The 144,179-nt window shown below is 43.3% G+C and overlaps 4 protein-coding genes across 14 annotated transcripts; 1 reads left to right on the top strand and 3 right to left on the bottom strand.

The window, feature by feature from the left end:
* Nucleotides 1–55,811: 55,811 nt before the first annotated feature.
* LOC306926747 (uncharacterized protein) lies at nucleotides 55,812–71,520 on the bottom strand. 7 transcript variants are annotated; one of them, XM_079506165.1, is made up of 23 exons: nucleotides 71,413–71,520; nucleotides 69,768–69,909; nucleotides 69,147–69,257; nucleotides 68,481–68,683; nucleotides 67,294–67,406; nucleotides 66,960–67,230; nucleotides 66,624–66,669; nucleotides 65,671–65,719; nucleotides 65,304–65,385; nucleotides 65,037–65,061; nucleotides 64,867–64,927; nucleotides 63,891–64,022; nucleotides 62,982–62,999; nucleotides 62,175–62,284; nucleotides 61,616–61,739; nucleotides 60,635–60,757; nucleotides 59,890–59,975; nucleotides 59,207–59,330; nucleotides 58,601–58,675; nucleotides 58,259–58,309; nucleotides 57,925–57,993; nucleotides 56,808–56,961; nucleotides 55,812–56,333 (listed from the first exon to the last, which is right to left on the bottom strand). In XM_079506165.1, the coding sequence occupies exons 2-23, from the start codon at nucleotides 69,899–69,901 to the stop codon at nucleotides 56,161–56,163; spliced, it is 2,334 nt and encodes a 777-aa protein (XP_079362291.1). In that variant the 5' UTR covers nucleotides 69,902–69,909; nucleotides 71,413–71,520; the 3' UTR covers nucleotides 55,812–56,160. The 7 variants fall into 7 exon arrangements, with proteins under 7 accessions (XP_079362291.1, XP_079362285.1, XP_079362289.1 ...); XM_079506159.1 differs by having other exon boundaries at nucleotides 66,960–67,406; XM_079506163.1 differs by having other exon boundaries at nucleotides 56,808–56,958; nucleotides 66,960–67,406.
* Nucleotides 71,521–73,643: 2,123 nt separating this feature from the next.
* Nucleotides 73,644–92,572, bottom strand: cherp (calcium homeostasis endoplasmic reticulum protein). Of its 4 annotated transcripts, none has more exons than XM_079506671.1 (20): nucleotides 92,362–92,572; nucleotides 90,679–90,852; nucleotides 88,060–88,098; nucleotides 86,823–86,989; nucleotides 85,978–86,115; nucleotides 85,266–85,417; nucleotides 84,658–84,769; nucleotides 84,296–84,385; nucleotides 82,637–82,901; nucleotides 81,064–81,227; nucleotides 80,703–80,951; nucleotides 79,926–80,157; nucleotides 79,275–79,516; nucleotides 78,495–78,628; nucleotides 77,852–77,941; nucleotides 77,601–77,741; nucleotides 77,072–77,287; nucleotides 76,487–76,581; nucleotides 76,126–76,332; nucleotides 73,644–74,437 (listed from the first exon to the last, which is right to left on the bottom strand). In XM_079506671.1, the coding sequence occupies exons 1-20, from the start codon at nucleotides 92,384–92,386 to the stop codon at nucleotides 74,397–74,399; spliced, it is 2,973 nt and encodes a 990-aa protein (XP_079362797.1). In that variant the 5' UTR covers nucleotides 92,387–92,572; the 3' UTR covers nucleotides 73,644–74,396. The 4 variants fall into 4 exon arrangements, with proteins under 4 accessions (XP_079362797.1, XP_079362798.1, XP_079362799.1 ...); XM_079506672.1 differs by having other exon boundaries at nucleotides 76,135–76,332; XM_079506673.1 differs by having other exon boundaries at nucleotides 76,147–76,332.
* A 2,016-nt stretch (nucleotides 92,573–94,588) lies between these two features.
* LOC306926794 (eukaryotic initiation factor 4A-II-like) lies at nucleotides 94,589–111,938 on the top strand. Its single transcript, XM_079506229.1, has 11 exons — nucleotides 94,589–94,632; nucleotides 95,230–95,290; nucleotides 99,886–100,018; nucleotides 102,307–102,458; nucleotides 106,359–106,527; nucleotides 107,888–107,997; nucleotides 109,271–109,414; nucleotides 109,775–109,912; nucleotides 110,639–110,728; nucleotides 110,874–110,953; nucleotides 111,108–111,938. Exons 1-11 carry the CDS (start codon nucleotides 94,601–94,603, stop codon nucleotides 111,250–111,252), a joined length of 1,254 nt encoding a protein of 417 aa, XP_079362355.1. The 5' UTR covers nucleotides 94,589–94,600; the 3' UTR covers nucleotides 111,253–111,938.
* A 1,174-nt stretch (nucleotides 111,939–113,112) lies between these two features.
* LOC306926745 (replication factor C subunit 4-like) lies at nucleotides 113,113–127,869 on the bottom strand. 2 transcript variants are annotated; one of them, XR_013790426.1, is made up of 12 exons: nucleotides 127,640–127,869; nucleotides 126,656–126,794; nucleotides 125,133–125,211; nucleotides 123,196–123,275; nucleotides 122,151–122,270; nucleotides 121,857–122,000; nucleotides 119,674–119,794; nucleotides 119,083–119,208; nucleotides 116,195–116,275; nucleotides 115,843–115,956; nucleotides 113,820–114,247; nucleotides 113,113–113,749 (listed from the first exon to the last, which is right to left on the bottom strand). XR_013790426.1 is itself a non-coding variant. In XM_079506156.1 (11 exons), exons 2-11 carry the CDS (start codon nucleotides 126,769–126,771, stop codon nucleotides 114,152–114,154), a joined length of 1,077 nt encoding a protein of 358 aa, XP_079362282.1. In that variant the 5' UTR covers nucleotides 126,772–126,794; nucleotides 127,640–127,869; the 3' UTR covers nucleotides 113,113–114,151. The 2 variants fall into 2 exon arrangements, 1 of the variants encoding a protein (XP_079362282.1); XM_079506156.1 differs by having other exon boundaries at nucleotides 113,113–114,247.
* Between the last annotated feature and the right edge of the window lie 16,310 nt (nucleotides 127,870–144,179).

Genomic DNA, 144,179 nt, shown 5'->3' with positions numbered 1-144,179 from the left:
ACTGGCAGCCAGTGCAGAGAAGCTAAAATGGGTGTGATGTGATCATACTTTCTTGAACCGGTTAAGAGACGGGCAGCGGCATTTTGTACTAGTTGGAGACTGTGGGTAGATTTTTTTGAGAGGCAGGTGTAGAGAGGCATGCATTGCTCTGATCAGCGGCCATGCCAACGGCCGTGCCTTCCACACCTTGCCTGCGTCTGACTTGACGCCCACGCCACGTTAATCTGACAGGAAACAATGCAACGCTGAACAATAAATTGTTACACAAGTTGCTTAAGAGTCTGACATAAAGCCATGTTCACTTAGTTTCCTCCATTCTTAAAAACCTCTCGGCCAAGGATGGTGCTCTGAAGCCATGTTCACTTAGTTTTCTCCATTCTTAAAACATCTCGGCCAAGGATGGTGCTCTGATGAAGGTCTACTAATCTCACTGAAAGCACAATAAAGTCTACTGTAGGTATGTGTGTGCCGAAATATTTGTATTCCTTTATTGTATGCACAGCACCTTAGCGGGCAAGGGAAGCTATTGGCTGCCAAGGAATATAATACATATATATATATATATATATATATATAATCTATTGTATTCTCTGTGTTTAAATAGCTCAAACCAGCCTATGGAAACTTGTTGTCTCCCAGGCTCACTGCCAATTCTTCTGCCTTATCCCTGACCAATAAGGGCCCTCTCTGCCTTATCCCTGACCAATAAGGGCCCTCTCTGCCTTATCGCTGACCAATAAGGGCCCTCTCTGCCTTATCCCTGACCAATAAGGGCCCTCTCTGCCTTATCACTGACCAATAAGGGCCCTCTCTGCCTTATCACTGACCAATAAGGGCCCTCTCTGCCTTATCCCTGACCAATAAGGGCCCTCTCTGCCTTATATCCCTGACCAATAAGGGCCCTCTCTGCCTTATATCCCTGACCAATAAGGGCCCTCTCTGCCTTATATCCCTGACCAATAAGGGCCCTCTCTGCCTTATCCCTGACCAATAAGGGCCCTCTCTGCCTTATCACTGACCAATAAGGGCCCTCTCTGCCTTATCACTGATCAATAAGGGCCCTCTCTGCCTTATCCCTGACCAATAAGGGCCCTCTCTGCCTTATATCCCTGACCAATAAGGGCCCTCTCTGCCTTATATCCCTGACCAATAAGGGCCCTCTGCCTTATCCCTGACCAATAAGGGCCCTCTCTGCCTTATATCCCTGACCAATAAGGGCCCTCTCTGCCTTATATCCCTGACCAATAAGGGCCCTCTCTGCCTTATCACTGACCAATAAGGGCCCTCTCTGCCTTATCACTGACCAATAAGGGCCCTCTGCCTTATCCCTGACCAATAAGGGCCCTCTCTGCCTTATATCCCTGACCAATAAGGGCCCTCTCTGCCTTATATCCCTGACCAATAAGGGCCCTCTCTGCCTTATATCCCTGACCAATAAGGGCCCTCTCTGCCTTATCCCTGACCAATAAGGGCCCTCTCTGCCTTATATCCCTGACCAATAAGGGCCCTCTCTCAGGGGTTATAAGGTTAGGTTAAAAGATCAGGTACACAGTAAATTCATCAGTGTTAATTTATCCGTTTTTAACTTTGAGAGAGTACAAATGTAACTGTAAGTGGCCCATTTGGTTTCAGTTTGAAAAAAATATATATATATATTTCAACTTTAATGTAAATGTGTCTTATTTGTAGGCCTATGTTGTCTTTGTTAATGGTACAGCAAGTTGCAGCACTTTCGGAGCGGGAACTTTGGGGGTGGGAGGGGTAACTCTTTGTGAATGCTTTAGTCTCAGTGACCTGTATGTGATTTGGAAAATACCAAAAAGACACTTTGTACAACAATTAACAATGAGGATTTTACTGTGCAAAGAAGAGAGGGAAATATTGTGTAGGAGAAGAAGAGGTATTGGAAACAAGAGGTCAGTGTAACAATATAAAAAGAGAAGTCTAGCACATTAATCTCAAACCAAGAGAAAATTGGCCCTCAATGTCAGAACGAAGGCCTTATTTAATCAACGTGAAGAGCCAAAAACAAGAAACCACTTAAGCATAATTTATACTTTATCGGACAATGGTGACGCATGGCATCGCGTTTTTCGCTTGTAAATCAGCCGGCCGTCGTCTTGTGAAAAAAAAAAAAACCATGTGTCATTTATTTTCCACTGCCTTTTCCAAAAAGTCAACAGGTACAAAAAACAGGTAAAAGTGGGTAGTTTCAGTTTAGATTCTACGTATATGTGCTGCTCTATGTATCGGAAATACACCGAAATCCGTTACTATACACAGGAACAGTCAGATTTGACAGGTTTGACCTTTGTTAGAGCCAAACCACAGATCTATAGTTACAAATGTGGTATTTATATGTGTGCAAAACGTAAGAGGTCCACTCATATATTAATTTAAATTTATTCCAACCTTGTCCATCAGGCGGTAAGTGTGATCCATCCATCCTCTGCTGTCCAACCATCACTACTGGGATTGCAACTGATAGTCTGAAAATCAACACAAAAGAACAGAGAATTACACCTCATTATTCACCAAACTATATGGAATTATGCTGCAGTGGCACCTAGTATTATTAAACAACCTATTTAACCCATTTAGACCTGACGTCGAAATAAAAAAAAAAGTCTTCTGAAAGAATATATTCACGATTTTTCAAAATAGCAGACTTACAAGCTCGTAGCGCGCCACTCGGTGGCGCGCTATGAGCTTGTAAATCTGCTATTTTTCAATAGCTAAAGCATAACATAATGCTAACACCAAAAGGGGTTCCCGCCCAAAATGGGTTAAATGGGGAAGTGGCTTTTTTTACCCTAGACAATGTCTTATATTTACTTTTAATTATATAAGTAGAAATATTGCATTCCATGAATGAGGGGAACCCAATGACGCAGCTTACTAAAATAATACAATCACTTATATCTCTGCATTGATAATAATAATAAATAATAATAAAGCTTTATTTCTATAGCACCTTTTAAAACGACGTTACAAAGTGCTTTACAAAAGGAAACATCACACAGCAGGAAAAACACAGAAACAATGCAAAGCAAATAATAATACAAGGCAGAGTAAACAATCAAAAGAACACAATCAGGAGAGAACAGAATTAAAAGCTAGTCTATAAAAATGAGTTTTAAGCAGAGATTTAAAATGTGGAACTGACTCAGCGAGCCTGATTTCCAGGGGCAGAGCGTTCCATAGGGTGGGGGCCCTAAAGGAAAAGGCCATGCGACCGGACGAGTTCAGGGGCCCCTTTGGTAGGGCTAGGAGTACTTTATTTGAGGATCTCAGACTGCGGGCTGGTATGTATGGGGGCAGTAGGTCTGAGATATAAGGTGGTGCAAGACCTAGGCTGGCTTTGAATGTGATGAGTAAAACTTTGAAATTGATGCGAAATTCAACTGGCAGCCAGTGCAGAGAAGCTAAAATGGGTGTGATGTGATCATACTTTCTTGAACCGGTTAAGAGACGGGCAGCGGCATTTTGTACTAGTTGGAGACTGTGGGTAGATTTTTTTGAGAGGCAGGTGTAGAGAGGCATGCATTGCTCTGATCAGCGGCCATGCCAACGGCCGTGCCTTCCACACCTTGCCTGCGTCTGACTTGACGCCCACGCCACGTTAATCTGACAGGAAACAATGCAACGCTGAACAATAAATTGTTACACAAGTTGCTTAAGAGTCTGACGTAAAGCCATGTTCACTTAGTTTCCTCCATTCTTAAAAACCTCTCGGCCAAGGATGGTGCTCTGAAGCCATGTTCACTTAGTTTTCTCCATTCTTAAAACATCTCGGCCAAGGATGGTGCTCTGATGAAGGTCTACTAATCTCACTGAAAGCACAATAAAGTCTACTGTAGGTATGTGTGTGCCGAAATATTTGTATTCCTTTATTGTATGCACAGCACCTTAGCGGGCAAGGGAAGCTATTGGCTGCCAAGGAATATAATACATATATATATATATATATATATATATATATATAATCTATTGTATTCTCTGTGTTTAAATAGCTCAAACCAGCCTATGGAAACTTGTTGTCTCCCAGGCTCACTGCCAATTCTTCTGCCTTATCCCTGACCAATAAGGGCCCTCTCTGCCTTATCCCTGACCAATAAGGGCCCTCTCTGCCTTATCGCTGACCAATAAGGGCCCTCTCTGCCTTATCCCTGACCAATAAGGGCCCTCTCTGCCTTATCACTGACCAATAAGGGCCCTCTCTGCCTTATCACTGACCAATAAGGGCCCTCTCTGCCTTATCCCTGACCAATAAGGGCCCTCTCTGCCTTATATCCCTGACCAATAAGGGCCCTCTCTGCCTTATATCCCTGACCAATAAGGGCCCTCTCTGCCTTATCACTGACCAATAAGGGCCCTCTCTGCCTTATCACTGACCAATAAGGGCCCTCTGCCTTATCCCTGACCAATAAGGGCCCTCTCTGCCTTATATCCCTGACCAATAAGGGCCCTCTCTGCCTTATATCCCTGACCAATAAGGGCCCTCTCTGCCTTATATCCCTGACCAATAAGGGCCCTCTCTGCCTTATCCCTGACCAATAAGGGCCCTCTCTGCCTTATATCCCTGACCAATAAGGGCCCTCTCTCAGGGGTTATAAGGTTAGGTTAAAAGATCAGGTACACAGTAAATTCATCAGTGTTAATTTATCCGTTTTTAACTTTGAGAGAGTACAAATGTAACTGTAAGTGGCCCATTTGGTTTCAGTTTGAAAAAAATATATATATATATTTCAACTTTAATGTAAATGTGTCTTATTTGTAGGCCTATGTTGTCTTTGTTAATGGTACAGCAAGTTGCAGCACTTTCGGAGCGGGAACTTTGGGGGTGGGAGGGGTAACTCTTTGTGAATGCTTTAGTCTCAGTGACCTGTATGTGATTTGGAAAATACCAAAAAGACACTTTGTACAACAATTAACAATGAGGATTTTACTGTGCAAAGAAGAGAGGGAAATATTGTGTAGGAGAAGAAGAGGTATTGGAAACAAGAGGTCAGTGTAACAATATAAAAAGAGAAGTCTAGCACATTAATCTCAAACCAAGAGAAAATTGGCCCTCAATGTCAGAACGAAGGCCTTATTTAATCAACGTGAAGAGCCAAAAACAAGAAACCACTTAAGCATAATTTATACTTTATCGGACAATGGTGACGCATGGCATCGCGTTTTTCGCTTGTAAATCAGCCGGCCGTCGTCTTGTGAAAAAAAAAAAAACCATGTGTCATTTATTTTCCACTGCCTTTTCCAAAAAGTCAACAGGTACAAAAAACAGGTAAAAGTGGGTAGTTTCAGTTTAGATTCTACGTATATGTGCTGCTCTATGTATCGGAAATACACCGAAATCCGTTACTATACACAGGAACAGTCAGATTTGACAGGTTTGACCTTTGTTAGAGCCAAACCACAGATCTATAGTTACAAATGTGGTATTTATATGTGTGCAAAACGTAAGAGGTCCACTCATATATTAATTTAAATTTATTCCAACCTTGTCCATCAGGCGGTAAGTGTGATCCATCCATCCTCTGCTGTCCAACCATCACTACTGGGATTGCAACTGATAGTCTGAAAATCAACACAAAAGAACAGAGAATTACACCTCATTATTCACCAAACTATATGGAATTATGCTGCAGTGGCACCTAGTATTATTAAACAACCTATTTAACCCATTTAGACCTGACGTCGAAATAAAAAAAAAAGTCTTCTGAAAGAATATATTCACGATTTTTCAAAATAGCAGACTTACAAGCTCGTAGCGCGCCACTCGGTGGCGCGCTATGAGCTTGTAAATCTGCTATTTTTCAATAGCTAAAGCATAACATAATGCTAACACCAAAAGGGGTTCCCGCCCAAAATGGGTTAAATGGGGAAGTGGCTTTTTTACCCTAGACAATGTCTTATATTTACTTTTAATTATATAAGTAGAAATATTGCATTCCATGAATGAGGGGAACCCAATGACGCAGCTTACTAAAATAATACAATCACTTATATCTCTGCATTGATAATAATAATAAATAATAATAAAGCTTTATTTCTATAGCACCTTTTAAAACGACGTTACAAAGTGCTTTACAAAAGGAAACATCACACAGCAGGAAAAACACAGAAACAATGCAAAGCAAATAATAATACAAGGCAGAGTAAACAATCAAAAGAACACAATCAGGAGAGAACAGAATTAAAAGCTAGTCTATAAAAATGAGTTTTAAGCAGAGATTTAAAATGTGGAACTGACTCAGCGAGCCTGATTTCCAGGGGCAGAGCGTTCCATAGGGTGGGGGCCCTAAAGGAAAAGGCCATGCGACCGGACGAGTTCAGGGGCCCCTTTGGTAGGGCTAGGAGTACTTTATTTGAGGATCTCAGACTGCGGGCTGGTATGTATGGGGGCAGTAGGTCTGAGATATAAGGTGGTGCAAGACCTAGGCTGGCTTTGAATGTGATGAGTAAAACTTTGAAATTGATGCGAAATTCAACTGGCAGCCAGTGCAGAGAAGCTAAAATGGGTGTGATGTGATCATACTTTCTTGAACCGGTTAAGAGACGGGCAGCGGCATTTTGTACTAGTTGGAGACTGTGGGTAGATTTTTTTGAGAGGCAGGTGTAGAGAGGCATGCATTGCTCTGATCAGCGGCCATGCCAACGGCCGTGCCTTCCACACCTTGCCTGCGTCTGACTTGACGCCCACGCCACGTTAATCTGACAGGAAACAATGCAACGCTGAACAATAAATTGTTACACAAGTTGCTTAAGAGTCTGACGTAAAGCCATGTTCACTTAGTTTCCTCCATTCTTAAAAACCTCTCGGCCAAGGATGGTGCTCTGAAGCCATGTTCACTTAGTTTTCTCCATTCTTAAAACATCTCGGCCAAGGATGGTGCTCTGATGAAGGTCTACTAATCTCACTGAAAGCACAATAAAGTCTACTGTAGGTATGTGTGTGCCGAAATATTTGTATTCCTTTATTGTATGCACAGCACCTTAGCGGGCAAGGGAAGCTATTGGCTGCCAAGGAATATAATACATATATATATATATATATATATATATATATATATAATCTATTGTATTCTCTGTGTTTAAATAGCTCAAACCAGCCTATGGAAACTTGTTGTCTCCCAGGCTCACTGCCAATTCTTCTGCCTTATCCCTGACCAATAAGGGCCCTCTCTGCCTTATCCCTGACCAATAAGGGCCCTCTCTGCCTTATCGCTGACCAATAAGGGCCCTCTCTGCCTTATCCCTGACCAATAAGGGCCCTCTCTGCCTTATCACTGACCAATAAGGGCCCTCTCTGCCTTATCACTGACCAATAAGGGCCCTCTCTGCCTTATCCCTGACCAATAAGGGCCCTCTCTGCCTTATATCCCTGACCAATAAGGGCCCTCTCTGCCTTATATCCCTGACCAATAAGGGCCCTCTCTGCCTTATCACTGACCAATAAGGGCCCTCTCTGCCTTATCACTGACCAATAAGGGCCCTCTGCCTTATCCCTGACCAATAAGGGCCCTCTCTGCCTTATATCCCTGACCAATAAGGGCCCTCTCTGCCTTATATCCCTGACCAATAAGGGCCCTCTCTGCCTTATATCCCTGACCAATAAGGGCCCTCTCTGCCTTATCCCTGACCAATAAGGGCCCTCTCTGCCTTATATCCCTGACCAATAAGGGCCCTCTCTCAGGGGTTATAAGGTTAGGTTAAAAGATCAGGTACACAGTAAATTCATCAGTGTTAATTTATCCGTTTTTAACTTTGAGAGAGTACAAATGTAACTGTAAGTGGCCCATTTGGTTTCAGTTTGAAAAAAATATATATATATATTTCAACTTTAATGTAAATGTGTCTTATTTGTAGGCCTATGTTGTCTTTGTTAATGGTACAGCAAGTTGCAGCACTTTCGGAGCGGGAACTTTGGGGGTGGGAGGGGTAACTCTTTGTGAATGCTTTAGTCTCAGTGACCTGTATGTGATTTGGAAAATACCAAAAAGACACTTTGTACAACAATTAACAATGAGGATTTTACTGTGCAAAGAAGAGAGGGAAATATTGTGTAGGAGAAGAAGAGGTATTGGAAACAAGAGGTCAGTGTAACAATATAAAAAGAGAAGTCTAGCACATTAATCTCAAACCAAGAGAAAATTGGCCCTCAATGTCAGAACGAAGGCCTTATTTAATCAACGTGAAGAGCCAAAAACAAGAAACCACTTAAGCATAATTTATACTTTATCGGACAATGGTGACGCATGGCATCGCGTTTTTCGCTTGTAAATCAGCCGGCCGTCGTCTTGTGAAAAAAAAAAAAACCATGTGTCATTTATTTTCCACTGCCTTTTCCAAAAAGTCAACAGGTACAAAAAACAGGTAAAAGTGGGTAGTTTCAGTTTAGATTCTACGTATATGTGCTGCTCTATGTATCGGAAATACACCGAAATCCGTTACTATACACAGGAACAGTCAGATTTGACAGGTTTGACCTTTGTTAGAGCCAAACCACAGATCTATAGTTACAAATGTGGTATTTCTATGTGTGCAAAACGTAAGAGGTCCACTCATATATTAATTTAAATTTATTCCAACCTTGTCCATCAGGCGGTAAGTGTGATCCATCCATCCTCTGCTGTCCAACCATCACTACTGGGATTGCAACTGATAGTCTGAAAATCAACACAAAAGAACAGAGAATTACACCTCATTATTCACCAAACTATATGGAATTATGCTGCAGTGGCACCTAGTATTATTAAACAACCTATTTAACCCATTTAGACCTGACGTCGAAATAAAAAAAAAAGTCTTCTGAAAGAATATATTCACGATTTTTCAAAATAGCAGACTTACAAGCTCGTAGCGCGCCACTCGGTGGCGCGCTATGAGCTTGTAAATCTGCTATTTTTCAATAGCTAAAGCATAACATAATGCTAACACCAAAAGGGGTTCCCGCCCAAAATGGGTTAAATGGGGAAGTGGCTTTTTTTTACCCTAGACAATGTCTTATATTTACTTTTAATTATATAAGTAGAAATATTGCATTCCATGAATGAGGGGAACCCAATGACGCTTACTAAAATAATACAATCACTTATAACTTTGCATTGATGGCCTGCAGTGCTCTGATCAGCCGGCCATGCCTTCCACACCTTGCCTGAGTCTGACTTGACGCCCACGCCACGTTAATCTGACAGGAAACAATGCAACGCTGAACAATAAATTGTTACACAAGTTGCTTAAGAGTCTGACGTAAACCCATGTTCACTTAGTTTCCTCCATTCTTAAAAACCTCTGGGCCAAGGATGGTGCTCTGATGAAGGTCTACTAATTTCACTGAAAGCACAATAAAGTCTACTGTAGGTATGTGTGTGCCGAAATATTTGTATTCCTTTATTGTATGCACAGCACCTTAGCGGGCAAGGGAAGTTATTGGCTATAATACAATATATAATCTATTGTATTCTCTGTGTTTAAATAGCTCAAACCAGCCTATGGAAACTTGTTGTCTCCCAGGCTCACTGCCAATTCTTCTGCCTTATCCCTGACCAATAAGGGCCCTCTGCCTTATCCCTGACCAATAAGGGCCCTCTCTGCCTTATCCCTGACCAATAAGGGCCCTCTCTGCCTTATCGCTGACCAATAAGGGCCCTCTCTGCCTTACCCCTGACCAATAAGGGCCCTCTCTGCCTTATCCCTGACCAATAAGGGCCCTCTCTGCCTTATCCCTGACCAATAAGGGCCCTCTCTGCCTTACCTTTGACCAATAAGGGCCCTCTCTGCCTTACCCCTGACCAATAAGGGCCCTCTCTGCCTTATCCCTGACCAATAAGGGCCCTCTCTGCCTTATCCCTGACCAATAAGGGCCCTCTCTGCCTTATCCCTGACCAATAAGGGCCCTCTCTGCCTTACCCTTGACCAATAAGGGCCCTCTCTGCCTTACCCCTGACCAATAAGGGCCATCTCTGCCTTATCCCTGACCAATAAGGGCCCTCTCTGCCTTATCACTGACCAATAAGGGCCCTCTCTGCCTTACCCTTGACCAATAAGGGCCCTCTCTGCCTTACCCCTGACCAATAAGGGCCCTCTCTGCCTTATCCCTGACCAATAAGGGCCCTCTCTGCCTTATCCCTGACCAATAAGGGCCCTCTCTGCCTTATCCCTGACCAATAAGGGCCCTCTCTGCCTTATCCCTGACCAATAAGGGCCCTCTCTGCCTTATCACTGACCAATAAGGGCCCTCTCTGCCTTATCACTGATCAATAAGGGCCCTCTCTGCCTTATCACTGACCAATAAGGGCCCTCTCTGCCTTATCACTGACCAATACGGGCCCTCTCTGCCTTATCACTGACCAATACGGACCCTCTCTGCCTTATCACTGACCAATAAGGGCCCTCTCTGCCTTATCACTGACCAATAAGGGCCCTCTCTGCCTTATCCCTGACCAATAAGGGCCCTCTCTGCCTTACCCCTGACCAATAAGGGCCCTCTCTGCCTTATCCCTGACCAATAAGGGTCCTCTCTGCCTTATATCCCTGACCAATAAGGGCCCTCTCTGCCTTATCCCTGACCAATAAGGGCCCTCTCTGCCTTATCACTGACCAATAAGGACCCTCTCTGCCTTATCCCTGACCAATAAGGGCCCTCTCTGCCTTATCACTGACCAATAAGGGCCCTCTCTGCCTTATATCCCTGACCAATAAGGGCCCTCTCTGCCTTACCACTGACCAATAAGGGCCCTCTCTGCCTTATCACTGACCAATAAGGACCCTCTCTGCCTTATATCCCTGACCAATAAGGGCCCTCTCTGCCTTACCCCTGACCAATAAGGGCCCTCTCTGCCTTATCCCTGACCAATAAGGGCCCTCTCTGCCTTATCCCTGACCAATAAGGGCCCTCTCTGCCTTATCCCTGACCAATAAGGGCCCTCTCTGCCTTATATCCCTGACCAATAAGGGCCCTCTCTCAGGGGTTATAAGGTTAGGTTAAAAGATCAGGTACACAGTAAATTCATCAGTGTTAATTTATCCGTTTTTAACTTTGAGAGAGTACAAATGTAACTGTAAGTGGCCCATTTGGTTTCAGTTTGAAAAAAAATAATATATATATTTCAACTTTAATGTAAATGTGTCTTATTTGTAGGCCTATGTTGTCTTTGTTAATGGTACAGCAAGTTGCAGCACTTTCGGAGCGGGAACTTTGGGGGTGGGAGGGGTAACTCTTTGTGAATGCTTTAGTCTCAGTGACCTGTATGTGATTTGGAAAATACCAAAAAGACACTTTGTACAACAATTAACAATGAGGATTTTACTGTGCAAAGAAGAGAGGGAAATATTGTGTAGGAGAAGAAGAGGTATTGGAAACAAGAGGTCAGTGTAACAATATGAACAGAGAAGTCTAGCACATTAATCTCAAACCAAGAGAAAATTGGCCCTCAATGTCAGAACGAAGGCCTTATTTAATCAACGTGAAGAGCCAAAAACAAGAAACCACTTAAGCATAATTTATACTTTATCGGACAATGGTGACGCATGGCATCGCGTTTTTCGCTTGTAAATCAGCCGGCCGTCGTCTTGTGACCACGGATAAATTAGGCTTTACAACTCCCGGGGGATCCACACCCACCCACAGATGAAAAGATAACAAGAACTAACAGCTCAGACACACCGGAGCACGGACGTAATCAGGGGAAGACCAAAAACTCCACAGAGGTAAGAAAATCAATAGGACAGGATTCTCCACTTGAAACACATGGAAGCTCATGTGTGCAAAACTAAATATATCCAAAAACACATGAAATCCAGAATAAATGGAATTCCAATGTGCAGTGGTGTAAAGTAACTAAGTACATTTACTTAAGTACTGTACTTAAGTACAATTTTGAGGTATTTGTACTTGACCTATTTCCAAATTTCGAATACCGGTACTTTTAATTCTACTCCACTACAACTCGGACCTAATTATTGTACTTTTACTCCACTCCAATTATTTGAAAACTTGATTTACTAGTTACTTTGTACATTTTGATTATTACCACAAAACAATACATTAACCACGTCAGCCCTATATACATTTCGGCCATTTGAAAATAGCCAATCTACAAGCTCACAATAGAGAGTATGCGCATGCTTAAAGTGAATGGCACATCGAGTGGCAAATCGAGTGGCAAAGCAACAGGCAAAGTGAGTTTAACATTGTTTAATGTTGTTTAATGCAATCAGATAGGACTGTTCTGTTTGGATGTATGGGCTGTCAAGGCCAGAAAGTATTTTTTTGCCACTCAGTAGGCCTTCCTGCATAACTTCCTGGTTTGATGATGATGTCACGCGCATACCCTCTATGCGTCGCATCGAAATAGTTTTATACATTTTATGATTATTTCTATGTACAGTAGGCTATTTGATGTATTTATTATCATGTGTTGTTCTTGCTTACTGCAAGTCGCTCTGGCGTCTGGATTAAGAGCGTCCGCTAAATGCCTAAATTGTATGAGGAATGAGCAGGTAGTGCACGGACGGAATACGTTATTCCAAACAGAGCCTTTCCCCTCCATTAGGCGCCCTGGCTGACCAGGGGGAGGCAGTATAGAGACCAGGATTACTGCAAGATGTTTTGTGAGGGTACCTACCCTAGGGGACACAGGGAGAACATGTGAGGGTACCTACTCTAGGGGACACGGGGAGAACATGTGAGGGTACCTACCCTAGGGGACACAGGGAGAACATGTGAGGGTACCTACTCTAGGGGACACGGGGAGAACATGTGAGGGTACCTACCCTAGGGGACACAGGGAGAACATGTGAGGGTACCTACCCTAGGGGACACAGGGAGAACATGTGAGGGTACCTACCCTAGGGGACACAGGGAGAACATGTGAGGGTACCTACCCTAGGGGACACAGGGAGAACATGTGAGGGTACCTACCCTAGGGGACACAGGGAGAACATGTGAGGGTACCTACCCTAGGGGACACAGGGAGAACATGTGAGGGTACCTACCCTAGGGGACACAGGAAGAACATGTGAGGGTACCTACCCTAGGAGACACAGGGAGAACATGTGAGGGTACCTACCCTAGGGGACACGGGGAGAACATGTGAGGGTACCTACCCTAGGGGACACAGGGAGAACATGTGAGGGTACCTAATCTAGGGGACACGGGGAGAACATGTGAGGGTACCTACCCTAGGGGACACAGGGAGAACATGTGAGGGTACCTACCCTAGGGGACACAGAGAGAACATGCAAACTCCACACAGGATTAAGGCCCTTTTGCCAACCCCACCTGGGTATATGGGCGCTGATGACACGGAGGAGAGAACACGCCCCCCCAGCGTTTCCGGCGGGAATCGAACTTGGGACCTTGTAGCTGCGAGGCGACAGCGCTACAGACTGTCACATTGCCCCAAAACTGATGATATGCTATACCCACATGGCGTCCCAGCAGGTCGGCCATGCCCAAATATGGGGTCCCTGATGTCTTACTTAAATGTACTGTATGTGACCTCACCGGTATGACACGAACAATCCAGCTAGTATGACAAAAAGCACTGCAGCCTCAGAGAGTCCAGATTGAATTAACCTCTTCAAAGCGGATCTCTTAAATTCACCATTAGCTGTCGTGTTAAAATGTTTTCCTGGACGTTGCACCAGAAAGGATCACCAAAGAAAGATGACCGTGCTGCTGTAGCGGTGGGAAACAAGCTGTACTGCTTTGGAAGGAACACTGGCCAGGACAAGGAGGATCCCATCGATGTGCAGGTCTTCAGCACAGTGACTTTACTCTGGAGGAAGTTGACCCCTGCAGAGACACCTCACCTCCAGGCGCCCTCCAGACGTTACGGCTACACAGCTGTGCTGATAGGAGATGTCGTATACCTCTGGGGAGGTTATACTTACAGCAGCTACGGACGGGTGTTCCACAGCAGTCTTTATTCATTTGATGTTGACACCCACATATGGTTCAAACCACAGGTTTCTGGGGTTGTTCCAGAGGGGAGGAGGAACCACTCAGCCTGTATCTTGGGTAAGGTCATGTATATTCATGGGGGACGGATCGTTCTGACTCGACGCACTAATGACATCTACAAGTTGGACACCACCAGAATGGTCTGGACTTTAATTAACACCAGAGATAACTCAACCTCCTACTTCATCATGTCACTCTGCCACCATCATCGGGACAAAGATGTTTGTATTTGGGGGCTGGCAGGGCTTTGCGGGTCAGAGCTACAATACCATCAGAGTGTTTGATACAGAGACCAACCTCTGGGTGAACACATCTTCTGCACAGATTCTTCCAAAAGCACGCAAGGAACATTCAGCCTTTACCTACAATGGAGAGCTGTACATATTTGGTGGCCGCAACGGGACACAGAAGTTCAATGAGCTGTGGAAATTCAGTCCAGAGACCTTCTCCTGGAAGATGTTGGAGCCCAAGGGGAAAAGCCCATCTCCGATGTATAGGATGTGCTGTTGCATGGTGGGAGATCGTAACATCCTCTTTGGAGGAAGACGAATACCTGCTGACCTGTATGTCTTAGACTTCAGTCCTAGCCTCAAGACATTATGCAAACTAGCAGTTATCAAGTACGGTCTGGATCAGTCAGAACTCCCACACAACATCAGGTGGGAACTGGCAGCTATGACTACCAACAGCATCTGACAGCAAAAAAATAATAATATATATATATATATATATATATATATATATATATATATATATATATAAATAAAGCTACCCCCCCCCCCCAATAAATAAATAAAAATAAATAAATAATAATAATAAATAAATTAAAAAAACTGACGTAAACCCTATATGCTTAGATCTACAAGCTCACAATGTGTCGCATCGCGACACATTGTGAGCTTGTAGATCGACTATTTTCAAAAAATTATTTAAATTTTAAATTTTAAATGAGACGTTCTGCACAACGAGTACTTTTACTTTTGATACTGTGAGGGCTGCCTCAGCAGCCTCACATTGAGACAGCCTATATTGTATGGTGACTTTTCCTTTTTGTCTATTTATTTAGGTTATATACATTCTCATGATGTTTTACATACACTTAACACACAAACACATTGAAATAACTATACACAAGACACACAGCTGGAATGACTATTATTTAGTTTTGTCTGTTTATTTACATTTTGAGCTGACTGAGTTTTCTTTGAGTTTTCAGTTCACTGATTGGCTGGCCAGAGCAAGGGGAGCCAGCTGCTCCATATTGGCAGCTGCTGGGGACAATCGGACTGCACCACAGTCTCTCTGCACCATGGGGAGGGGCAGGGGTTGTTGATAGTGGGTTTGAGTTACAGTCTTTGTATTTACCCCCTTGTGTTTCGGATGGGTTGACCCATCCCTATATATGTTCCCCTCATGTGCCATTCTGGTTAGATCAGTTGTGTTGTTCAGTTCAGGTTTTGTTTAGTTATGTTTAAGTTGATCTCATTTTGTTTGGGCCCACATTTGTTATTTGTTTATTATTATTTGGAATCAAGAAATAAATACCACAAATGAACTTTTAAGTTAAACCCACAACAAGTTTCCCTGTGTCTCTCCTTCCAACCAACTCGGTCCCTGACAGATGGTGGCAGTGGTGGGATCGGCCGGTGGAGAGCACAGGAGGGTTTCAGTATTATTTTTTTTGTTTGTTTAAAAAAAAAAAAAAAAAAAAAAAAAAAAAGATGAATCATGTTACGTGGAAGAGGAACAAGAGCACCAACAAAACCAACACAGGAGGATGAGGAGGATAATCCAGAACTTGGAGCCACTGGAGAGGACACTGAGGAGACCAGCCGAGAGCCAACAATGGCAGACCTGGCTGGTATGTTTCAGGCCCACATGGCCATGCAGGAGACCCGGGATGCTCGTCAGGAGCAACGTTACAATGCACTGAAAAATCAGTTCCAACAGTTGCAGCTGGAGGTGGAGGCGCATGCTCCCCCAGAGCAGGCTCCAGGCCCTGAACCTGGTCCACCAGCCCCAGCAACAGTGTCTCCAGATGGTTCTCCAGATGTCACCACCTCAGGTCTGTTTCGTTTCTCTCCAGAGCCTAGATTAGAAAAACTATCTGAGAATGATGATATTGAGCATTTTCTGATAACTTTTGAAAAAATCTCAGCAGCATGTAGGTGGCCTAAATCAGATTGGGTTTTTCGCCTAATTCCATTGCTTACTGGCAAGGCGAGAAGTGCCTATGTACATATGGATTTTGATGAGACTCATGATTACGAGAATGTTAAAAATGCCATTCTAAGAAAGTATGACATTAATCCAGAGACTTATAGGCAGAGATTTCGCAACACTGATGTTGAATCGGGTGAAACGCCCAAAGAACTGTATGTAAGGTTAAAGGAGCTCTATCAGAAGTGGATCCGACCTAAAGATAAAACTGTTAAGGAGGTGGGTGAAACTATCATTTTGGAGCAATACTTACGCATGTTGTCCCCTGAGCTTCAGATATGGATCAAGGAGCGTGATCCCCAATCGGCAGCAGAGGCTGCGTCGCTAGCTGATACGTTTGTGGCCGCCAGGAGGACAGGACAACCATGGAGCTACAGCACCTGGAGGGCTGCAAAAGACAATCGCTGGCCTGCCTCTCCTCAATACCACCAGAAGTCAACACCAGGTGTGGGTAAGGCTCCCATCAGGGAAAACCAGCCAACGAATACACAAACTAAACAGGCTAATAGACTACCCACTTGCTACTTGTGTGGAGAGGAAGGCCATATCAAACCCAATTGCCCGAAGAACCCAATGAAGCTCACTCAAATGTGTGTGGTGCCACGAAAACATGATTTAAAAACGAATAATGATCAAAGCATGAATATGGAAACTGTTAAAATTAATGGGAAGACACTGAAGGCCCTAATTGACACCGGCAGTGATCAGACCCTTGTGCACCAGAAATTTGTGCCACCCAATGTTATTCACCCTTTTGAGACAATCCCCATTTGCTGTGTGCATGGAGATAAGAAGCCGTACCCCACAGCAGACATGTACATTGAAGTGCAAGGGCAAACGTATCTGTTGAACATTGGAGTGGCCGATAATCTGCCTTTTCCAGCCGTGTTAGGTAGGGACCTGCCTGTCTTATTTGATTTGTTGCACAAACCTCACAGTTGTAATGTTGCCGTAACCAGAGCCCAAGCCAAGTTGGTAGATGAGCCCTCTGTAACCCTCAGTACCCTGCCCTTTTATGATGCAGACCTAGACCAACAGCCAGGGAAAGCCCGAAAGCCAAAGAGACAAAGGAAGCAGGAGAAGTTCCAGCATACTGTGGTAAAAACAACAGAGGAGATAGCTCCAGATCTGCCACTGGGCTTTAAGGTGCCTTTAAACATGGTGCAGATGCAACAGGATGACCCCAGTTTAGCTACACTATTGGGTAATGCCAAAGAGGGGGGTGATGGGTTGGAGAACAGCTCTAGAGAAGAGTATTTCCTACAGAAGGGTATGCTCTACCATCAGCAGGGGCCAGTTAAGCAGATAGTCGTTCCCGAGGCAGCCCGAGAGACGGTACTTACCTTGGGCCATTCAGTCCCCTGGGCGGGCCACCTAGGGAAACACAAGACCCTGGCACGCATTAAACGACATTTTGACTGGCCTGGTCTACGAGCAGATGTTACCCAGTTTTGTAGGACTTGCCCTCAATGTCAGAAGTCATCAGCTAAAAAACCCTCGAGAGCTCCCCTACAGCCTCTCCCCATTATTAGCACCCCCTTCGAACGATTGGGTATGGACGTGGTTGGTCCGGTTGAAAAAAGTAAAGCTGGAAACCGTTACATGCTGGTGATTACAGACTATGCTACTAGATATCCAGAAGTGTTCCCTCTAAAAAATACCAAAGCAAAGACGGTGGCATTCTCCTTGGTGCAGTTTTTCTCCAGGGTGGGCCTGGCCCGGGAAATTTTAACTGATCAGGGCTCAAACTTTATGTCCAACCTCCTCAAACAGGTTTACCAACTGCTAGGCATCAAGAGGATACGAACGACACCTTACCATCCACAGACGGATGGACTAACAGAGAGGTTCAACCAGACTCTTGAACAAATGCTCCGTAAGTTTGTTGATGACACTGGCTCTGACTGGGACCAATGGCTACCTTACCTCCTCTTTGCATATAGGGAAGTACCCCAAGCCTCAACTGGGTTCTCTCCATTTGAACTGCTGTATGGTCATGAGGTGAGGGGACCTCTGACCTTGCTGAAGGAGACCTGGGAAGGGGACCAGAGGGAGGAGGGAGATGTCGATGTAATAACCTATGTGTTTCAGATGCGAGAAAAGCTACAGAGGATGACAAAACTGGCTCAGCAGCACATGGCAGAGGCCCAACAGTATCAAAAAACGTGGTATGATAAGTCAGCACGACAGAGGTCCTTTAGCCCAGGACAGAAAGTTCTGGTCATGCTACCCACCAGCGACAACAAGCTACTGGCAAAGTGGCAAGGGCCATTTGAGGTGGAGAAACAACTTGGACCTACCACCTACCAGGTTGCAACACCAGGACGGCCACGGTCAAGTAAGGTGTTGCATGTGAACCTCCTCAAAGAATGGGCTGAAAGACCAGAGAAGACTGCAGGGGTTATGATGATCAAAGTGGTGGACGAGGAGGAGGCTGTAGACGACCAATATTTGCCCTCACCTGCCCCAGCAGTGTTTGATCTAGGCCATCTGTCAACTGATCAACAAAACCAGGTGAAAGCTTTATGTAATCCGCAAATATTTCAAGAATATCCAGGCCGCACAAATATTGTTGAACATGACATTGTCTTAACAGAAAAAGCTGACATAAAACGTATGAGTTACAGGATCCCAGAACGCCTCCAGGACTCCCTGAAAAAGGAGGTGGATCTGATGCTGTCCCTGGGCACCATTGAGGAGTCTAAAAGTGAGTGGTGTAACCCAGTTGTTCTAGTCCCAAAGAAAGATGGCACAATACGATTTTGTATTGATTTTAGATACCTGAACTCTGTGTCAAAATTTGATTCTTACCCAACACCACGTATTGATGACCTGATTGAACGGCTGGGCAAAGCAAAGTACCTGACCACCATTGACTTATGCAAGGGCTACTGGCAAGTCAATCTTTCCAGGCGGTCTAGGGAGCTGACAGCCTTTCGGACTCCATGGGGGCTTTTCCAGTTCTGTGTTATGCCATTTGGGTTGCATGGGGCCCCAGCAACCTTTCAAAGACTTATGGATCAGGTATTGAGAGGATGTTATGACTATGCATGTTCATATCTTGATGATGTAGTTATTTTCAGTGCCTCTTGGGACGAACATCTTCGACATTTGGGGGAGGTCCTGGGGCGGATCCAATCGGCAGGCCTGACCATTAACCCTGCAAAATGTGTGTTCGCCAAGGAGGAGACGGAGTACTTGGGGTTTGTAATTGGGAGGGGGGTTATCAAACCACAGGTCCACAAGGTCCATGCCATCAACTCCTGTCCCCTACCTCATACCAAGAAGCAGCTGAGGTCCTTCCTGGGCATGGCAGGCTTCTATCATCGGTTTATACCCAATATGTCAGACAGAGCGGCTATCCTCACAGACATGACCGGAAAAACACGCCCCAATGGTCTCCGGTGGACGAAGGAGGCAATGGCAGCCTTTAGAGACATTCAGCAGGCTCTGGGTACGAATCCTGTCCTACACAGTCCTGACTTTGAGAAGCCGTTCGTTTTACAGACTGATGCTTCAGACAGGGGGATCGGAGCTGTTCTTCTGCAGGGCCCGATGGAGGACCAACACCCCCTGGCATTCATCAGCCGCAAGCTGGTGCCAAGAGAGGTTCGTTATTCCACGGTAGAAAAAGAAGCCCTGGCCATCAAGTGGGCCCTCGACTCATTCAAGTATTACCTCCTGGGGAGGGAATTCACTATCCAGACTGACCATAGAGCCCTCCAGTGGATGCAGCGGATGAAAGACACCAATGGCCGCATCACAAGGTGGTACCTGGCCATGCAACCCTTCCGCTTTACAGTGCAGCACATCCCCGGCAAACTCAACGTGACTTCAGATTACCTCTCTCGCTGTTTCAGCGAGAGTTCCGAAGGGGGGGAGTGTGTGAGGGCTGCCTCAGCAGCCTCACATTGAGACAGCCTATATTGTATGGTGACTTTTCCTTTTTGTCTATTTATTTAGGTTATATACATTCTCATGATGTTTTACATACACTTAACACACAAACACATTGAAATAACTATACACAAGACACACAGCTGGAATGACTATTATTTAGTTTTGTCTGTTTATTTACATTTTGAGCTGACTGAGTTTTCTTTGAGTTTTCAGTTCACTGATTGGCTGGCCAGAGCAAGGGGAGCCAGCTGCTCCATATTGGCAGCTGCTGGGGACAATCGGACTGCACCACAGTCTCTCTGCACCATGGGGAGGGGCAGGGGTTGTTGATAGTGGGTTTGAGTTACAGTCTTTGTATTTACCCCCTTGTGTTTCGGATGGGTTGACCCATCCCTATATATGTTCCCCTCATGTGCCATTCTGGTTAGATCAGTTGTGTTGTTCAGTTCAGGTTTTGTTTAGTTATGTTTAAGTTGATCTCATTTTGTTTGGGCCCACATTTGTTATTTGTTTATTATTATTTGGAATCAAGAAATAAATACCACAAATGAACTTTTAAGTTAAACCCACAACAAGTTTCCCTGTGTCTCTCCTTCCAACCAACTCGGTCCCTGACAGATACGTTAAGTACAGTTTGATACCAATACTTTTGCACTTCTACTCAAGTACATTTTGGATTCCCGGACTTCTATACTAGTAACAAAGTATTTCTATATTGCAGTATCATTTTACTTAAAGGGGAAAACCACCCATTTTCAACATTTTACTATGTCATTAATATACCTTAGAGCTGTTGTGTGGAAATAATAAAAAAGTCCCCCCATTCTGTGTTTCCTAGAACTGTAATTATGAAAAAAATCATTAACATGGTGAAACACATCTTGATGACATCATCAAGATGTGTTTCACCATGTTAATGATTTTTTTCAGACCTCTAGTTCTAGGAAACACAGAATGGGGGAACTTTTTTATTATTTCCACACAACAGCTCTAAGGTACATTAATGACATAGTAAAATGTTGAAAATGAGTACTTTTTCCACGACTGCGTGCAGTGTTTGTACTGGAGAGGAGTTGAGTTCCCCATGCAGTGCTTAGTGCTCTGCTTGGCACTGGCGCTGGTAAATAAACATCTTAACCGTCTGCTTGCCACAAACGAGGAACACGAGGGTGTAAATTAGTACCCTAGCCCGCCAAACACGAGGCTCTCGTGAACCAGGGTTTACATTTTTTTTTTAAGATATTTTTGTGCAGCTTACGCCTTTTATTGGTTTTTGAAGGGACAGACAGTAGGCTGACAGGAAACGGGAGAGAGATGGGGAAGACATGCAGTAAAGGCCGTGTCGGGCTCGGGAGTCGAACCCGCGGCACACTGCGACTGGATTACCAGTCGGGTGCCCAGACGGTTACGCCACCGCCTGGGCCAGGGTTTACATTCTTTAATCCAAGTTTTAATTCGGATCGTATCGTAGCTAATGAAGCTATCGCGTAAACATTGAGTGAGCCACTGGCCGCGGCCATTTTGAAGATGCGCGCGCATCCACTTGCATTGTAAGCCCTGTCTTCAAAGCCCTGTATCTCAGAAAGGACATTGAGGGGGCAGTTTCTGGCCCAGACAGGCGTTTTCAACGGCCTGTAGCAGGCGCTGTGATACTCACGGTCAGCTTTTTCCACCGCCGAGCAAGACAACAACAACCGGTCATGATACCACACACAGCAGTTTTTCACAGAAACGTGCGATTGCGGATATTTGGATCTTCAAAGTAAGTGTTACGCGCGATAAAACCTTGGCACTGCGCTATCGAGGGATTAATTAATGCTGGCGGTAAATGTATTTTAAAGGAGCATTCAGTGATTTGGAAAAATACCCGGTCCACCCGGTAACAAGATGTGCACATGCACACGCTCTACAGTGGGGGAAGTACAACAGACCAACAGCATGTGCACCAAGGCCCGCCCCACTCGATCATGATTGGATGAAGGCTTTGCCACCCAAAGCCCAAACCGAAATTAGGGTTTTTTGACCCCAGGGGTTAACTGGGGACAGGGAGGAACTCCTTATATGGTCAGCACACTTTATAGTAGGGAGGATTATCCAAAAAATAAGAAAAAATAAGTGATATTTGAATTAAGTGAAATCACTGAATATACCTTTAAATGGATGGACAATAAATGTACAATACAATAGGAAAATACAATAGGAAAACAAGCTAAGATAGCGTGTACACACACTCACCCATACAGTACATACACAGTTAGGTACACACACACACACACACACACACACACACACACACACACACACACACACACACACACACACACACACACACACACACACACACACACACACACACACACACACACACACACCTCGGTTGAGTTTAGTGGATGCTTTTCCCTGGCCTGAGAGAGAGAGAGCGATAGAGAGAGAGAGAGAGACAGGTTCATGTAGACAGAATCGTCCAGATTTAAACCTAGATCAGCGTGGCCTGTTAACGCCACAGATTCTGGCTGAAGGAACACAAGCTGTATGATTCCCTACGATGATAACAATAACACACACATATATACGCACAGACAGACAGACAGAGGGTTTGTTATGGAAACAGAGTTACTGTAGGCTATGTGTGCTTAAGGTTAGGCCGGGGAGTGGTGGTGAAACAGCTCGCCCCTAAAGCTCGACGTATCTGGATTTCATTTGCCTTAAATCAGATCTGCTTTAAGAGCAATTAGAGACAGAGCCCTATGTCAGGCTGGTGTTTCTGAGGTTGCCAGGGGCGACCAGGGGCACTGTGGAAACAATAGCACAGCTGTATAGTAAAAATGTGCTGGCAGATCTCTGTAATTCAGCTAACATGCGAATGTGGGTTCAGAAGAAATTACCTGCCAAATTCTGTTAAGCGTGGGCTGTTGCATGCCAGATACCACATAGAGTTGTTGCACACACACATGCATGCACACACACACACACACACGCACGCACACACACACGCACACACACGCGCGCACACACACACACACACACACACACACACACACACACACACACACACACACACACACACACACACACACACACACACACACACACACACACACACACACACACACACACACACACACACACACACACACACACACACGCACACACACACTCCTTATGTCAACTGAAACATGTCAACTGAAAAGCCCTTTCTTTTATTTTATTTTTTCATAAAAGTTGGATCACAAATGCATTTCTTTGTAATTAAACCAAATCCCTTAACTTTCAATCACTGAGCTGAAACATTGCTCGTGTGTTTGTTGAACGTCTATCAGGGCAAACATGGAATAAATGATTTGCACGAATCAGTCAATCGTGAAGTGTGAAATGCAAAACATAACATTACTGTTGCCAAGAATGTGCTTTAATTCAGAGTTTATAAACTCAAATTCTTGGTAAGTAAGTAGCCTTGCCGAGCCATGAGGCCCATAGGGCAGGAGCCTATCTCCTGTTTCTGTAGCGTGAGGCAGCTTGATGTACAAGTACACCCCCTGGACATGACGCTAGTATGTCGCAGGGATTTACCCCCAATCCAAACCCTTGATGCTGAGTGTCAAGCAGGGAGGCACTGGGTCCCATTTTTTAGACTCTTTGGTATGACCCGGCCGGGGATTGAACCCCGACCTCCCAGTCTCAGGGCGGACACTCTCATAGATATATATAAACACTAGATGGCTCAAGGCAGAGTTTCTGACGTCGTTCACCCGGCAGCCATCTTACTTCGGGGCTACAGTACAGTATGTTCAATGGCAGCTCAAACAGAAACAGTCATAACTCGCTCAAATCTTGACGGATTTACAAACGGGTTGGTTTATTACAAACGTTGTCAACGTGGCTATGATTCAGGACGCTTATCTGCTTAATTTATGTTTTTTATATGAACGTCGTATAAAATCATATACGTATGCGGACGTCTCTGACGTTTATAACAAACCAAACCGTTTGAAAATCGGTTGAAAATTTAGCAAGTTATGGTTATTTAAGAGTACATGCCCCATAGACACAATGTTATGTGTCCCGAGGTAAGATGGCCGCCACGTAACGACGTCGCTCTCCATTGGCCAACAGCGCGGGTGAGCTATCTAGAGTTTATATATATCTATGGACACTCTAACCACAAGGCCACTGAGCTGGTCAAATTTCTGGTAGATTCTGGAAAACAGAAATAAATAGAAACTAGGCCAAATACGAAAATGTGCTATAGGACAATATGGCTATGTAGGGAAAGTAATTCACATTAATATATATATAAGTTGAGGACACTCCATTTTCTACAGTCGCCAGCGGCCTGCATGCCATAAATCTTCAGGACATTTCAGCAACATTAGGACTAAAAGTAATCTCATTAAAACCCTTAAAATCCGTCACAAAACACTTGTTTAAAATTTTGAACTTCAAAGTCCACCACACACCACCCTGAGTGTAACAGGAAATATAGGGGGGTCTTGAACTGGATTCGAACCCATGACGTATACATACGTGCACGTGGTGGTGTGGTATATATCTGCCCTGGCCTGTCGGTCGGCCAGGACACCCCCCGTCAGACTGCTCGTCTATTTCTAATTGCAGTGTAGCGTGCCGTACACACTTCACTGGGCCAGACAATGAATGGACTCAAACCCCCCCTCCCCCCTCCTCCAACCCCTCCTCCAACCACACGCAGCATTAAGCCATTTGGGGCCGACGTCGACATTTTAAAAATGTCTTCAAAATCCTGACAGTTTTCTGAAAAACCTTATGTTTCTGTATCAGTGGTGCTCAATATTTCATGTCAAGGACCCCAAAAATTATATGTAATATGCCTCCGCCCCCCATATGAAAATATGTAGTTCCACGGACCTCCCCAGAAGCAAAGATTCGAGTTAAAAATGTTCACTCTGAAAGAATATATTGAAAGATTTGAGGCACATTTTCACGATTTTCCAAAAAATAGCAGACCTACAAGTTCATAGCGCGGCACTCGGTGCCGCGCTATGAGCTTGTTAGATCTGCTATTTTTCAATAGCTAAAGTATAACACAATGCTTTAAAAAACATCAAAGGGTGTTCCCGCCTAGAATGGGTTAACGGCGTGTCCTCTAACCATCAAACACAGCGGCGGGTTTCCTACACAGGGCTTTGGAGTGCGAGGAGAGAACATGAAAGGAGAGGAGAGGAAGACGACAGGCGAGCTGAGGTCCCCCCCTAACCCCCCCCCCTTCTCTTCTGGATGTGGTAATGGATGGGTAGGGCTGAGGGGTGCTGGTAATTGGTAGGTTGGTGTTTTTTAAAAGGGGGGGGTCCTTCTTCAACTGCAAAAACCTCACGGGAGGTCTTTAATTTAACACAACTTACCATTACGCGCCCCTCTCCTCTCTCTCTCTCTCTCCCCCTCTCGCTCTATAAGCACACAGTCGTGTGTGTGTGTGCAGTGCAGTACGTGTGTGTGTGTGTGTGTGTGTGTGTGTGTGTGTGTGTGTGTGTGTGTGTGTGTGTGTGTGTGTGTGTTCGTGTGCGAGCGAGCGAAGACTACGTTTTCTTCCCCAATTCAAGTCAATATTAATACATACTGTATGTGCACATGGCACGTACAGCCACATGATAATACACTGGTATGTACACGCAGTGCTGAGTCAAGCTTCTGCTCTGGGAAGTGTCACTCACAACTACACACACACACGCACGCACGCACACACACACACACAGTATGATGACATGCCACACGCTTCCGTGGTCCACAACTGAGTCTCAATAGTTCAGGGGTGAAGCCACACCACAGGTTCATAGGGGTGGCGTCACCATGTCACACCACACGCACACACACGCGCGCACACGCACACGCACACGCACACACACACACACACACACATGCACGCACGCACGCACGCACGCACGCAAGTGTCTGCCACGTGCCATCACTAGCAGTACCCCGGCCCATTAGGGGGCTGAGCCACATCAAAGCTTGGAGGCCCTCGCAGTAAATTTGACAAAGCTGTTCAGTTGGTCCCTCTAGACCGCTGCATTGTCTGGCCATTCAAGTGATAAGTGCGTTCAGGTTTTAGCTTAACGTTTCACTAGCATAAAGAGAGAATGGAGTAAGCTTAACGTTTCACTAGCATAAAGAGGGAATGGAGTAAGCCGTACACAGTACACAAACCTTAACAGTGATGTTAAATCTTTCTTGCCAGGTGCTTGAAAAGTGCCTGGACTACATGGTTCACCTACCTCTACAGAGCGTCACAGTCCCGTCCCCCTCGAGAGACCCGGAAAAGAATTCCTCGTTAATTTTCCTCATAGACTTTTCAAAAAGTATTTATTTAACTCATTCAGTGTCACCTGGTGAACACCAGTTTTGGTCCTCGTTGCCACCGAAGCCCATTATAAATAAAATAAAGAATATGTATATGTACTGGCCATATAAGGAGCATGTCTTGAGTGTACAGGGTTTGATGAGGTCAGATCAACATATGGAATGTCAGAACAGGTCAGCTCCATACAGTATATGGAGATCTAAGGGTGGTAGCGGGGACATTCTCTTGAGGGGTTGATGAAGGCCCAGGTAGGGCCGGGCCTTCATTTTCGGGCCTGTTGAGAACTCTAGTTTTCGCCAACCCGTCTAGAGTTTGACATTTGAAAAGGGAGACATCGAAGAGGAAGGATTGATGGTGAAGGATCAACATATGGAATGCCAGAACAGGAGATCTAAGGGTTTGAGGTCAGATGTAGAGTTGCTGGCCAATATTGATGACATCATGGATCTCCAGATATGGGCTTAACTGCGACAGCAGGTCGCATTTACTATGACATCAGGTGTCTCCACATCTCCATCCCTGATGATGTCACATGATGTCACGAGACCATGGGCACCATATATGGTGCCCCGACAAACAGGAAATGCACGACACACTGACGGGAAATGCCCGATTCCATAGTTAACTGAGATTAACCCATTTTGGGCGGGAACCCCTTTTGGTGTTTTAACTAAGCATTATGTTATACTTTAGCTATTGAAAAATAGCAGATCTACAAGCTCATAGCGAGCCACCGAGTGGCGCGCTACAAGCTTGTAGGTCTGCTATTTTTGAAAAATCGTGAAAATGAGGCACACATCTTTGAATATATATTCTTTCAGAGTGAACGTTTTTAACTCAAATCTTTGCTTGACAAAGAAACATAGGGTTTTTCACAGATCTGTCAGGATTTAGAAGACATTTGTAGAATCGATGGTAGGTCTAAATGGGTTAACTGAGATTAAAGTAAAAACAAATGTTACTATTTTTGTCTTGTTAGCGTAAATTCGACACCCAATGCAAACATCTGCTCACTTCGTTGGTTTGCTTCTTTCTGGCATTGGAGAGAGTGCTAACGTGTGAAGGCAGTGCAACAGAAGAGTATTCTCCCTCTAGGAGAAATGCAAGGTTATCCCAGTGTTGCGTTCAGGCCTTCGGCATTCCACTACACGCCATCCAAAACAAACTTGGCAACCGAGAAGAGAGAGAAGGCATATGAGGAGGTATCGTCTTTTAACACCTTGTCAATCCCGGTTGATAATTACCAGTGATGTGATCTTAAATGTGCTGCAGGGTTTCCACCGACAGATTATATCCTGTTCTGTTCTTTGATCCTAAGAATAACATGATGGAAATAATTAGCTTGTGTATATTCTAAACTCTGAGGGTCGCCTTGTTGTTGTTTGAACTGCTTGGAATGAAACACAAGCTGCGCATTCATGGATAAAACAACTGGAATTAGCCGTGCAGGTGAAAGTGTGAGCCTGATTGTTGATTGTTCCCTGGCTGGAACCATTTTTATTTTCCACAGATGCCTCAGTTGAACCTTCCTCACACTGTGTTGTTTTTGGGCAGCAATTTTTATTTTAGTTTTTTAGTCATAGTCTTTTGAATAGTTTTCCTTTAGTTTTAGTCACGTTTCAGTCACCCGGAATGTTTTACTGCTTAGTCTAGTTTTAGTCGACTAAATATCATACGATTTTAGTCGACTAAATCTACAGTTGAGTTAGTCTACTGAAATGTATTTTGGCGGGCCTTGATGCCGTCGTAATGACTGATTTTACACTTGCTGAAAATAGCAGATCTACAAGCTTGTAGATCTGCTATTTTCAGCATGCAACCAAGTGTAAAATGACATATACTGGATTCAATGGCCAATAGTCCCTTCCTAACATTTTAGTGTAGTTTTTATTTGTTGATGAAATTGTCAATATATATAGTTTTAGTTTTAGTCATCATATCTTAGTTTTCATTTAGTTTCCATTTAGTTTTAGTCTTCGTATTAGTCGACGGAATCAACACTACTTCCTCATCATGTACAATTTAGATTTGCAGTGGAGGAAAGTACCGGCACTCGAGTACAATTTTGAGGTATTTGTACTTTACTTGAGTATTTCCAATGTCCAATACTACTCCAATACTCCAATACTGTGCACGCCACTGACGTCACATACAAAACAATTAAAGTGGATTTCATTCAGACAACACCTTTCTCCGATAACGACTGGAATCCCCAACAACGATCTAACAACAAGGTATATAGAAATAACACATCAGCTCCATATGCAGCTATCAGAGATTAAAATAGGGTGCATTTTGCCTCCCAAAACGCAGTTTATAGTTAAGGGACGCAATAAAACAACAACCTCTGCATCCACGGGATGCACTACTGTACTGTTTTTTTATTCTAGTTTATTTTGCTAGCTTTAGTTATAATAAGCATTTCTTCTTCTGTTTTCTACATGAATATAACCACATTATAGGCATTTAAAATGGCATAATGACTGTATGGACGAGTGTAGCTGGAGAGGACCTGTTTTCCCCAGCAGACCGTGGAGTGCTGGAGCCATGGTAGATTTGCACGGGATTTAAAATCGCTATATATAGCAAATCCAGCCTCTATTACTGATGACTAGACATGTCCAGGTAACGCTAGTTCTAGTGGAAAAAGTACTCAATCGTTTGGCTTAAGTAAGAGTATCAATACTGCAGTATAGAAATACTTTGTTTTGCAATAAAAGTCTGAAATTCAAAATGTAGGCTACTTGCGTAAAAGTACAAAAGTATTGGCATCAAAATGGACCACAAGGAAAAGTGCTAATTATGCAGAATGTCTCATTTCAAGTTTTAAAAAAACACGTTTTTTTGAAAATAGCAGATCTACAAGCTCACAATCTGCTATTTTCAAATGGCCAAAATGTATATAGGGCTGGAGTGGTTAATGAATGTTTTGTAATAATAGGCCATAATCTAAATCTACAAAGTAACTAGTAAAGTTTCCAACAAAAAAAATTGAGTGGAGTAAAAGTACAATAGCGTATTTGCCTCTGAGATGTAGTGGAGACCATTTAGGCCTGACGTCGAAATTAAAAAAATGTCTTCTAAATCCTGACAGTTTTCTGAAATACCTATGTTTCTGTTTCAGTGGTGCTCAATATTTCATGTCAAGGACCCAAACAATTATATGTAACTGGCCACCTACATCTGAAAATATGTTGTTTCAGGGACCTCCCCAAGCAAAGATTTGAGCAAAAAATGTTCGCTCTGAAAGAATATATATAAAGATTTGCGCCACATTTTCACGATTTTTCAAAAATAGCAGACCTACAAGCTCATATGAGCTTGTAGATCTGCTATTTTTCAATAGCTAGAGCATAACACAATGCTTAAAACACCAAAAAGGGTTCCCGTTCAGAATGGGTTAAAAGTACTGGAAATTGGAAATAGTCAAGTAAAGTAAAAAAGACCTCAAAATTATACTTAAGTACAGTAATTAAGTAAATGTACTTGGTTACTACTGACAAACTAAAACAAATTAAATAAATTCCTAAAGGTTTCTTGTTTGTATTCGTAAAGCACAGAGATCCTTACAGCCATGAGCATATTGTATTCGTAAAGCACAGAGATCCTTACAGCCCTGAGCGTGACGAATAGATTATCCGAAAATGGGTCGGCAAATATTGAGGATCAAATTATTAATTTGGCGATGAGTCATTTATACAAGTTGTGGTTGATGCTTTTATTTGCAGTGAAAAGACCAAGACTCAACATTACCAAACATAATTACATCACTTCATCCTCACTGCGTAATATTGTGTGGATGTACAGTACACACCATGACACAAACAGCAGTTTAAATTAATGCAGATTAATTGCACAAAATAAGCGATCCATGCGTAAGGTCTTTAACCCATTTTGACCTGAGATCAGATTCTAAAAATGTCGTTCTTCGATTTTTCAAAAATAGCAGACCTACAAGCTCATAGCGCGCCACTCGGTGGCGCACTATGAGCTTGTAGGTCTGCTATTTTTGAAATAGCAGACCTAAAGCATAACATAATGCTAACACCAAAATGCTAACACAAAGGGGTTCCCGCCCAAAATGGGTTAAGGCTTCTAAAACAGCGATGCCTAAAACTCACCAAAGCACTGATGTTACCATCTAAGCTCTCGGGCGACAGGATTATAGCACAGGGATCATTACACTCCTGTGATTATGCGGATATTTCTGTTGAGTAACAAAATGTTGTATAATTCTAAACACGTATCTTGACAGCGGAGTGTGTGCATTGTATTCAGAAGATGATTTTCACAATGAGACTACATTTTAAGCTTTCAGGGAATTGTCATTTTTAGACATTGTATACAGATCACATTTTACAGATGGTTTGGGGAAATAGGCTACATACAATTAAAAAAATCACACCCGTGTGAACTGAGTGGTGCAAGGTCTTATATAGCCTGATCAGCTGTGGTCTGACGTAATGTCAGTGACCATAGTAACCATGCTCATTTTTTTGGGTCCCACGTACAGGTACACACACGTACAGGTACACACATACATAGACACAAACATAGATACAGACAAAGCTGGTTGTTGGAGTGGTTTGCACCACTCAAAAAATAAAAAAGTCTAGGCACAATAAGCTTCGGCTTCAGCCTAGACCTTTTCGGTGCTACCTCTTTGTAAAAAAACTTAAATGCAAATGATGAAACTTAAATGTAAATGTAAAGCACCGAAATAAACTATTCATTCATTCAATATATCAGAGAGAGGTATACTGTCTGACAAAGGAAGCATATTTAAAATGACAAACAAAAGCTTTTGTCTGTGTTTGCAATGAGTTTGCACGATCGAGTCACAACCTGTGTGTGTTCAAACTGTTCACAGACCGGCAAGGTTTGTGAGCACAGCAAAAGTAATTACTGTATAAGTACAGGAAAGTACCATAAAATAAAACAACATGTTGGCACCTTTTCTCCAGTAATAATAACCCTAGGTCTCTAAACATCTCTTTCATATTAACAATTCTTATAGCCATCTGCAGAGCTGTAACGCGTCCAGTGAATCCACCCACTCCGAAAGCCCTGACCTCCCCAGTATGAAATCTATGGTCCGCATAATATTCAAGACATAAGTCATCGAGCAGACTCGCTCCGTGCCTATTTTACTAGATCTTATCGAGTACTTTAAGCCAGAGAAAGAGGGAGGGAGAGAGAGAGAGAAAGAGTGTGTTGAATACACACACACACACACACACACACACACACACACACACACACACACGCACACACACGCAGTCACACACACACACACACACACACACACACACACACACACACACACACACACACACACACACACACACACACACACACACACACACACACACACACACACACACACACACACAGCTATGTATCCTATTCATCCCGTGAGCCTCTATCAGCCCACAGAATTCCCCTTCTCACATGTGTGAGCATTCCTAAATCATTCCTTGGCCGTGCGCTCTGGCAGCGAGCCCCAAGACGAAAAGGAAACATAAACATTTAGGAGCGGGGCCGTGCGCGGCCGTGCAGGGGCTACGCACGTGGGTTCATTTAGGAGCGGGGCCGTGCGCGGCCCAGGGGCTACGCACGTGGGTTCCCTGTGGGCTCGCCTACAGTCGTCATTCACTGACCTATGAGCTACGGATAGGTCATAATTGCTGGCAGGAAAGACTGGAGAGGCCTTACTGTGCTTTACAGACTCTCCTCCATCCCTCCCTCATCTCTCCTCCTCCCTCCCTCCCTCCTCCATCCCTCCCTCTCCCCTCTCTCCCTCTCTCCTCTCTCTCTCTCTCTCTCTCTCCCTCCCTCTCCTTCCCTCTCTCTCTCTCTCTCTCTCCCTCTCCTTCCCTCTCCCTCCCTCTCTCTCTCCCTCTCTTCCTCCTCTCTCTCTCTCTCTCTTCTCTCCCTCCTCTCTCCCTCTCTCTCTCTCTCTCTCTCTCTCTCTCTCTCCCTCTCCCTCCCTCTCCTTACCTCTCCCTCTCTCTCTCTCTCTCTCTCTCTCTCTCCCTCTCCCTCTCTCTCTCTCTCTTCCCTCCCCTCTCCCTCTCTCTCTCTTTCCCTCTCTCCCTCTCTCTCTCTCTCTCTGCTCGTTAAATTTGGATGTGTTGTCCTGGCCCGTATAAGTGTAATAAGTGTGAAAGGCGCTCTATTATACTTCGTGCTTGAATCATGTGTGGTGTTGTGATTGTATGAATGCCAAGCCTCATCCTGGATTATGGCTTCTGATTAGGTTCCAATAGCTTAGCACGTCTAAATGTTTTCCTATACTTGATCACCGTGCACGCTGTCAAAGTGGCCCCCCTCTGACATAAAAGCCTTGCTGTGGATGCACACATTCTACCCACTATACCTTAAAGCTGCTATAAGCAATAATATGTCAAAATCTTAATGACCTTTCATTTTTTTTCTTTTTTGGTATTCAGACAGCCAACAATGGGTAGAACGCTCCCAAAAAAACGTGTCTCTGTGACACATGTAGGGGCCGCAATCTGCATTCAAAGATTTTCCTATAGAAGCTTTGTCATTGGTCGATTTGCCTGTCTGCTTCCTGATTGGTTAGTCATTGCGACCGGGTTTTTTTCGACCAATGACAAAGCTTCTAGGAACATCTTTGAATGCAGATCGCGGCCCCTAGATGTGTCACAGACTACATTTTTTTAGAGCGTTCTACCCATTGCTGGCTGTCGGACTACCAAAACAAAAAAGAAGAAAAAAAAGTTCATTCATATTTTGACATTATTATAGCTTATAGCAGCTTTAATAGCCAACATAGCATATTCAGTCTATTCTTAAAACGACTAAATAACTACTAGCAGTTATTGAGATAACTGAGATTATTGAATTGTCAAGTGAAATAATGGGTGCACTTGCTACAATGGCACCACCAGGAAAAAAGGCTTCAGTTTCATGCTCTTCCTCTCTAGGGACAACCCTGGCTCTCCTTCAGGTTTCTCCTTCATTCCATCCATGGATCTATCCTATACTCTCCTTGTCAGGTTTCTCCTTCATTCCATGGATCTATCCTATACTCTCCTTGTCAGGTTTCTCCTTCATTCCATGGATCTATCCTATGCTCTCCTTCATTCCATGGATCTATCCTATGCTCTCCTTGTCAGGTTTCTCCTTCATTCCATGGATCTATCCTATACTCTGGTTCTCCTTCATTCCATGGATCTATCCTATACTCTGGTTCTCCTTCATTCCATGGATCTATCCTATACTCTGGTTCTCCTTCATTCCATGGATCTATCCTATACTCTGGTTCTCCTTCATTCCATGGATCTATCCTATACTCTGGTTCTCCTTCATTCCATGGATCTATCCTATACTCTGGTTCTCCTTCATTCCATGGATCTATCCTATACTCTGGTTCTCCTTCATTCCATCCATGGATCTATCCTATGCTCTCCTTGTCAGGTTTCTCCTTCATTCCATGGATCTATCCTATGCTCTCCTTGTCAGGTTTCTCCTTCATTCCATGGATCTATCCTATACTCTGGTTCTCCTTCATTCCATGGATCTATCCTATACTCTCCTTGTCAGGTTTGCCTCGTCTCGTTCACTCTGGAGTTTCCCTTCTCGACGTCTTTCTCTCTCTTCACTCCCGGTGGAGTCTCAGACCTTTTCCCCCTCCTGTGTCTTACTTTTCTCTAACGTTATTATCCTTTCCTGAAGTCTTGCAAAAGATTGTATCAATGTCAAGAGTTGCAGCATCATTCTTTTAACTACTTCAGCATGTGGCGAAGAAAAAAAAGATTGGCCAACGGCCCGACTATATATAGTTAAATAACCACACACACACAACAAATGGAGCTGGCCGCTTCTTCGGGGATTTGAAACCTTGGATTTAGGCAGCCATGCTTAATGATATGGCTCTCGACTCAACAAGATATTATTAGGAAAATAATTTCAGTCCGTTTTTTATCATGTTAAGAGTGAATTACATGGAGTCAGACATGAAGTATAGATGGATTTTTACTGTCGAGTCGGTTCCAAGTTCACTTACATTGTGACTTTGTGAGATAAACTATAGAGAGCTGGAGCGTTGTTTCTTCAAGCCGCACGTAGCGGTGTCTCTGAAATACTACTTGAAATATTGAAGCGTTTGTTTTGGCTGGCTTAAGAGGGGACAGGTTTGGCTGATTCTAAAACCACTCCATTCAGTCTATATCGCGGGAGGAATTCTCCATAAAATACCCAGTCGTGACCCGAGGCATATAATATACAGGCTATTATATGGACTATTATATGAAATCATTCAAAGTTGACGTGATCCCTCATCCCGTTCACTCGCTGACCCGACTCGTCAGGCCCCGACCATCAACAACGCTGACCCTTGACCTTTGCCCTGCAGTCTGACAACATGTCCAACGGAGGAGACACAATAGGCCGACTCGGTGCAGCACCACCCTCTCCGCTTTCCCTCGCAAATCCAAACAAAGTCGCCCGCAGTAAAAAAAGAAAAAGAAAAAACATGTCCTTGCACTCAGAGTAATGTCTTCCTCTGCCTGATACAAGGAGCAATTAATAGACCCCGAGACAAAACCCACAGACTGATCCACATGCAGTGCACAGGAAAACCACCGGTGCTGGTTTCACCCGGAGAATGGACTAGGGGACCCTTACGGACCCCTCTGTAAACCCTCAGAGACACATCTGGATAAATTAACAACGGGGGAGCTGCTCTTTACTGTGCGTCCAATGACGAGTGTGTGTGTGTGTGTGTGTGTGTGTGTGTGTGTGTGTGTGTGTGCGCACACATGTGGGTGTACTTTATAATACACGTGCATATGTTTATGTATGCACATGTGCAAACGTACTGTACAGTACAGCGTGTACACAAAGTGTGTGTGTGTGTGTGTGTGTGTGTGTGTGTGTGTGTGTGTGTGTGTGTGTGTGTGTGCGTGCGTGTGTCTTTGACAGCAGCAAATCGAGTACCTAAGCCAAGAACAACGCTTATTGCCTGTCTGCTTCCTTCCTGCCAATCAGGGTTTAGAAGGGGCGGGCCCTCCAGTGATAAGGAAGTCCTCGAGAGCTGCCAGTAACCACCATTATCACTGGCACAGATGTTTAGAGTCAAAACAATGGCAAACAATGATACTCCATCCAGTGGTTGGCAATATACTGACCCAGAGTGGCTGTGGCCATGATAAACCTCAATATGAACGCAATATGAAGAGGAGGGGAAACAAGTGTTTGACAGAGAGAGGGAGAATGAGTGCTCGCGTGCGTGCGTGCGTGCGTGCGTGCTTTTACCATGTTTTGTTCTTGCTTACTGTAAATCGCTCTGGATTAAGAGCATCTGCTAAATGCCTAAATTGTGTGTGTGTGTGTGTGTGTGTGTGTGTGTGTGTGTGTGTGTGTGTGTGTGTGCACGTGTGCGTGCGTGCGCTGTGCACGTGCGTGTATCTCCTCACCTCCGTTCCGCGTGATGTCCCTGACCCAGGGACCCAGGGCAGAGCGTGGTGGTAGCCGGTCCTCTCGGTGATCTCGAGGTCTTGTAACGCACCTGTCGAAACAGGAAGACCAAATGATAGGGTCACGTTCAACACAGCAAAGCTCCCATAACTTCTAACTCCCTCGTGTTTCCTATACATTTAACGAGAGTCTGCTGCAAAGTCCTGGCAATCATTGCATTAACCTTTGTGGATTGTAACCATTTTTACGGTTTAGAGAGAATCACATCTGAATACTAACACGGGGGAACACGGTACCATTACACTACAAATGTGTTTCCCATTGTGTGTGTGCGTGTGTGTGTGTGTGTGTGTGTGTGTGTGTGTGTGTGTGTGTGCAAACTGCATGAGCAGTGCACATTTCTGCAATTTTTGTATTTCAACTTAGAGTGGTTTTATTGCGTTGTGCAACGAGCAGCACATTCATGCCAACAGGAACTGCAGAGAGAGTATTTTCCCACAGAGAGTGAAAGGGCAGAAACTCATGTGTATGAAGAAGTGGTGAAGAGTCTCCGGATATGAATAAACCAACAGAAGGAACTGGTACTTCTCAATATGCTGGGAAATTTTATCTGGGGTGTCCTCTTGCTAAATCCACAACTGAACAGCCAATGCATTCAACCCTCAGATTAGATATACAGCCACCAATTGCACAATAATCGATAACAGATTTTTATTTTTTAATACCAAAGATGCACCAAAACCACAATCTGCATATTTCAGTGTTTCAGAGTAAAACAGCCCCTGGGTGTGTAGAACCTGTCTTTAGACCCGTCTGCTTCCCCAAACAGTGGGTCGGGACCTTAGCTTAGAGTATATATGAATAGAGACGGCACCGGATGTCTCCTCCCATCCACTTGCATTAAGTTGCTCAAAAGCGCATGAGGCGATTTCACTCCTCCTTCCGGGTAGGAACAGAGTGCATTCTGGGAAGAATTGGGCCAAATCGTGAACGCGCTGTTCACGTATGAAACAGCGTTCACGTGTCATCATGAACGTGCGCAATGATCGTCAACGGACCAGAATTGGCACAGCGCTGCAATACCAAATTCGGCCACTATGTCCATTTCGCCTCAGGGTTTCCTCCGGGTGCCGTCTCTATTCATATATACTCTAAGGTCGGGACCCATCTTTGGATTGTGGATCATTTGTTATGGTTTTGTGAGTAAAGATATGTTCCCTTTTCTCATTTCAAAAGATATTTTTTTGAGCTAAAAGGTTTAGGAACCACTGCTTTAGATCCTGAACCCTGTTTCCCAAACACAGGGTTCCATTTTGGGTAGCGGAACGTTTTTTTTGTCAGGGGAGAAGAAGATAATAAAAAACATTTAGAAATTTAGAAGTCAAAATAGCAAATCGGTAACACTCGCAACATGTTAAGATGCAACTATTGTTTTAGGTCTTAAGAGATTCATTCATGGTGTATTTTTTGGTTTCGAAATGTTCTCTTCAGGTCCCATACCCACTTAGACACACACAACATCCCTATCTCACGGTTCCCAACAGAATATTTTCGGTATCTGGACGCAGGTCATTCCACTACAAAGCTCCATCTGACTGGAACAACCTTCCACTTTCACTCAGATCAACTACCTCTCTAGGCCGCTTCAGAACTTCCCTATATTCACATCTCCAAACAACCTGTTCATGCTTCTAATACTACTTACTCACATGTTTACTTCTTCGACACAGGTTATAGTACTGTTTTTCTCTATTTCCATATATAAACGAGTTGGGGGTCAGGGGTGGGGTGGGAGAAGGGGAGCAAGCTAACTGTACCTGTATGTGTATGTCCTGTGTATTTGTACTGTATTGTACATGTTGTGTCTTTAGTACTGTGTACTTGCACTGCTGTAATGTTGTATTTTGTATGTTTAGGCCCCCCTCTAAAAAGAGATGCGACATCTCAAGGGGCCATCCTCTCAATAAAGTTCAATAAAGCTGAAAAGGGTTGGGAGGCCCTGCTCTAGACCTCCATCATCTCCATGCAAAAGCTCTGTCCCTTGAAAACGTCACCAATTACACCAAAGCCAACAAAACTAATGAAAATAATCAAGGTCGCTTAAACATAAGGGAAAGGCACAGTCTCAGAGGAAAAGAAGCTAGAGAAACATCTTTAACACTTAAAAAAAGAGACAGACAGAGAGAGATAGAATAAACACAAACACCAAAGGAAACGGAACAACAGTCAGAAACAAAAGATAAATATACGGAAACCAGAGATGGGGGATGTTGGGTGAAAAAGGAAATTGTTTTGCATTCTCAAACTCCACCAAGAAAAAAAAAGAAGCCTGTAAAAGAAGATTCTCTTGCCAAAGAAATGTCAGCAGTTACACGAAGGACAATGAAGCCAACTTGCTTAGAAGAATGGGGGGGGGGACATCCAAATCTTCACCAAAGATAAAACAGTGAAACTGGTTGGGTCAGGAAGTTATGGCAGTGGGGAGTGATGTGACAATGTGTATAAATGGCCCCAGTACTCCGCCGGTCCTAACATATCACATAAATATAGTTGATATTTCTTTTATCCGTTCCATATGGAGGCAGATGATTTTCAGCCCTGAGGAACGGAGCTCTTTAACACAAGGGGAAACATCCATCTCGGCACTGAACGTTTAGAAACGCACATGCAAAACGAAGGGACAAAGAAAGAAAGAGGAAGTCCAATTAAGTTGGTGACATTATAGGTTTCAAAGTCTGCCTTTAGGTCGACTTTGAGACCTAGTGTAGTTGAAGAATGTGGCATCGATGTCATTGTGAGATTGAAACTATTGTACCAAGAGCTGGATGAGCTGATAATAAATGTTGTCTGTTCTGCATGTTGCTGTAGCCTTGGATGAAATTCCTAGGGGGACAGTATAGAGTATCATATCGTATAACATTCAGACGAGTGATCTGTGTGTGTGTGTGTGTGTGTGTGTGTGTGTGTGTGTGTGTGTGTGTGTGTGTGTGTGTGTGTGTGTGCCTGCGTGCACGTGTCAGTACAACCGCATCACTGGACCTCTCTTCGAATATGTTTCGAGTTTGACTGTGTCAAGTGTCACATCCATAAATAAGTCATGTGTTGACTTGAATTTCACAAGGACCAGTAGACACAGAAGGCACTTCATAGATACAGGGTGTCTGGGCCTGCATGGGTTGGTTTGAAGGGACTGACTGAGCCTGATCTGGCCTGCGTTCAACTGTGCCTCAAAGCGACAGCCGGGGCCTTGCAGCCAGATGTGCAGAAAAGAAACGCACATCTGTCACTCTTACTATCTGAATTAGAGCTGCCGTGCGCAGGTTATATGGATTTGTGATACAAAAAGACAGCGTAGCTACACAGAGAGGGGTGCACAGTAAAACCCTCGGTGCTCATATGTCCACCCTCCTATGGGTCCATTTTGTTATACACTTTGTACACGCTGAGATTTAACGCTCGGAATCTCAATGCTCCTGGAGAGTGTCTTTATATCTGGTATATCAGTATTCAGGGGCCATAGAGAGGATGGGATGTAGCGTCACATCTTTAACTCAGAGTATGTAAATCTGTCAGCGGTTCTGACAAATATTACAGACCCAATCAGGGAACACCTGGATACACCGTCCATCATACGCCAGACCCAATCAGGGAACACCTTGATACACCGTCCAGACGCCAGACCCAATCAGGGAACACCTTGATACACCGTCCAGATGCCAGAATACATAAGTCAGCATGTACTTGGTTGGAGTCGACAAGGTGCACCGAGAGTAGCGTCAATCGGCTGACTACCACTGGAAAGAGTGTGTGTGTGTGTGTGTGGGGGGGGGGGGGGGAGACAATGTGCACATAAAAATGTAAAATGAGGTATAACAGACAGAGGTGCACGCACGCACACACACACACACACACACACACACACACACACACACGTTGCAAAGTGTGTGTGATGATTTGTAGTTGTTTTTATGCCACAACGGATCATAATGGGCATTGAAAAAGACAGGGAACCCGCACACTCATATGCTCCAAAAGATACATTTATTGACGACGTTTCGAGCCAAGGCTCTTCATCTGGTCAAACGAGCCTTGGCTCGAAACTTCGTCAACAAATGTATCTTTTGGAGCATAGGAGTGTGCGGGTTCCCTTCTCTTTTCATATGTCACTCTTTGAACCCAGCACCTCCACAAAGTGATGTGCGTATTTTACTATAGTTTCATAATAAAAATATGTATTTCATTCATGTATGTATGCATGGACACGCACACGCATGCACACACATTACACACAGATATGCACACAAATAGGTAGAGCGCTAGAGCAGGCTCACGCACACACACACACACACACACACACACACACACACACACACACACACACACACACACACACACACACACACACACACACACACACACACACACACACACACACACACACACACACACACACACACAAAAACAACAAACAATTCACAATGAGTTTTATACAACCGAGTTAAAAATACTTGAATAAAAAGAGAAAGAGCAGTGAGTGATGAGATGATTACATGATCCCTATGAAAGCAAAAGACTTGTGAAGACAGAAGTTGAGTTTATAGGAAGCGGAGTGGAGTCAGTGCCTGTCAACATGCCTTTGATTCTCTCTACAGAGATCTGGCCAAGACGCTGAAACAGAAACACTACTAATCCATGAGCTCTATCAGCCAAAGGAACAATGACACACTTGTTTCAGTGTCTAATGGCTGAACACGTAACCGTCTGCGGAGGCTGTGCCTTTTCATTATGTTTCACCTATAAAGCATCTGCTTAAGGTTTACATCGGGAGAGGATTATGGCTAACTCATTCAGGCCCAATGCAGATGCATTGAGATGCCGGGAGTGTGTAATTTTTTGTGATTCATTCATACTCATTTTAAACCGCTGCTATGAGTACGTCCACAGTCCACACTGAAATTGACTGAATGTAATTACAAAAAATAAAGCAACAATAATGTATTTCTCGAAACTGGGTCAATTTCTCACCACAAATAATGAGGCATCACCAAATTAAACGTGAAACTAGAAATGCACTCTCTTGAGATGCCAACTTGCGCCTTGCACACAAAAGTAGGCCATGTATGGCCTACTTTTAAAGCTCTCTGCTGCTGTCTGGGTACGACTGCTGCTCTGAGTCCCTATAGAGCTCTGTCTGGGTACGACTGCTGCTCTGAGTCCCTATAGAGCTTTCTGCTGTCTGTCTGGGTACGACTGCTGCTCTGAGTCTCTATAGAGCTCTCTGTCTGGGTACGACTGCTGCTCTGAGTCCCTATAGAGCTCTGTCTGGGTACGACTGCTGCTCTGAGTCCCTATAGAGCTTTCTGCTGTCTGTCTGGGTACGACTGCTGCTCTGAGTCTCTATAGAGCTCTCTGTCTGGGTACGACTGCTGCTCTGAGTCCTAGAGCTCTCTGTTATTCTAAATCCTTTAGACCCGTTAACTATTCAGATTTCTGGAAGGTCAAAAAAAGATAAAACTCTTGCAAATGAATTAAGCATTTATCTCAGGGACTCCTACTTAACCTAGATTTAATGTATTCAACCTAGGAAATAGGAAAAAATAAAGACCACCAAGCACATCTGGTTTGTGTGCAATGCATCGATATGATGTTCATTTGTGATTCCATTTTTTGACCCTTGCTCATGTCAAATTAATGTCAGATCCAGATATGATGCCACCTTGACTTTGAGAACCCAAAATGGCACACTGAGATAGAGCAGGGGTTCTCAACGTTTTTGGCCGGGGACCCCCGGAAATGCTTTGGCAACGTCTCGGGACCCCCGCCCCGCCCCCTCCCGACCACCAATATAAATTGACTGCTACAATAACCTTAAACCATTTTGGGCGGGAACCCCTTTTGGTGTTTTAAGCATTGTTATAATTTAGCTATTGAAAAATAGCAGATCTACAAGCTCATAGCGCGCCACCGAGTGGCGCGCTACGAGCTTGTAGGTCTGCTATTTTTGAAAAATCGTGAAAATAAAATTTAAAAAAATCTTTTTTTTTTTTTTCTTTTTGAAAATAATTTGGGGACCCCCTAAAATAATTTGGCGACCCCCCGAGGGGTCGCGACCCACGGGTTGAGAACCCCTGAGATAGAGTACACACCAATTAGCGGTGATACCGACTCATGCACACATCATATTAATTTGTCCATTTTCACACATATCTTATGAGCAAAATGTCTGTTGTGTGAACATGGTTGACTTCCAGTAAAAAACTGCCCGTTTTTCTTCTAGGGGTAATATATTCTGTTTGTTAATCATATAATATTTGCAAGGACAGTATTTTATTTTTATTTTTTTATCCCACGATTTTGCAACCCAGTTTTTTCACCCAGTGCCAATTATCTAATGTAATCCTGGGCGCTACACTTCCTCTGCCAACCTGGGGGGGGGCAGCGGACTGACCTCATGCCTCCTTCTATGCATGAGGAGTCCAAGCTGCTTCTTTTCACCTGACAGGGGGGAATTTCCCTGGCCGGACGTAGCGCGTGGAAGGAACACGTTATTCCGACCAGTTCCTTTCCCTTCCATCAGGCGCCCCGGCTGGCCAGGGGGAGGTAGTTTTAGAGACCAGGATTACTGCATGTTTTTGTGAGGGTATCTACCCTAGGGGACACGGGGAGAACATGCAAACTCCACACAGAAAGGCCCTTTCGCCAACCCCGCCTCGGGTATGGGCACTGATGACGCGGAGGAGAGGACCCGCCGCCAGCGCCCACAGTGTCCCGAGCGGGAATCGAACCCAGGACCTTCTAGCTGTGAGGCGACAGCACTACCGACTGTGCCACCGTGCCCCTCAAGGACCGTATTGAAAAGACTGAAACACGCATCTCAAATAAAAATGTATTAGAAACTGCATTTAACCCATTTTGAGGGGGAAACCCTTTTGGTGTTTTAAGCATGATGGGTCGGTAGGCAATTGCATATCATTTTTGGGGTTCCTTGACATGAAATATTGAGCACCACTGATATAGAAACATAGGTATTTCAGATGATTTACAAGACATTCTTTTAAATTTCGGCCAAAATGGATTAAATGAGCATGCGAACCCAGTCACTGTGCATGGTGGTGTACTATCCCATTTTGGGGCGGGAACCCCCTTTTGGTGTTAGCATTATGTTATGCTTTAGCTATTGAAAAATAGCAGATCTACAAGCTCATAGCGCGCCACCGAGTGGCGCGCTACGAGCTTGTAGGTCTGCTATTTTTTGAAAAATCGAAGAACGACTGACATAGAAACATAGCTTTTTCAGAAAACTGTCAGGATGTAGAAGACATTTTTATAATCTGATCTCAGGTCAGAATGGGCTGTACTGTAAGTGCACAGAGGAGTCGGTGGGGAAATGGGAACAGTTTCCTAAATGAACAGATGAACGGATAAACGGATGGGTCCTGATGTGGCTTCAGACATACTTTCAGCAAGCAATAAAAAAACACTCATACGTGCGCACACATAATCACACACTGTACGCGAAACTTAAAACCGCTCCTGTGGTGAACTTGCCTTTTCTATCGTTGAGGGCTGTGGCTGAGGGTGGGTTGGGGGGGTGCGTGGGGAGGCTTATCCCATTTTGGCCTGAAGTCGACATTTTAAAAATGTATTTTTAAAATGCCTTTTTTTTCTGGAAAAAACTCATGTTTCTATATCAGTGCTTCTCAATATTTCATGTCAAGGACCCCAAAAAATTATATGTAATATGCCGCCGACCCCCATCTGAAAATATGTTGTTCCAGCCAGGGGACCTCTCCAGAAGCAAAAGATTTGAGTTAAAAACTGAAACTCTGAAAGAATATTCAAAGGTTTGAGGCACATTTTCACGATTTTTCAAAAATAGCAGACCTACAAGTTCATAGCGCGGCACTCGGTGCCGCGCTATGAGCTTGTAGATCTGCTATTTTTCAATAGCTAAAGTATAACATAGGCCTAATGCTTAAAACACCAAAAAGGGTTCCCGCCCAAAATGGCTTATTGCACATCTGCCCCCAGTTGTGGATGGATGGTGGCTGCTTGTATGTGTACCGTAATGTGTACGCATGGGTAATAGCCCCTTGATACACTCTCTGATATACTCCCCTGTATAATTAACAAACTTACTATGTGGGTTCTTCTGTTTTAGAGGACAGAAATATAACTGCCTGCCTGCATCGTATTGAGCTTGTGTCCAAGTGAGTGTGTGTGTGTGTGTGTGTGTGTGTGTGTGTGTGTGTGTGTGTGTGTGTGTGTGTGTGTGTGTGTGTGTGTGTGTGTGTGTGTGTGTGTGTGTGTGTGTGTGTGCGTGTGTGCGTGTGTGTGTGCGTGTGTGTGTGCGTGTGTGTGTGTGTGGTGGTTGGGGGCACATTGAGGGTAAAATACAAAATAGCCTAAATTCATCATAATGGCAGCAAAACAGTTTTGGGCCCGGCTAGTCTTTGCTCGTTAGCACACTCGCTGGTTGTATGTTGTTTACTTTCAACTATGCCATTGGCTCTAAAAAGAAGCTACAGGTCTCTCAAAACAATCTGGTCAGACTGGTTTCGGGGCTCTGCAAGGGCAGCCTGGCTTGGCCAGCCTCATAGCGGGGATTCACTGAAGATTCTTCCCCGCATAGGAGGGGAGGAAACATCAGTGAACCCTCGCTATGAGTCTGGCCGCGCCAGGCTACTGCAAGGGACCATGTTGGTAAAATGCTCTTTCAGCAGTCGGGTCGGATCCCTTTAGCGGCCAGGTCAGTTCAACTCCAACTGAACAAAGTGCATAGCGTATATCAACAGCGCCCCTGAGTCAGTGTTGTTTTTGGCATCAAATTTCTATTTTAGTTTTAGTCATAGTCTCTTGAATAGTTTTCACTTAGTTTTAGTCACATTTTAGTCACCTGGAATGTGTTAGTGTTAGTTTAGTTTTAGTCGACTAAATGTCATGAGATTTTAGTCGACTAAATCTACAGTTGATTTAGTCGACTAAAATGTGTTTTGGCAGTCCTTGATGCCGTCATAATGGCTGATTTTACATTTGCTGAAAATAGCCGATCTACAAGCTCACAACGCGTCGCGCTGCGACGCGTTGTGAGCTTGTAGATCGGCTATTTTCAGCATGCAAACCAAGTGTAAAATGACTTATACTGGATCTCTTGTCCACTAGTCCCTTCCTAACATTTTAGTCTAGTTTTTATTTGTTGACTAAATTGTCAGTATATTTAGTCTTAGTTTTAGTCATCACAGCTTAGTTTTCATTTAGTTTCCATTTAGTTTTTGTCAGTGGAAAAAGGTAGTCGACGAATAATTTTCGTCTTAGTTTTAGTCGACGAAAACACTGCCCTGAGTACAGGTCTGCTGTAAAGCACAGCAGACCTGACCATGCCCACGTTCACCACGTTTAGATGTGGAGGAGCAGTAAGCTGGAACTCGCTTTTCCTGAATATAAAGAGCATCAGCAGCAATCTCCTTTTTTAAGATAAGGGTCAAAGCATGGATTTTAGAAAATGTTGCAGAATAGCATCATGTTTATTGTTTAACTATATTAGCAATGAGATCACATGTATGTATGATGTAGGCAGTGAAGCTCTTGACTGTGTAATTTATTGATTTAATGTTTGCCTGCATGTATTTTGTTGTTGTTTGTCCCAGATCAAGGACTACGATGAAAATAAGTCGGAAGACTGTATTGTGTTTTTTGCCGCTTCTTAGATGAACATGATGCAACTTGTTTTTCTTGCTTGATGGCTAATCAAATCAAATCAAATCAACATCAAATAAAACTAAAGAGAGACTGATCTTTATACCTCTAGAAACATTCACTTACTCACTGCGTGCACATGACAGTCCACACACACACACACACACACACACACACACACACACACACACACACACACACACACACACACACACACACACACACACACACACACACACACACACACACACACACACACACACACACACACACACACACACACACACACACACACACACACACACACACACACACCCCTCTCCCCACATAGTTAAATGGCATGCTCCCTTTAATAAGTACAGCCTGCCTAAATGCTTCCCTCACTCAGGAGTTGCTACCAGATCTCTGTGGCATGAGTGAGTGCAGCAGTGTGTGTGTGTGTGTGTGTGTGTGTGTGTGTGTGTGTGTGTGTGTGTGTGTGTGTGTGTGTGTATCTGCTGGTTCAACCACGGGGGTCCTGGCGGAGTTCAAACGGTCCACGAACACACCACAGGCAACGAGGTGTGTGTGTTTGTGTGTGCGTGCGTGCGTGCGTGCGTGCGTGCGTGCGCCAGTGTGTGTGTGTGGTACCAGTAACTAAGGACCTTGGGGGTCTTGCCTCAGGCCACATAATGGCTCCTCATCACTAGCTAGCTGCCAGTAATAGCAGCCCTCGCAGCAGCTAATGGTAGCATCTCTCTAATGATGTCTCCATTGATCCAAGTCTTACGGAGCTATTCTGAGCGGGCTGCGGCTTCTTGCCACCCGCTTCTGCTCTTGTCTCTCTGTCTTTACAAAGTGCCATTACTTGAGGCTGAGCCACTGAAGTGAGTGTGGCCGGGTTGGGTTAGAAGAAGTGGAACTGCATGGGGTTTGAAGAATGGCTCATGATAATAATGATGGAAATGCTGGGGCCTAATTGAAGGGCTTCTCTACTATCTTTGGTTTGACAATGTGTGTCCTGTTGGTTGCCATTCTGGCGGACCCGTAATCATTGAGGGAGTCCGTAGGATTTCTTTGCAATCTAGTTCAAAAGCCACAGAGACAATGGCAGTCCTGTTATCTGTGCCCAGGTCGCCAAACTCAGAGACTAGAAATCATACTTGGCCCGTAAGAGCATAGACCATAGAATTGAACACGCTTAAGCCATGAAAATAGACGCTCTACAAGCTCAAAACATTTCACAATGTGATGCGTTGTGAGCTTGTAGTTCAGCTAAAATTAGCTATTTTCTTGTATTGTCAAAATTCTGAATTCCTTTTAAACTTTTTGAAAAGTTTTGACAATTTTCATCTATAATGACTATTAATTAATGAGTCATGCCCAAAATGGGGGCACCAGGTGTAAAGTGGTCACATGAAGTTCTTCTCAAGTTACTCTCAACACAGATCCCACTTCATAACCAAAAGCCTACACTTGTACAGCTGTTTCACAGTAGTGATGTCATACCCTGCAGTCCATCGCTCGTACCATTGTTTTCCTCTGAGGAAACAATAAATAGAACTGCGAATAGAAATGCTCAACCATACAGTATGAAACCCTTTGCGTTCGTCTGTCCGTTTTCAAATGTATAGTAGATGGACTGGATGACTACTAGAAGATATCTGGGACTGGATGACTACTAGAAGATATCTGGGACTGGATGACTACTAGAAGATATCTGGGACTGGACGACTATTAGAAGATATCTGGGACTGGACGACTACTAGAAGATATCTGGGACTGGACGACTACTAGAAGATATCTGGGACTGGACGACTACTAGAAGATATCTGGGACTGGACGACTACTAGAAGATATCTGGGACTGGACGACTACTAGAAGATATCTGGGACTGGATGACTACTAGAAGATATCTGGGACTGGATGACTACTAGAAGATATCTGGGACTGGATGACTACTAGAAGATATCTGGGACTGGATGACTACTAGAAGATATCTGGGACTGGATGACTACTAGAAGATATCTGGGACTGGATGATACTAGAAGATATCTGGGACTGGATGACTACTAGAAGATATCTATAGACTATAGACTGGATGACTACTAGAAGATATCTATAGACTATAGACTGGATGACCATTAGAAGATATCTGGGACTGGATGACTACTAGAAGATATCTGGGACTGGATGACTACTAGAAGATATCTGGGACTGGATGATACTAGAAGATATCTGGGACTGGATGACTACTAGAAGATATCTGGGACTGGATGACTACTAGAAGATATCTGGGACTGGATGACTACTAGAAGATATCTGGGACTGGATGATACTAGAAGATATCTGGGACTGGATGACTACTAGAAGATATCTGGGACTGGATGACTACTAGAAGATATCTGGGACTGGATGACTACTAGAAGATATCTGGGACTGGATGACTACTAGAAGATATCTGGGACTGGACGACTACTAGAAGATATCTGGGACTGGATGACTACTAGAAGATATCTGGGACTGGATGACTACTAGAAGATATCTGGGACTGGACGACTACTAGAAGATATCTGGGACTGGATGACTACTAGAAGATATCTGGGACTGGATGACTACTAGAAGATATCTGGGACTGGATGACTACTAGAAGATATCTGGGACTGGACGACTACTAGAAGATATCTGGGACTGGATGACTACTAGAAGATATCTGGGACTGGACGACTACTAGAAGATATCTGGGACTGGATGACTACTAGAAGATATCTGGGACTGGATGACTACTAGAAGATATCTGGGACTGGACGACTACTAGAAGATATCTGGGACTGGATGACTACTAGAAGATATCTGGGACTGGACGACTACTAGAAGATATCTGGGACTGGATGACTACTAGAAGATATCTGGGACTGGATGACTACTAGAAGATATCTTGGCTAAATCAGGGCCCTTTATCCTGGGTCACTAAAGGTGTTTTTTTGGCCGAATATCAGAGCGAATTTCGGAGGACGTAAAGAAAACCATCTAGCTCACTTAAGGTCAATCACGTTTGTACACTGCCGCAGAATATTCCTGACATTTTATCAGTTTTCCTATCAGTCTATTGGGCTGTCATGTTGGCAACAGGCTGACAGCTAGTGATAGCGTAACTACTTTCAGATCCGCAAAACACAGAGAAAAAAAAACGCACCAGTGTGTAACCACCTTTACCGTTTTTTCCTTTTCGTTCAAATTAATAACAAGGGCAACTACAAACATAGTCAAAGGAGACGCCCTGGATCCCCACAAAAGCATTGCATTTGTATAGAGGGTATGCGCATGCTTAAAGTGAATGGCACATCTAGTGGCAAATCGAGTGGCAAAGCAACATGCAAAGTTAGTTTAACATTGTTTAACATTGTTTAATGCAATTAAATAGGACTTTTCTGATTGGACTATGGGCTGTCAAGGCCAGAAAGTAGTTTTTTGCCACTCAGTAGGCATTCCTGCATAACTTCCTGGTTTGATGATGACGCATACCCTCTATTCCATTACAAGATTCTACATTTGTATTGTAGGCCGTATGAATTGTGCACCCTTTCTCCACTCTTAATAATAATAATAATGAATTGCATTTTTATAGCGCTTTTCCAAGTGCTCAAAGCGCTTTACAAGGGTTCGTTCATTCATTCATAGGGAGGTGAAGCGGCAAACAGTCGATGCCAGCGTCCTCACTTCCCACATCCACACACCAACGGTGGCGAGCTCACACCGACCAACTCATTGCAGGCAATGTAGGGTTCAGTGTCTTGCCCAAGGACACTTCGACATGTGGACAGGAGGAGCCGGGATTCGAACCGCCGACCCAGGGATCATTGGACGACCTGTTCTACCTCCTGAGCCACAGCCGCCCTACTCTTAGCAAGGAGTGGCCCTGTGTGGACATATCGCTACCTGCCGGGGTTAACTTGTAAAGCGATATTACCGGTGTTAGGGAACTGTACTAAACTTCCAACACAACCACTTTCCCAACATGTATCGGCTCCCTCAACTCAAGACGTCACAACCACTTTTCTTACACCCCTGAGGAGCTTTCGGAGATTTCCCTGCCAATTATTATTCTCATGGGCATCTTTCCAAAAAAAAAACTAATCTAAATGTAAAATATTAACACTCAAACATCCTGTATTCCCCCCTTGAAGGGGTTATATGAATCATTTACAGCACTATCTGTTTTGTGTCTGACTGTATACGGGACACTTTCATGGGTTCCAATGAAATGCTTGCGTGTGTGTGTGTGTGTGTGTGTGTGTGTGTGTGTGTGTGTGTGTGTGTGTGTGTGTGTGTGTGTGTGGTTGTAACCGTTCTCACTCCCTCTTGCTCTGGGAGTTGTGAAATCCCTTCTCCCTGAGCTTAAGTGAACCTTCCACTTCTGGAAGGTTCCTTCCTCTGTTCACACCTGGCTGGCTATCACCCTGGCTGGCACACTTCCACACATGCACTACCAATGATCTCGTTTAGACTTTGAGTCGACTGATCATATACTTCTTTACATCAGTGGTTCTCAAAGTGGGGTCCGTGGACCCCCCCAGGGGGTCCTTGAGGGAGTTCCAGGGGGTCCCCAGCTAAATGGATAGTTAGTAACCACATGGACCCGCATGGGTCTGTAACTCTGAGAGTGTACAAATGGAACCATTTCCGTTTGTTCTCAGAGTTAAATTAACATTGGTTTTACAAATATAAATCGGGGACCCAGAGATAGAAATGCCATTAAATGGGGTTCCGAGGCCTAATGCATGTAAATCTGGGGGTCCTTGAAATTAAAATCACTGCTAGAGCCGTAGAAATCTTCTCTTATGGGGGTCCCTGCATATTTTCAAATTGAGGTCGGCGGGCTAATAAGTGTCAATTTGGGGGTCCTTGACATGAAAAAGTTTGAGAACCACTGCTGCTTTACATCAGTTCTGTATGACTTTTCTTTAAGGACCATACTGTGTTTTCACACAGTATATGGTCAAATATCCTCACTTTTTTACCCTTTCATGTTAATCAAATAAAAATAGAAAAGGTTTGGATTAAGTTAGGGAACACTAATCTGTGTGTGATATTAAACTTTTTTCTTTCTTTTTTTTTTGTGTTATAACAGGGCCATATATATAGAGAGAGCTTTGTGTGGTGCAGTTGCCAATGGTGGATTTAACATAAAGATTGTAGGTTTGACGACTCTCAAAGACCCCACAATAATCTTTATTGGTGAACATGTGCTGGTCATAAAAAACACTTAGGTGGGCCATCTGAGAGGTTACAATATAACTGCAGCATGTGCTGCTGCTGCTTTCCATCTACTTAATTTAGAACAGCACCACCCTACGGCACTAATGATCGCCACAGAGGCAATTACACTAGGCAACACCACCCCCTACTGGATAACAATGGAACTGGACCTGGATTGGAACATTTACAGTGGCCTATAGGAATGTATCAGAAGTGTAGACTGGATTGTGAGGTCTCTTTTACATTTATTTCAAATTTGATTAATTGTATTAACCCATTTAGGCCTGACGTCAAAATTAAAAAAAAATCTTGAAATTCCTGACCTAACCTTATGTTTCTGTATCAGTGGTTCTCAATATTTCATGTCAAGAACCCCAAAAATGATATGTAATATGCATCCGCCCCCCATCTGAAAATATGTTCTTCCAGGGAGGGACCCCCCCAGAAGCAAAGATTTGAGTTAAAATGTTCACTCTGTAAGTCTGTAATAATATATATTCAAAGATTTGAGGCACATTTTCACGATTTTTCAAAAATAGCAGACCTACAAGTTCATAGCGCGGCACCGAGTGCCGCGCTATGAACTTGAAAGGGGTTCCCGCCCAAAATGGGTTAAATGGAACGCTGAATTTGGACTGAATCATCTTTTAGTATAAGCAGCGCCCATACCTGGATACCAGAAGTGGTGAAGTAGGGGATCTCAGATTGACACGGCTAGGAGTCTTGCCATCCTTGTCCTCTGGCTCGACACTGGGCAGGCCAAAGTGGGCTCTGATCAGACAGGTACTCCTTACCACCATGGGAGAGGAAACAGAAAAATAGAAATGTAATTAGTAAATTACATACATACACTACAAAGGGTTTACAGCTGTGTCTTTCATATTGTATATAGCAAAAAACTAAGACGAATAGACTTGACCATGATTTGAACCCCCCCCCCACACACACACACACACACACACACACACACACACACACACACACACACACACACACACACACACACACACACACACACACAGGAAAGTGTTCAGAACTTCAGATACATTCAGTCAAGAAGTCAGAAAATAGCAATAACAACAAGCTGCTACAGTATAACATGACTATGAAAAGCGTATATTACAAATATTTCATGACATGCAAAGTACTAAATACAGTGACTTGTTAATCCAAAAGAATTATGGATTCCCCAGTACTGTATATCTTTCACGACTCGAGGCTGGCCAAACTAGAAATAAACCAGAACATTGCGGTTGCATGCCATGTCTGTCAAGACAATAAAGTATGGTGACGATTAAGGAATTTAATGAAAGTAAAAATAATAATATATAAGTTAATCTTTTGGCATGAATTAAGTTGTCACTATATTGAATGACAAATGAAACCTGTGTTGTGGGGTCACAGTGACTTTGACCTTTTGACCACCACATTCTAATGGGATCATGCTTAAATCCAAGTGGATGTTTGTGCCAGATGTAATGTAATTCCACCCAGGTGTTCCTGAGACAGCTCGATCATGAGAATGAGATGGCCGTGAGGTCACAGTAGACTGTCACCTTTGATCAGCATAATCAAATCAGTTAATGCCTCGAGTCCAAGTGGATATGTTTGCGCAGAATCTTGAAGGAATTCCCTCAAGATGTTCCCGAGATATCACGTTCGCAACGTTGGGACGGACGGATTGGACGTAAGTGCGTCTCACGGAACGTGCAAAGTGAAAACACTAGGCCTCTCCAGCCCACAGCTGTCGCTGGCAGAGGAATGAAAATAAAACAGGGATTTCTTGGAAAATGTGCGAGGAGGAATGCTGCGACCGATGTGATCATACGATAATAACGACAACAGATACTGATTCAAAAGGTCTGTATTAATTTAGTCAATAGTCTGTATTAAAAGGACCACTTCACTCATTTATAACTTCTCTTCAAATAATTGGTCCGTACAATAATTGGCCGCCGACCCCCATCTGAAAATATGTTGTTCCAGGGACCCTCAGAAGCAAAGATTTGAGTTTTCTCTGAAAGAATATACATTCAAAGATTTGAGCCACATTTTCAAGATTTTTCAAAAATAGCAGACCTACAAGCTTGTAGTGCCGCGCTATGAGCTTGTAGATCTGCTATTTTTCAATAGCAACATAATGCTTAAAACACCAAAAGGGGTTCCCTTCCCGCCCAGTATGGGTTTAGAATGAGCAGCACCCTGGCCCAGCAGAGCATACCAGAAGTGGTGGTGCTGGTGGTGAAGTAGGCGATCTCAAACTTGACACTGATAAAAGGCTGGTCTTCCTTGTGCTCTGCCTCGACAGCGGGCTGGCCAAAGTGGGCTCTCAGTCTCATCATCACTCATCAGGTAGCCCTCCATTCCACCCTGGGCGAGGGAGGGAACAGATACATTGAAATGAAAGAGGTTTTATAGGCTACTTGTGTAAAAAATAAATAAATTAAATTGAACATATAACTGGCAGGTTGACTGACTCTATAGCGTTAAACAGATTCAAATAATTGTAGCTGAGCCGGTACTAAGGTCAGTCAGTAGATAGGCCGAAAGACAAAACAACTAATAAAGTAGTCCATCATTATTATAAAAAGTGACATGCAAGATTCTGGAGTTCAGAGTTAATGTGTCTGTTTTGATGGTGTTGTAGTCAAATCAACACTGAAATGCACATTCCCGTTCTTTCATTAGTAGAACTCGCATTTGTAAATCATATCAACTGAGAACATATTGAACATTAAAGAAACAAAATGTAGCCATTTTGAATTGGCCCTACTGTAGAAAACAATGTTACGACCTTATGGAGTACAGAGCTAAAATTTGGAGTAACATTTTTACATTGGATTGTTTTCCCCCCATTATATGAATATTATCCTATTAGAATGTATCCAGTAATATTGGTCCCCAAATCATATTGGATTGTGAACCAATGAATACGTGAGGCCTCCACGTGAGCGCGCGCTTGCACACACACACACACACACACACAGTCACACACACACACACACACACACACACACAGTGTTCAAAAAGTGTGGACAGTGGACACCAACAAAACAAAATATTTCTTGCACGCTAGCTCCGTTTGGAACCTCAATCTATGCTTCTCGGAGCTAAAGCGTAGATATTGAGGTTCCAAACGGAGCTAACTTGCTGCCTATACTATATGTTACTGTACAATGTTACTTTTATTATATAAAAGTTACTGTAAATATAGGAAGACAAGTACAGAAACACCCACCTCCTGACGACGCTGAGGGGTGTTTGCGTTGCGTTCAGATGACAGGTGTTCCTCATGACTCAATCAGGAGACAATGAAAAGTGCGCCACCTGGCTGACAGTAAGGGGAGTAGTCTGGTCACACCATTGACTCAGACAGCACTGTGTGATGTGTATCAGTCCGCATCATTAGACCTCCGACAGATAAAGTAGTCCTTTTACCACACATTATCTAATTTATTTGAAATTTGATTGTGTGCATACTTGTTGTAGGTAGGCCTATTGTATGAGCTTTAGATTATGTCCATGTTTCAACCATGCCATGGTTGAAACTGAAGAGCAGTGGTTCTCAAAGTGGGGTCCGGGGACCCCCAGCGATCCTTGAAGGTTTTTCAAGGGGTCCCCAGCTAAAGCTTTAGGCTATATCACTTCTAAATGTACATATAGCACTACAACACTGCATCACGTGAACCTTTAACAGGAGCCGATAGAATGGATTATTAAATGCAGTTCATCACACACTGATGTTGTTAGATCTTTAGACTGTTTCAATTTCATGTCAAACGTTTAGAGCAAAACTTCCCAACTATTATGTTTTGTGATCCTAAGTTGTATCCAATGTCATCTTTCTCTTCTATTTTCCAGCACTGTCCTTGGTGTCCTTCATGAATCAGAAATGTCATAAAAAAACCCAAAGTTCAAATAGTTATCAACACTAAACCATAAGGAAGTAAAATATATTTTACTCCACTTATACTGTTTCATAGCTGATTGTCTGGAAACCATAAAAGCTCTATGACTGGATCATTGATCAGGGTGTTGTGCATACTTGCAATTCAATGCCAGTCCCCAATAAAGCCTGAATAAAGAGATTACCAATTCTGACAATTCACAAAACTTACTGTGTGGGACTACACCTTCCTCAGCAGGAATTTTCATTCATACTCACACCAACATTCCAGAGTTTTACTTTTCAACAGTCATATTTTCTGTTTAGATTATTGTAGTAGGAAAATCAGGTAAAAAGATAAAATCAAACAGTCAGAATAAAGCTAAATTGTCTCTTTACTTTCATTGCTATAACCCTTCATATTTAATATAAAAAGTGTAATTAATGTAATACGATTAATTGGTTTGTCTTCATATGTAGTTAGAGGGGACTGCAAGAAAAAAATAATGCAGTGACTGCTTTTCTCTTTCTTGTATCAGAAAAGTATCCATCCCTATTATCATCTTCATGAAGTCTCAACCCCTCATCCTGTGTTCCTCTGTACAATTTATATACTCAACTGGTGTGTTCAGTTGAAAAAAAACAAATGGGAACAGTGAAAGATCGAAATGAGTTCTGTGTTCTCAGGTTAACATGATCACATATTAAATTTGAAGTGGAAAGCGTACACATGTAGCCTATATTTGTGGAAATGAAGCAAAGCTAATTTGACAACATTGGTTGGAATCTACATGTTGACTGATTAGGACTTCCATCAATTCACTGAAAGAAAAACGATTTGGGATCATGAAGTTAAAAGTTGTGTTTCAGAATGCTAAATTAGTTTGAAGCATGAACTGCATGTGAATGTTGGGTACAATACTGGCTGATAAAAGATAAGTTATTTATAAAGTAACTTCCAAATGTTGCTTGCTGTCGGGTGTAAACCTTCTATGACGAAAATACGATCTACAAGCTCACGCCTCTCCTGGAGCGAGTAGAGCGTCCATCTTCAACTATTCAACCAGTACAGCACCTCAAAATAGACAAAACTGAACGTGAATAACTACAACGAAAAGTCATTAACAAAAAGTGTCTTTATTAAAGATCTGAATAGAGAATCACTTTAAAACGATGCAAAAGACTCTTTAAAAATAGTTTCCCATACAGTTGGGATCTGGTCTCCATCACATTTGGAACCGTATGTGGACTTAGTCTTCTCAAAACATACATTTCAAGAAAACCACAATAAATTTAAAGGACCACCATTATGAACAATATGAACCAAATGGACCCGCAAAGGAACATTTGAACACTCGAGTTACAGAACTGTTGGGGTCCATTTTTGAACACCCCCCAATCTCCATTATGAATTGTCGAGGATAATGCAAATATAACAATAAATAAAAAGCATCCCAACTCCCAAGTCTATTTTGCCATGGGTGGAGAGTGCCAGACAGCCGAGCTGGTCCTCTTGTTGTAGCGTGGTTTCTTGGTATAGAATATCTCCTCCAGGTTGGGCGGCACGATGGTTCCAAAGAGGGCATGGAGGTCTGGAGGGTTGAAGTATTCTCTCAGGAGGACCTGCTGCAGCGCTTGACCTTTTGGAGAAAACAAACAAAACATTAATTTTACATTAAACTAACTGTACTGGACTGTAGCTGCCAGTGTGAACACAGCATAAAAGCCAAGATACAGGCCATCCTTAATTTACAATGGAAGCCAGAGACACAATATAGTACAAAGCTACCCTTCTTTTCCAATGGAAGAGCCACATGAAATTAAAGTACAAAGCTAACGTTAATTTTCAATGGAAGAGCCACATAAAGATACAGACATTTGTAGCACAGCATAAAAGCAAAACTACTTGCCATCATTCATTTCAAATGGAAGACAGCGACATGAAGGTGCAGTACAAAGCTACCATTAATTTCCAATGGAAGGCGGCCACATTCAGACGTTGGTTAACTACAAAGCCACAAATAAGTTGAGCTGGTTTCAACTTAAGATACAAAGCTGTTATATGGGGTGTGTAGCTGCGCATCTTTAAAAGATCATCTTGTAGTGCGGCTCACCTTCCGCCCAGGATGGAATGGGTTTCCGCGGTGCTGACTCGTCATCAGTCGAGTCATCGCTGTTCTGGTCCATCCCGTAATCGTCAGCGTTGCCCGTCAACTTGACTGTCTTGTTTCCACCTTTAGGTGTAATGACGTAGGTCTGTGGAGACTGCTGTGGAAACACAACAGAATTATGATCAGCATGCACATCAGCACCCGAGGAACGCTTGTGTCAGCATCACTAGATCTTGTTACAATGTCAGTCTACCATTCAGGGTTTAGTTTCAAACGACAAGGTAAGGGGACAATGTAGGCATTTAGCAGATGGCCTTATCCAGAGTGACTTAAAGACACTGGAATGCAGAGGGACAGCCCGAGTAAACCAAGAATCTGAATATACTATATGTACAATGTGTATAATCTGTACATTGAAACTATTGATAAAAAGGTAAAGGATGAACCCAGCATCGGTCAAGATAACGTGCCATATGGTCAAGAAAAACAAGCCCAAGTAACAACGAGAAAGAACAACCACGGAATGTCGGCAGGGCATGTTAAGATTCCCTAAATTAGTTGATCGATCCCTTTAGAACAAGACAGATAATGTGATGCACAGCACATACTCCGCTTGGAAGTTGTTGTGCAAATAATGACAGGGAATACCTTCCATTATTTGTACAACAACTTCCTGGTTTGGCGGATTGAGTTGACCACAGCAGGGATTGTAGAAATTCTAGTGAATTTTGCCATATTTGGTAGAAGTTTTAGAAAAGCAATAAGCCACAAGAGTGGTGGTGGTTTGAGTTTACAACGGTTAACACCCCAATCGCCCAGGACGACGTTCACCCTGTGTTAGACGGCCCCCCACTGTCCAGTCGCGTTAGATTTAATCATGCCTCCCGTTGTTGTCGATCGCCTTTAGAGTGTTTTGGCTACATTAACTGCTCCAGCCACATCCAGTATAACTTCCAGTCCGCCGGTAAAAGTGCTCTGTTGCTATAAATCGATTGGGCGCTATGATTTAATGGATTAAATAACCCCAGGCAAGCAGAGTGTTAAGAGAGTACAGGAAGCATTCTGTTCCCATCGCTTTCCCTACTTAGACATGGTCTGCGAGCGTGCGTGTGTGTTTTACCGGAACATCCATGGTTTCGTTCATTCCAGCAGGTCCGCCCTTCGCCGCTGGACTCTTCATCAATGAACTCTGAACACACACAAAGAGAATGTTAAGTAAATGTTTAACGCTTTACATCAGCGAAGCTTGTTACAGTCAAACCAATTAGCTTAACCCAAAAACCTGTCCACCTGGGTAAAACACTTGGAAAAGAGACCAATGTAGCTCTCAACTGTCTCCAATCAAATAAAGGCTTGGAAATACCCGTCAAATTCAATACATCTAAAAGTAGGTTGCATGTGGTCATTCATCTCCACATAAACTGTAAAAAAATAACTTAAATGTTTCGTTTTACCTCCACATCCATAGTGACATTGATGCCTGCTGCAGACGGTCCTAAAGGCTGCTGGAGGAACCACACAAATATGAAGTCATTGCTCAGGTCACAACATTTAATGACCTAGCAGTTACATTTTATGCAGGAAAAGACAGTCATCCACAGAAAAAGGCCAAGTCCTGACAGCCCATTAAGTCTTTCATCAACCCTAGTCAAACAAGTCAGAACAATGGCATACAAGTTTAACAGCTAGAAAGTGGCTTCTGTCATTTCAACTTGGTCCACATGTAAATCTAAACAAGTCTACATTACATTATGATATAATACATGGTTGATAAATGTGATTCTTTGCAAACTAACCTGCATCTTAGCTGCTGCTTCAGCCAAGCGGTGATTAGCAGCCCTCTCTTCTTCAGCCAATCTCTGCTGCTCTTCCTACAGCAGTAGATAGTGTTAATATCGTCATTGTCAGAAACCTTGCATCTCCATATTTCATCTTTTCCATAAATATCCCATTTTATACTTGACAGTGTCACTCAAATGTTGCAAAATTAGCAGATCTACAAGCTCTTCACATCAGTGCGTTGCAAGACATGCCCAAAATGGGGATGGCAGGTTGAAAGTGGTTCAAGTCACACGTCGTGTGAGCTTTTAGATCAGCTAGTCTCACAGAACGTTGGCCTGTTACGACATGCCCAGAATAGGGATGCTAGGGTACATACATGTGGTCAACGGTTTCTGGTGTTCAGTTTTACATTGAGCTCCAGAAGCGGTTTGGTTTTTCGGGTGCATGCGTTTGGTCCAACATACTAACAGTCCTACAGTCATGAGACCAAAACCCAACCCTAACCGGAAGCCACGGGTTAGTTTTAACCTGAAGCGCATGTTGGGAGCCACAGGTTAGTTTTGACCCGTCACGAGTTCGCTTTAACCTGCAGCACGGGTTAGTTGTAACCGGTAGTTTACCTTCTTCATCTGGTCTTCCAGCACCCTTTTCTCAGCCTCTTTCCGCTCCTTCTCCTCAGCCTCTTTCCTCTCCTTCTCTCTGGCAGCTTTCTCTACTTCCCTCTGAAGAGCCTCTGCTCGCTCCCTGAAGACAAACAATACAACCTAGTAACACAACTGCTATAATTGCAAACGAAGTGAGCACTAACTATAGAAGCTGGCCAAAACTGTCTGTCTGCGTCTGTCACACTGTAACACCACCCGCCCGCCACCAGAGGGCAACTGGAACATACAGAGGTGTGTGTATGTGTGACAGACTGCCACAACAGCTTAGTTTGCTTCCCGCGTTTACTTGTGTGTAGTAGTGTTACTAGTACTACTAGACCAGTGTTCAGTAAAGTAACTGTCACAGTACATTGTTGGTGTTGGGCAGCTACCTCTATTCTATACTGTTTGTTGTAAATTAATGATCTAGTTGATCATACTACAGCTTCACACAAAAGCATCAAAAGGTAGTAGCAGATCCACAATGGAAGTTCCCAGGACTCGTTATCCTTTTAGCCTTAATGTCTGAATACACAGGTGCAAATTTTTTTATTAATAATGTCTGACTGTACCACGTGTTTAAATGTTTGACATTATTCCATAAAGATTAGCCAGGATCATCAAGTATGTTCAGGGTTCAGTGAAGGTTCAGTTTGTACCGTTCAGCTCTCTCCTGAGCTCTGCGTGCCTCCTCCTCCTCTGCTCTCCGCTTGGCCTGCAGGGCCTGCTGACGCTTCTCCTCCTCCTGAGGAGAGAATGTACAACACCTTAAGTTAAATGGTATGTTTATATGGGATCTTCATCCAAAGAGCTTCGCAATGTGCGTTACACTGAAAGCAGAGGAAAGCTGGCTTGTCAAGAGCAGTCAGGGTTAAATTGGGCCACCAGGTTTAAAATGTCAAGTGGTTAAAATATGAAAATTAGTTAAATAAATATTTTTTATCGATTGTCATTTATCTCTTTAAGGTCTGAGTTGAGTGGTGGCAGAAATTAAAAAATAAAGTGAATACTGTTAATAGAAATTAAAATGTACTGTCAATTGAAATATAATATATATATATATAAATTAGGTATGCTCCGATCAGGCTTTTTGAGACCAATCCCGATTGTTTCTCATGATTGGCCGATAACGACACCATTATTGTGCGTAAGGGGAAAATTTGAATATTTCCAAAATTATGTGTGAGGAGGAAGGAGAGAAGGTTTAGGCCTGTCAAAGATGAAAAATTATATACTATATGATTGACTTTTACACCACTTAAAATGGTATAAGATGGGGTAAATTGCCGATCACCGATTGACTCATTTGGAGTGACCATCGGGAGCAGATTGTTCGGAGCATCTCTATTAGAAATGAAAGAATGTCAGTCAACATAAATGTCAGGTGACCTGCAGTCTACTTACAGCCTGTTGAATCCTCTTCAGTCGCGTCTCCTCCTCCAGCTTCCTCCTGCTGTCAATCTCCTCCTGATGTTTTAACGACAGCTGCTTCTTCAGCTTCTCCTCTGCCAAGCGCTCAATACGAAGCTGGAAACAAACGTCGAGTCAATGAATTAGCCCGTCGCAAAGTCCCTCCCCAACCCGTCCTTGTGCAACAGGCATGTTAGCAACGGTTACTAAGAGGGGAGAAATGGCACGCTTTCCTTCTTCTCACCCATTGAGATACATGTTAAGTGACGGGATTTCTCCATATAAATAAGCGATCATTTTCAGTAGCAAGAGCTTCAAAGCGTCTTCTAAATCTAGTCAAACAAGCCTGCAGTACAGTAGGCTATGCACTGGACAAATGTGCACAACATTATTTCAATAAACTAGAAATACAAGGACATGTTAGGGAGAAACAGAATCCAACTCCATCAACTTACGACCACAGAGTTCTATAATCATAATATAAATGCACGGTAAGACTACGGTGATTAGTATTATTGCCATCACCTGGGTGGCAGTCGTGTAACTTTCCCAACATTAACCACCAAGAACCATGCAAATCATTGAACGCTATGAGGTGATGAAAGCTTGCCATCCTTAGCAACGGTTGCTAAACTATTTGGATTGGCCAATCGCTTTTGGCTAATTGAGTAGTTGGTGGATTTTCACTTAAACTTTGTCACAACAGTTACAGATAAAAGTGAGGTGACTATACAGGCTCTCATGTTTGCAGTTAAAGTAAAAAAAAAAAAAAAAAAAAGGAATTACAAGGATGGGAAATAAAGCACAAAAAGCCTGAAAATGGCATTGTTAAAATCAGTATCGTCTCATTTAAAGAGGTTGTAAATCACATGTAGTGCATGTCAGTATCATGTAGCTTAGAAGTCCTGAAACACAACGTGACAAAACAAAACGGGGGACACGTCACCAGGAAGGAAATTAAGGAGAGTTTGTTACCTTCTCGTTCTTCTCCTCCAACTGAACTCTTTTTTCTTCCATCTTTTTCTTCTTCTTTTCTTCCGCCTTTAGTTCTTCTTTGGCTCTGGCGTCGGCCGCTTTCTTCAGCCTCTCCTCCCTCTTCCTACAAACAGCAAGGGCAGAAAATCAGTGCCGGTACACATTATATAATTTAAGTTTTAATATGGCAATAACTTTTACAGTTGGAAAGCCCATTTCACTTTTAAAGGTGCCCCTTTTGTGGGATGAGCAGCCGAGTGGATTATGTAGGTCTCACTCGGGAGAAAAATATATACAAATCTAAATACAACTTATTCTGCAGTTGCCATTGACAGTTTGGTGGATTGGATGATTTAAGTCGGTCATAAACAAGACAATTCAGTGCAACCCACATACTTGGTGTTCAGGTGGGTTGTGTTTGGTACATGACTGTCTGTTGTAACAGTCAAGTTATAAAGTCAAACCATCTGAACACGGTTATGAAGTTAAAGCACCTTAACGCAGTTATACAGTAAAACCAGACTAAAGCAATTAATTGTCACAAGGACACATTCTGTACCTTTTCAGGTCCTCCTGTTTCCTCTTCTTCTCTTCCTCCATCTTGTTCAGTCTCTCTTCTTCCTGCTCCTGCTTCTTCTTGAGCACTTCAAGCTTCTGGCGTTCTTTGGCCTGACGGGGAAACAAAATGCACTCAAGTTCAATTCCATCCTGAAGCCGTTAAGCCCAGTCCTTTACCAAACAGTTGTCACCATGCAACCAAACCGTTTCATGCGTTTAGCAAAGATAAATTAGTGAATTGTAGTTTTAGAGGGAGATTGTGTTTTAAGTGGTTGCATTGTGCATAATTTGTGAGGACTGGGTTTTAGCAATACTGTAGAAACTCCCAGCTTCCCAGGTAAAAAAAAAGCAAATATACCAATATGAAAACACTGAACTTTGTGGTAGTTATTGTTTCCATGTTCGAGACAGTATAGTTTAACTTTCCATGTTAAACATGAAAGTTCCATTGAACTTGAAGACATAATGGGTTTGTATAGGAAGGTCTGATAAAATGAATATCAAATCTAAATACAGACTCAAGCAACGTAAAAAGAAAACTGTCCGGGATGCACACAAAAGCCAGAATGAATGTTAAAATGACCCCAAGTGAAATAACCCCTTTAAATAGAATCCAGTAAAATGGCATGAACAATGTGTCCTAAGATGAGTTTGACAGCCTGTAACACCAGATTCCCAATAAAGTAAAATTATTAGTTTCACAACCGTGGTGTAAAGAGTTGTTATAACACAAACATAAGGAAGTGGTGAACCAATGAGGAGCTGTCCAATGTGTTATGGAAACAATGTTGTGAATCAAATCACTTACCACAACACCCACCGTCTGCTGGAGAGGTAATAAGGGAAAATTAGCTGTGGCAAATCTACAAAAAAAAAATGCTTACCACTAGCTTTCTTCAAAAATGTGTTCATAAGGCGTCTACTATCACAGATACAGTTGTTCCAACCCAACTCCCTTGGGAAACTTTGTGACAGCTGCTGAAAGTTGGGGTACCATTAACATCCAATATATGGCAAAAATGTCTAAATTTCATTCTACTTAAGTAGCATGTCAAACTAGGGGGGGGTCATGATTCTGAATCCATTGTAAGCATTAGTTTTGCACAAAAAACCCTCCTTCGCCCGTTTATGGTACCCCAACTTTCAGCAGCTGTCAAAGTTTCCCAAGGGAGTTGGGTTGGAACAAATTTATATGTGATTGTAGACACCTTTATGAACACATTTGTGAAGAAAGCTAGTGGTAAGCATTTTTTTGGCAGATTTAGCCAATTTTCTCTAACTAAGGAGACACACTACATTACCCAACATTCATATTTCTACATCGGACTACCCAACATTCATATTTCTACAACACACTACATTACCCAACATTCATATTTCTACATCGGACTACATTACCCAACATTCATATTTCGACATCAGACAACGCACTACCCAACATTCATATTTCTACAGCCGACTACAACACACTACATTACCCAACATACTACATTACCCAACATTCATATTTCTACATCTGACTAGAGCTCTTCACGCGCCCGAAAATAGTAGACAGGACCCGAGACCCGTGCGGGCAGGATCCGTATTTTATCTGAATCACTTGGTATCGGTTATCGGTTCCATTACCTCAGAACTCGGGTCTGTCTATCAATATGTGTAACACCTGAGTGGGCCTGAGAAGTCCCATAGGCTACTACTGTAAGGTGTGTTGACGTACCACCATGTCCACCTTCAGAGGAGTGTTGTGTTTAATGAAGGACTTCATGACAGCTGAGCGACCCAGAGTGTTTGGAGTCAACATCTGGTTCCGCTGGACAGTCTGGAGGAAACTCTTCATGTTGGGCTTCACCTGAAAAACAAAATACCAACTTTATTTGTATGTATTCACCCGTCCGGCGTGTTGGATCACGCAACTTGGCAATTCTCTAATCTGCGTGCCATTGGGTGTGAGTCAGTTTGGACCGATATGCAAGCATTTGTCAGTGGCACTTTAAAGTTTACACCTTGGATCATATCACATACGTACTTGAATGTGCATCAGAGAATGCACACATTATACATGGATTATATTAATAACCCATTAAGACCCGAGGCAGATTCTACAAATGAAATGCCTTCTAAACCAGTAGTTCTCAAACTTTTATGCAAAAGACCCCTAAGTGAGAGTGTGAGTAGGAGCGTGTGAGAGAGAGTGGTAGTGTGAGTGAGAGACAGAAAATGCACACTTTATCGTTTCACTTCGTTTAGGATTTAGAAGCCTTTTTGGGGGGGGGGGGCTTCGGGTCTAAATGGGTTCATTTGGGTGTGGGCCTTGGGCTCAAAATGCAGACCGGTTGAGGCTCCACAGATTTGATCCTTTAAAGCCACACTTGTAAAACATTCACGTCCCAAAGATAGATAATCTCTAATCAGATAAAACATTCTGGACGGGAACCCCTTTGTATTGATGAATGTGGCACAAATCTTTCACAGCGACTGTTTTTAACTCAAAGCTTTGCTTCTGGGGGGGGGTCCCTGCAACATTTTGAGATGGGGGTCTGCAGTCAAATACAGATAATTCTGGGGATCCTTGACATGAAAAATGTTGCGCACCACAGACAAACCAAACTTTTAGAAGACTTTTTTTAAAGAATCGGCATCAGGTTTAAAACATTCACGTCCCAACACCAGATAATAAAGCACTTTTATCTTACCACTTTCTTCTGGCTGCTATCTGCATGTTCTTCAGGCTTTCGTTTGGTACTCCTGGACGCTCTAAAGAGCATGATGAAATGAACATGTTTTTTTTTTAGACACTATGTAAACCAACCGTTTGACTGACAAATAAAATACCATTTACAACACTAAATAATACAGTACTTACCTCACAGGTGCCTGAACAGCTGCATCTACAAACGGAAAGGTAATTTATTTGGATCAATCATTGCATATCATTTAAATTAATCATTGTGTAAAATAATCACAGCTGCTTCATCAGACACCTCTAAGTTGGATTTGTGGGGATCTGATGACCCCCTCTGGTCAATAGTTTTATATATGGTGTGACTGGGTGATGTCATCCCTGCTTCTGATCACACTGAATTAATTAAAGCATGCATTTATTTTAGGGTAAGACGCCCTCATGTCTTACCAGCTGTGTGTGATCTCGAGTTTGCAACAGCAGAGCGACTACTGGCCCGAGTCACACTGTTACTGCTGCCACTGGCGAACACCTGCAGTCACAAGAGAGAAAACACTGTTGGGCCTACTGGTACTGCTGCCGCAAGAACTATATAGGAGAGAGAAAACACTGTTGTGGCTACTAGTACTGCTGCCACAAGAACTATTATGGAAGGACTATATAGATAATGAGAAAGCAAAAAAGAAAAATTGTAAATGCAATGCCACTCAGTCAGAAGACAAGGTCATTAATAATATTATATTTAAGTAATGTCTATAAACAATAAAATGTATGTAATGTCAATAGATAAGTTAAAATGTAATGTTCATAGACAGACCTCTGGTTCCTCCGTCTCAGCGAAAACCTCAGCCGCCTCCGACAGCTCCCTGAAAGACAAAATGTTTGAAAAATACACATAAACACAAAGACCACACTTTGAGAACCAATGCACTGCTAGACGGTTAGTAATATATAACCAATGCACTGCTAGACGTTTGTAATATATAACCAATGCACTGCTAGACGGTTAGTAATATATAACCAATGCACTGCTAGACGGTTAGTAATATATAACCAATGCACTGCTAGACGGTTAGTAATATATAACCAACGCACTGCTAGACGTTTGTAATATATAACCAATGCACTGCTAGACGGTTAGTAATATATAGCTGAGATCATTTGAGACAGCTCCCTCTTGCTGAAAGGATATTAGGATTACGCTGCATAATTAATGTATCAACACATTAGATGAAGAGGGAAGTAATACTAAGGGGGGGAACGCAACAGTGTTTGTCAGCACATTGATTTTAGTTTTAGTCTCTTCAATAGTTCATTTAGTTGTAGTCACATTTTAGTCACCTGGAATGTTTTAGTGTTAAGTGTATTTTTAGTAGACTAAATATCATAAGATTTTAGTTTACTAAATGTACAGTTGATTTAGTCGACTAAAAGTATTTGTGGGCCTTGATGCCACTTTACACTTGCTGAAAATAGCCGATCTATATAGCCATTTTCAGCAAGCAACCAAGTGTAAAATGACTTCTACTGGATAGTCTAGTTTTTATTTGTTGACGAAATTGTCAGTATATTTAGTTTGTCATCATAGCTTAGTTCATTTAGTTTCCATTTTTAAAAAAAAAGGTAGTCGACGAACATTTTTCGTCTTAGGCGACGAAATAAACACTGGAACGCAAGTGATCCATCCTTCAGAGTGGGTGCAGCAGGAGTCTGTACTGTCAAATGTGTCTGACCCTACTCAACATCACACCTTTTAGAATAAAGACTCACTCTGGTTGGTGTTCATCCTCATCTTCTGTCTCTGCAGGGGTGTCCTCTACAAAGAAAGAGGACAATGCACCATAACTTCACCATACAACCTAAAGGATCCAATGTGCCAAACTGATGTCGGTGTTGATCAGTGCTGAAAATGACTACTAGTACTCAAATCAAATTTGTATAGCACATTTAAAAACTCCCCATTTTACCAAAGTGCTTCACAGGTCAAATACAATACACTAGTATAAGACAATATAAAAACAAACGCACAGTTATGGAAAGTATTGGTATCATGTTGTGTTTTGCATAGAGTGGCGTTACTGAATATTACATGTTGTGAACACTTACCACTGCAGGTTGAACTGGAGGTGCGAGCCTTGACCTTCTTCAGCAGTGACCTCCTGGAGGCTCTGCGAACAGACTCCCGGGTCAGGCTGTGACGTAGGCCTGCTGCCGAGTGACGCAGCGTCAGCGAGACCCTCGGCCTGGTAGGCTTTTCCGCTGTGGCCGTACGGCCGGGGGAGGCCACGCTGGCGGCCGTGGGGTCGGGGGAGGCCACACTGGCGGCCGTGCGGTCAGGGGCGGAGACGCTGGCGGCCGTGCAGGCGGGGGAGGGCTCGCTGGCGGCCGTGCGGTCAGGGGCGGGCACGCTGGCGGCCGTGCAGTCAGGGGAGGAGGGCTCTGGCTTTACAACAGCAACCAGCTGTGGAGGCCTGGCTGCCTCAGCAGAGCGCCGGTCGCCGACAGAGATCCTCACCACGGCTTTGGCCAGCGTGATGGACACCCGACGATACTCTGAGGACAGACGAGGACATGGAGAGGAAGTGTTCACTAGGAGCTATTCACCGTTTTGTATTATTATACATTTTATTTGTTGGATTTTTTTTGGTAGAATTATTGTATGCATTATTATTTCAGTGAATTTTGTGTTCCAGTCACAAGCTTTTATTTTGAAGGTATTGGGCAATTGGAGGCGCACAGGTGAATTTATTTAACAGTCATCACATGAAGGCACACATTCAGTTTGGCACCAGGAAGGTGCACAAGTTTTTAGCAGGGTGACAGGGTCAAAGGGAAGCAGTTATTCCCATCGTGTTTGCCGAATTTGTCTGTAAAAGAAATGGAATAAAATACCACCAACCTGCAAGAGCTGCTGGGACATTGGACTCATTTATCCCTGCATTAGATTCACGATACCTGGTGCCTCAGAGGCCTTTTATTGACGATACCTGGTGCCTCAGAGGCCTTTTATTGACGATACCTGGTGCCTCAGAGGCCTTTTATTGTCGGCGACAAATGGCCAGTACACTACGGTTGTCGTCACCACCATCATGACATTTGACTTGACAAATAGATGTAACTGTGATCAGGTTTGACATTCAAAGATGATCAAAGGACAGGGCCCTCATATTAACTACTTCTCCAGAGTGAGTGACACCCACAGCACTAGAGGGAGCAACCATGATCTGGTACCACCCAAATGTAGAACAAACATGGGAAAATTCTCATTCTACTACTCTGCAACCAAGATGCCTTTAGAAGGTCTATAAAACGTTGCTTAAATAAAGCTGTCCTTATTGAGACGTAATTGTACAAGCTGTAGATGGTGTTCAGGTCATTTTGTACTTAGATCCCTGCCTACACACCCGTCTAAGATCAGGTGTGCATAACACTGTCGTTTCCTACTACTCTGCCACAAAAAAAAGTGGAATTCCCACCTATACCATCCATTAAACTATGCGAATGACTGGTTTCTCGCAACAGTCCTGAAATATTTCAGGAGATCACAAGGAGAGAAATGCAAACTCTCATAGAAGGTGGTGTCACTCACTGCAAAGTATTCAATCAATAAGTGGATTGTGACGGTACCGTTCATGTCTGTGGCCTGCTCTACAGGCTCTGCTTTGACCATGGTGCTCAGTGGTGGCTGCTCCTCGTCCACCACCTCCAGAGAGACCGAGCCCATGCCCTCAGAGGTGGAAGGCTGGGGCGCCATCACCTCCTCCAAGACCAGGTCCAGTTCCCTCTTCTCAGAGGAGGCAGCCAAGTTGCTGCGTCTCCCCTTGGAAAACCTACAAATAAAAAAAATTGAATTATTTGTTTCAAATTTACAATTTGTGAAACAGTATGAAAGGAGCACTCCAGACCACCCTCCAAGAATTAACAATATGTAAACCTTTGCTTTTATATGAAATATCCAAGACTCAGCTTTTACAGAAGATGCTTCTGAACATACCATATAGTTTGACCTAGCCCGACACATTTTTTTCCTTCCACTTAATTATTCAAGAACATTCTTATAATGGGCATGGTTTGACCACTGCATAAAATGCTCCAATCATAAAATACATTTGAAATAAACCAAATATAGCACATCTACAAGCTCACACAAAAGACTAAATGCATTGAGAGCTTGTAGATCGGCCATTTTCATGGTGCAACATGCTTTCATACAGCAATGCAGCCATGACTTCTATGGAATGAAAATGACTGGTGACTGACAGGTTTAATCCCTTGCCAATGTAAGCAACTAACCTCCTCCTGGTTCGAGCCTCCTCTTGAAGTGCCATAGAAATCCGCTTCATGCGAGGGCGTCTTTTCTGCGACGGTGTTTTTGGCATAAGCTCTGGCTCAGTGTTGGATTCACTGTAATAAAGACAAGTAGCATCATCTGTAGCTCAGTCAGTGCTGCTGGATTCCCTCACTCCATTAAAAACAAGTAGCTTGCAGACCACATTTGACATAGACTTCAGCCCTATATACTTCCCTCAGGGTTTTATAATTGCCTCCTTTACTCCCCTCCATCTTGTAAAGCACCAAAATGGCTGATAGACAAGTTCACAGCATGGCATGTTGGGAGCTTGTAGATCAGCCATTACGATTTCAACATGGTTTCCCATATTGGGCATGTCGCTTAGGTTAAGGTTCTGCAGGCCAACTGATATTTTTGGTATGATCTCGATATAATTCATAATTTTAATCATCTTCTGATTAGTCCGGCGTTGCCAGACTGTTGCCTCCTGCAATTTTCAAATGCTTCTGTCATACAGTCTGGAGGTGAAGTCGCCTCCACACGAGTTACAACAGCACCTTTAAAAACACTCAACTTTAGATCTTGTTGTATTCAATTTAATAAAAAGGGAAACAAAAACCTACCCAGAGAACATGTGGTACGCCGCCTGCTCGATCTCCTTCAGCCACACCATGTGGACATTGTCAATCTCAGCCACAAAGTCGTCCAGTTCTTGCAGCATCCTCCTGGAGAGGTTTTGAGTGGCTTCGATGGCCATGACGGATGCTAGAGCCAAACACAATGGAACAATAACCAATTAAAACTGGGAACGCATCAATGTCTTTTTAGCCATTCAAAATAGCACGTCGCTCGCCTAGCGGTGCCTCCCGTGGTAACAGGTCAGCTCGCCCCTTTTCCAACTCGCCGCAGCTTCTTTCCGCCGACAGCTCGGTGCGGCGGTTCTTGTATTCTTTATTTTGTTTTACTGAGAATAAGGTTAGAAATAAGTTTAGGGTTAGGCATAGTTTTACTGGGGTTAAGTTTAAGAATAGGGTTAGAAATCGTTTTACTGAGGTTGAGGTTAGGAATCAGGTTAGGTTTAACCGTTTAAGCATAATTTACTTAGATTACTTTAGGAATACCAGGCCTCGCTGTTCCGCCGGCTGTACGCCCGGGGTGAGTTGGTAAAGGGGCGAGCAGTCTCGTATTCCCTCCCGTGGCTCAAGTCACCTTCAGCCTCTGTCAGTGAAAACAAGTGCACCTTCTTGCAGACTGCTTTTCCAGGCACTGTGACATTATACACATTTTTAATGCTTAAACAATATGTTAAACTCGAAATCGAATCTTTATTTCTGGATTGGAGGTCCCTGGAACAACCTGGACCGGCCCAGGTACGGCCGGGGCCATATATGGAGCGTGTCACGAGGGATTGAAAGACTGAAGACCATATATGGTGGCGTGACATGTCACGAGGCGTGATGGACTGACAACCATATATGGAGGTGTGACGGATCGGCAGAGGGACAGACTGACAGGTTCTCATAGTAATCTGCGACCTGTGGTCGCAATAATCATACATTTACATGCACCGGACCTGGGTTCAAACTCATTGGGCTCACAGCTGAGTGCCTGCTCACAACATAGGCTATACTGTGTGAAAATGGGCTACTTGATGAAACGCAATGCACACATTGTGGCCTTGCCTTGCACAGCTAGTACTGACTACAACATGGGTCTTGAAGGGGAATGCCACCCCTTAAGACTGGGAAGTGGGCACATCATGTTAAATTGGCCGTTTTGGATTACTTAAGAACTTGTACAAACACATGATTTGAGTTGACCAAGGTAGCCTACATCATAATCAGACCTGAATGTGATCGTTAATAGGCGTGGCATCATGCATGCACGCACGCACGCACGCACAGTCAGCTATATAATAATGTGACCGTGACTGAATAATAAAGTTTTACCAAGAACGTGAACCATTTGCAATCACAAAGTATTAAAAAAAAATCTGACCAGTCTGAAGCGAGTGGTGCAACAGCACCCCATATTGGTACTCTAAACATAGACCCATAGGGACAAAGCTGTTCCTTGGAGTGGTTGCACCACTCAAAAACGTAGATCTGCCAAAATGTTCTCTCGTTGTGTAGGTCAAACAGCTAGCCAAAGTTACTTTGTTACACTGAGTTGTTAGCTTAGCTTAGCAGCGTTTACTTTAGCTAACTACTAAACTCGGTAATAACGATACATTAACGTAACAGTGAACAAAAAACAACGTTACCTTACCTGTTCGGGAATTGGAAATGAAAACTTAAAAATAGACTATGAAATTGACTAAAATGTTTGTCTGTTTGTCTGTCTGCACTACTTGCTTCCTCAACGCCACAGTGGTCTGAATTCAAAGGTGAGCGCTGAATTCTTTATGAATCACATCCACCCAATCACAGCGCTCCGTGGAACGAGGTCTCGCAGGAACCTCGCCCCTCATTGGCTGATGTGCATGACCAAAGGGGAGGAGATGTCTTCCCTGTGGACCAATGGGAAACCGCAGGATTCCAAGGCTGATGATTGATTGATTGATTGATTGATTGATTTTTAACCCTAAAACATTTCGTCTCTGGGTACAGTTCAAACGAAAGTACAGATCAATATAAATGGATAAAACCAGAAAATCCACTTGTTTACATCTAGGGTCCTTAATTTTAAACTCATCAGAACATTTAAAGATGTATAAATATACTTGTAATTGTATGGATAAAAAGGAAATAAAAAAAAATAACAAAAGGGAAAATGTGTACAATATGAAAAAATCACACCCGTGTGAAGTGAGGGGCGCTAATATATCAAAGTATCTCTTAGGTGATGTAAAACAAACGGTGCCAACACAAACATTAAATGCCATTAACAATAAAGAGACAATATGACGTAATGAGTTACAAAATGACGTAAGTTTTCCCTTCATTGTCAATGGCGTTTATTAAACAAACATTTAACTAAAAATGAGGGGGGACTTTAACTTGTTTTACAGGGGCACTTTGGTGCACTGTCCGCCAGATGGCAGACACGCTTGCTTGCTTGCTTCACAGTCACATTTGTTTCACAGATGCTGCTGACTGTATTGTGAATGTGAACTAACTTGTGAATCCATACCGCAGTCAGGTTAAGGAAAGTACTGTTCAATTGATACAGGGTCTGCTATAAGAGGATTTAAAACTCAAGAAAACCCATGGCTTGTTTCCATTGGGGTCTGAAAGTGTACAAGTTGGAACCACAGGTCCATTTAAAATCTCCCAAGAGTTAAATTAACAACGAGTTACATCATCCAAATGTTATATTGGAGAACATCTCATTAATTAGATTCAGTGGCTATAATCCAGTTATCATAGCAGTGTTTCAGTGATTCCACACCAGAAAGCAAAGTGTGGCTATTAAAAGCAATTGTATTGTTGCCTTCTAACCCTAACTCTAACCCAAAATAAATAAGTGACTCCTGCTGAACATTTCTTCAACATTACAATATGCAATATTTGACTGACTTTTATCAAATATAAAATAATAATAGTGCACACAATCATCCTGTGTTATCTACAGGTATAAACATTTTACTTTATATACAGAAATACCATCAGAATCATTTGACCACTCCAACCCGATCAGCAATTTGAAGATATTTTGGACAAAATGTCCAATTAATATAAATTGTAGTAATACACTGTAATTGTGACAATGCAAAATTATATATTCATTAAGGGTCTGACAATTAAGATTGTCAAACACATCCACAAGCACTTCAACGTTTTCCTGACATTCTTTATGTCCTATTGGGAAAACAATCATGTATGTACTCTGCATGTGTGCAAGGCTGGCCCTGACCAACATGCTACATGGTTTGACCCACCTGGTCACCTGGTACACAGTTATTACACCAGCAGCAACTTCAAAATGCGGCCGAAATGAGTTTACTTCTACGGGTGGCTGGCATCTCCCTTAGAGATAGGGTGAGAAGTTCAGTCACACGAGAGACTCGGAGTAGAACCGCTGCTCCTTCGCCTGGAAAGGAGCCAGCTTAGGTGGTTCAGGCAACTGGTTAGGATGCCTCTCGGGGGTCTCCCTAGGGTGGTCCTCGACACACGTCCCACTGGGAGGAGACCCCGGAGCAGACCAAGGCGCAGTTGGAGGAAACACATCGACTTACTGGCCTTGGAACGTCTCAGGATCCCCCAGGAGGAAGTCACTAATGTTGCTCTGGAGAGGGAAGTCTGGAGCACTCAGGTGGAGCTGTTGCCCCCGCAAGTCGCGACCCGATTACGGATAAGTGGTTGAAGATGGATGGATGGATGGAGCAACTTCAAAATCATCAAACATCAAAATAATAGAAATGAAAATAATATGTAACTATACTAATATGTTGCTTTGTTGAGAGATTGGTTGAATTGATACACATAATGTAATGAGCTTGCTAGACAAACACAACAGTTAGATGTTTTATTTATAGGGTTTCGAGGAAGAAACACATCTTTCAAGGTGTTTAAATTCCTTTATTGTTCTGCATTGTGTGGTTTTTTGACAGGAAAACTAGACAAATAAAAAAAAATCCTTTATGAGTATTTTGTTGTCTGGGATTTGTTTATTTTTTATATATATTTACAAAAGCAGAGAACTACAACTAAAATACTTTCATGTCACAAGAAGAAATTACATGAAACAGTATCACAATTATTATCTGCACTGTAAAAAGAGACATTCAAACTAAGACATGTCAGCCTAGCCCCTTCATTTGTGATACCAAATGTTTCTCATAATGGAACAACGTGAAGAGTGACAGGAAAACAGAGATTAAAACCCTTTTAAAATAGGGTTAGGAAGTCTGTTGTGAACAAGAAAAAAGAAAGATCTATGCCCAACACGTAGCTGCTGTGTTTTCCTTTTGTCTTGTGTGTACAATGCACTACATTCTATTATTATGAATGGTATTTAATTTGAAGTACTTAATGCCAAGTGAACATCAAAACGTTTAACTGCCTGACTCAGACATGCTCATGTTAAAAAAAATGAGATTAAAATAAATCCACCTTGTTCGGGGAAACTCCTTAAGCCCGCATAGAGCAAAAGACTAGAAGTCTAATTGAACTGTCAAACAAACTTCCTTATCAAACAAATCAAACAAGGTTTCAAAGAATGAGAGGAGCGCTGGTGTTTTGTTCCAAAATTGACAGTGAAAGAAATTTGGATCCTGGCGAAGGGGTGTGGCTTGACACATGTTGATGACATCACTCTGTAGGAGGAGGCTCCGTACCCGGTTCCCGAGGCACTGCAGCAAAAGAGAAGGCATTATTACGGTCACACGTTTTAAAGTAATTTTGTTATGATACAGATAGGATCATTGACATCCATGAAATCAATATAATAGTCATTTCTAAATAGTTTTCTGACCTTTGATCTTTAACCCATTTTGGGCAGGAACTACTTTTGGTGTTTTAACTAAGCATTATGCTATACTTTAGCTATTGAAAAATAGCCGATCTACAAGCTCATAGCGCGCCACCGAGTGGCGTGCTACGAGCTTGTAGGTCTGCTATTTTTGAAAAATCGTAAAAATGCGGCACAAATCTTTGAATATATATTCTTTCAGAGCGAACCTAAATGGGTTAAACTCAAAGCACAGGTCTTATTAATCATACACGTCTGTAGTAAACCTACATATACATTTCACATGATTTAGTCATCACCCTTGTAAATAAATACATCTCTATGTAAACAAAAACATTGCATAGGCAACCAAACTTAACAGGAAGTACAGAAAGTAAGGAATAACGGATTGGTTAAAGCACTAAAAGGGAGCAACCATTTTAATGGCCACAAAAATACAAAATAATTCAGATAATGCACTTCAACCCATTTTGGGCGGGAACCCCTTTTGGTGTTAGCATTATGTTATACTTTAGCTATTGAAAAATAGCAGACCTACAAGCTCATAGCGCGCCACCGAGTGGCGCACTACGAGCTTGTAGGTCTGCTATTTTTGAAAAATCGAAGAACCACTGACATAGAAACATAGCTTTTTCAGAAAACTGTCAGGATGTAGAAGACATTTTTAGAATCTGATCTCAGGTCAAAATGGGTTAAGGTCAAGATTAGATTAATTTTAAATTCATATTTAATAATAAAACAAATCTAATCATGTGGATCATGGGAACGACATGGCTCCAATGTTGATCTCAGACTACAAGTGGGCAGCATGTGAGTCATCTATGATGCATGACCATGGCCACGTTTTTCAGCCCGATCAGAGGTCCACTGACGTCCATTATGAATTTAAAGTTACCGGTAAGTGTCATATGTGTGGGGGGGAAAAAGGTAACGTAATGGAGATTATTATGTTGTGTGGCCTACTCTGGCAGTGTGAAAAAGACATTTGGCACTGATCGTTCCAGCAGTTTGCAAGATTAGCTCTATCACCACACAAGCACACAAACCGACCCTCTTTTAAGCCCAAACCACACCAATGGGTTGAGGCACAAACGGTTTTAGCGTTCATCGCAGTGTGATATGTCCTGTTGCACGTCGCCACATGTCAACGCAAGTCGATGCAAGTGATTCAATTGGTTCACTTCAATGGCTGCTTGCAACCACCTTCCGTTTAGAGACGGCAACGGCGCTATCGGGGGATGAAAACGCAACCAAGTGAAAACCCATTCCAGAGTGGAATCTTCGGAAACGCTCGGCCTGGTGTCTCCATGTAAACGGGCATGCCTGGTCTATCTGGCAGTGCGTCAGGCACCTAGCCACCTGGCATTGCACACTACAGCATGTTAAATCACTGTTGCGTCTCCATGTAAACGCAGAATAAAAAGGGAGAACGCAACAGGACTTTGCCGTTTTTTCTCTACAGAACGTTGCCCCGTGTAAAGGTGGCCTAAAAGGCAAAGCTGTCTTACCTTCAGCTGTAGTGTTTGTATGCATTTACTATTTAATTTAAAACTACAATAGAAGCGTTACCATCATTACCAGGTGCTATACCTTCCTCTCGGGCTTTCATGCGGGCCACAAAGTTGTAGCTCTTGTTCCTGCGGTAGTTCTCATAGGGGTCGTCTAGTGATACCCCAACTCCTTTATACTGGTCCCACTTGTCCCTGATGTCTCCCCCCTTGATGGGGTCCTGAATGCCCTGCTCCTTCGCCCCCAGACCACCAGAACCACTCCAACCTACAGACAACACACACGACAAGACAGGGAGACATGGGGTTCCGATCAAAACAGCAGCACATGCAACAAAAGTGTGGTGAAGGCGTGTGGAAACAAATAAGAGAATCCTCATGATATGAGGTAATACGATGCACAGAACACACAAAGGGCATACCCATCTTCATGAGGAGCTGGTGGCCTCTATTTTCCTCCCCAAGTCTTGAATCGTGAGGAATCTTAGGGGGCGCTGCGCCAAGTCCTGATGTGGTGCTGGAGTGAGACATGAAACAGAACTGGTCACTACTTAACACTTACGATAGTAAGATAATAGCAAGTTTTGTCGGCCGGTAAACAATGACGTTAATGGCTGCGCGCATGCGCAAAACATGTCCAGGAGCGCTGAACAAGGTGTTGCCTAGCAACGGGAGGTGTAAAAAAAAAAAGGCTTACAGCGATCCCGTTTTATATCATTAAAAAGGACCTAAAGACGCCTATACACGTCCTTAGCACCCCGCGTTTTCTATTGAGGACGTGTACACACATTTTTTAGCACAAAAGGTGTTAAGAATATTACATGTAGGCATCATGTAACACCCTATTTAGCAGACACTTGATCATTTAAGCTTGCAGAAGTTGAGAATCAGGAAGTAAGGTGAACAAAGTTATGGAGAGGAAGATGGAGATGGAAAATGAAGAGGGGGATGAGAACATGAATCATATGAGAAAAAGAGAGAGAGGGCGTGACATGACAGAGACTTACGGAGGAGATGTGCTACGGGACTTGGCTCGCGGCTCCTGCGCGGCGCGCGGCTCCTGCGCGGCGCGCGGCTCCTGCGCGGATCGCGGCTCCTGCGCGGATCGCGGCTCCTGCGCGGCTCCTGTTCCGCGGCTCCTGCGGCTCTTGCCGGGCGAGCGAGAACGGGAACGGGATCTTGAACGTGAGCGACTACGAGATGATCTGGATCTACTCCTGGACCTAAAGAGATAAAGACAGACGGCAAGTAAAATATTTGCAAGCATTATTTCAGATTTGTTTTTGTACAATACATCATATTTTGCCATTCACTGAATGGAGCCAAATAGGGAGATCATAGCACCAACAATGCAGTGGTTAGGGATTACAACCTTGTGTAGCTCAGTGGGTAAAGCAGGGTGCTCTTGCCCACAGGCTGCAGTGGTGGGGGCTCCTTTACCACTGGGGTCACCAATACTGTACTAACTACTAAGCACTGAGTGTGCGTGTGCGTGTGCGTGTGCGAGAGAGTGTGTGTGTGTGTGTGTGTAATGACCTGGATCGGGAGTAGGAGCGTGATCGGCTGCGTGAGCGAGAGGATCGCGACCGTGACCTGGAGGACTTGGAAGAGCGAGAGCTGGACCGAGAGGAGGACCTTCCTCTGCTACGAGAACGACTCCTGGACCGACTACGCCCGCTGGAGAGAGAAGCAGCATTATTGAGATCAACAAGAACACAGAATCGTTGCGTCCCAGGGACAACATTTAAATGTATGCGTGTGGCGTGTGCGTACAAATATCGAGTTACCTGTTAGTACGCTTCTCTTGTCCCTTTTTCCTTCTGGCTCTCATCTTGGCTCTGAAGAATTCATACAGGCCATTCTGCTCCCAGCCCTCACTGAGGAGATAAAGAGAGGGGTGCAAAGCCAAGGCAGCTTTAAGCCCGCTTGTCCAACACAACACTTTGCTTGGCTAGCGCGATACTAAACTAAAAGCATATCTCCGATGTCGGGAAGAAACCACTTAACTCCAAAATGTTCATTTTTCGGGGAAATGAAAAATATACATTTTTCAGGAAATGAAGAAAACCATATACTTTGAAAACAAAGCAATACTGCCTCATCAAAGTTGGTGTTGTGACTTTATATATATACAGTATTGTCAATTACTTCCATGAGACAAGGAGAGGTGGTGGGGTTACTTGCTTTAGCAGACAGTTTGAGGGTCCAATGGAGTTAAGAGGTTTTGTCCGAAGTACTTTTTACTACTTTTCATCGGTTCAATATTTTCAAAACAACACACAGACGTAAAGGCTGTTCGACAGCACTGATTTATGCAAAATAAAAACAAGAACCTCAAAAATTTAGTTAGGTGGTTTCCTCCCGACAGCAACGATATGTTGAATTACACATTATTTGGATGAAGTCCATATGCGTGTGTTGTGTGTGTACCTGTTGCGGGGCCTGTCGTGGGACGGGGGACTGTAGAAGGCCTCTACTGCAGCTAGCAGCCTGTCACTGGGGGGCATGGGGGGAGGCAGTCTGATGTCTTTAGGATCTAATGACTTGTAGTCATTATCCTCAAGCTGAGCAACGGGAAAGAGTACAGAAGACACAAACCACACACTGATTATTAGTTTATTGATTATATACCAGATTTCTAAAATCACTGTGTGCAATGTTCGTCGACTTTTTTCACTGACAAACTAAATAAAAACTAAGCCATGGTGACTAAAACTAGGACTAAATATACTGACAATTTCGTCAACAAATAAAAACTAGACTAAAAGGTTAGGAAGGGACTAGTGGGCGAGACGAGTTCCAGTGTCAAGTCATTTTACAATTTGTTGAAAATAGCAGATCTACAAGCTTGTAGATCGGCTATTTACAGCAAGTGTAAAATCAGCCATTACGACGGCATCAAGGCCCGCCAAAATACATTTTAGTCGACTAAATCACCTGTAGATTTAGTCGACTAAAATCATATGATATTTAGTCGACTAAAACTAGACTAACACAACAACATTCCAGGTGACTAAAATGTGACTAAAACTAAATGAAAACTATTCAGAAGACGGTGACTAAAACTAAAATCGAAATTTGCTGCCAAAAACAACACTGATGTGTGTATAATGTATATATATATATATATATATATATATATATATATATATATATATATATATAAATATAATAGATTTCTAAAAAGTCACAGTGCAACAACTGTCTTACTTTAACCAGCGGAGCCATGAGGCCGGCCGGCAGATCAAAGTAGGGGACGTTGGGCACCAGACTGGGGTCGTCGTGGACGGGGGGCTGCGGTCGGTGACGCATGTGGGGCGACTGGCCGTTGAAGCCATGGGGCGGCGGGCCAAAGTCCTGGTGCTGGTTCCCACCCCAGGGAGGATGGTCTGGGCCCATGCCCGGAGGAGGAAGCCTTTGGTTGGGATGGTGGTGAGGAGGAGGACCCATGTCTAAAGGAGGGGGGACGTTTGATTGGACAAAATAAAATATTTAATAATAATAATTACAGCAAGTAACACTGACTTGACTGATTTATTTTCAAAAGGTACTGGAATATAGTAAGAGAAAAAGTGTAGTAAAAAAGTGCCACTTGGGCCTGTGACAAATAATGTCATATATCTGATGTATATTGTGAGTCATGTCTCCTGCTCTTTTCCTGCCTTGCCTTGCACTCAACTTGAAAAATGCTGTATTGTTGTAGTTATGTTAGTTTTTCTGTTTACCTTTGTGTCTGTGTGTTTTTGTTATTTGTTATTTTGTTTTGTTTTATGGGATTCATAATTATGTTTGATTTCTGTTCATTCATTCATTATTTGGTGCAAAGAACATTTTTTGAAATAAAAACAAAGTGCCACTTGCCAACTTCCCCATCGCCTCCTTGATATCCCCCGTCACCGTAGTCGAAGCGACCGTGCGGAGGGTACGGCGGCCGGTCAAAGTGGTGTCTGGGAGGAAAGTCGTCTTGCATGAAGCGCGGTGGAAAGCGTCCACCACCACCACCACCTCCCCCAAAGTGAGGTGGTGGAGGGGGCTGGTTGAAGGGAGGGGGCTGCCCGTGGGGAGGGAAGGGCCCCCTGAAATGGGGAGGCCTCTGTGATGAAGAGGAGTCAAGAGTTAAAAACAAAATACGTTATTCACTAATTGTTTCTTTTTTACCACAAAGTATCACATTTATTGATCTCACAAAAGATCAATAAATTCATTTTTGGATGAGTGTGAGACTGAGGTTGACGGTCCAAATACAACATAAATGAAATAAGAGCCTGCAGTGAGTTGCACTGTGGCAAATAATATTATGACATTAAAATGTTCACATTTTGTTCACTGTCTTTGCACACCAAACATTATGCTGCACATACTATTTGTGATCTGATTAGATTAACATTGATTTTACAATTATAAATTGGGGTCCCAGAGAAAGAAATGCCATTAAATGGGGGTCCGTAGACTAATGCATGTCAAACTGGTTGAGAATCACTGCTAGAGCCGTAAACATCTTCTCTTATCGGGGTCACTGGCATATGTTTTCAAATGGGGGGGTCCATGGCCTAATAAATGTTGATTTGGGGGTCCTTGACACAAAAAAGTTTGGGAACCACTGGGTTAAAGTAGCCAAGCCAAACATCCACCACTTGCCATGCGAGGGGGGAAAGGAGGTTCCCTCTGGCCCCAGGGTGGGGGCTGGTCCCCCCACGGAGGCTGGTCATACTGAGAGTTCCAGGACGGGGGACCCTGGTCGGAACCACCACCAGGCCCACTCCAGGGACCTTCCCCGGGCGGGCCTCCCCTCCAGTTCCCTGGGTCCCTCTGGTCGTTCCACATGCCCTCGTGGCTGTTCCAGGGTGGGCAGCCAGGGGGAGGCTGGTTGGGGTCAAAATTTGGAGGCTGAGGAGGAGGGGAAACAATTATTGGGGTAGGCAGGTCAGAGGAGACTGACTCCGTTAATGGAGGTCACAAGATGTGCAGTCAGACACGTCTGCGTCACAAAGTGACTTACCGGCTGGTTTGGATTCCAAGGTCCCATATGCTGGGGGTCATACCAGTTGGGCTTAGAGGAAGGGATGTCTGGGGGGCCGCTTGTGTTGCTGGGATCCTGCTGTCTAGATGAACCCCCGTCGTACTCTCCTGGAGGAGGGACTGACATGGATGCCTTCACATCTCCTGCTCACAGTCACAGCACACACGCAAAACACAACACAGCACACACACATTATATAGCCTACTGTATACACAGAATATCAAGTTTTTATGCACGGTCTGTCCACTAGAGGGGCCCCCATCCAAACGCCAAAGCTATGTATTAATGATTGGCACGGCAACAAAAATAATAATAGCGTATATTATTATCTATATCTATATATAATATCTATAATGCACTTCACTAGTGCACTTAGAGTAGACTAATGAAGTTATGAAACAGTAGTGAGTATTTAGTCTGTCATGAACGGGACAAGTCCAAACCAGCAATAGGCCTACAGCAGTTGTTTCTCTATTTTAACAGAACAGTGTGGCTATCACGATGAACAGGCCAGCTATGAATAGTCTGCAGATTATGTTTTCTATAATGTTATTTTCCCGTTTTTGGATGGAAATCCAAAAACCTTCCACAGATCACCGCGTTGCACTGTGCAATGCAAACTAATAGGCGTGTGTGCTCTGGTGCGGTAAATCCGAACGTAAATGTTCAGTTGTGGTGATTCCCCGTTTCCTAGACCTTTCGTGCTGCTGCTTGTAGCCTAGCCTGACTGCCTGCCTGCTATCACTCCCAAAGCTCCACTTGTAGAGTGAGGATACGGAGCGACAGCCTCGCCCCCTGCTTTTCATTTCAATGAGTCCTTTATAAGTATATGGCTGGAATTAGGCAAGAAGTGGCCGGGGTGATTTCACAGCAGTGGATTAGTTATCCAATACATTTTAGCGAGCATGGGTAAAAAATAAAAATATGAAACCAAATAAAAATATAAAATAGAATTAATAAATGATAAAAGCTACTTTCGAATGGCAATTTTAGCATTCGAATGTGTATTTATTTTTTCATTTTCGAATTTCTTTCATATTATGAAATTCGTTCTGACAGCCCTATTACTGCACCTCACCACAACTATCACAATCCATAGCAGGGCTGTGCGTGACACTGACATTCTACTCACTCTAAATCAGTGTTTTTCAACCCTTTTCATATCAAGGCCCATTATTAATTCAGCATTTGAGCCACAGACCACCATTTGATGAGATTTAGCCTCTCAGACCCAAACCTTGTTCACGTCAATCCATACAGCATTGATTGACATTGGTACCATTAGGAGAGATAACAGGCAAACATTGATCAAAATAACAATTCTTCTACAATCTCTCCAATTGTGTATGTAGACTTCTTGTAAATTAAGTAATGCAGATGTTTAACTACAATAATTCAACTCTTTGAGAGTCTACTCTAAAGAGTCTCCCTGTGATGAAACTCTCAAGAGTTAAAGCATCTATTAGGGTCCATTTGGTTACCAACTCTCCATCATTTAGCTGTGGACCACCCAGAACCCCCCTCAAGGAACCACTGGTTGAAAAATGCATACCATAATCCATGCTGCTCTGCGGGTTCTCACCGGCCTGTGTGGTCACGGGCGCTGGCTTCTCAGCCTCTGCAGCAGCGGCGGCGGCGGCGAGCTGTTCCACAGCGGCGGCCTGTGCTGCTGCCGCTGCCGCCACGACCGCCTGCTGTTGCTGCTGCTTCAGGGTGGCCACAAACTCCTCGTGCTGAGTCTTCAACACCTGGATCTGCTGCTGGAAGGCCAGCTGCACAGGCTGCACCACCGCGGCATACTCCGTTATCAGAGATGCCTAGAGGGGAAAGACACACAGAGAGAGAGAGAGAGAGAGATGCTATACTATAACTGGGTTCTTTACCAAGTTTACTTTAACACAATCAGTGCCGGGATTTCTTTCAAAATAGAAGCTCGGGGTGCCGCGAAGATATGGCCGCTTTTACTCTGAAGATAACGCAGGACTTTGAGACAACGTGACATGGCCTTCGAAGATATGCCGGGAACACACACTTACACAAACACATGGGAAATGAACATTCCACCAAACTATTCTCATGGGCACACATGTCTTACACACAGCCGCCTTCTACCTACCCACCCCCGCCACTCCCCCCTGCTCCAGCTGGGTTATCTTTTTTTCCTCCCCCCGCGCAGCTCATCCCTTTCGATGGTATGCGTGAGAGGAGAGCTTTTTTGTGCCTGGCCCAAGCTCCCAACCACCCCCACCACACCCCCCCCCTATCCCCCCACCCAAGTACAATCCGTGCCTGCACTATACAATGATAATTGTAATGTGATGTGATGTCTTCTTACCCCCCCCCCCCCCCCCCCCCCTCCCCCTTTTCTGTTTTATTTTTATTTTTCTGATGTTGCAAGAAAGATGTATTTTGGTGCTGCACTGCAGCGACATGGGCATAAGGGCTACACTTGCATGCAGGCCCTTTGTCTAAGACACATTTCTTCCTCGGGAGACAAATAATAAAGAACCTTGAACTCTGTAAGCCCCCCCCACTTTCGTTCCGGAAAAAAAAACGGGGAGACATATTTTTGCTTGCTTACGTCGCAAAGATTCCGATAAAAGTCGCTGATGATCGCTCGCTTCATATTTTGAACGAGAGGCATGTTGAAGTCAGAAATGAAGAGCTTAGTAGATCAAAAGCCCACGGAGAGCTCCCTAGATTAGGAGATACGAGGGATTCTTTCTGCAGCAGTAAACAGGGAAGTGAACGGGACTGCGGATACGCAAAGAGCAAGGAGTATGGTGGCCTTGGAGGCCAACTAAAAAGTTTGACATCAATGAAAATGCGCTAGGACGTGTACACACATCCTAGCGCTAGCATGACGTTCCCACACGTCGTATGGTCTAAATGGGTTAGCGCTTATGGTGCCGCTGAATCTTTCAGAATAAAGGCGCTAGAGTGCCAAGCAGATGAGGGAGATTTTATTCTGAAAACAAATTTTAGCAACCCCGTTTTACATTGATAAAAAAGACCTTAAGACGTGCCCACACGTCCTTAGCACGTTTTATTTGATAAGACCTGCGTGGAGTCTGTGGACGTCCTAGGCATCAGAAGTGTTGAAAGTGAGCAGTAGGTTCTCTCACCTGGTACTGGCCCAGGGATAGGGTTAGTAGTAGGTTCTCTCACCTGGTACTGGCCCAGGGTTAGGGTTAGTAGTAGGTTCTCTCACCTGGTACTGGCCCAGGCCCAGCGCTGGGCTCTGGAGCTGTTGAATTGTTATGTCATCAAAGTAGCCATTCTTCTCCCAAAGCTGCAGCAACTAGGAAGAAGAAGAGAGAATTGAAAGCAAGGGACTTTGCTGTGGAGGACAGATGGCACACGACAAGTTGGTCTCCAGCCAAATTCGAACCGTGGTCATTATGCCATTCTCTATGGAAGTGGTTTTCAACCTTTTTCATTTCAAGGCCCACTAATTATTCTGCATTTGAGCCACTGACCACCATTTGATGACATTTAGCCTCTCGGACCCAAAACTAAAGAATATTTAGTTTTAGTCAGTGAAAAGCCACTGGTCTATGGAGTTAGTTATACCCTGGTGATCTTTTGTTGCTTGTCTTCCTCCACGGCCAGGAAACTGGTACAGTAGATAGGTACCACCACCTTCTGCAGCGCTGCCAGCAGGTCCCTCTGCTGCTTCCTCTGGCTGGGAGGACACATCACACAACACTCATTACAACACAATTACCCCATTTAGACCCGAGGACGACTCTACAAATGCCTTCTAAATCCTGACAGTTTTGTGAAAAACCTGTTTCTATATCAGTCGTTCTCATTTTCATATCAAGGACCCCCAAGATTATATGTAATTGGCTGCCAACCCCCATGTGAAAATATGTTGTTCCAGGGACCCCCCCCCAGAAGCAAAGATTTGAGTTAAAAACGTTGGCTCTGAAAGAATATATATTCAAAGATTTGCAATACATTTTCACGATTTTTCAAAAATAGATCTACAAGCTATTTTACAATAGCTAAAGCACAACATAATGCTTAAAACACCAAAAGGGGTTCCCGCCCAAAATGGGTTATGCAAAAAAATAGAAAACACACAGCCATTCCGTTTGATTCCAGTGATTTTCTGTGATTGAGAGAAATCAAATCTATACACACATTGATGGAAAGATGTTTCTGAATTAATTTACCAGTGATGGAGGACATCATTTGTCAGGTAGATGAGATGCAAGCGGAGCTCAAAGTGCGCCGAGTCAGCGGTGATGCGGTTGCGAAGGTGTGTCGTCATCAACTCGCAGTGCGGTGGCGCCTTGGCGTTGGTGAACATCCAGTTTTTCCCACCCTGAGATCAGACAGACACGCATGCGTCACATATTGATAAAACGGGAGGTTTCATTTCTTGCATGTGAACCTTATCGATTATATACCTGAAGGTGCTCATTTACCAACTCATTTACCGCCAATAACGCCTTTTCATGCCTTTCTGGTCCGAACGCCCACCTTGCCGAGATCACATCTTCACGTCTTTTTTTAATATCAATTGATTACGGTGCAACACTCCGGTGTGATGGAAAAAAATCTATGGGGACGCAGTTTTTAGAATCGTGATATCTCGGATTCTTCTTTTTGTCTCAAAACAAGCTTGATTTGTGGCTCATTTCTATAAAGTCTAAACAATTATGATCCTCGGTTACAAAATGTATGTTTTGGGTGAATTAAATAACATTCGCGGGACACGTTACATAGCAGCTTTTGACATCCTGACTCGTAGTTTCCGGGTAAAACCGCTTTTCAAACTAAGACCGCGCAGTTGAAGTGTAGGGTAGCAAATCTGTGAGTTCCTTTTCAGCCACTAGATGGCAATGTTGTCGGTAAATGAGTCAATATCTATTGTGGGCTTACAGAGATGGCATCTTTGGTACAGGTGTCTATGATGGGTTGCAGCAGGTTGTCAAACTCTGTGACGTCCAGTCCAGTTTCCAACAGCAGTTTCTGTGTCTGCGAATCCATGGCCAGAGCTATAGCTGCGGTCACTTGCTCCTACAGGACATCAAGAGGCAATATAACCAAATCAATAAATAAATCAAAGTCATCATATCAACCGTTTGCCCATTTGGGTCACATTTCACTGCTTGCAAGAATGTGATCTATTCTGTCAACAGTACGTATGTTTGTCAATATGATGTTTAAAGTCTGACAAGCATCCATTTGTTACGACATACAGCTTGAAACGCTGTATGATTCCCAGGTATGTTGAGACACATTCAAATCTGTGAGCCAATAAGGGCCTTTCTCGGCCCCACCCCTCTCCCACTGTTTATATTGTGTTTAGAATCCAAGATGGCCGCAGCACCAGGAGGGGGTGGGGCCTAGATGAGCGGGCGGGGTCGACATTTGCCCTTACTGAGCTGCATTCAAGACACTTGCCTTGTGTCTGACACCTGACTTGTGTCTGAACACAGCTTTGATGGATGTGTTCTGCCCCCCCCCCCTCCCCCCATCAAACAGAATGTTTGGTCAAACCATATGGGCTTCCATTGGAAATGCATTGGACACAAGACACAAGACAGGTGTCTTGAATGTGTGAACGCAGCCCAGTAAGGGCATATGTCGACCCCGCCCGCTCACCACCGCCCCACCCCCTCCTGGTGCTGCGGCCATCTTGGAAACTAAACACAATATAAACAATTGGAGAGGGGTGGGGCCGAGAAAGGCCCTTATTGTCGGTGGGAAGATGTCTGCTCTACCTGTCTGAGAGTGAGCAGGTGTTGTTCTTGTTGCTGAAGGTTCCATTCGCTCTGCTGGACGAGGTCATCAATGGAAGGAGTCGCAGGCGGCTGGATTGTGGGCGTAGCAATAATGGGCATTGGTGGAGGGACATCAACCACGTCTTTAACCCCTGGAATGTACATGTCTGAAAAACAGCAGTAGGGCAGGCTTAGTTTGGCATATTCCTGTCAGTGGTAAGATTTCAGGACCAATATTCAAAGCCTTGTGTAGTGGTGCTGAAGTAACGTAGATGACATAAGATTATGTTATGGTATAATACATGTTGTCTTGTCAAATGCCCACAAGCAGCTTCAAATAAACTTACATAGGGTAAGTGCAAGAACAGAATCTGATCACACGTCTTTATATACATGCAATGCTTTCATATTATCTAAATCATGCAGCCGGTAACTACAGCGATACTGTGTCCGAAGCAACAAGAAACAAATCAGATTACGATGACTCAAACATCACAGCCTTGCTTAAAGAAAGGTCACCAGGCTCCCTTGTCTTTTGACTGTGCTTCACTGGGATCAAACTCTGAGTCATCACGCAATGAGCCATTCAGTGCAATAGCACATTTTTATCAGCAGCATTGAGAAGATATCCCTAATAGAGGTGCTCCGATCGATCGATTTTCACTCCAAATTACTCGATCGGTGATCAGCAATTTACCCGATCTGGAGAAAACAATCTTTTATACCATTTAAGTGGTATAAAAGTAAATCAGATATGTTAGTATAATATCTATGTGAGATGGAGGATGACTGATTTAAGCAGTCATCCTCCATCTCACAATCGTTTTTGCATCTTTGTGACAGGCTTAAACATTCTCCCCTTCATCCACACACACACAGGAACAGTTTGACATGGGTTTTGACAATATATAATAATTTTGGAAATATTCACATTTTCCCCTTAGGCACAAGATCGGTATATCGGCCGATCGTGAGAAAACCAATCAGTGACAGTGATCAGTCCCAAAAAACCTGATCGAAGCACCTCTAATACCCAAGATATATTCCATCAGGTCAAAAACATATTTCTCAAAACGTTCTCAAAGATTTATTTAAACATGAATGCAACAGAAAATTAACTAAACAAAAATCTTTAAAGCACAGGTGTGATAATGTCCAGAAAATATGTGCATAAAAACACACTGACTTTCCAAGTGTCATTCAAATTAATCTGTGAAAACTGGTTCCCAATAAATACCTTCTGGCTTATATTCCTCACAATCGTGGGCAGAGGGATCTATGTGGAGAGAAGCAAACTTTAATGCATTTCAGTGGCATTACATGAGTATCCAAATAACACTATGCCACAGCAGGATTGGTCATCAGACCATTATCAGTCACAGTACATAAACTGAAAGCTTAGAAAGGATTATTTTTATTGATATATAAGCACAGGTTGTTTTAAGGGTGTTTTTCTTTTTTGTCCCACAAAACTCGTTTTTTTGTTGTCCTAGTTTTACACCTATAACACAGTCTGCTTGGGTGTCTGTGTGTGCACATAGTGTTCCTCCTTCCACTAGCTTTTCATTATCCCCAGACAGAGCAAGCTTAGCTAACTTCGTCTAACTTGACGATAGCTGCCCGTTTAAAGGACAACTTTGTCTTTTTTTTTTAACCAAGGTTCATGTTTTAGGACGGTTATTAGAGAAAGATAAAATGTTGCTTTCTTTCGTTTTAGTGGTATTAGGTATGCTTGACAGGGGGGACGGGGGAATTCAAACAAGTGGCTAAATATGTCTTTTATACAATTTTACGGCGATTACTTTATTATTATTTACTATAGTCCTACTAGACCGTCCAAAATTACATCTGATCTGGCCACAAAAGATCACGGAATCTATTGAATGTGAAAAACTGACATATTGAGCCTACGACACATCTTTTGTGGCCAGATGTAATTTCCTGGGGTCGAGTACGACTATAGTAAATAATAAAGAAATTGCCGTAAAAGATTGTTAAAAAAAATACATATTTAGCCAGTTGTTCGAATGCCCCCACGCCCCAAACGAAAGAAAGCAGCAAATAAAAATAAATAAAAAATGAACACTCATCTTTTACTTTCTAAGACCTGAACCTTGGTTGAAAAAGGGGGGAAAAGGCCTTTAAGCATAGCACATCCCAGAACACAGACAGGAGAAGCCATGTGAAATCTTTTAACAACAAGTTGTGGAAAGTAGGCTAACAATAGCCTACTTTCCACAGCCAGATAGGACTAGGACCAGATCCTTCAATCTGGAAGGCTTGTAGACCATTTGAAAGAAAAAAACTGATCTACAAGTTACGCAACACATCATTGGCTTGTAGAGCTGTTAGTTTTGGGAAAATAACACCGTTGTTCAATGCAGTTTAAATGAAGTTAGTTTCCCTTTGGCTCTGGCATGCTCCATTTGGTCCTGTGGTGAAATAAATTGCTTGCAACACACAGTAGCTTGAGGCTGTTATTCAGCTGCAGAAGAAAGTGGAAGCGTATTAGTAATATGTCACACGCGCTGCTGCAGCTGGTGTGCTGTGCTAGATGGAAGGAGGAAAAGTATAAATAGAAATGCATTTGTAATACCATAAAAATACTTAACACGCTGAAACTGAATTTGCATATTTTTGGACAGTTCAGTCTAGATCAGCGATCCCCAAACTTTTTTGGCCGTGCACCACCCTAACCTAGCTGACACCCCAACGCAAATTGGCCGATTTTTTTTTTAATATGATTATGGCATATTAACCTCACCAGGCTTTCCACCTCGGAGGAAAGCCTGGGCACCATTTCATTTCGGGTATATGATCCGCTCGGGAGCGGGTGATATCGTTACGTCATGTTGTAGTATTCAGGGCTTAAAGCCAAAAGAAATCTGCACTGATCTCATTAAATGACCCCTATGAAATCATCAGGACTGAAATCCGTCCCCAGGACTGAGAACTTGAAGCCCAGAGTGTTGTTTTGTAGTCGACAGGCAGGAACAATCAAACGGAACTTCCTTTCCCCTCAAACCGGAAGAATAACAATAAAAGCTCGTAGCCTGCAGCTTTTATTGAGAAAAATCTGTTTGAGGGAAAAGGAAGTTCCGTTTGATTGTTCCTGCCTGTTGAAAAGAATACTACAACATGACGTAACGATATCATCCGCTCCCGACCGGATCATATACGAGAGATGAAATGGTGCCCAGGCTAATGGCATATATCACAGAATGTCACTGCACTGAGACATGCAGCTGCTGTATACTCCTGCAGATGCAATATACAACAGTGTTTTACCAGATTTTGCTGTTTGTGCTAAATAACGTGCATTACCCTTTTCACGTCACGCACCCCCTACCTAGAGGGCGTTCACGCACCACAAGGGGTGCCTGCACTGCACGGCACGCACCACAGTTTGGGAAACGCTGGTCTAGATTAATGAACATTCCTGGGTCGTGTTGTTTTCCCCCCATTCTGAATTTTTTATATCACGTCAAATAATAATTGTGTTCTAAAAATAAACAAATGATCCTGGCGGTTTCACTCATATGGATAAAGAATCAACTGACGGTGCGTAAATGCTAATGTCACTACCGCTGAATTAGTTAAACGTTTGGCAGAAACAAAACTGTAATCAATTAATAGTGACAGTGCCACCGGCACCTCCCTGACAATATTGCAGAGATAGTTATAATCTCCATAGAGAAATTGCTTCTGCAACCCAGGGGATGAGCGAGTGACTTCTTCGGTACTCTATTAGCTTTGGGAGATAATTATTATTCATTATAGCAACACTGATTGAACTCTCCAAGATCATTGTTATGTGAATACAGTTTGGGGACAGACATTCTTTTTGACTACATACGCTGCTGCTGCGCAAAAACAAGCTTGCACTTGTAGTAACCAAAGTATTCCCCTCCGAAGAGAAACGAGAACTTTGGGTTGTCCTTCTGTTTCTCCATCGTCATCTTCTCAAACTCTGGCCCATTCCGAGCCACGAACTGGGCCAGCTTATCGATGACATTCCTCAGCTCTTGATCTGCACAGAGGAAAACAGAACAAAACATATTGGAAAAAGACAGGCACAATGATCTCAAACGGCTGTACTCCAACTATCCTTTTACCTAGCAGTCAGTTTTTACTTAGTCCCTCTAAACGGCACCAGTCTAGTGTAGTTTATAGTGTACAGTACTTGTAAATAAATACTAAATAATGTGGGGTGTGATAAGTTCATCAACCTTTAATATCACACTCACACACACACACACACACACACACACACACACACACATACACACACACACACTTTAACAAAAAACAAACAAACATTGTGTTTAATTTACATTACTGTTGTGATAAAGTGTGGTGACTGTTTATTTTACTTTTTACATAAGCTCGTTTTGTCTTGTACAGAAGAGTCCAGGTGAGCATGAGAGCTAAACTGGAGGTCCATTATACATTTTATATTTCTATTTAACATAATATTAGTAACATAACAAGAGGAAATTAGTGGAAATAATGGGAAACAGGGGGCAAAACTAGAATGGCAATGAATGAGTGGAATGCTGCCACCTGGAAAAAGCGAACTCTAAAAGATCAAGACCACCATAGATGGATTTTTACATTTGCATAATTATATGGAAGTTAAAGTCAGACTCGATCCGAGGCTAATTGCACAGTGTCGTGATGTGCACTGAAAAAGGCAGATCTACAAGCCTCTCAATCAATGCTTCGCACAGTGACTGACGAGTTGTGATCAACGAAGTCTATATCTGGCGCCAAATAATGTATGTCAGTGGTTTTCAACCAGTGGTCCTTGAGGGGGTTCCAGGTGGTCTCCAGCTAAATGATGGAGAGTTGGTAATCAAATGGACCCCATATAATCTTTAAGTCTTGAGAGGGTCCACTTGGTTTAATTTTACAGAAGTTTACACTATTATTGTTAAACATCAGCATTACAGTTAATTTACAAGAAGTCTACACAATTAGAGAATGTAGAATAATTTATATTTTGATCAACGTTTGCCTGTTATCTCTGCTAATGGTACCAACATCAATACAGCATCTTACCAAACGATAACATATTAGTTTTTGGTCCGAGAGGCTACATCAAAATAGTGGTCCGTGCGTGGCTTAAATGCAGAATAAATAATGGACCCCTTTGATATGAAAACGGGTTGAAAAACCACTGATGTATGCGATAGAAGTGTATATTTGTAAGTCTCTAAATGTACTGAAACTTCTGATGAATTGAAAATGGTGGACCCTGTTGTAAACAAGTGTATTGCTTTATCTTTGTGTCTCGTCCACAGTTACAGTAACAGTTTTTGTATTGACTTGTGCTTTCGTTTGAAATGTACCCATTTCTACATACTGTAAATATCATTTTCAATCAATCAATCAATGAATGGATTGCATGATAGCCATTATTAGCCAGTTAGCTGAAATAGCAGTGCGTGCTGCACGCACACATCCACTGTTGCTTGCAGCTAGCAGGACGGCTAGCTATAAGCTAACGCTCAATGGAAATGTTTTTTAAAAAGCTCACCTTCTGGGGCTGTGGGGATATCCATGTTGGTCTGCAGTCACAGCGAACCCGCTGAACGTCAACAGACTCCGCAAATTAATATTATAAATGTAAGTTGTGTGATTGAAAATGAAATATTGGCCCTGAAAATATTTCCACCATTTCCAAAAATGAATAATGTACTAGTACCCCGGAAGTGTTTTGCGAAAATTGCGACTCGACCGCGATGATGAGCGCCGCCTGTGGTCAGGAGGAGAACGAATGTTGTTGTTTTTTTTGTTTTTTTTTGCAAAGGTGTGTTGGCTCTTGGCTGCATTAATATGATACAGATACATATAATATGATACATTAATATGATACATTATGATACATATAATATGATACATTAATATGATACATAGGCTATACTTCACCTGGGCTGGATTGGCTGAATCGGCCTTGTTCATTGTTGTATTAATCATGAATCTGACAACCAGCTTTAAGGGTTGTTATTATAGATAGTATATGATTGATTGATTGATTGATTGATTGATTGATTGATTGATTGATTGAAATATTTATTAACAGTTTGCAGAATTACAGTACATTTCAAGCACAAACTCAATACAAAGACTGTTAACTGTGAGTGGACGACCCAATTAAGCATTACACTTGTTTACAAGAGGGTCCACCTTGTTCAATTCATCAAAACATTTAGAGACGTACAAATAAACATTTCTATAGTCAAAGAATAGAACAGGAATTCATCATAAAGGAGGTAAAAAGGGAAAAGAAACATATACAGTGAGGGGGGAAAAGGGGTGGGCGGTGGGGGGGATTCATAATTTTTACGGGGGGCAGTTTCGAATTGCAGCCGTCCGTAGGTGCCCTTTGAGAGCGGTTTTGAAGGAGTCAAGGGATTTGCATGTCTTAATGACTGTTGGTAGGGCGTTCCACATTTTGGTGACATAGGAGCGAAAATAATTTAGTCCCTTGTTTGGGCCGAATCTGGGTTGTACATGGTTCGTTGCACTCCCTCTGGTGTTGTGGGTGTGGACTTCATTAACATTAAGGAAGTATCTAGACAGGTACATGGGTATCTTGGTGGTGTATCGAATCTTGTGGACCAGACCCATTGCAAGATGCTGTACTCTGTCGTCGACCCTAAGCCATTCCAGCCTGTCAAAGTGGGCAGGGGTGAGGTGGGTTCGGGGGGTGAGGCCAAGTAGGAGCCTGACCAGTTTGTTTTGGGAAGTCTGGAGCCTATAGTTTTATATGTATGTGTAGTATATGATAGTATGACTAGTAGTACAGTACTAGCTGAATTATATATTGTAACGACCCTGCGAAAGACCCATGCTATGTTACAATGTGTTTTGTAATTTGTTTCACCAAATTGACCCCCTCGAATGCGATGAGTTAATCTCCAAATTAGTATGCCGAATTATATCGATAAAAGAAAATAAATTAAAAGTCAAATGATGCCTCATGCCTCCCTATCATATGCACAGACTTGTAGAATGTATTGATTGATTGATTCTAGTCTAGCTATTTATTTATTTATTTATGTGAGATAAACCAATAATATGATAAATAAACTGTATAATAAATTATTACAAGTTAAAGCACATTAAGGTCCACATACAGGCTACAACACCACATTTCAGAAATGTGTAAATAGACAGAAGCTTACTGCCTTTAATGTATTGTTATATTAGGCAACTATACTGTTATTATACTATTATTATCTGTACATAGCGATGTAATGTATACTTATATAACCACACTAGCGTGCCGTGGAGCAATTCTAGGGGCATCATTTTAATATTCTGAGAATTTCTCTGACTGCCCCTGCATGGTTTGAGTTTTAGGAAACCCCTTCACAGCTTTATGCTTTATTCCCTGTCCTATTTTACTGCAACAATATCCCTCCGCCACGGCATGTAGTTCTCATACACACACAGACAAACGGTTCTTATTCCGTCAACATTTTTGGGCTGCAATTAAAAACAACGGATTTCCCCCCGTCCACCCAAATAGAAGTGTTTTAGAGCTGTGTAGTTGTTTTGTTATTTGTTATAATAACGCCTTTGTTTACCGGAAACCGTAGTTCCGGCTGGTCGCGGGCTGAAGTGCCTGCGTGCGCGCGCGTGCGTGTGTACGTGCTTGTGTGTGTGTGCGTGCGTGCGTGTGTGCATGCGTGCGTGCGTGAGAGAGAGAGTCAGAGAGAGAGAAGGATGTGCTTCCCTTTTAAATCGGGCTCTGTAGCTTCGGTCGGACCATGTCAAGCGATTCTGCTGCAGATTACACCAGGTAAATAAAAACAACACATCATCATAATGCAACACATTATGCGTTCGTTTGCATTAATACTATCACAGTGAAACATACTATTATAGTGCTGTGCTGTGGCCATAACGTGCATGCACAAAACGGTGTTTTTCTTATTTTACACGAACCATGGACAGCAGCCAGCCAGCCCAGGCAATAACATATTGCGTACAGCTTGTTAATGCAGTGCGTACTGCTGCTTCTGCTTGTCATCTCCTTTAACGCTAGTTGACATTTTTTTAGTCCTGGTTCTCATAGAAAATATGAAAAGCTTAACGAATTAGAGAAATGTACTGAACTGAATAATCTCTTTGTTCTGCCTTTTTGTAGAAGTGTATTCACACATCTGTCTACATTATTATAACAGTACACTGTGTTTAGGTCATGGTAATGTTTTGGGGCTGTGGTAGGATCCCGATCTGTCACTTATATTGGTGTGGTGTTTGCATCGTTTTGAGAGATTCTAATGGCTGCTAAGGAATGCGTGAGCCACTGTGGCCTGCAGCCCTGCAATGTTACTGCAATGTGCTGTATGTGTCCCAAACCTTATGCCACTTTGTCCTTGTTTTGTCCTGGAAGCTCTAAAGACAGAGACCATGATGGAGGCCCTGATGGAATGGAGCCTGATGGTGTCATTGAGGTGAGGCACCACCAGTACCACCATAACAACAACAAAACATACACTCTTGTAAACATGATATGTTCAAATGTAAAAATGTGGATGTTTAAAATTATATTGATATACAAAAAAATATATAACTACAAATGCATTATAATATAATATAATTTCCTTTTTAACCCATTTTGGACTGAGGTCGATAAAAAAAAGGCTTCTAAATAAATAAAAAAAATCTGAAAAACCTATGTTTCTATACCCCCAGAATTATCTCTATTGGGCCACGGACCCCCATCTCAAAATATGTAGTTCCAGGGACCCCCCCCAGAAGCAAATATTTTAGTTAAAAATGTTCGCTCTGAAATATATATTCAATGATTTGCGCCACATTTGAGCTATGAGCTTGTAGATCTGCTATTTTTCAATAGCAGATCTACAACATAATGTTTAAAACACCAAAACCGCCCAAAATGGGTTAATATCACAAACCATGTAAATTTGTGCATGTGCACCTCTCAGCGCTTTGGTATGAAACCAGTTATGCAACTGCAACTGTCTGGGTCTTAAACACACATACCGTACACCTTTTTCTTAGAATGTAGGGTAATTTTCTGAAGTAGAGCACCGAGGTGCACACCTGCACAAACCTGTTATTGCTTATACTCTTAGATTCCATCCTGTACTTATGTTCATATTTTCACCCAGATACTCACTGTTGAAGGGCTGTAGATCCTCACTGTGTGTGTGTGTGTGTGTGTGTGTGTGTGTGTGTGTGTGTGTGTATTATATATACTGTATATGACTGTAACAACATTGTCATGGACCTATTAGCGTTTAAAATTTTATTATTATTGTCTCCGCCAGGCGATAGCTTGTCGGAGCATATGTTTTCGCACGTGACCGTCCGTGTGTGTTTGTGTGTGTGTCCTTCCGTCTGTTACCAGCTAATCTGGCCCGGTTGCTACAAAAGTGTGCACAGTCAGCACACACCCTCCCCCTGGATGCCAATTCTGAAGCTCTGCCCCAGATTTTCAGAATGGCCTGTTCTAGCACCACCACAACATTTTGTTTATATTACTCACAGATTGTATCCGTACGTCATGCAAATCGGTACACGCTATCTTTATAGTCTATAGTCATGTGATCAAGACGGATCTGTCAGATTTTCCATATTCCATCCCGATTGGCTAAGGTTGGCCTCCAAAGTTTGCGGGATTGGCTCGTTTTGAACAAAATGCCTCAAGTCAAATCATGAACGCAGCTTGCAATTTACGTGAAATGTTGCACGCACATTGCTTATTAGGCAGAGGAATAAATCCCACGCTATATAACATTGGTCTGTTAAAGTGCTACCAGCTGGTGGATTTTTTGCAAAACACATTTTTGGAACAAAATGCCTCAAATCGTGAATTTGAACGTCCAACTGTCAAAGGTGTAAGAAGAAATGGCACCCTTTTCACATTGGCCTATTACAGCGCCACCAGGAGGCCACAATAACCTACCTGACCTGGTGGAGAGCCGGAGACCTGTGCTCAGAGGAGGAGCACTATTTCTACTTGATCTTGTTTTGGTGCTTGATTCTTACTCTAACCTATTACCTCTCATATGTTTCTCACTACCGTTGCTACCATGACACTGAATATCTCTCCGGGGATCAATAAAGGTTTATCATATCCTAGTCCTACTCTAGGTCCTACTGCCCCTGGGCTTGACAAACACCACTATAATGCACCAGGATGTGGCCCAGGTGCGACTCCTCTGATTGCCTCCTTGGCTGTGGGTCGTCAACTACTTATAGAAATAGAAAGGTAGACGCCTCCTTCGGCTCTGGGGCGTCTGTATCTCAAGAGGAGGCATCTACATGTCGAAGTGTCCTTGGGCAAGACACTGAACACTACATTGCCTCCAATGAGTTGGTCGGTGTGAGCTCGCCACCATTGGTGTGTGAATGTGCGAAGTGAGGACGCTGGCGTCGACTGTTCGCCGCTTCACCTCCCAATGTATGAATGAATGAACCATTGTAAAGCGCTTTGAGCACTTGGTAAAGCGCTATGAAAATGCAATTCATTATAATTCATTATAGGCAAGCTTCTGTGACGCACGCTGTCGCGGAAGCTTGACTTCCGCTTGACTTCCGCCTTACAGAGCGATGCGCGTCGTTCCAATGACCTGCAGCGGCCAATGAGGCATCTAGGTTTATATATCTATGGTCAGCTACAAGTCAGTGGCAGAAGTATAGAAACAAACCAAATGAAGTGGAATGAAATGGCACTCCAAAAAATACAAATGAAGCCTTAATCAGAGCTGTGAAGAAGGCTCTGGCTGAAAACTTTAGTGGCGCCTGATGCAGAGATAGATAGATAGATTATTTATTTCTGTGTCATGCACCAAAGGTGCCCATGCAGCCCACATGGACTTACAGGACATCATTGCATAGATGTACAATAAAATAAAATAAAAACCCGTACAGAACATTATGTCTTTTTCCCAAGTCTTGCATATGAAATCTGCTAAAAAGAAAATACCTTTCTTAAAACACAATTCAAGTCTTTCATGGTCATCCAACCAGAAAAAGTTGTAGAATAAATAAAAAATGTGCATCTGAGTCAAAAGTCTTGCTTTTTCTTTTTTTTATGTATCTATTTTGGTGACTTAGGGTTACGTGTAACTGTTAAATCTATAACTGTTACTCCAATTCCTTCTATATGTTTACACATTTTACATTTTAAAGCCACTCTTATAGCATACTGTAAGAAAATTGCAATCACAGCTATTGAATAAAACCTATAATGTTAAACTCTTTGAGTGTAGAAATATAACCAAATACACTCAGAGTTACAGATGCATAAATTACCTAAAATTGAGAAATGTAAAGCAACTCAGGTAAAGAACTGTCGAATATTATTATATGAAAGAATATTATGAATACAGTATTCACTCTTGTAATATGCAATAGTTTTCTTCGTATAACACCAGAGTAGCCATGCAGTGTGTTTAAGAAACCATGCAATGTAAACAAATGGACACACAGCTATAACAATGCTCCTTAATCAACATGTGAGTACAGTAGTTCACATCCATGTATGGCTTCATTCACACGTATCAAACACCAATCAAGCAAATGTTTGGTCGTTTTTTAGTTTTTTTAGGCCACCACAATGCTCTTCCAATGGGAGTTTTTTTGATTGATTGAAATATTTATTAACAGTTTGCAGAATTACAGTACATTTCAAGCACAACACAATACAAAGACTGTTAACTGTGAGTGGACGACCCAATAAAGCATTACACTTGTTTACAAGAGGGTCCACCTTGTTCAATTCATCACAACATTTAGAGACGTACAAATAGACACTTCTATATAGCCAAAGAACAGAACAGGAATAAAGGGGGTAAAAAGGGAAAGGAAACATATACAGTGAGGGGAAAAAGGGGTGGGGGGGGGGGGGGAGTCACATGGTTTGACCAAACATTTGTGTTTGATTACTGGTGGTGTTCTGCCCCTCCCCCCCGATCAAACACAAATGTTTGGTCAAACCATGTGACTCCCATTGGAAAAGCATTGTGGTGGCCTAAAAAAACAAAAAAACGACCACACATTTGCTTGATTGGTGTTTGATACGTGTGAATGAGACCTCGATGGGCAAGAGAAGTTAGCCAGACACTACATCTGGTTGGCACATGGGCGGAAAGAAACATCACCACAAATTAGACCTTTAATAATTGCAATGTTGGACTTTTATGTTGGACCTTAGAACCTTTATTTATTCTCGAAACGAGCATTGAGGTTCACCCTCATTTGCAAAGCTGCCGAGATTACACACACACAAAATCAGCAATTAAGACATAATCAGAAATACAAACACAAAAACAAATCTACAATTAAGGAAATGTCCATCCATCCATCTTCAACCGCTTATCCGTAGTCGGGTCGCGGGGTCAACAGCTCCACCAGAGTGCTCCAGACTTCCCTCTCCAGAGTAACATTAGTGACTTCCTCCTGGGGGATTCCGAGACGTTCCAAGGCCAGTGAGTCGATGCGTTTCCTCCAACTGCGCCTTGGTCTGCCCCAGGGTCTCCTCCCAGTGGGACGTGCGTTGAGGACCTCCCTAGGGAGACGCCCGAGAGGCATCCTAACCAGATCCCCGAACCACCTAAGCTGGCTCCTTTCCAGGCGAAGGAGCAGCGGTTCTACTCCGAGTCTCTCTCGTGTGATTGAACTTCTCACCGTATCTCTAAGGGAGATGCCAGCCACCCGTCGAAGAAAACTCATTTTGGCCGCTTGTATTCGCGACCTTATTCTTTCTTATTTCTTATTCTTTATTAAGGAAATGTATGGTCCCTAATTGATTTTTAACAAATAAATGTTGGGGTAATGTAGATGAAGTGCAATATAAAGTTGAAAATGGATTTTCAGCCTCTGAAACAGCTTGCACGGTACAGAAAGACACTGGACTTGATACAGTATCAAGTGGCTATCCTGTTCTACAATTAAATATACACCATCAAATCTCTCAGACTGTACAAATGTAACCAAATGGACTTGTAACTCAAATATGTATGAATCATACATTTTTGGTCACTGGACTTAACATTCTGTGTATATTTGTATTTTTCAGAGCAACTGGACTGAGATCACGGACAACTTCGATGACATGAACCTGAGGGAGACTCTTCTCAGAGGTATCTACGCGTACGGGTTTGAGAAGCCATCGGCCATCCAGCAGAGGGCTATCATTCCATGCATTAAAGGTAAAGAAACATGTACAATACATTGTACAATTGCACAGCACAGAGCATTCTGTTGGAACTGCAAAAAAGCAAGTTTGTGTGGAGTGGAGTAGTGAGGAATGAACTGATGCAGTATTAACCTTTACTGCACTGGGATTATGGGATTAACCACATGAACCCTGGGTCATGTCATAATAGTAGAAGACTTATTGAAAATAGCAGATCTAGTAATAGACCCCAGGGGGTCAATGTACATTATAAAGGGTTTAACCCATTCAAGCCTGACGTCGAAATTTAAAAAAAAAAGTTTTCTAAATCATGACAACTTTCTGAAAGATTTGAGGCACATTTTAACGATTTAAAAAAAATAGCAGACCTACAAGTTCATAGCGCGCCACTCGGTGGCGCGCTATGAGCTTGTAGATCTGCTATTTTTCAATAGCTAAATTATAACATAATGTTTAAAACACCAAAAGGGGTTCCCGCCCAAAATGGGTTAAGTTGTTACGTAGTCGTAGTGTAATAATGATGGTATACTTTACCTTCTTTTGGGAATGATCTAGCCTCAGGGTTCCAGCCTGATTCGCTGCGTTCCGTTGATTTGTTTTGTCACTCGCTACTCAGTCTGGTCAGCAGGCAGCAGACTCGCATTTCCTAACGTCACCTGTTACGTACGTAGCCACGTTGTTGCTGATACGTCAATTTAGCCAGCGCCACTCTATCCATGCTTCTCACTGTTATATAAAAATATACTGTTATATAAAAATAGCGCCAGCTTGAGACTAAGACTTGAGGTCAAAAGTAAACATTCATTTGATTCAGTAGTCCACTGTCAGATTCAGTAGTACACAAAAACTGACGGCTGTGTGGGGTGAGTTTAGTGAATGATAAAGGGATGTTGCAGGGCAACAGCAGTAGCTGTGTGGGGTGAGTTTAGTGAATGATAAAGGGATGTTGCAGGGCAACAGCAGTAGCTGTGTGGGGTGAGTTTAGTGAATGATAAGGGGACGTTGCAGGGCAACAGCAGTAGCTGTGTGGGGTGAGTTTAGTGAATGATAAGGGGACGTCGCAGGACAACAGCAGTAGCTGTGTGGGGTGAGTTTAGTGAATGATAAGGGGACGTTGCAGGGCAACAGCAGTAGCTGTGTGGGGTGAGTTTAGTGAATGATAAGGGGACGTCGCAGGACAACAGCAGTAGCTGTGTGGGGTGAGTTTAGTGAATGATAAGGGGACGTTGCAGGACAACAGCAGTAGCTGTGTGGGGTGAGTTTAGTGAATGATAAGGGGACGTTGCAGGACAACAGCAGTAGCTGTGTGGGGTGAGTTTAGTGAATGATAAGGGGACGTCGCAGGACAACAGCAGTAGCTGTGTGGGGTGAGTTTAGTGAATGATAAGGGGACGTTGCAGCCAGGACAACAGCAGTAGCTGTGTGGGGTGAGTTTAGTGAATGATAAGGGGACGTCGCAGGACAACAGCAGTAGCTGTGTGGGGTGAGTTTAGTGAATGATAAGGGGACGTCGCAGGACAACAGCAGTAGCTGTGTGGGGTGAGTTTAGTGAATGATAAGGGGACGTTGCAGGACAACAGCAGTAGCTGTGTGGGGTGAGTTTAGTGAATGATAACGGGACGTCGCAGGACAACAGCAGTAGCTGTGTGGGGTGAGTTTAGTGAATGATAAGGGGACGTCGCAGGGCAACAGCAGTAGCTGTGTGGGCTGAGTTTAGTGAATGATAAGGGGACGTTGCAGGGCAACAGCAGTACTGTGTGGGGTGAGTTTAGTGAATGATAAGTGGACGTTGCAGGACAACAGCAGTACTGTGTGGGGTGAGTTTAGTGAATGATAAGGGGACTTCGCAGGGCAACAGCAGTAGCTGTGTGGGCTGAGTTTAGTGAATGATAAGGGGACGTCGCAGGGCAACAGCAGTAGCTGTGTGGGGTGAGTTTAGTGAATGATAAGGGGACGTTGCAGGGCATTGATACGATGTCAAACTGGTGTTTTCCAGACTGAGTAGCGAGACTGAGTAGCGAGTGACAAAACAGATACACGGAACGCAGCAAATCAGGCTGGAACCCAGGCTAGGAAATATCTTGTGCATGAAGATAGTTCAACTGTTTTCCATCACTACAAATGGTAGTGTGCCTGAAATGCCTGTAGTTACAAAATCCTTGCAGAGAAATGTTTTGTTTGTTTGTTTGTTTGTTTGTTTTGTTTTTTGGTGGGGGGGGGGATCTAAAACTTGCAATGGGAGCAATTATCCACACCCACTGTGATTGTTGCTCTATTCCATTCCCCCACTCTACTCCCAAGGCTATGATGTCATTGCCCAGGCCCAATCAGGAACAGGGAAGACGGCGACATTCGCCATCTCCATCCTGCAGCAGGTGGACATCACTGACAAGGACAAGGAGTCCTACACGCAGGCCCTGGTCCTCGCTCCTACCAGGGAGCTGGCACAGCAGGTATAAGGCCACAGAACCACTCCGTTAGGCCCTGGTCCTCGCTCCTACCAGGGAGCTGGCACAGCAGGTACTGTAGGCCACAGAATCACTCCGTTAGGCCCTGGTCCTGCTCCTACCAGGGAGCTGGCACAGCAGGTACTGTCTGTAGGCCACAGAACTACTCCGTTAGGCCCTGGTCCTCGCTCCTACCAGGGAGCTGGCACAGCAGGTAGGCCCCAGAACCACTCCGTTAGGCCCTGGTCCTCGCTCCTACCAGGGAGCTGGCACAGCAGGTAGGCCCCAGAACCACTCCGTTAGGCCCTGGTCCTCGCTCCTACCAGGGAACTGGCACAGCAGGTAGGCCCCAGAACCACTCCGTTAGGCCCTGGTCCTCGCTCCTACCAGGGAACTTGCACAGCAGGTAGGCCCCAGAACCACTCCGTTAGGCCCTGGTCCTGCTCCTACCAGGGAGCTGGCACAGCAGGTACTGTCTGTAGGCCACAGAACTACTCCGTTAGGCCCTGGTCCTCACTCCTACCAGGGAGCTGGCACAGCAGGTAGGCCCCAGAACCACTCCGTTAGGCCCTGGTCCTCGCTCCTACCAGGGAGCTGGCACAGCAGGTAGGCCCCAGAACCACTCCGTTAGGCCCTGGTCCTCGCTCCTACCAGGGAACTGGCACAGCAGGTAGGCCCCAGAACCACTCCGTTAGGCCCTGGTCCTCGCTCCTACCAGGGAACTGGCACAGCAGGTAGGCCCCAGAACCACTCCGTTAGGCCCTGGTCCTCGCTCCTACCAGGGAGCTGGCACAGCAGGTAGGCCCCAGAACCACTCCGTTAGGCCCTGGTCCTCGCTCCTACCAGGGAGCTGGCACAGCAGGTAGGCCCCAGAACCACTCCGTTAGGCCCTGGTCCTCGCTCCTACCAGGGAACTGGCACAGCAGGTAGGCCCCAGAACCACTCCGCTAGGCCCTGGTCCTCGCTCCTACCAGGGAACTGGCACAGCAGGTAGGCCCCAGAACCACTCCGTTAGGCCCTGGTCCTCGCTCCTACCAGGGAGCTGGCACAGCAGGTCGGCCACAGAACCACTCCATTAGGCCCTGGTCCTCGCTCCTACCAGGGAGCTGGCACAGCAGGTAGGCCACAGAATCACTCCGTTAGGCCCTGGTCCTCGCTCCTACCAGGGAGCTGGCACAGCAGGTATAAGGCCACAGAACCACTCCGTTAGGCCCTGGTCCTCGCTCCTACCAGGGAGCTGGCACAGCAGGTACTGTAGGCCACAGAATCACTCCGTTAGGCCCTGGACCTGCTCCTACCAGGGAACTGGCACAGCAGGTACAGTAGGCCACAGAATCACTCCGTCACAGTACGTTTTAACAGCGGGAGACCACCGGCGAGCATCGCTTGAATTTCATTGGCTATCGCCCAATCGCCTACTATCGCCGGGCGACGTCGCCCCAAAAGATGAATTATTTGTATCTTTTCGGCCGGCGTTCCTCCACCCTCTTTTCGACCATCGTCTGTTCGCCTGCTATCGCCTCTATCTCCAGTAGTTGCCGGGTCCCATTGACAAATAATGCACTTCCGGAAAATTTGTCTGGCTGTCGCCCGCTGTTAAAACGTACTGTCGGTTCGAATCCCGGCTCCTCCTGTCTACATGTCGAAGTGTCCTTGGGCAAGGCACTGAACCCCAAATTGCTCCCGATGTGCTGGTTGGTACCTTGCATGGCTTCCGCTGCAATCGGTGTATGAATGTGTGTGTGAATGGGTGAATGTAATGCACAATCTATGTAAAGCGCCTTGGATAAAGGCGCTATATAAATGCACCATTTACCAGGCACACAGGTAATAGCACAACAGATGGTCTCTCTAAACTAAAAGCCTCCATATAGACCAAGGTGGCACTGACACTGTCATCAGGCAATCATTATAGTTTGCCTGACTTGCGATAGTCAGCCATTACATCAGCCAGGTCAGCTGATCCCCTGTTTGAGTATGTTGAATCAGCAGCAGAGCTTCTTAGAAAGGGAGAGCATTTGCCCCTAAAAATAGTGCGAGGAACCTTAAAAAGAATTTGGTCAGCATGTACCCGAGAGAGAGAGAAAGATAAAGTGAGGCAGAGAGTGAGGGTGGAAAAAGTGTGATAGAGACTTGCAGGCAATTTGCTAGAGCTGTCAGAACGAAGATAGTTGGGAATAGCATTTGAATATGCTTTGAATGTTGATATTGCCATTCAAAAATGTTCCTCTATAAATGTAATCTGTGACTTATTTCATGACCCACCAATGTGATAACAAATGCTTTCATCACGTCACACATGATCAACAATAAGGTTTGGGTGCATGCACGGCACACAGCAAGTTAAAATGAACATATTTGTCACCCAATGCATCTGTTCTGCGAGAATCTGCGCACTCGGCTGCGCGCCTGCGTGTGTCTGGCCATGCTGAGACTGTGACAGACCATGTTTGTTCACTGCAGTCTGCAGCAGGCAATACTCCTCACTTTCCATCCAAGATTTCACTTGAAAGTTACGTTTAAGAAACTGTCATAATTATGACAACAGCAAAAGTGAATCAACATAGTTGTCTCCACCAGGCCGAAGGCATGGGGAGAGAGTATGTTTTGCACTCCGTCTGTGTGTGTGTGTGTCCGTCCGTCCGTGTGTGTGTGTGTGTCCGTCCGTCCGTCCTTCCTTCCGTCCGTCTGTGTACAGCTAATCTCCGGCACCGTTAACCCGGTCGATGCCAAACTTTGCACACACACTCCCTGGATGCCAACGATGAACCTCTGCCCCACATTTTCCAGAACGGCCTGTTATAGCGCCACCATGAGGCAGCTTTTCACATTTATACCTAAAACTGTACCGATCTGCGTGAAACGTTGCATGCACACTCCCTAGAGGCCAAGGACAAACCTTTTACCTGCATTTTCCGCATCTGCCTTTTATAGCGCCACCAGGAGGCCGACTTTTGTAAAACACATTTTTTGATATTACTCCTCCAGATTCTGTCCAAAAATCTCACAAATCGTTACACAATATCTCTATGGTCATGTGCTCAAGTCGGATCTGTCTGATATTTCATATTCCATCCTAATTGGCTATAATTGGCTTTCACAGTTTGCAAGATTGCCCCGTTTTGAACAATAGCCTCAAATCATGAACGCAGCATGCAATTTACGTGAAATCTTTCACACATTTTCTTACTAGGCTGAGGAATATATCCCACCCTTTTCACATTGGCCTGTTATAGCGCCACCAACAGGTTGATTTTTGCAAAACACATTTTTGGAACAAAATGCCTCAAATCGGTACACATGATCTCTGTAGTCATGTGATCAAGACGAGTCTGTTGGATTTCTCAGATTGTACACTGATTGGCTAAAATTGCCTTCCAAAGTTTTCAGGAGTGGCCCGTTTTGTACAAAATGCTGCACATGTCCTGCTCATCCAGAATTCTATCCTCAGAGATGCTATGAGTGATCTGGCTCTGCATTTCCTCAACACAATGAAGAAAAGAAAAACATTCTCCTAAACATTTTGCCAAACATCACACACACTCCTATCCTCCTGGTGGAGACCTGTGCCCGGAAGGGCACTTTTTCTAGTTTAGTCTGTCACTACAACTTGGAAATGTTGTAGTGAGCCAACATCCACTTACAGTAAAGCCCACATGTTGCCTTTCTTTAAAGTAAAGACATGCGTACTATTATCCAACAGCATTAGCGGTGTAATGATATTCGTATTCGTTTGGTACACATTTGTGTTACAAATAGCAAACAAAACAATATGCTCTTTAAAAATATGTTTGTATATATTTGTAATATGTCTGTATCGTATTGAACCGAACACTGCATTTTGAAAAAAAAACGTTACTCCCCTAACGTAAACATGTTTATATTGTTTGTTACTTCATATCACAGATTCAGAAGGTGATCCTGGCCCTGGGTGACTACATGGGAGCAACATGCCACGCCTGCATCGGAGGAACCAATGTCCGCAACGAGATGCAGAAACTTCAGGCCGAGGCGCCGCATATCATTGTCGGCACACCTGGGAGAGTCTTTGACATGCTTAACAGGAGGTTCCTCTGTAAGTGCACAACCAATTGAACTACACACACGCACGCACGCACGCACGCACGCACGCACGCACGCACGCACGCACGCACGCACGCACGCACGCACGCACGCACGCACGCACGCACGCACGCACGCACGCACGCACGCACGCACGCACGCACGCACGCACGCACACACACACACACACACACACACACAAACATACAGTATAGAAGTTAATATACTGTAAGTGTAATGCCATTGTGGTGTATGATTTGCTTAGTCAAAATAGCAGGTCGAAAAGTGGGCGGAGGAACGTCGCCCGAAAAGATAAACATAATTCATCTTTTCGGACGATACTGGGCAATTAGGCGATGTGTCAGCCGATGCTCGCCCGCTGTTAAAACAGATCCACCAGATCGCCAACACCATTACCTAAAAGATAAAGCTTTGAGGATGCATGTCTTTGTTTACCGTTTTAGAGATTAGCTGGGTAATCTACTCTGTCCTTGCGGCGGACTCACAACAGCGTTTCTGTGGATCATAGGGAAAGGGAAACTTTAAAGGCATGCAAAATTAATATACTCAACTCTCAAAACCGATGAGAAAAAAGTTGGAATCGATAAGGTAATGGGTAATAGGGGCAGCAGTCCTCTAGACTCGCCCGGTACTAATTTGCACTTGAACAACTCCCTAACAATGACACACCTATTATATGCCAGTATTTTGGGGGGAAACTGCTTAAAGAAAAACTAAAACAAAAGTAGGATCCCTGCAAAATAATCAACTGTTAGTTATTGTACCAGCTGGAGTGGTGAAGGAAGTACAGTGGAGTACTGATGAACTGAGTACAATGGAACACAATGTTCTGGGGCTTTTTGTGTTATCCTTTTAGCGTAACGTTTGGCTGTAGCCTACCTCCTGTACTGTTAATAATTGTGTTAAGGTTTTCAATCAATCAATCAATCAATCGTGTGTGTGTATAAGACATGTCATACGTGCCTACACGGGTTGTGCAAGGACATGCTGTGATTGACAGCCTAAACCGAGCCTTAACCTCAGTGAAACTATACCTAAACCTAACCCTAACCTTAACCTCAGTAAACTTAACTTGCCCGGGGGCGTGGTTATAAGCACAACCCGTGTTGGATTTAGTATGTCGCGTATAAGACTAGAGTCACCGTGATGACCACACATCCTACTTTATAGTACCCATTGGAACATTTAACACCCTGCTCATGAGGTGACAGACTTTTTTCTTTTTCATTATTTCTTTCTTCTTAATGATTACATTCAAGCCAGGAGTGTTGTGGCAAGTTATTTACTTGAGAGAGATGACATTGGGCAAGCTGGTTACCAACAAAATGTTTTCCTCTCATTCTATTGCTCAGCTCCTAAGAGGATCAAGATGTTTGTCTTGGATGAAGCCGATGAGATGTTGAGTCGAGGATTCAAGGATCAGATCTATGAAATCTTTCAAAAATTGCCAACCAGCATCCAAGTGAGTTCGATTTTTCACTCAAGTTGAATTTTCCTTTATTTTTTTCCCCTAACGTTCTTTTTCAGCCTGTTTTTTGGATGGGGGAAATGGGCTTTGTCCGTGGGTGCATGGGTGCATGATATTGTTTGCATTTCCAATTGAAAAGGCGGTCCTGGATTACTGTAATGTGCATGGCCCTCATTTTGGTGCTTTTGTGTTTGGACAGAGTTGGCGCTGACACTCTTTCTTATGCTGTCTTCTGCCATGTGCCGTTGTGTTGATTGTTCATGGATTTAATTCATAAAGAAACGAGCATGGGCCAGCCGCCAAACCACGGTGTTCTTCTTTTGTTGTTTGCTTCCACAACAAGCTGTCAATGTACAATATCAAATTGAGATTAACCCATTTAGACCTGACATCGAAATTTAAAAAAAGTATTCTGAAATAATTTATATTCAAAGATTTGTGCCGCATTTTCACTATTTTTCAAAAATAGCAGACCTACAAGCTCGTAGTGGCGCGCTATGAGCTTGTAGATCTGCTATTTTTCAATAGCTAAAGTATAACATAATGCTTAGTTAAAAGTTAAAACACCAAAAGGGGTTCCCGCCCAGAATGGGTTAAGCATGCCCATGAGTTGTATTCATAAGCTCATTGCTGTCTTTTTATGGGAGAATGCGGCAAATGTTTTGAACCATCACATTGCTATTCTAAAGTAACGTCTAGTCAGGGTTTCTCTCCCAAAGACAGAAACCAGCCCAGTTGACTAGAGGCTATAGAGCTGGTGATGTCAGAAAGCTATTTCATCTGAATGTGCTTGCAGGTTAGCATGTGGTTTTGGGAATTAGTTGATTAGACACTTTTTATTGGACTGTCTCAGACAAAAGGAGTATTCTACACAGTATGAATTGTCAAACTTGAGTGCTAGACTCAATTAGTAGTGTTTTACAATGTAGAGCCCGACCAATATGGAAACGTTGAGCTGGAATATGAACATGTATATGTGGATTCTGTACTGATTGCAAGCTGGGTACTCAGCTTTTCAGAAACATTACATTTCAGAATCAGAATTAGTTTTATTTGCCACATCACACAATTTTACTTTAATTTTACTTTAATTTAGAAAAAAATATATTTTATGAGTGAGCATGTGTCATTGTAAAACGAAATGCATACACAGCTATCGATCCTACACGTCCTTAATTAACAGAATTGCCCAGAAAGGCAAATAACGAGCCATGTCCTCCTTAGCAGTTCTTTACCAGTCCTAATAAATCCTGTGGCTGTCCTCTAGGTGGTGCTGTTGTCAGCCACAATGCCTGCTGAGGTGCTGGAGGTGACCAAGAAGTTCATGAGAGATCCGATTCAGATCCTTGTCAAGAAGGAAGAACTCACCCTGGAGGGAATCAAGCAGTTCTACATCAACGTCGACAAGGAGGTGAGAAACTATAGAGGAAGCGAGGAGGGAGTGGAGGATGGTGGAGGAGGTTTTTAAAGAACAACACACACACACACACACACACACACACACACACACACACACACACACACACACACACACACACACACACACACACACACATATATACACACAGTATATAGATGTTTGGGGGAGATAATCTGATACTTGGGACTTGGGACGGACAACAGTCTCCGTCCTGAAAGCACTCTGCTAAAGTCATTCTGTCTTGAATTGGGCCTCATCAGTCTAGTCTGGCCAGCGTGATGCTGCCTGTATTACTACATCAAATTGCCAGATGAATCTGGCAGTCAGTAACTTCCCTCTCTCCTACACCAGGATTGGAAGCTGGACACTCTGTGTGATCTGTATGAAACGTTGACCATCACCCAGGCTGTGATCTTCCTCAACACTCGCAGGAAGGTGGACTGGCTGACAGAGAAGATGCACGCCAGGGACTTTACCGTCTCTGCACTGGTGAATGATTTAACAAAGTGCTGTGCACCTTACTCCTATTCTTAGTGCCTATTCTAGGCGTCATAAAATGTGAAAGTTCGGTGAACACAAGATAGATGGGCTATTTTCTGAGAAGAGATTTGGTGAAGATTCCTTTTTTAGTTTTTTAAAGAAGAGTCATAGGGTTTAAGTGCTTAATGTCAGTTTCAGGTGATACTAGTGAATTGTTTCAATATCAATGATGTCTGTTTGCTCCCTGCCAGTGTCTGTGCCTAGCACCAACCATGGAGCTATAGAGCGTTGCCCCCTTGCATGGCCCGGAAGAGAATTTGAAGTGATGCACCGAATATTCGGCCGCAGAAAATATTCCTATAGGAAATGGCTAAAAATGCATTTTCGGCCTATTCGGTTTCGGCCCGAATAGGCAGAAAATATATCACTGAATAGTGTATGCAATTAATGCATTCAAAAGAGCTGAATAAATGTTTTATGGACCCATAATAGTGATTATTATTTAAGTTAAGACCTCGGACAAAGACAACTCGGCTTCTGACAAATCATGGCAATAAACAAAATTTTTGGACCGAACATAAAGAAGAACACTTCTACACTTTTTAGTTTTTCTTCTAATTATTTGTTCGGTTTATTGTCATGATTTGCCAGGAGCCGAGACTGATAGTCTGCGACGCTCTATAGAGGAGCACATAATAAACTAAAGTGAGTAACAACATGATGCTGTATTTTCAGCATGGAGACATGGAGCAGAAGGAGAGAGATGTGATAATGAGAGAGTTCAGATCCGGATCCAGCAGAGTCCTTATCACTACTGATCTGCTGGTACACTTCTGCTGGGTTCAACTTCACATACACACAAACATACACATATATGTATAAGTTGCTCTGCATTTTAAACGTCAGTAGGAGTCAGAAGGAGATCATATTTCCAGCAGCAGTCCTAATGTTTTATTTGGTTTGTGTGCAGGCTCGTGGCATTGACGTGCAGCAAGTCTCTTTGGTCATTAATTATGACCTCCCCACAAACCGAGAGAATTACATCCACAGGTGAGGTGAAATCAAATGTATACATTCATTCCATTATGAATAAAAACCTACATTTCTATCACCTACGATGGTTTGAATTAGAACCACATCATGGTTATTTGTACGTTATGTTATGTTCCAAAAATGGGTTTGGTTTTCCTCCCTTTCATGACAGAATTGGACGTGGTGGCCGTTTTGGTAGGAAGGGAGTTGCCATCAACTTCATCACCGAGGACGATCAGCGGACACTACGTGACATCGAGACCTTTTACAACACATCCGTTGAGGAGATGCCGATGAACGTAGCCGATCTGATTTAGATGTCGACTCGAGTTGCTAGTTGCTTATTTTTGGTTCCATTTTTTAATGCGGCACCCACAATTTTGCAGAATATTATTACACGAGCATTGTGCTTATCTTATTGGAAGCAACTTATTGAATCTCTTTTTGTCTGAAATGCTGGAAGAGGATCCGAAATTTCCAGATATTGTCTAAAAGCAAAGCTAGCGACTGATCGTCGCAAGCTCCGGTGAAGGTGTGACGATAAATGTGTGGTTGTTCTGAGTCTCACTCCCCAGGTTTATTACAGAAGGGAATAGGACTCATTTAGATTGGTGATGGATTCACACTGTTGGTTTTCTGTCATGTATTCTTTTCCTAGGCCAATAGAGGCACATATAGTAGACATTCTCTATCATTTGATAGCTTACTTATGGACTAAAAGATACAAGTGCTGCGTCAAGTCAGCAGATTATGTGAAGCCGACATATTTATGGTTATTGTAGGAAAAAAGGGGTCAGAAGCAAACGTGACCCCTTACATATATTCAGCACTTTCTCATTGATACTTTTGTTTTGTGTGCAATGTATACACTATACAGCCTATTTAATCTCTTTTCCAAACACATGGGGACCGAGTATTTATCTGTGACAGGCGGCTCCACAAAAATATAAGCTCTTTGAATTGTATTGGATGGGTTTGAAAATAAAAACAATCATGGAATGTGGTTACTTGTTTCTCGTTCCTGTCTCAGAATGTCAATGAGGTTTCTAATGCGACTACTCTAAAACACACAATTCACACTCTTGTATTGTTGGTATCATGGGCATGGACATGATAAATAGGCTGGTTAGAGATAGAAATTTAATGTAGACTTTGATCAGGCATGGAGGGTTTACAGCACAAATTAACCTAGCCAATCATCCATGGTCATAATAATTGTTCTCAAACTTAGATCAAACTCAGACCCCCAAATCAATACGTATATTGAGGCTAGGGACCCCCATACACATTTGTGTAAATCGGGTGCCCACACTTCTTTGACTTGAGAGCTACTTGACCAGCTCAACAATATCTACCCACCAAAATAATTATATTATACCATTGAAATAGTTTAAATATGTACCTGAGGGGGCTTTGGAATAGCGGAGCTGGCGTTACATATAAGACAAACGCACTTGGAATGGGAAATAGAGCTGGAGAAATGGACTATATGGTTTTTTGTATTTAATTTGTAATGCTACCGAGTCACCGACATTTTTTAAAACAAAATATTGCGTAGTTTGAACTGACAGGTCCTTTTTTATGTCAAAGTCACCAAGTGGCAGATGCCAAAAATGTTTTTTTAGGGTATATTCTTTAGGGTCATTTGATCTACCTGCGCAGCCTTTGTGATCTACTGATAGATCACGATCTACCTTTTGGGCACCCCTGGTGTAAATGTTTAATATATATATATATATATATATATTTTTTAAATAGCCAATCGATTATAATGCGTTGGGGTCCCGGGACCCCAGTTTGTGAACCACTGCTTTAGGCTATGTCTAATGTGAAATTATCATAATTCTATTTTCTCTAGTCTGTGTATAATCTAATGTGACAAATTGTTCACATATATGACAACGTACACAAATATAGGAGTGCAACTATGATATTTTAGTATTTTTGGTAGTTAAATTACAGCTACCTGAATAGTAGCCCAACACTGCTTGACCTAACGGACAGGAAGATGGGAAAAATGTAAACTGGTTTCAAAGCAACGTCTTGAACGACTACCTGTTATGAGCATGCATCAGTAATTTGCTTAAATGTGTCATTCTGATCAAAACTTTTGAAATGGATTTAAACCCTAAATGTGGATGATTTGCTTAAAACTGACAAGAGGAACAACATCGACATCGTAGAAACAATTATTTAATAGGCTACCGTCCAAAAATACAAAATAGTTTACAATGACTTGTTGGTCCAACGGTTGCATGAAAAGGTACAGACACACTGGAGTTATCACAGATCAGAATGCTGATAGGGAGATGTTTAAATGAAAAGGTACAGACACACTGGATTTATCACAGATCAGAAGGCTGATAGGGAGATGTTTAAACATTTACTGTAGGTCATGTATGAAAAAACACAATCTGGTAAGTACTGCTCAAAGAAAATGGCCGGTGCCAATTAGTTGGTGAAGAAGCACTGTGGTATACAACTTTGTTCCGTTTATTTTTTTGTATCAATAATGTGTATATACATTAAGATGTAACACCACTGTTGTTTATGATGGAATCAAAGTAGGTCTTTGACAACGCCTGGCTTTAAGAAATTATCTTATTATTATCTTAAATCATATGGCAGCCAAGTATATGGAAAAACATGACCCAAAAAACAAAATGTCACATGACGTGACATCATGTGGCAGCCAAGTCTATGGACTTTAAATATTTTCTTTAACCCATTTTGACCTGAGATCAGATTCTAAAAATGTCTTCTACATCCTGACAGTTTTCTGTCAGGAAATAGCAGAAATAGCAGACCTACAAGCTCATAGCGCGCCACTCGGTGGCGCGCTATGAGATTGTAGATCTGCTATTTTCAATAGCTAAAGCATAACGTAATGCTAACACCAAAAGGGGTTCCCGCCCAAAATGGGTTAAGATGTAACACACTGTTGTTTATGATGGAATCAAAGTAGGTCTTTAACAACGTCTGGCTTTAAGAAATCATATGGCCACATGACCCAAAAAACAAAACAAAGAAACAGCACATGACGTGACATCATGTGGGAGCCAAGTCTATGGACTTTACATATTTTCTTTAAGCAGTGATGTCATGCAGCAGCCACAGTGGGCGTCCTGACTACTACACACGTGTGATTTTTGATAACAGGCCAAGGTGGGAATGTGATGCTGGTTCTGTCAAGACTAGAGACAGGAGAGAGTAGTACTAGTTGTTCTGGTTGGCCTGCTGCATGATGACAGAACACAGGCTCAGTATCTGCAGGTACTCATCAGCTCCATCTGCTAGGCACTTATCAACCACCTGAAAACAGGGTGAAAGATGCAAACACGGATTAAAGAAAAAGAAAATCTCACGACTGAAACAGTGTGCACTAGCACAATAGCGCCGTTTCCTAAACAATTAACACAATATGTAAATTACATTATGATGTTTTTGTAATATTGTTCCTGCCGTTTTACACACGACTGCCAATCAGTTGAAGAAGTCACAGACTGAGGCTTTAACGTCTGCTTTTATATGAAATATCCGACCATAGGGTTTTATGGAAGATGCTTCTGCACATAATGCTAGTTTGACCATTTAAAAAGCAAGGCCTTTGCACACCTACAAGCGACAGGTGCGTAGTAGGAAGACAGTCACGTGCCCGACGTACTGAAAAAGAAGCCACTCCCGCACACAGTCTTCAAATGCAGTGAAATAGTTTATTAGGGAACCAGCAATGTTTCGGCATATACGGCTGTATAGGCCCGAAACGTTGCTGGTTACCTAAAACTTTTTCACTGCCTTTGAAGACTGTGTGCGGGAGTCCCTTCTTTTTTAGTTTGACCATTTGAAATGCTCTAATCTTAAAATAAGGCAAAGTAGCCTATTCTACAAGTGCTCAATGCGACACGCATTGAGAACTTGTAAAATAGGCTACTTTGGCTTATTCGCTTATGCTTAACTAGAATAAATGCTGGTATCTCCAGAATCCAAATGACTGAAATCAGTCGTGACGACTGATTTCAATGACTTTAATCCATGTGCAAAAGAATGAGGGCAATGCTAACCAATTAACGATTCAGTTACAAGGGAAGCAGCCCACCAGATGAACGATAGCTGATATAATTCATATGCAACGCTAAAGCCTTAACATTTTTTTTACTTAAACCCCATCATAGGCTTCTAAATGGAAATGGATTTTGCAGCCCATCATGAATTACCTTCATGGTATTCGCTGACTGTACAGAACAAGATAAGCTAGTTGACGAGGGGTGTTACATGGGAAATAAAATTGAAGCAGAGTCAAAATTGAAGCCGAGTCATACATTTCCAGGACAGAGAAATATGGGTGATCCGTTCCGAGGAAAACCTCACTGCATTTGTGACTAAATAAGGCAAGAAAATGTGACCAAAATGTGGTCATTGCCAGGTCCACCACAAACTGAGTTGTCAGTGGCACACATTGGCACAGCTTGGTAAGGTAACCTATGTCTGGATGGGTTATGGAGTCAGGACCAGTATTTCCATTATAGCCATGTTAAAATTATGGTCAATAAAGGTAATTTAATTACATTGACACTACATTTGTACTGACAATACGGTATATCATTTAATATCTTTGGACCAATACCTGGACTTATTCATCAGAGAATGCTCTGAAGAATAAGGATTTTGGGTCTAGCACTCCACTGAAAACGATTGCTGATGTGCAACCTCTTTTTCTCATTTACCTGGACATTTAGTCCATTTTTGCACTGTAGTTTTGATCAGACCAGAATACTCACTGCCTTGATCTCAAGTCCATACAATACAAAGTAAAAAAATATTCAGCACTTTGCAGGGGCTCCCACAAATGTCCTGAAGGATCGCTAAAACTCGCAGACAGAAGTACCTCCAGACATCCAAATACCTACCGCCATCTTTTCTGCGACGACCGACTTCTGCTTGTCGTTAAGGTCTTCACCTATGAACTGCTCATGGAGCTGACCCAGGATTTGACTGGCTGCATAGCCTTCATCCACCATATTCTGTCGCACCGTGGAAGAGGTGAAAAGATACAGTATAAATATGTAGAGAGGGAAATGGAAGCAGACATACAGTACATTAAGACATTAAGTTAAAATTAAGAACACAATAAATAAAGGGTCAGACGAGCTGTTAATTTTCATGAATAAAATTTGGCTCAATCTTCACCACAGGAATGACATTAATTTCACTGGCGTTCTCTTGTTAGTTAGGAATAGAGCACCATGTCTGGGTACTTGCCTTCACAGCAATCTCTAGCTTCTCAAACGTTCCCTTGTAACAGATCTGTAACAAATTGTCAATCATCTTGGGAGGGACTACCTAAGACAAAGACAAATAATAAATATTAATAAATCGATTGAATTTGGCATATGTAACTAACTAGAATTTCGCGGGCCTTCGGCCCGCTCATCCCAGAGTTGCGTTGCCCCGCGTTGCGATACAGAAGTCCACAGATACAGAAGTCCACAGTGACACGCGTGTTATGCAGCTGTTTTGTGTTGCAGCGCGTGCGCGCGCGCGCGTGTAGTGTTGTTGTTCGTATCCATATATGCGCCTGTGTTCGTCCCGTTTTTTCCACGCCAGGTGTCGATGCAGTGGTTTGCGCAATTTGCGTGTTTGCATTATTTTGAGTGTGTAGGCATACCATATTCTGAATGAGCAAAAAGAGGACACATGCGCGCGTGCATGTGGATGTGCACATGCGCGTGCACGTCGTGCATGTGCATGTGTCGTGCGTGGGCGGTTATGTTAAAATCAGATGTCAAAATAATCTATAGCCTAACATTAAATTGATCAAATATGCTCTATATTAGTTATGTATTTATTGAAAGCAGTGGCTCTCAAAGGTGTGATCCAGGGACCCTCATGGTTCCTTGAGGGGGTTCCAAATGGACCCATTATAGGTGTGTAACTCTGAGAGTGTACAAATGGAACCAAGTGGACCCTACAGGTGTGTAACTCTGAGAGTGTACAAATGGAACCAAATGGACTGTTTTATAACTGTTAAGTCTGATACTGTACAAATGGAATCAAATGGGACTCTTATGGGTCCATTTGGTTTTACTGTCAGAGTTATGGGGGTCCTTGAAATTAAAAAGGTTGAGAACCTGTATGCAATGGCGTATGTCTTGTAAAAAGAGAGACCAGCCTATTCTCCAAACCATCATATGTTATGCTTTGCTAGGTTGTACAAAATAATATTGGGTCAGTGTAATTTGCAGGAGTGACCGCGCGCACAGCTGCCTTGTCTGTGTTGACATGACATGGGCTTGCAGGACAGAACTTTTATTTGTGACAGCCACATAGTTCCTTTGCAGACAATACAATCTGCTTGTCATTGGTCAGTCACAAAGCTAAGAAAACGATGTGAGAGAAAAGGTAAGGACTGGAAAGCTCTGTCTGTGTCTATCTGTCTTCCTACGTGAAGACGTGTGGGCTCTGTCTCTCTCTCGCTCTCTTCTCTCTCCTCCCTCTCTGTGGTGTGTGTGTGTGGGGGGGGGGGGGGGGGGGGGGGATTAGTTGCGCTGCCTTCGACAGTGCTATACTTCTCCATCAGCGGTGCAGAACCGAGAGAGTGACACATTGTTGTGGATGTAAACGGCGCAACTTGTAGCTGTGAAGAAGTTCGGATGGTGTAGTCGCAGCGGTGCTACAAAGTGAATGTTACAACGCGCACGGTGATATTGTAAGTCGCAAATGCGAGTACGTAGTCGCACTGTCGAGCCCTGTGTAGTGTAGTGCCATTGTCGCGGCATCGCGAGGCGAGGCAAAATCCCCCCCCGCGCACGCACGCACGCACACACACACTGTACGTAGCTGTTTGTTGTTGCAGCGCGCGCGTGTGCGTGTAGTGTTGTTGTTGGTATCCATATATGCGCCTGGGTTGGTCCCGCTTGTAGCACGCCAGGTGTCGACGCGGTCGTGTTAGCATGATGGTAACTGTCCAAGTTAGAATCAGAGTGTGCGCTGTGTAGGTCTTCTTCTTCTACTTGGTTTTGGTGTGTGTGTGTGTGGGTCACGTGGTTCGCTTTGAGCAAATGGGAGAGGGAATGTAGTGTTGCCAGGTCCGCGTATTGTAAGCGAGTGGTAGTGTGTGTAAGTAGCGTGTTGAATGGCATTTTTTCTGTGCTTGTTGTCATAGACGTGGCAACAAATTAGGCGGGGGTGTCGGTGCTTGTGGCGTGTTTGTGTTTATTATTGATATTGATATTGTGTGCGAGTCTGGACGGGAGGCGGCTTTAGTGGCAGTGCAATGACAATTTTTAGGCGGGTGTTGTTGAGTGTGGGCGTGCGGCGCGACATGAGGAGATAGCGGACGAACGACGCGGAGGGTAAGTCTGTGACGTGTTAGTGTGTTTAGTGGGTTGTTGCAGTGTGTGTTGCAGTGTGTCAGTGACGTAGTAGCTGGTGCCTTTTGTTCCTGGGTTGGGAACAGCTTTTTGGGCACACCTTTTCAATTGTATAATAGATAACAAAAGTTTACAGACAGAGTGATAAGTATGATAACACGCATTCAGAGATTAAAATAGGGTGCATTTTGCATTCCAAAACGCAGTTTATAGTTAAGGGACGCACACAACTACTGTACTACTGTTTTTTTATTCTAGTTTATTTTGCTAGCTTTAGTTATAATAATTATTTCTTCTTCTGTTTTCTACATGAATATAACCACATTATAACCATATAAAATAGGCCTGGGCCATGGCTCAGTGGTCCAGGCACCTTGGCTGGTAATCCAGTCTGGCAGTGTGCCGCGGGTTCGACCCACGATGGCCTTTACTGCATGTCTTCCCCCCATCTCTCTCCCCATTTCCTGTCAGCCTACTGTCTGTCCCTCCATAAAAAATATAAAATAAAGGCGAAAGCCACAAAACAAAATGAAATGGGTGTTGCTATTTGTAAAAATGGCAAAATATGACTCCTAATGTCGTTGAAGTGGGACTCATAAAATGTCCCTGGGACTCATCTAAAAGACCATCCCTGCATCCCAGGACTCATTACATTGAAAACCTATTTACATCACTGTATGATAACACGCGTTAAGAGGCTAGTGACTACACAGTACTACAGAAGTGGATCTAAGAGGCTAGTGACTACACAGTACTACAGAAGTGGATCTCACCCACCCCAGCTATCTCGATAATGGCACTCTCTGTGATCTCCTTATCCATGTTGAGGCGAGCTGCACTCTGGAGGATGGTGATTGCTTTTCGTAGGTCACCTTCCGAAACTTTCACCAATGCTGCTATTGCCTGGAAGAGAAAGGTAGTCAGCAGCTGCCACTGAATTATTACATGTATGTACCAATGTAGCTTTTTTATTATTAGAGTACAAGGACAATTTTAATTTCTCATTGGACATCCCATAATATTCTCCCTTGACTTAACCCATTTAGACCTGAGGACGATTCTACAAATGCCTTCTAAATCCTGACAGTTTTCTGAAAACCCTAGTTTTCTATGTCAGTGGTTCTCAAACATTTTCATGTCAAGGACCCCCAGAAATACATGTATTTGGCCGCCGACCCCCATCTGAAAATATGTTGTTCCAAGGATGCCCCAGATGCAAAGATATGAGTTAAAAGCGTTCGCTTGGAAAGAACGTTCGCTTGGAAAGAACTTGTAGATCTGCTATTTTTCAACAGCTAAAGCATAACATAATGCTTAAAACACCAAAAGGGGTTCCCGCCCAAAACGGGTTAATCTCCCCTCGGTTACCTCCGTGGTGTATTTAAGGTTCTCCTTCTGACAGATGTCCAGCAGGCGCTCTTCTTGGATCTTATTGGCTAGAGGTTTAAAACGGAACTTGGAACATCTGGAGGTCAGTGGCACAATGATCCTAAGAAACACACAGAGACACACCATGGTTAGCCACAGTAATACAGTGTAGGCTGCGTGTGCGTGCAATGCATGTGTGGCTATCAGCACTGTCTAGTGGTAAGGTCTGGTAATTGACCTGCTATGATGAGTTCCCATTATGTACAACAACTGTATTGTACTGTAATACACTGCTCACTGGTAAATGAAGTCCTCTGTTTTTGCGTGTTTCCTTTATGATTCTGTATGGTATTATTGTGTGTATGTTTGTTCAGGGGGTCTGTCAAGGGCAACCCGTGCCCTATAAACATACATTGATGGAGAACAATGCTCATACCTAAATTACACAGTTGCATCCCTAACTTTGCCGGCCGGCTTGGAAGACTGTGTTAATGGACATGAGTGCTTATTTTTATTATTGTAGCTCACAGTGAATTGTAAAAGAGAACAAGTATGTACTTTGCAAATATTGTCACAGTATATGTTTGGTGTCATTTGGGTTTAATTATGATTGGTTGGCACCTGGCTCTCCTGCAGTACTGGTGATCCTCTTGACTGAGTGGAGGAAGGTACCAAGTGCTATAGAGCAGGAGGGGTGTCTGTTATGTTATGTTGTGTTTTCTATTTATCTTGATGTGTAATGTATCTGAAATGTATTCGAATTGGTTTAGTTAAAGTAGGTAATTGTGTAAGTTACAGTAACTCATGGGCCATGGTTAGCCAGATGTTGAGTTAAGTGGGTTACCAATTACGCACTGCAGGGGCAGTGCGTTAGTTCAGTTTGGCTTGAGACAACCAGAAGGTAACACCCAGGGAGAGCTGCTAGGGGCCCTGCCATTGCAGGGTTTATAGCCTACACAGTTTCTCAAGTTATGCGTTTGTTTCCCTAATTTGTTTTCAAGTGTTTTTCTATGTTGTCTTTTCGTAAGTTAGTCTTTAGTGTTTTGTTTTGTTCGAGGCCTTTCCACTGTGAATAACCTGTATCGGGGAGAAATAAAACACCCTAAAAAGGTATTGCTGGATTCTGTCACTTTTTGGAGCCTTGGCCACTCGGCCAACTTTACAGGGTCGATATATTTATTTGTCTATCCCTTGTACGGTGGTTGGGGCTGTTATTATTTTACCTTATTTGTCAGACTGGGTCTCTGACTGGCACCCCGACGCGAGCTCGCTACAAGTTTAGAGAAGATGCTATTTGCATTCTTGAATTAAAAAATAATCTGTGCAATCTGTACGTTTTATGTCCTACCTGAGTTTCAAATCCTGCATGCATGGATTAAAGCAAAATAAAATCTCACAACTGAAACAGTGTGCCCTCCCCCCCCCACACTACTACACCGTTTCCTAAACAATTAACACAATGTCAATTAAATTATGTTTTAGTAATATTGTTCCTACTGTGACATACTGCCAATCAGATGAGATATTCACAGACTGAGGCTTTAACCTTTGCTTTTATAAGAGATATGTGAGACCATAGGGTTTTATGGAAGATGCACTTGAAATGCGCCAATCTTAAAATAAGCAAAAGTAGTGTATTCTAGAATACACTACTTTGGCTTATTCACTTATGCTTAAATAGAAGAAAATAAAGAAATGCTGGCATCTCCAGAATCCAAATGACTGAAATCAGTCGTGGCGACTGATAATTTTAATCCATGCTCATGGGAGACGGTATCATCTACCACTAGGTCAAGAGGAAAGATATTGGGGAAATATCAAGGGAACTATATCACTTCATAAGCTTCAGGCAGTACCAATTCTTGTTCCGGATTGCAGATTTAATGATATTTCAGGCCCATTCATGGCTATGAACTGTTGGCCCCGTCCGTCATTACCAGTCCTTGATGTTGACCGATAAATTATTCAAACGCAGGTGTGGGTATTGTGCTAGCATAGCCTACCTGCTAACATAGTTACAGAAGAGGCAGCAGCAGGTGTTAGCCTACCTGCTAACATAGTTACAGAAGAGGCAGAAGCAGGTGTTAGCCTACCTGCTAACATAGTTACAGAAGAGGCAGCAGCAGGTGTTAGCCTACCTGCTAACATAGTTACAGAAGAGGCAGCAGCAGGTGTTAGCCTACCTGCTAACATAGTTGCAGATGAGACAGAAGCGTGTGGTACGCGTCTCCTTCTCCATGGTTCGTCTCAGACACGCCTGGGCAGCACCCGTCATGGAGTCAGCCTCATCCAGGATGATGATCTTGAATGGAGGGCATGGCTTTCCGCTGGGCAACAGCAACATAACAATATAAACATAAATATTCATGACTGCAACAGCTAACAAAATAAATATTCAATTGTGACCTGTTTTTTACTGAATTCCACTAAATTTCCTATTAGAAATGAAGTTTGATTATGGGATATTGGATACTTACTCTGTGCGTCTCCCGGCCACAGTGAGTTTAGCGAACCTCTTGACCTTCTCTCTGACCACCTGGATCCCTCGTTCATCAGACGCATTCAACTCCAGCACCCTCTGTTTGTAAAGTTCTGGACTGGAGTGGAGGGACAGAGGAGTGGACTCATGGACAAGCACAAAGACATACTGGAGTGGAGGGACAGAGGAGTGGACTCATGGGCAAGCACAAAGACATACTGGAGTGGAGTGGAGGGACAGAGGAGTGGACTCATGGACAAGCACAAAGACATACTGGAGTGGAGGGACAGAGGAGTGGACTCATGGACAAGCACAAAGACATACTGGAGTGGAGTGGAGGGACAGAGGAGTGGACTCATGGACAAGCACAAAGACATACTGGAGTGGAGGGACAGAGGAGTGGACTCATGGACAAGCACAAAGACATACTGGAGTGGAGGGACAGAGGAGTGGACTCATGGACAAGCACAAAGACATACTGGAGTGGAGGGACAGAGGAGTGGACTCATGGACAAGCACAAAGACATATTGGAGTGGAGTGGAGGGACAGAGGAGTGGACTCATGGACAAGCACAAAGACATACTGGAGTGGAAGGACAGAGGAGTGGACTCATGGACAAGCACAAAGACATACTGGAGTGGAGGGACAGAGGAGTGGACTCATGGACAAGCACAAAGACATACTGGAGTGGAGGGACAGAGGAGTGGACTCATGGACAAGCACAAAGACATACTGTACATGTACAGACCAATCCAGCTCCACCACTCGGGATTAGGACAACTAAAAAAAGATTATTTCAACGTTTTTGTGGGGCGCTAGGCCCTCTAACTTCTGGCTTTCCCCTGTGACGTCACGTGGTAACCAAGTCTATGGACTTTTTATGTCTGTCTTATTCATGCCCCCCTGTGATGTCATGTGGTAGCCAAGTCTATAGACTTTGTGCCTTCCCCCAAAGGCGGTCCTCACTTCACACAAGTGTGATTTCTTTATTTGTAGAGCAAGTGCACGACACAACAGAAACAAGAGTCACAACAGTCCTCACCCGTAGAGTTCTCTGGCAGCTGCTAGGATGGTAGAGGTCTTCCCTGTACCAGGAGGGCCATAGAAAAGTAGATTTGGTAGCTGGAATTACAACACCCCCATATATTAGTTGACGTGGCCAGCCTAACTAACTATGGATGTCAGATGTCAAACAGTTAAGCTGTTGAAATGCTTCCCCACGCCATCAAGAAACATTCAAGAAACACTGATACCAAAGTAAACTAAAGTGGAACCAATTGAAATTGGTTATTGTGTGGATCATGCACACGAAAATAACATTTCAAAATTTGTCTGTCCCCACCCAGTGCATGTTTATTTTCCAAGACACCTTGTGGTGGAATGTTGTATTGCATTTATGCTTTGCTCCTGTCTTGCTAAGCAAAGCAAAGTTACTATATTTACCCAGGGTAACTGGCAGACAATTGCACAAGTCTCTCCGATCCGAGTCCGAGTCGAGTAGCAAGTCATTTGGTCCAAGTCTCAAGCAAGTCTCAAGTTTTTCTGTTGTGGGCAAGTCAAGTCAAGTCGAGTCTCAAGTTTTTACCCTCAAGTCCAAGTCGAGTTGCAAGTCGTCAAATCAATGACTCGAGTCGGACTCGAGTCGAGTCATCAAGTCTCGAGTCCAATACTCTGCCGGACAGGCCGGTTACTTAAGTTGTCCGAGTCAGCTTGTCTCAAGTCGAGTCGAGTCTGGAGTCATTGTCTTCCAAGTCAAGTCGAGTCTCAAGTTTTTACCCTCAAGTCCAAGTCGAGTTGCAAGTCGTCAAATCAATGACTCGAGTCGGACTCGAGTCAGCCCAGTGCTGTAGTCAGCCCAGTGTTTCAGACAGCACATGACAAACACTATGACAGCACAAACAATTCAAGCTGCAATTTCCTTACTTAGCTTACTACTTTTCAGCTTTGTGGACTTTGAAGGTCTAAACCTGTAAGTTTAATTTGAATGTATGTAATATGCATACTTTGATATTTTACTGGTGCATTATCAGTTTAAGACTGCTTCAGTATGTTGTTTATGTATTGAATGTAAGTTGTATGTTTATGTTTTAGGTTCATAGTTTTACAAAATAGATGTTGGATTCTGTCACTAAAAGGCCTATACTACACTCCGGTCTCCTGGGTCTTTCTTTCATGGAATCACATCATGTTAGCTATCTACTAAGCTGACCACTATATAGCCAGAGTAGAGAATCAAGAACAATGTTAATTTTTGCTATTAGACAGTAAAGTGGAATACCGGAGAACTCGACAGTTTACCAAGTCGCCACAAGGAACATTTTTCATCAATGTCTTCCTCGTTATGCTAAGATGCTGTCCCACAGATGATAAAAAGGTGAGTATGTGAATATAAGTAGGCCTACCATTTCAGGAATTGTTTACTAATTAATTACATTGTTTCGGTACTTTGATGTTTAAACTTTTAGCATTCCTACTTTCTCTAGTGCTAACTCTAAACACATATACTCTCTCTCTCTCTCAATTCAATTCAATGCTATTTAAACGCTTCACCTCCCAATGTATGAATGAATAAATGGTAAATGGTGCATTTATATAGCGCCTTTATCCAAGGCGCTTTACATAGATTGTGCATTACATTCACCGATTGCGGCGGAAGCCATGCAAGGTACCATCCAGCACATTGGGAGCAATTTGGGGTTCAGTGTCTTGCCCAAGAACACTTCGACATGTAGACAGGAGGAGCCGGGATTCGAACCGCCGACCCATGGATCATTGGACGACCTGCTCTACCTCCTGAGCCATAACCATTGTAAAGCGCTTTGAGCACTTGGAAAAGTGCTATAAAGTTGCAATTCATTATTATTAAATGAAGGTGAAGTAAAACTAAAATGCACTAAATCGCGGCGAGTTGGTAAACTGCCGAGTTCTCCGGATACCGTAAAGTGCACCCTGGGCTGCAATGCCATTGTAAACACTTACATCTGCCCCTTCCAGTGACTTCTTCAGTACTGCTATCACCTCTTCCTGATACGCCACGTCATCCACACACTTTGGCCTGCTGGAATAATGAGCACAAATAAGGTCTGTCAGCAATAACAATATAACAACATTCATTTGATATGGAGCCAACAGCAATAGTTTCAATGATGAATAAATGTATCATAAGCATACTACATAGCAGTGGCTAAGAAATGCAACAGTGGCTATATATAGGCATAGCCGCAATTTGCAACTCTAGATTTTATTATAATGGGATGAATCTAGAGTTCCAATACCCTCCATTGACTCCCCACTCATCCAATTTGCTTTTGCGATCTGCTTGTAAAATCCACCGTAGACATGTTATGAGCTACTTTCTGTCAAGACATTCTCTGCAGGTGATTCTTTTTCTAAGTGTTGGAGTTTGGAAGCACTCGTGGACTGAACGGCCCTGCGTACCACCTGTTTCGCATTTGCACATAATGCAGGAGGCAGCAGCACGACCCGTTAATAAAAACGAGTGCTTCCAAACTCCAACACTTAGAAAAAGAATCACCTGCAGATAATTTCTTGACAGAAAGTAGCTCATAACATGTCTACGCCGGTGGATTTTTGAGTGGTGTAAACCACTCCTACAACTGGCTTTTGTGTGCAGAAAAAAATGAGCATGGTTGCTATGTTCAAAATAATTTCTGACGTAATTAAATCACACCCGGGTGAACTGGATGACCGTAGCAACCATGGTCATTTTCTCTGCACAAAAAAAGCCAGTTGTGAAATCACATCCAGGTGTGATTTCATTACGTCAGATCAGAGCTGATCAGGCTATATAATACCTTACCTTATATAATACCTCACATCGGACAAAAACTCCAGCTGAATCAACTTCATGGTCACAAATCATCACATCAGAAGACGAGTCTACCTAGCCAAAGATCTTTAACGTCAGACATTACGTCAGACCACAGCTGATCATGCTATATAAAACCTTACACCACTCAGTTCACACGGGTGTGATTTTTATGAAACAAACGCTTGGCAGATTGAAAGAGGATAATTCAAGCTGGCCCTACAGCTGCAATGTTGGTGAGTTTAACGTTGTTTAATACAAGCAGATCACAAGAGCAAATTGGATGAGTGGGGAGTCAATGGAGGGTATTGCAACTCTAGATTCATCCCATTATAAAAAAAATCCAGAGTTGCAAATTGCTTGATTGATTGAAATATTTATTAACAGTTTGCAGAATTACAGTACATTTCAAGCACAAACTCAGTACAAAGGCTGTTTAACTGTGAGTGGACGACCCAATTAAGCATTACACTTGTTTACAAGAGGGTCCACCATGTTCAATTCATCAAAACATTTAGAGACGTACAAATAGACACTTCTATATAGAGAAAGAACAGAACAGGAATTCATCATAATGGAGGTAAAAAGGGAAAATAAATATATACAGTGAGGGGGGGGGGGGGGGGAATTGCAGCTAATATAGGCACTGTTGTTCAGTTATTTTCACACTTACTATTTCTCCACCCAGGGGACAGGCTTGGGTTTCTTCTCTGTGCTGGTCCCTGCTAGAGCCTTGTCCTTCTGAGGTTTAGTAGCTTGGGCTGATGGTCCTTTTAAAAACGCCTGCATGACTTCGGTCTAGAGGGGAGCAACTAAAACAACCAAAAGCAGGCGTTTTAGATCAGGATAACAGTAACAACTATAGGTCAGGAGGACCCCTCCACAAAATTGGATATACACTGTAGATTATAACATAAGCAGTGTGTACAGGATACACATTGCTTAAGCTGAAGGCATCGTGACGCATTGTGAGCTTGTAGATCGGCTATTTTCAAATGGCAGAAATGTATATACCGCAGGGCTGAAGTGGTTAATGTATGTTTTGTAATAATAATCCAAAATCTACAAAGTAAAGTAACTTGTAGCCCCTCTCGGGACCCCGGTTGAGCTCTTTAACGTAGGGTCCCGAGAGGGGCTAAGTAACTTGGTACGAACTAAAAATGTCAAATAATTGTAGTGGAGAGTAAAAGTACAATATTTGTCTCTGAAATGTAGTGGAGTAGAAGTAAAAGTAATGAACATTTGACATACTCAAGTAAAGAAAAAATACCTCAAAATTGTAATTACGTACAGTACTTTTAAGTAAATGTACTTAAGCAGAATAAGATGTAGGCCTATTAGTATTTCAGGCTGCTGAAAGTCTGCAGAGTGCCATGGAAATGATGGAATGAATTTGATTTGATGATGATTGTTTCATTTCACCAGCAGTTTGGCTGCCATAAGACGCACTGCATCGCGACAGAAGCTAGCCTTAGATCAAGACTCACTCTCGTAGATGCATTTTATCTAAGTTGACATGTCATTTTGTACATGATCTTGTCAACATGATCGATCATAAAATACATAACCGAGTCAGTACTGCAGCCTACAGACTGAGACTGCAGTAATTTAGAGATGCTAAACTTTAGAAGACACGTACAAGACAGACTCTACTTACCGACAATAATGAAGGCAAGCCGCAATGCTAATAATAATAATAATGATAAATAATATTCCGTTAATAGATCAGTGAAATATCTCCAACACTGATTGACTGCACTGTTGTTGTTGATGTTGACATGTGAAACTGCACAGTGATTTCGCGCCCTGCCGCCGGGGAAGACCGCTTCCGCTTCCGCCTTCTTCTTCTTCTCAAAGTAAGGTGCATTACCGCCACCTCTGCCGCCACCTACTGAACGCGCCGCGTTCTACATGTTATCTCCACAGAATAAATTCAATACGAAAAATATAAAGAGATGAAGCCAAAACTGCTCTCAAGTCAAAAGGCACCTACGGACGGCTGCAATTCGAAACTGCCCCCCGTAAAATCTGAATCCCACCACCCACCCCTTTTTTCCCTCACTGTATATGTTTCTTTTCCCTTTTTACCTCCATTATGATGAATTCCTGTTCTGTTCTTTGTCTATATAGAAGTGTATATTTGTATGTCTCTAAATGTTATGATGAATTGAACAAGTTTTTGTATTGAGTTGTGCTTGAAATGTACTGTAATTCTGCAAACTGTTAATAAATACTTCAATCAATCAATCAATCAATCAATCAATCGAATCAAATTGAGAGAGAAGTGGAAGTGGGTGCTGAAACTTTCCTAGCTCCACCCATAGAGTATATATATAAGGGCTCCACCCCCTCCCCAAGTCCCATCACCTCTGACCTCTCATGATGTGTGGTAGGCCTCCTATATACTGTATCTATTTACATTTTATATATTTTATACATTTTTCAGTGCGTTGAATTTGTATAAGTCAAAGGACTAGTTAAGTAATGACCAAAACATTTAAAATAGACAGTGAAACAATTAAGATAATAATAATTGTTTAATTAATCAACAAACAAAAGCCATTTTAGCCACACATGGATCATGGCGAAGCTCTATGTATCATGATAGCTCTATCTATCAACTATCATGTCATCGATTCGACCAGCCAGGTATGTTTAATTCAGTTTGTTGTTTGTAAAGCCTTCAACAAAGTATAATGCTTAATTCATACGTCGTCGTACGACGGTGTCGCGCGCCGACAATAGTCGATCTACAACTAACTACAACATTACAACCCCACAACGCCGCGTCGCGCAGCGTCGCGTTGTGAGCTTGTAGGTCGGCTATTATTTTCGGCCGCGTGCGACACCGCTCGTGCGACTAAATTAAATATAAAACCGGCTTGTTCTTTCTGACTGTATACGGAGCAGACTAGCTCTGGTCCATACTCCATTAGCTCTAATGCGTTGCATTTAGAAGAACGCATTAGAGCTATGGATCAGAGCTAAGGCTGGGCCAGCCATGGGCAGAGCCGGACTTACCGTTGGGCTAGGGTGGGCTGAAGCCCGGGGGCCCCCGACTAGGGGGGGCCCAAAAAAAAAAAAAAAAAAAAAATATATATATTTTTTTTTTTTTTTTTAATTATAAAATTGTAAAGTGAAATCCAATTCAAGTGAAATGTGTGTATTGTTATTGTATTTAGTTGTATTATGGTTAAACCATTGAGAGCTTCTGCCTGCCTGCCTCTCTTTTTAGGGGCCTGGGTACCCCAAAATGAAAACAAAATAGCCCAAATTTTTTCCGGCCTCGCGGCTGCGCCGCTCGGCCAAATCGCGGGCCGCACGGCTTTGCCGCGCGCCCCAAGGGGGGCCCTCAGATTTGCTCCAGCCCGGGGGCCCTCAGCAAGGTAAATCCGGCTCTGGCCATGGGGCTGGGCTGGGCTGGGGGCGCAGATGTCTCCCTCTCTCTCGGCTAATGGTGGTGGTCCCAGGGGTAATATAAGATGATAATGTCCTCCTCCTCGTCTCGCACGCGTCAAAAATGCGGAACAGAATCACCAGAATGGGCCTCTGACTGACTGGCAACATTATTGACGATACAACAAAGGCAGACAAATCATCAAGTAGAAAGAAGAGAGAAAAGGGTCTCTGTCTGCCTGGTGGTATTGTTGTCGTTGTGCGCCAGGTGGGTCGCCGTGAAAATAATATAACAGTGGTGGTGGTGGTTGCATTCAGTGTATTTCTTTCCATGGCAATTGCCCACAATTGACTCAAACATTACTGGTCATAAGTTTGTGTTATTGTGTAGATAATTGCTGATTTACAACATTTTTTACAACAGTAGGCTAAACTGGCCTGATACGTTCTAGTTTCCAAACATGGTGATATGACATTACCTCTCATTAACTCGTAGTTTTCGTGTAAAATTATGTATTTTCAATTGAACTGGAATAATCCCACTATCAAAAATCCCATTCCACTGACAATTTGGTTCCAGGCACCAGGTTTTGTCACTAAGACCTATTAACCCTCTCTCTCTCTCTCTCTCTCTCTCTCTCACTCTCTCTCTCTCACTCTCTCTATCTCTCTCTCTCTCTCTCTCTCTCTGTCTCTCTCCCTCCCTCCAGGCAGGTATAAAGGCCCTGTGATTCGTTTCCTGGTAATATGACTCAGCTCCTCTATCAGAACAAACAGAGCATCATCAAAGAGACAGTGGTACCCTCCTCCTCCTCCCAGCTGAGCCAGAGAGAGGACTAGGAGTCTCCCCTGGTGTGCTAATGACTGACACACACAAACAACAACAACAGCAGCAGCAGCTTTTCCCATTTGTGGAGATTAAGCAATCCTTTTTGTTTGGATCGTTTGAGCTCAAATATTGCCTGTGGAGTTTGTCTTTTCCCCATTTGTAATATAACAAAAAGGAGTATTTTGGATGGAACTGGAGGGAATATAGCCAATTTATGGCAGCATCATGGGGAGTATTGCCTGCCTTCCTGCTTTTCTGCCTGCCTGCCTGCCTGCCTGCCTAACTGGCTGCCTGCCTGACTGAATGACTGACTGCCTGACTGCCTGACTGATTGACTGACTGGCTGCCTGCCTGACTGACTGGCTGCCTGACTGACTGACTGGCTGCCTGACTGGCAGACTGGCTGTGGTTGACTCATTGGCTATTTACTGACTGACGTATTGATTGACTGCCTGTCTGCAGGGCTGGCTAATTGGGAGTGGTGATGCTTGATTGTGTTTATTTGGATCTGCAAAGAATCCTCCACTAGGAAGAGATGACGTAGGACAAAAGATAAGGGAAAGAGCGAAAGAAGAATAGTAAGTAAAAGTCAATACAAATATTCAAATTAACAGAAAAAAGGCAAGTGAAGAACAGAGACAATACTAAAAATGAACTGGAAAGAATAGAAGTGAATAAACGAAGAGAAATAAGGGGAAATATTGATCTAAGCGGAGAGGAGACCAGGAAGGAGGCGTGGTGGAGGACGGGGTAGAGCGAGCGAGTGAGAGAGAGAGCGCGCTGGCAGAGCGGATGCAACACACACACCCTGAGATGCTGTGCTGGCTGAGAGAAGACGAGATGTCTGTCCAGGAGCTGCTTCAGAGGGTGGAGTGTGTCATCACACATGTCGGTAAGTCACCTGACACCTGCCCACCCACATCCATGGCTTAGTCACCTCATCCTCTCTGCCCTTGCATTTCTCTTCCCTGCTTTTCTTTATGTATTTTTCCTCTAAAGATGTAGATTTTCACATCACATTCAAATGTTTAGGCGGATTATGCGTATATGGTTTGTTAATTGTTTCCACAGAGCGGTTACTATACTGGGAAATCATACAGTTCATTGCATAGCGAATCTTTCTCTGTTGGTGGTTTAGCGACGCAATAGTTACAGTTTGATTGGTGTGTGTGTGTGTGTGTGTGTGTGTGTGTGTGTGTGTGTGTGTGTGTGTGCGCGTGTGCGTGTGCGTGTGCGTCCGTGCACATACTTGCATTCCTGTGTGTGTGTGGGTGTTTAGTGGACGGTGTTTCACAGGACATTGTCAAAGTCACATCATTTCTCTCCTCAGCACCATGGCCCGTTCTGAATAGCGATGTTCAGGGCTATATGCTCCACATGGGCAGGCATGAGTATGCTATCGATCAGCATAAAGTTAAGGTATATTTTCTGGCTACCATCCTAGGAGAAAGAAGGGACACCCGCACACCTGGTGCGGGTGTCTAGTGTCTACCATCCTCAAATAGTATTAGATGTCTGCTTTGCAGTGGTCTCCTCATGCAGATCTTCATCGTAGTAACCAGACGGTGGCACGAGGTACACCGGTGACCTTGTGTGACACATATAGAACACCGGTGAATATGTCATGAAATTACCTTTAGGTTCTGCAAATTGCTCCGTTATGCTGGGATTTTATATTGGTTTATGTTTCATTAATTTCTCAGAACTTAAGAGTGACCTTTTAAACCAGGATTTTGTGATTTCAAGTTCATTTTCATTCACAAGTGAAAATGGATCCTTGCCATTTATTATGTGTCAACTTAAATGCTGTCTCTCTAAAGGCACATTTATGAATGGTAATTACAAAAAACATTTATTTGATCTGATGATCTTGTAAATATTTCTGTACTGTACATTGTTAGTCATTACTACTACTATCACTGCAGAGAGAACAAGCAGTGCATTTCTAAACTGTCTCCACCCTGCTATCTCTGGTATTCTTTTATTTAGCTGTATCTTTAGCTCTCTTTCTCTTCTCTTCCAGGCATCTAAATTCCTCTGCTTTTTCTTGTATTTAAATCAAATGTCCTGTCCCCCTCTCCCATTTTTCCTTACTTTCTTTGCCCCGATCGCTCTATTTTTCTCATCTCAGCATTTCTCCTTTCCTCCATCCATTCCCGCTCTTCTTATCTCCTGTGTTTCTAATGCCCTCTTTCCTCTTCTCCCCCTTTTTCTTCTGCTACTTAATGATATCTAATCTTATTAACCTCCCTCCGTCCTTCATCTCTTGTACTCTTTTCCTGTGCTCCCATCTCTCCTCATCTTCCGCTGTCTCCACCCGCCCCATTCCCCTCGTCCCAGCATCTCTCCTCTCCCTTCTTCCTGCTCATCAGTATTCAGCGTACGGGTCTTTCCAAGCATAGCTGGGAAGTAGGTTATTGTGCCACGCTGGAGATTGTCACAGAGCTGCCTCCATCATTGCTCTTCCTGCGTCGCAGAGGGGGGAGGGGGCACCGTGTGCAGCGGGTTGCCATAGCAACTGCATCAGCCTCTGTGAGCCGAGTACGCCTGGTTTGATTCATTGCAGGCCATGGTACTGTTAAAGAGGGAGGACATAGGAATAGAGCGTTTGGCAAGCGGAGGGTTCCCGGTCGGACCTTCTGGCTTAGTGTCATTAAGCAAGACAGTGAGTGAACCCAAATGGGCGATTCCCAATAGAGGTTAAAGGTTCAAGGTTGTACTTTATTGCTAAATCTTGTGTACAGATATGTAGCAGTGGCTCAGAGCCTCTGCCGGATAGCCTCAAAAGTCTAAGAGAGTCCAGAGGGATATCCCTTTGGTCTAGTGGTTAAGATGTTGGACTTTCACATGGGAGGCCTGAGTTTGAATCCCGGGTATTACATTGGTGCTGTGACCCAGATCGGGTTTCCCCGTGGGAGGAGGTCAAGGGAGGTGAGTGTAGCAGTGACTCAGACTCAGAGCCTCTGCCTGATGGCCTCAAAAGTCTAATATCTCCGTTGGTCCAGAGGGATATCCCTTTGGTCTAGTGGTTAAGATGTTGGACTTTCACACGGGAGGCCCGAGTTCGAATCCTGGGCGTTACACATAGATAGCGTAACATTCAAAACAACAAAAACACAGCAAACAAAGAATAAAGAGTCCAAGAGCAATCAAAGAGTAAAAGAATATTAACATGTACAGTACATGTGCATGTTTTCTCTGTAGTAGCAAAGTATAGGTAAACCTTTGGTGAACAGCTTCACAGTAGGTCATGTTCCATATATACAGCAAATGTAGTTTAGAAAGGTGCATTTTGAGCATGGTAGTGCAAGAGGGGGGGGGGGGGTAGTGTTTTTCTTTGCTCGGTTTCCCTCTGGTTCTTATCAGTTGGTTCATGTATCTGATCGTTCGGGGGAAGAAGCTTTTTTGCAGTCTGTTTGTTATTCAGTGGCTTTGAGACTGCATGCGGCAGCATTTCAAACAGACTGCGGTTAGGATGGCTTAAATGCAAGAAGACAAATTCCAGGTATCTGCAAATGTACGAAAAGTGACACAAGACGTGGGTTTATATGGGGCGACTGTGGCTCAAGAGGTAGAGCAGGTCGTCCAATGATCCATGGGTCGTCGGTTAGAATCCCGGCTCCTCCTGTCTACATGTCGAAGTGTCCTTTGGCAAGACACTGAACCCCAAATTGCTCCCGATGTGCTGGTTGGTACCTTGCATGGCTTCTGTCGCAATCGGTGTATGAATGGGTGAATGTAATGCACAATCTATGTAAAGCTATCATGTAAAGGTGTATAAATGCACCATTTATACTTATCCCTGCTTTTCATTCAGTTTCTTGCTAATAGTTTGTATGTAAGTCCTTCTCCTCTTTCTGTATCTCTTTCTGAATCACATTTTCTCACTTACTGTCTTTCTCTCGTTATTCATCCCTCTGCCTGTTTCACACCTTCTGTCAGTCCAACACATTTGGGGCCCAAAAAAGAATGCTGTTATTACGCCAGCAGGGTGCTCACTTGTTCACTCCCTGAACTGCTTGCCCATGTTTCTGTCTGTCTGTGAACTACCGCAGCAGAGCTGCAGGGTCTGCTTTCTTTCTCCAGCAGTTGCGATCGTGTCCTTTCTGTAGAACACCAGCACAGCTAAATAAATGCATATAAGGGAATATATTGATCTCTATGCATACCTTTCAATTCTCAAGGTTGTTTGAGTTAGAGGACTTGGATACACTTGCATTCTGGTCACTCTATTGAATATAGGAGGTCCGTTTCATTGTCTTGTTGGAACGTCAGTGTCATGTTGAATGGAGAGGGGTTGTTGATAGGGCGACATGATGAGAGGTATAATTGATCTAATTTGACGTCCATTCTCCTCCTTGCAATATCCTAAATCACTGAAGACACATTGTGTGAAGCTCTCCCCGTGTCAAGTATGCAGCGCACGCACACACGCACGCACGCACGCACGCACGCACGCGCACGCACACACACACACACACACACACACACACACACACACACACATATTTCTAGCTTATTTCTATAGTTTAATTGTTTTTACAACATGGCTCTGCAAGAGGGTAGCCATCTGGTGACAGGGGCAGCGGTGGCTCAGGGCTGGATGGGAACCGTAAGGTTGCCAGTTCAAACCCGGGCTCCCCCAGAGTTAGTGTCGAAGTGTCCTTGAGCAAGACACTGAACCCCTAATTGCTCCTGATGTGCTGGTTGGTGCCTTGCATGGTTTCATCGGTGTATGAATCATTCATGTGTGTGTGTGTGTGTGTGTGAATGGGTGAATGCCTTGCATGGTTTCATCGGTGTATGAATGTGTGTGTGTGTGTGTGTGTGTGTGTGTGTGTGTGTGTGTGTGTGTGTGTGTGTGTGTGTGTGTGTGTGTGTGTGTGTGTGTGTGTGTGTGTGTGTGTGAATGGGTGAATGTAATGCACAATCTATGTAAAGCAGATTTGTTGCATAGTGAGCTTGCTTCAGGACTTTAAAGTTTAAACTCAGGCTCTGCAGTTAATCTGCTCATCACTGCCGCAAGAGAACGAAACAATTTATTTGGATTACATTTACAACCAAGGAGTTCCCTCAGGGAAATAACCCATGGAATCAGAGTTTGCCTGGAAACAGTCAAATAACATTACAGCTGGGGGAATACGGAAGTAAAGAAGCAAGATAAGCATACTGATGATATTCAGTAATGGAAAGTATTACTCAGCATTCTTCTTATCCTGAGTCAGCATACAGTATACACCGATATAATAATAATAATTTTATTTCCCTCCCCAATTTAGTCATTGCCAATCTCTCTGTGTATAGAAGTGCCAACTCCTACTATTGCCCTACTAAAGTGAAAACTTACAACAATTTACAATGTAGGCATTTAGCAGACACTCTTAATCCAGAGCGATTTACAATAAGCAAAAACAAAAACTGCTATCGGCAGCTGATGACATAAGAACAAAGAACACACAAACACACAAACAAAATGGATACAGTATAATATGAGTAATTTGACCGTCCGTCCGTCACATCTGTGTCACACAGTAATGCATAATCCATCGTGGCATGCAGCTTCATGGATGTCAGCTTCAACATTGGGTGATTAGCGCTGACACCAATAGATCAGAGCTCATTGCTGGGAGGGACAAGAGTATTCTTGTTCAGTTTAACCTTCTTTGAACCTCCCCTCCCCTTTGCTCCTAAGCCTGCGTGGACCCCCATCAAAGGAGGGTGTGTTATGCAGGGTTCATGGGTGACCCTAGGAGGTTCCAGCGGAGAAGGTCAGGTTCTATAGTGCGGCTGGAAGCAGAGTGTTGCTGTGTTTTGTTGTCCCTGGTAACCGATGGAACACAGAAGAGGAACAATGCCTCTTGTGTCCACAGGGAAATTGTTCAGACATAAACATGCTCCATATGGACGCGTTGGGCTGGCATATAGAATATTAATAAGGAGTCAAGGACAACAGCCCCATTTCCTCAGTTTGACTGAACATAATGTAAATGGAGTATTTATAGTATATTATCAGTGATGAGAAGAGATATTGGCAGTGTGGTTGCAGATCAAGTTGTGAAAATAAAAGTTTATATATACCGGTATAGAGAGAGAGAGAGAGAGAGAGAGAGAGAGAGAGAGAGAGTTATTGGCAGTGAACCTGTTTGCTGTTAGAAAACCTTCAAATTAACCACATGAACTATTCTGGAATATTACCGGAAAATAACATATACAGACTCACTCATTGTGATTAGCAGAAGCTCATAGCAAGGCACCAAGTGCTGCGCTAGGAGCTTGCAGGTCGGCTATTTTTGAAAAATCGTGAAAATGTGGCGCAAATGTTTGAATATATAATTATATATTCTTTTAGAGCCAACGTTTTTAACTCAAATCTTTGCTTCTGGAACAACATATTTTCAGATGGGGGGGCGGCGGCCAATTACATATAATTGTTGGGGTCCTTGACATGAAATATTGAGCACCACTGATAACTGGATGACATGAAAACTGTTTTTCAGAAAACTGTCAGGATTTAGAAGGCATTTGTATAGAATCTTTTCTCATGTCGAAATGGGTTAATAGTAATACATAAATATGTGCTGAAAGGGGCTTAAATACTGTATGGCTGAACTGTATAATTCCCTCTCCTCTCCGCCCTGGTTGGTTAGCTGTACCAGAGTTGACTGACAGAGTGAATGAAGGGCAGCTGTGCAGCATCGCAGCCAGTCATCCGTTTCTAATGGGACTAATAAGAGGATTATGCCAGCCACTTGGACAAACAATAATGCATCTGACAGAATGACTGACTGGGCAAGCATGGGTACAATTAACGTAACCAACCACTGTGTGTACGATTTGTTCATGTTTAAAGGGAAATGTTTACATGTTTTGCCATACCTTACAGTGCATTTACAACTATTTACTATATGGTTAATATGGATTCTCCCACAAACATACACCCACACCCACTGCGAGGGAGGGGGGGGGGGGGGGGGGGGGGGTGGGGGATGAGAGAGAGAAGAAAGTGGGCTGGAAAACGCATTAACATGTTTGGGTAATCGGTGCAGTGTGTTGGCTTAAGAGACATCAAGTACTAAGCATATTTTCAACAGATGTGGGGAATCTATGTCAAATTCATAGTCTCTAGTACTATAGTGTGTGTGTGTGTGTGTGTGTGTGTGTGTGTGTGTGTGTGTGTGTGTGTGTGTGTGTGTGTGTGTGTGTGTGTGTGTGTGTGTGTGTGTGTGTGTGTGCACGTGCGCATGTTCTCATTTGCATGGTTGGTATGTGTGCACAAATATTTGAGGGGAATTAGCTCCTCCAATGCATGGCTTTAGAATATGCATTGGTGTACAGGGTTTGATGAGGTCAGATCAACATATGGAATGTCAGAACAGGTCAGCTCCATATATGGAGATCTAAGGGTGGCAGCGGGGGCAGTGTCTTGAGTGTACAGGGGGGTTTGATGAAACTCTAGTTTTCGCCGGCTGCCGGGGCGCGGCTGCACTAATAACTTTGGGGCGGGCCCGTCTAGAGTTTAAATGGACAGGTATCAGTCAAAAGGGAGACATCAAAGAGGAAGGATGGGCGGGGAGGGATCAACATATGGAAGTGTAAGAACAGGTCAGCTCCATATATGGAGATCAGATGTAGAGTTGCTGGCCAATATTATATGGGCTTAATGTCATCATGTGATGTCACGTGGCTCATTTGTTCCCCTGACAATCAAAATGCTCAATCAGAGATTGCCGAATGCACTTTATTGACTAGTTGTACTTTATCAAGGGAATGTGTGCAATATCTCTGTTTTATATGTTAGGTGTTTCATGGTGTTTTTCCTTTTCTTATGTGAACGTGTATGTTATTTGTATGCAGCTGTGACTCTGTCTCCAAGACAAATTTCTCCCAAGGGAGACAAATAAAGACAACCTTGAACCTTGAGGCATGACCTGACTGACTGACTGACTGTCTGTCTGTCTGTCTGTCTGTCTGTCTGTCTGTCTGTCTGTCTGTCTGTCTGTCTGTCTGTCTGTCTGTCTGTCTTCCACCACTGGTCACCAATAGGGTCAACAAAAGGGTCACTAATAGGGTCACTAATAGGGTCACTGATAGGGTCACTGGATCCGTGCTCTGTTTTCTGTCAGCTGGCTCAGCAGCAGTCTGTTAATTGTCTCCAGCCTTGAACAGATGTCACTGTCACTGTCTGTTACAACCGTCACATACATGCATACTCTTTGAAGTAATCCCATGCCAGAGGCATAATGGGGTATTTTACCTTTTTTCTTTATCATTTCCAGTCTAACGGGTACTATAGTAGCTCATTATCTTGTGGCCAGTGATGCCTGTAGGTGATAATGGGAGGCATACATTCTATTATCGCCTTTCAGCAAACTGCGGTACAAAAGCAATTTAGTTTTTTTGCTTATCCCATTGAGACCTGGAACGCATCCATGTCACGTTAGCGTTTAACCACATTAACCATTAAACGAGTTCCCAAGTGGCTAAAATGACTGGCACGTGTTCAAAATGTGTTGCTGTCATAACATTTCTATGAACACATGTACTGTTAGCGGAACACATTCCTCAGTCGCAATACAATAGAAAAGCACTTGGAACTCTTTCAGTTGCTGCATGCCAATAAAGGTGACTATTTTGCCCAATTTGAGGGGCGCTATAGCCCCTCCTTGTGTGCTCTGCGTGCGCAAGTAATCACTCATCTGCAGTGCTGTTAGTACAACAGCTAGGAATGTGTGCATCTTCTTTCGTATAATTTCTGGCAGTATAGTTGACACAGCACAGCAGTACACTGAGAACTTAAAAGTAGTACAGTGTTTTTTGTCTCTGCAGACACAGGGGTTAAGATCATGTTCTGCCCTCCTGTACAAAGAGAAATACCAAACCATGCGGGGTGAACAATGGGAAGGTCATCAGCGGTCCTAGCCTTTCCAGCTCATCCTTGTCCCAGACAGCTGTGTACAGATGGCTTCCTTCCTGTTCGCTTCCTGGTTCACTGGTGGTTACATCTTGTCGACGGAATCTTCGCTTGATACGACAGGGCAGTGAGGGCACAACCATAAAGATTCAATCCATGGTGATAGATACATGTAGATGTCTACCACACTCTCTTGTTTCCAAACAGTATATAAACCAGAGCCTTCTAATAGAGAGTTGCGTCACCTCCCTTCACTTCATCGGGCCAGGTCTTCTACAACATACTTCTATTGGCGAATAGTGACATTAAACTGTAGCCCTGAACCGGAAGTTTACGGAATGCAGTGCACTGGAGTCACTATTTCCAGTTACGTACATGAACCACATGACCCGGCGCCGTTTTCTGCCCCCTCATTGACGCAACTCTCTCAGTGGTTCCCAAACTGTGGTGCGTGCACCCCTTGTGGTGCATGAGTGCCTTCTAGGCGGTGCGCGACATGAAAAGGCTAATGGTGGTGCTATGGTTTTATTAGCCATATGTGGGGAGCCACTGTGGCTGCCACATGATTGCATGATTCACTGCCACTGACTGTTATGATTCATGCCATATACAGCTAAGTCAGTCTGTGTACTGAACTTGAGATACAGTGTACTTCATGAGTTACAGTGCAGCCTGCGTTGTGCTTGATAGCGAGATGTTTCTGTCTGCATTGTACTGTCTTGATATGTGAGGCATTCTGTTCGGTGGCACCCATAAGGTCCGCCTGGTATGCCGACAGTAAGGCTAGCCTTGTACATCGTGAGGTCAACCTTGCACATCATCATGCCACGTTCCTATGTCGCGCATCTTCATATCTTACTGTCTGTTTCTATGATCCAGCACGATATATATTCCCTGTCTGTCTAATAAACTTTGTGAATCTATGGTGTGATACTGCCTCTGTGTCTCATCATTGGTTCTCCCGGGCCCGTCTCCGTACCAACAGAGGTACTTCAACTGGATCGTCACACACCACCCAGCCTACACACTACCTGCCGGTACTGACTATATACATTACGAAACATGATTGCAGTGTGTTATCTATACTATATAATGCACCACGTCTCTGCGTGCGTACGTGTGTGTACGTGTGTGCGTGTGTGCGTGTGTGCGTGCGTGCGTACGGTTGTAATGCACGTAACTCGAGAACCGTTTGACCCACCGACTTCGCATTCGACACACGCGTTCCACACCCCCACAGTAATGGGGGGGGTGTACTAATTCAGTAGCAGTAACAATAGCGTTTTCTCTCAGTCAGTTGATTCTTCATATCCATGAGTGAAGCGGCCTGGATGATTTGTTTATTTTTCAAACACGGTTAATATATGAGGCGATCTAAACTCCCCCTATGGGGAATACAATGCAAATAAAAAGTACATGAACCCGTGGATTTGCGCCATCTAGCGATATTGACGTCAGACTTCGGTGCTCTATATAAATGTCACAATACAAGAGCAAGGAGACAAAATACAAGAAACTTGTATAAATTGTGTATTAACATAATATACTCTAACATACAGATTAGACTAAATTAAATTATATTAATAATAAAAAATAAAAAAAAGTTACATAGTGCCACTTTGAGTATAAAATTTAAAAAGTATAAAAAAAAACCCACAAAAAGATGAAATATGGAGAAAGGTTTCTGCCTGACGACAATATTCAGTATAACACATATAACACATGTTTTCCTGCATGTCAACAAGACTATAGGGCTAATGATAGTAGGTGTTATTTCCAGTCTTTCCATCGGAGCATACTATATACATACATCCCAACAACAAGAGTATGTCCACAACACACACAAACACAATGCCCTCCATAACTCCAGAGCTGTGTGACAGCCCCTACGGCCGCTCGGGGGCCGGGTGTTTTCTATACGGCCGTTTGGGGGCCGGGTGTTTTCTTATACCCAGAAGAACCCCACTAGGCTTTGTTGCTGTGAACGTCAGAGCCTGTATTCTCTCTCCTCTTCCTCTTCCTGTCTCCGTTACGTGAGAGAGGGGTTCATGGAGGGGAGTGGGTCTCTCTCCATATCCTTCGGAAAGTGTTTGTCTTGTTCTTTCTCTGGACTCTCTCTCCGTTATTGGACTCGAGCCCAGCTGACCAGAGTACTCTCACCAGCTCGCTTGCTCTTTCTCTCTCCGCTGGACCAGCCATGAGGCTGCTCCCTGTACAGCAGTAAATACAATAGAACAATAGAGTTTCGACGGACCCCACTTGGGCCAAAGAAGGAATTAACTTGAAGAGAAGTAATTTTCTCAGGATAGTAAAAGGTCTATGGCTAGACTGTCTCCAGAAATACCACACAAGGGTCAAGGGGGTTTCTGATGCAGTGAAGAGTGGCATTTAGACAGGCAGTCAATCTTTTGAACCGCTGCAGTGATGAAGGTCACCACCGCGTCAGGCAGCAGTTACACTATAGGCCAGTGATTTTATCAACCTTCTTGAGGGGCGCTATGTCCAGCTTTGTGTGTGCGTGTGTACCCCATAGCGAGGGTTTTATTGGCTGAGCCACATCATCTCATTCCGGCCAATCAGAATCGGCGTCCTCATTTTGGAGGACACTGATTATATAGGTGGTGGTCAAATGCTCAGTGAAAATGCTATACTATGAATGAATATAGGACAGTACCATGGCATAAACCAGATAGAGAGATGTCTCAGACAAGCCCGATGTAGTTGGGGTAATACAAAATCATTGTTTAAGACTTAACGGTAGGTCCGGTAATACATTTTTATAAATAATTGTATGCTTTATTTTAGACAGAGGCAGAAACTGGAAAGGCAGGAGAGAGAGAGAGAGAGAGTGAATGCCATGCACTAAAGAGAATCAGGTCGAGGTCGGATTCAACCACGGGTCGGCTGCAGGAAGGACTACTATAGGTGTTTTTATGTGGCGTGCGCTCTTATTCTCTGTGATCAACGAGGAGGGTGCCCCTAAAGATTTCTCTCCTTTTAAGTGGTATAACCTTGTGCTCTGGAGTGGCAAGAAGTACTGTGCAATTATTTTGAAGTCAGTATTATTATGATTTATGGCTGTGTCTGTCTGGGGAGGAGCAGGAGAGGCAAGCCAAGGACACCTCGGACGTTGAGGAAACATATGAAACTTCATGACGACGCCAGGCCCAGGAAATAATTCCCAATGCATTTCTCATAGACATTTCAAAAAGTATTAGACCTTATAAGCGTCGTACAAAGCCAACTCGAGTCGTGACAAATCATGACAACAAACACAATATTTTGGACCAAACAAATAATTACAAAGAAGAAAAACAACAACAAAAAGTGTTCTTCTTCTTTCTAATTATTTGTTCGGCCCGAAAAATTGTGTTTGTTGTCATGATTTGTCACAACTCGAGTTGGCTTTGTACAAGGCTTAAAAGGTCTTTAAATAAATACTTTTTGAAATGTCTATGAGGAAAATGAACAGGGAATCATTTCCTGGGCCCTGGTGGTAGGGGGCGGGACTGCAACGCTCTATTCTCCTCCTCCGCTGCATGTCCACTTGAACCCACTGACCCTAGCTGTGCTTCTATTGTGTATGCGTGCACGCTGCACACACGATGCACGCATATACGCTGAGTACACTCGTGCATATGTAAGCAACTGCTGTGTGTCTGTAATATGTTTGAAGTGAACCACATACCTGACTGTACATGTACACTTTTACAGTACAGCGTACAGTGTGTGTATACATCTATCTTTAGTGTTCTTTGGGAAGGATCGAGCTCACGTGAATTGAACAAGATGAATTGAACAAGGTGGACCCTCTTGCCTCTTGTAAACAAGTGTAATGCTTTATTGGGTCGTCCACTCACAGTTAACAGTCTTTGTATTGAGTTGTGCTTGAAATGTACTGTAATTCGATCTGCAAACTGTTAATAAATACTTCAATCAATCAATCTGTGCTTGAAGAAATGGAGGCTTCTTTGTCAGTCTCTTTGTACACAGTAGACAGAAGACAGGATCAATAGCACAAGCACTGCAGATTTCTCTCCGAAACTCAGAATCTCATCTTATTTGTTTTGCAGTGCTGCAGTCTCAGTAGGTCTCTGGGTCATGTGCAGAACATCTTATTTCTTTCCTTATACTCGACTAGTCTACACAGCAGTTTCCTCAGGACACAGAGGCAAAAAGAGTATAGAAATATCTCTGTCAGGAAATATAATATCCTCTCCTTTAAGGTCAGCGGTTGCCTGTGACCAGAAGGTTGTTATTCCTTCATAATTGATGTGATTACATGCATACTGCATGTTGCCTAATACCCCATAGTCCAGTTAATGTATTTTTCTGGCTTAGCAGTTAGAAACAGCTGTTCACACATGTATACTACAGTATTTCTGCATACATGCATGTTCTAAAAGTGCTGATATTTCACATAATTTACCAGATAGTTAGACCAATTAGAATGCGTAGCCTATACCATCCTTTGTAGCATTTCAAAGATATTGCATTTAACCCATTCTGGGCGGAAACCCCTTTTGGTGTTAGCATTATGTTATGCTTTAGCTATTGAAAAATAGCAGATCTACAAGCTCATAGCTACAGCTTGTAGGTCTGCTATTTTTGAAAAATCGAAGAACGACTGACATAGAAACATAGCTTTTTCAGAAAACTGTCAGGATGTAGAAGACATTTTTAGAATCTGATCTCAGGTCAAAATGAATGGCAATAATAATTTTCAAGTGAAACAGTTAAATCTCCCAGTCGTTTTCTCTGATTTGTTTTTTTTTCTCCTTGGGACGTTTCTGAGATTTGGTGCTCATTGACATCACAGCAGTTGTCTAGTGACATGATCTGTCTGTGACTGAACACAAACCAGAACACAGCAGCTGCCCTCATTAGCTATATCTTCTTGTGGGAACATACTGATCATTAACCACTTAAGCTCTCGTTGTATGACGGATGGCGGAAATAGCCAATCTACAAAGTGCACGGTCAATTATTCAAATCGTGCTGAAAGCATGCTTCTATGTACTGTACTTCACTATTATTTATGAATCAACACAGAAGGTTGAT

This window comes from Electrona antarctica (genome assembly GCF_951216825.1).
Source record: "Electrona antarctica genome assembly, chromosome: 7".
NCBI classification, from domain to species: Eukaryota; Metazoa; Chordata; class Actinopteri; order Myctophiformes; family Myctophidae; genus Electrona; species Electrona antarctica.
The sequence above is the reverse complement of the archived record's forward strand: the minus strand, read 5'-3'. Positions and strand labels throughout refer to the sequence as shown.

Bases quoted from the DNA above. Each gene is read 5' to 3' on its own strand.
- LOC306926747 (XM_079506159.1), bottom strand. From the start codon at position 69,901: ATGGCCATCGAAGCCACTCAAAACCTCTCCAGGAGGATGCTGCAAGAA. The intron at 65,062-65,303 runs GTAAGACATGAG...TTCCGTTTGTAG, and splicing joins CTCGAGATCACACACAGCTG to ATGCAGCTGTTCAGGCACCT. The intron at 56,334-56,807 runs GTGAGCCGCACT...TTTCTCCAAAAG, and splicing joins CATTCCATCCTGGGCGGAAG to GTCAAGCGCTGCAGCAGGTC.
- cherp (XM_079506671.1), bottom strand. From the start codon at position 92,386: ATGGATATCCCCACAGCCCCAGAAG. The intron at 90,853-92,361 runs GTGAGCTTTTTA...TCCTCTGTGCAG, and splicing joins TATCCCCACAGCCCCAGAAG to ATCAAGAGCTGAGGAATGTC. The intron at 86,116-86,822 runs GTAGAGCAGACA...GATGTCCTGTAG, and splicing joins ACCTGCTCACTCTCAGACAG to GAGCAAGTGACCGCAGCTAT.
- LOC306926794 (XM_079506229.1), top strand. From the start codon at position 94,601: ATGTCAAGCGATTCTGCTGCAGATTACACCAG. The intron at 95,291-99,885 runs GTGAGGCACCAC...TGTATTTTTCAG, and splicing joins AGCCTGATGGTGTCATTGAG to AGCAACTGGACTGAGATCAC. The intron at 107,998-109,270 runs GTGAGTTCGATT...GCTGTCCTCTAG, and splicing joins AATTGCCAACCAGCATCCAA to GTGGTGCTGTTGTCAGCCAC.
- LOC306926745 (XM_079506156.1), bottom strand. From the start codon at position 126,771: ATGCAGGCGTTTTTAAAAGGACCATCAGCCCAAGCTACTAAACCTCAG. The intron at 119,209-119,673 runs GTAACCGAGGGG...TTTCTCTTCCAG, and splicing joins ACCTTAAATACACCACGGAG to GCAATAGCAGCATTGGTGAA. The intron at 115,957-116,194 runs GCAAGTACCCAG...ACGGTGCGACAG, and splicing joins AGCTAGAGATTGCTGTGAAG to AATATGGTGGATGAAGGCTA.